The sequence below is a fragment of the Macrotis lagotis genome, chromosome 8 (assembly GCF_037893015.1).
Source record: "Macrotis lagotis isolate mMagLag1 chromosome 8, bilby.v1.9.chrom.fasta, whole genome shotgun sequence".
NCBI lineage: Eukaryota > Metazoa > Chordata > Mammalia > Peramelemorphia > Peramelidae > Macrotis > Macrotis lagotis.
Window position 1 is genome coordinate 135016396 of NC_133665.1, and position 144179 is coordinate 135160574.

A 144179-nucleotide genomic window follows, 5' to 3' on the forward strand; every position below is an offset into this window, starting at 1 on the left:
ATTTTAATAGAATGGTTGTTGAATTCTCATTGACTATGTTGGACTCCCCTCTGTTTTTGTTGTTTCCACCTTTCAAATTGATTCCCATTCTTCTCTTTTCTCTGCTCTATAATGTAGTACTCCACTCTCCACCCCAAACCACACATGATCAGTCAGTCAATAATTAATTATCTTAGCATCATCTATGGTCCAAATCTTTAGCAAATCCCCCATCTCTGACTTGACCTGCCTCTCCTCTTTCTGTCTCTTCCTGTCTTCTTCCCTCCCTCCAATACTCTGTTTCCTTCCCTCTTTATGAAGCCCACTCTAGGCAGCTCTTCATGGAAATGAGCGTTTTGGAAATGAGTCTCCTAGCAGGAGGGAAGGAGGGAGCACAGCAGGGGAGGCTTCATCCATCTCTTCTAGCTGACTTTGGAGGGAGAAGACAGCAAGCAGAGGGCCCAATTCAATCTGGCCGTCTACTTCTCTCCAGCAACACCTCAGCTCAGAAGGCTGTACCCTATTTTGAGATGTCCAGGGAAGAGAGGGGAAACAGAAGAAGAGAATTAGAGAAAAATGAGTGAGGGAGAAGGAAGGAGTAAGTCTGGCAGGTAAAGACAGATTTATTCTGTTTTTCTTTTGTCAACTTATTTTGGATGCCAATTGTAAATAATGATTATTACAGTAATAATCCTTACATTTCGATGATGATTTATACTCAGAGCACAGAATATTCGAGCTGTAAGTCACCTTAGAGTTGCTCTGATACCTCTTACTACATAAGGGGAAAGTGATATCTAGGGAGTATAAATAACTTGTTCCAGTTCATACAAAAAACATTTATTAAACATCTGCCATGTGCCAGATACTATATTTGACATTGAAGGTGGAAAGATAAAAACAACAGATCCTGTCCTCAGGGGACTTACATTCTATGGAGCTTATATTACAATATTTGTTTTTTTATTTTGTTCTCTAATAAGCATTCACTTTCTCTCCCCTCTCATTCTCCTATTTAAAAGAAACTCCTTGTAACAAATGTCATTGTCAAGCAAAACAAACCTCCCCCATTGACCACATCCAAAACTGTATGTTCCGTTCCCCATCTTGAGTCCATTCCATCTCAGTCAGGAGGCGAGCAGCAGGTTTCTTCATTAGTCATTGAAATCATGGTTGGTTTAGCATTTAGATCCATGAGGTTAGTCAGTGACAGTATCACCCATTTCTACTGAATTCAGGACCTTGCTCAGTCCCCTAAATCACTCATCTATTATTTTATTGAATTTTTCTAACCCTCCTTCCATATAACATTTGACTGGAATGCAAACTCCTTTAGGGAAGGGGCTGGTTGATTCTGGTCATTGGTTCCTCAGTGCCTGGCATACATTTTTATGAATTGAAAAAAGATGGGTGGGGTGGGATTATTATTATTTGACAGATGAAGAAACTGAGACTCAGAAAGGAGAAGAGACTTGCTGCAAGGCACAGGGAGTTAATGGTAAAATTGGATGAAGATTAGAGGTCTCCCTACTACCAGTCAACTTCCATTCAAAGGAGGCAAAGGCAAAGACAACCCTACACACAGGCAGAGTAAGAGGCTGCCTACATAGTATGATTTGAGAAGTACCCTAAACACTTCCTGCATAAAAATGCTTCCCCCACCACTTAGCAGCAATCAAGATTAATTCCTTTGGGGGCCTTAAAAGCTTCTGTTAAAATGCAAATGTTGTTTGCTGGCACTGGCTATTAACACCTTAGCTCTGATTAGTTTTTCAGATTAGCCTAGTAGAGAGCAGGGCTCTAAGGGTAATGGGGCCCAGATTTAATATTGAAAGGAACTAGGAGGTCCATGGCATGGGTAGGTACTCAGAAAATTGTAGGTCTTTTGGAGATATTTGGTTATGGGAGTAGGGCAAGGGGGTGAAAAGGAATTGGGATAAGGATTTGGAAAATGGAGACAAGGCAGCTTGAAGAAACTGGGAATAAAGCACATGAATTACAGGGTCTGAGAGGAGGCAGTAACATATTGAATGGGGAGTCAAGGGAGGCTAAATAATGAGAGAACTTGAAACCGTGCTGTTGGTGGTGGTTGGGGGGGAGGGGCGGACATGGTCACTGCTTTTGGATATCTGTTAGGCTGTCACCATGCAGGGGAAGGAAATTCATTTTGTTTGACCCCCTGCAGGCAGAATGAGAACTAATGGGAAGAAGTTACCAGGAGGCAGATTTCAGCTCAAACTAAGTCAAAGCTATTCAACAGTTAGAGCTGTCCAATGAGTCTGTACTGACTTGTAAAGTAGTGCCTTCCCCATCATTGAATTATTTAAGTAGAGGCTGGATAGCTAGTTGTCAGGGAAGCAACAGGAGGTGATCTTCCTTCAGATGTGTGGATCAGGAGATCTCAAAGAATTCCTGGAAAATAAACAGCTCCCACTTTGCAGGTCTGTTTTTAATTATGTAATTGGTATTTCTATAACAGGAACCTCTAGTTGTGATGTAGGAGGGACCTTCAAAATCATCTAGTCTAACTTCCTTATTTGACAAATGAGGAGACTGAGACCCAAAGGAATTTACTGACTTACTTAAGCTCACTCAGGATATAAATAAAAGAATATAAATAAAATATCTAAAGTCAAACTGAGGATTGTTTCCTTTACTCCTTTGAGAAGCATTGTGAGATAGTAAAAAGAAGCCTGGATTTGAAGTCAGAAGAACATTTGGAGCAAAAATTTCTAGGTTTGAGTTCTGGCACTGGCATTTGCCAGCTTTGTCACCTTGGACACCCATTCTGAGCCTCTTGTTTTTCTTCTAAAAAGATGTGGGTAATAAATAATTAATTGTACTACTGACTTCATAGGGTATTTCAAGGAAGGCATTTAACACATTCTATTAAAATGAATTGTTATTATATTAATACAAGAGAGAGCTCCAAGGACAGTTAGGCAGGGCAGTGGATAAAGCACTGGACCAAGAGTCAGAAGGAACTGAGTTCAAATTTGACCTCAGACACTTAATACTTACTTTTCTGTGTGACCTTGGACACTTAACCCCATTTCCTTGCAAAAAACAAAAGAAAAGAAAAGGAAAAGCTCCATCTGAGTCCTCACCATGAGACATGGAAGTGACCTTGGGTTCTAAGACTATGCCAAGAAAGTGCATGGTCTGGGAGGAACTGAAATGCCCTAACCAACTGAAAAGATTTCCTGGATGCTTTTGGTGACAGATTATGATTGTTGTTTGAAAATCTGTCAGAATAATTACAGAGAATATCATCTTAAATGGGTCAACCATAAGAAATTCTTTGGCCATAAAGAGCCATGGAACAAATTAAAAAGCAAAACATCCCCGAGTATTTCTATTTCTAAAGGAATGGCGAGGAGGTGACTCTTCTATTCTCCAGCAGATTGTTCCCCACCCCCCAATCATCTCCAATTTATTTCTTTGCTTTAGTTTATCTCTATCTCCTGTCTCCTCTGCTGTCTATCCTACCAACATCTTAGCTATTGTTCTCTGTCCTCCCTTTCATGGCTGAACAATTTGAGAAAGCAGTTTATACTTGGTTCTTCCACTTTCTCATCTATCATTCTCTTCTCAAGCTTCTGTAATTTGACTTCTGACTTCATAATTCAACTGAAATGACCCTTTACAAAGTTACCAATGATCTCTTCATTGGCAAATCTAATGGCCTTGCCTCAGTCTTCATTCTTCTTGACCTCTGCAGGATCTGATTCTGTTGATCATCTTTTTCTCCTAGATACACTTTCCTCTCTAGGTTTCCATGCCATTGAGCTCTCCTGCTTCTCCTCCTACTTGTCTGGCCATTCTTTCATGGTCTCCACTGCTGGTTCTTCAACTGAACCATACCCACTAGTCATGAGTGATGCCCAAGGCTCTGGCCTGGGATTTTTTGTTTTTCTGCTCAGTCTCACTTGGTGATCTCATGAATACCTGTAGATTCTATTATTATCTCTGTGCAGATGATTCCCAGATCTATATATCCAATTAATCAATTAATAAACATTTATTAATCATCTGAGATGTGAACATCATTGTGCTAAGTATTGGGGATACAAAAAGACACACAACAGTCCTTGCTCTTGGAGAATTCACAATCTAATGATTGAAACAATATATATATATATATATATATATACATATATATATATACACACACATATATATATATATACACACACACACACAAACAAGCTATATACAGGATAAACAAAAATTCGTTAAGAGAAAGATGGCATTAGAATTAAGGGATTGGAAAAGATTTTTGGTAGAAGATGAAATTTTAGTTAGGACTTAAAGGAAACCAGTAGGAAGGAGTAAGAACAATTGAGGGATGTGGAATAGACATAAAAGTGCCAACATCCAAAAGATGAAGTATCTCCTAAATTACAGTCCCAAATCATCAACTGCCTCCAGATGGCCACTTTCAAAACAGAGCTTAACATCTTTTCCCAAAACCCTCCCTTCTTCTGCATTTCCTTGTCACTAGTCAGGGGACCACCATTTCAGAAGTCTCCCAGACTTGCTACCTCAGTATCCTCCTTAACAACCTACTCTCACTTATCAGACATATCCAATCTATTAGTTAACCTTGTCTATCTTGTCATCTCTCTTTTGGGAACATTTCTCATATATGTCTCTTCTCTCTATTCATTAAATTCCCACTTTCATTCAGGTTCTCATCACCTTCAGCCTAGATTATTAAAATCAACCTCTTTGACTAAACTGTCTTCCCATTCCAATCCATTGTAAATTCAGTAACCAATAATATTTTCTTCTTTAATTTATTTTTTCCTTAATTACACATAAAAACAAATTTTAACATTTAAAAATAATGAATTCCAAATTCTCTCCCATCTTTTCCCCTCTTTGAGAAGGCAATTTGACATAGATTATACCTATGAAGTCATGCAAAATATAATTCCAATTTATTTAATATGATTGTACATATATAGCCTATATTTGTTTGCTTGCTGTCTTGGGTGGGTGGGGGAGGAAGAAAGGGAGGGAGGAAGAAATTTTTACAAAAATGAATGTTGAAAACTATTAAGATTAAATATAGGGGCGGCTAGGTGGCAAAGTGAATAGAGCACCAGCCCTGGAGTCAGGAGTATCTGAGTTCAAATCTGACCTCAGAGACTTAATAATTACCTAGCTGTGTGGCCTTGGGCAGGCCACTTCACCCCACTGCCTTGCAAAAAAAATTAAAATATAATTCAATATTAACTATGTTGCAAAAGGCAACATAGATAAAACACACACACACACATCCAAAATAAAATAAAACTTCAATCTGCATTCAGACTCCATTGTTCTTTCTTTGGAGGGGTATCGTATTTTTCATCGTAAATCCTTTGGAATTGTTTTAGATCATTGTATTGCTGAGAACAGCTAAGACATTCACCACCAATGTTTTTTTCCAAGGTCTCTCTACTCTCTAATACACCAGTGGCTCCCTAGTACCTCCAGGATCAAATGTAAAATCTTCTCTGGAACTCGAAACTCTTCAGAGCCTGGTCTCTTCCTGCCTTTCAAACATTCTAACATTTATTTTGTTCTCCTCCAAGTACTCAACAATACAGCAATACTCTCTTACTACTTGATGCTTAGCATTGGCTTTCCCCGTGTCTGAAATTCTTTCCCATCTCAATTCTGCCCATTGATTACTTTGGTTTTTATTTTTTAGTTTTTTTTGCAAGGTAATGGGGTGAAGTGGCCTCCCCAAACCACACAGCTAGGTAATTATTAAGTGTCTGAGGACAAATTTGAACTCAGGTACTCCTGATCCAGGGCCGGCACTCTATCCACTGTGCCACCTACCCCCCCCACCTCTGATTTTTCAAGGCTTGAATCAAATCCCACCTTCTTCAGGAGATTTCCCCAGTCCTGTCTGCTTTCTCTCTTACGTGATTTCCCATCTCCTCTATATGTACTTCATGTTAAATCTCCCATTAGAATGTAAGCTTGAGGTCAGATGCTCTTTTTGCCTCTCTTTGTGTCTTCTGCACTAAGCACAATGTTCAGCACATACTGAGAATCTAGTAATGGGACTTGACTTAATGTGAAATAATAGAGCAAAGTTCTGTCTTCAAAACTCTTCTCCAAAAATATCTCTATGCAAATGTAAATATAAAGATTCCTTAATAGATTTAAGCACAGAGATAACTTTGTTCAATGAAATGATTGTTAAATGATAATTAATATAAAATAGTGGATAAGATAATGAGGAGCTGGCCTGCTAATAGGGCTTGCTACTTTCACGTACAAAGTTTATGTGGAAGATTTCAAGGTGGGAAGTTTATCCATATGTTTTGTGTTTGAGGATGGCTTTGGCTTGATTATATCAAGCCTCAGAATACTATCAAGCTTTCTCAGTGAGATCCATGATCAAACAAAGAGGTTTACCTAGCAATCTACACAGGAAAGTCCAAATGGATGAAAAATTACTGTTACTTATGACATTTGGTCAGATAGGCAGTCCTTTGTCTTAGAAATGTACTACAGATGTTCAATGAGTTTGGCAGAGAACTGAATGAGAGAGAATGGACTGGATTGTAAATACAGTGAAAAAAGCACTAGATTTAGCATCAGAGGAGATGGATCAATTAGTCAGTCAATAAATATTTACTAGGTGTTTATTATGAATCAGGAAGAATTATTTTTCTCAGATCAAATCCAGCCTCAGACAATTACTATCTGTATGACCTTGGACAAGTCTCTTCACCCTGTTGGCCTTAGTTTCCTCATCTGTAAAATGAGTTGGAGAAGGAAGGGACAAATCACTCCAAATCTTTTCCAGGAGTATCCTGAATGGGGTCATGAAGAGTCAGACATGATTGAAATGACTGAAACATATAACAATTATAAATGTGCCAGTTACTCTGCCTTATCAATATACTTAATACAAAGAAAAGCAAAAGACAATCACTGCTCCCAAAGATTTCACAGTCTAACAGGGGAAACAGCATGCAAATAACTATAAACAATCAAGATATAGACAAGGTAAACTGGAGAGACTATCAGAAGGAAGGTACTGGCATGAAAGGGGGTAGAAAAGGCTTCATATAGGTGAGATTTTTAAAAAATTTTATTTTTTCCAATTTCATGTAAATATAGTTTTCAACATTCTTTTTTTGTAAGATTTTTAGTTCCACATTTTTCTCCTTTCCTCCCTTTCTTCTCCAATCAATCTGATATGGGTTATATTTGTACAACCATGTTACATATATTTCTATATTAGTCATGTTGTGAAAGAAGAATCAGGACAAAAAGGGAAATACCATGAAAGGGAAAAAACACAAAATGAAACTGAAAAATGGAAAATGGTATGCTTTGATCTGCATTCAGACTCCATAGTTCTTTCTCTAGATGTAGATGGAATTTTTCTATCACAAGTCCTTTAGAATTGTCTTTGACAATTGAACTGCTGAGAGGATCTAAGTCCATCATCACACAATGAGCACAATGTTCTCCTGGTTCTGATTAGTTCACTGAGCATCAGTTCATGTAAGTCTTTCTAAGTTTTGCTAAAATCTGCCTGCTCATGATTTCTTACAGAAAAACAATGTTCCATCACATTCATATACTACAATATGTTCAGTCATTCTTCAACTGATGAGTATCCCCTAAATTTTCCATTCTTTGCTACCATAGAAAGAGTTGCTATAAATATTTTTGTACATGTGGGTTCTTTTTTATGTTCTCTTTGGGATATAAACTTAATAGTGGTATTCCTGAATTAAAGTGTATGTACTGTTTTCTAGTTCTTTGGGCATAGTTCCAAATGGCTCTTCAGAATGGTTAGATCAGTTCACAACTCTACCAACAGTGCATTAGTGTCCAAGTTTTCCCACATCCCATCCAACATTGATCATATTCCTTTACTTTCATATTAGCCAATTTGATAGGTGTGAATTGGGACTTCAGAGTTGCTTTAATTTGCATTTCTCTAATCAATAGTTACTTAGATTTTTTTTTACTCGAGCTTTAATTTCTTCATTGGAAAACTTCCTATTCATATCCTCTAATCATTTATCAATTGGGGAATAACTTGTATTCTTATACATTTGACTTGTATCTCTATATATTTATACATGAGGCTTTTATCAGAGACACTGACTATAAAAATTCCTTCTCTATTTTAAGCTTTCAGGTGGGATTTTAACAGGGACCTAAGGAATCCAGGGAAGTCAGGAGGTCCAGTTAGGGAGGGGGAGCATTTCAGGTAGAGGATGGCCAGTGAGAATGACCTGACATAAGAGATAGTTTTGTACAAGGAAAAGCAAGGAGGCTAGTGTAACTATATCACAGAGTGTGGAGGTCAAAAGAGTAAGAAGACTGGAGATGTGGTAAGGAGTAGTGGAAAAAGCAGATTTTGAAGGAATCTAAATGCAAAATAGAGGAATTTCTATTTTATAGAAATGATAGGGAATCACTGGAGTTTATCAAAAAAGGAGTGGGGTGACATGGTCAGAGCTGTGCATCAGGAAAATCACTCTGACAGTTGAGTGGACGATGGACTGCACTGTGGAGAGCCTTACGTGTGGAGACTAAACAGCAGGTTATTGCAAAAGTACAGGCATGAGGTGATTAGGGCTTCCACCAGGGTGCTGATAGCATTAGTGGAGAGAATGGGGCATGTACTAGAGATGCTACAAAGGCAAAATTGACAAGATTTGACAACATGTTGGATCTGGGGGTGGAAGAAAATGAAGAATGGAGGATGAAACCTAGGCATCATCTGGATGATTGGGAGGATTACTAGACCTTAATGGGAAAGAAAAGAAAGGATAATTGGAGGGGGGAGAAGAAAGGATTTCTATATTGGACATGCCAAGTTTAGGATGCCTATGACATATCCTGTTAGAGAGATCTAATAGACATTTGGAAATTAAAGACTGGGAGTGGGTTGTAAATAGGGATGTATCCCTGCTATACCTACATCTGCCTTGCTACTTAGCTTTTGTTACCTTTGACAAGTCACATTCATTTCTCTGGGCCTCAGTTTCCTCATCTGTAAAAATGAGAGGGTTGAAGGAGATGAACTCAGAGGTGCCTTACAGCTCTAAATTTTTATTCCTATAGTTCATTTGAGAAACAATGCAGTGTTTTTGATGATTCCAAACTGCTTCTTTTCTTAAAGCTCACTCTTCTCCTACTGATGTTATCCAGCTGTGAATTACAGAATTCTATGATCTACAAATAATTAGAATTGTGAGTGACCCAAAGAGCAAGAGAAAGACTCAGGGTAGGTGTCAAGAAACTGTCAGGAGCATGTGACTAATGATGACTTGTTGCAAGAAGAAACATCAAAGCTATTAGCAAGGGAATGTCTGATCAGAAAAGGAGGCAGGTTCTGGAGGACAGCAATGAGATAGAGGGATGTTGGATGGACAGCCCAGGTTCTGCTCTGGTGCCCACGAAATGTGGAAAGATCTATAGGAAGGTTTCCAGCACATAAGATCGATGCTATCTCGAGCATTTGTGGGAGGATACAGACAAGAATGGGTCTGAATGAGGAGCCAGAGATGGGCTGCTATCAGAGTCATCTGATGGGGCACAGATGAGATAACAAGTCTATTAAAGTCCTGCAGCATTATTATTATTATCCTCTACCACAGGTTGAACAGTCCTGACTATTTTCCTCAAGGCTCCTCCCATGGATTAAATTATCATTGTCATGTAAACACACATGCACGTGCATTTACATACATTAATTTTCATCATACACATACATGCTTACACATATATCATAGCCACAACACAATGCACATAAATGCACTACATGTGATCTATGATCTATGTACATGGGAGTATATGCTGTTTACATGTGGTTATATACAAACATGAACATGATGTGTCTGTGCACACAAACCAATCATATGCACACATGCACATATATGCATGCAGTGTATTTATAGGCAACTTGCATGCATGTGTATATAAGCATATGTACTCTGCCACATGCATAACAAGACTATACATGTGCATGTACATGTATACTAATATATGCATATAATGTATTGCATAGATATGCCCAACACTAATCTCTTGTAAATTCTAATCTTACTGTCCCAGCTGCCTGCTGAATATCTTTGGATATCCTGCAGTGCTCCCAGATTTAGCATATCCAAAACTGAATCAATTTTATTTCCCCCCAAATCCATGCCTCCTTCAAACTTCTCTTTTTCTTTTGAGGGGCCATTATACCTCTAGTCCCTTAGCTTCCTAGTCTCAGATTCATCTTTGTCTTCTCTTTCCCTCACAAATCCCTTCTGGGTCCTGTCAATTTTCTTTCCCTGTTACTTATCTCCATTTGCCTTCTCTCCACTGAATCCATCTCTTAGCATTCTTTTTTTGGTATTCTTCTAAGTCTCCTTGTCTTTCCCTCCATTTCTAGCCTCTCTCCAACTCCTATTTACCATTGCCAAATTATTCTTCCTTAAGCACATTTCCGATCATGGCACTTCCTGCTTCCGTGACTCCCTATTTCCTCTGAAATGCTGATTCTCATCCTGGCATCTAACACCCTCTGCAATATGTCTCCCTCATCTTTTCCAGACTTAGTTTTCATTACTTTACTTTCTGGTTAAAATGGACATCAAATGGGTCCATCTTCCACCTTCCTGCCTCCCTAAGTCTTTTTTATCTTCCCTTCACAGAATCCCTGGCTTCTTTCCAACCACTTTTCAGGTGCCCTCTCCTCCAGAAGGCTTCCTGATCAGCAGTGTTCTCTCCTTTCTGAAATGTCTTTGTATTCACTTTTCTAAGATTCACATTATTTTCTTTCAGTAGAATGAAAGATCCATGAAAGTAAGGATGGTTTATTTTTGTCTTTCCCATCCCAAGTCCCAGCACTGCCTTGCAATGAGGTTCTTAATTAATAATGAAGCAATAATAGTAATATTAATAATAATAGTTAGCATTTATATGATACTTTATGATTTACAAGGTACTCTTAAGATATTTCATTTTATCCTCAAAGCAACTTTGTAAGATAGGTGCTAATTTTATCCCCATTTTACAGATGAAGAAACTGAGCTAGGAACACATTAAGTGATTTTGATCAGGGCTACACTGCTCTTAAATATTTGAAGCCAGATTTGATCTTGGGTCTTCTGGATTCCATAGCTGGTGCTCCATCCACTGCACCACCTAGCTGCCATTAGTAAACCTTTCTTGGATTGCATTTGTTGAATCCATACTGGAAAACTCAGGAAAATGTTAAGAATTTGATGTAACACCTCAAGCTCTGATGAGCAGCAAGGTGGTATGGTGCACAGCTAAGTGGACTAGGTTAGGAATCCCTCCATGGACACTTAATAAGTCATGTGACTAACCTTGGGAAGGTCATTTTTTGAGCCTCAGTTACCTCAACTATAAAATAAGGGGGTTGTATTCAATGATCTCTCAGTTTCCTTCCAAATTCAAATCTACAAACTTTGACTCCAGGACGTTTGGCTTGAAATAACACATCTTGCGGTGTTCACCTGGACTCATCAGAAAGGAAGGAGACAAAGACTCTTTAGGGTGCCTGCCAGGGTACCATATTTCCTCCCAAGAATCTCTTTGCATCTCAGTCTCCCATTTCCCCTAAAACAAAATGTGGGAGGGCCCCTCACTGGAGGATTCTCTGGGTCATGAACTCTCTTGCTTTTCTTCAAATACCCGAGTCAGACCCTTTGGAAGCTCCCAGGCAGCCAGCACTGAAGTCTGTGTCTTCCCATAGCCAGAGAGCTGTTCTGTAATTGAAGGAAGCACTGCAGCTGCTCACCAGGCGGTGATGCTCCCAATCTCTCTGTGAGTCACTCACTTCCCTTCTTAATGGCTCTATCTTCTATCACCCTCCGCTAATGAAGTCCCAGATTTCATTGGCTGAATTTTCAAAGTCGAATTTCTGCAACGTTTCACTCTTGGCTCATTGTAAATTGGTTCCCTTCCCTTTGCCATTCCTTTTATTTTATATTTTGCTTCTTGGTCTTTACATGCTATCTTTTGTATTGTCTTTCTATGCCTTTCCATTACTCTTCCCCATAAACCTCCCTCTCATTTCCTCTCTTCTCCATCTTACTATCTTCTCTTCTCAATCTTACTAAGATTTACAGATAAAGCATTAGATTACAGCCTGTCAGAGCTGGAAGGAATGTTACAGCATTGAATGCCATAGTTGTAAGGGACCCTAGCATGTAGGATATCAAAGAAGGTCCTTAGAACACAGAATTTTAGAGATTTAAGGAGTCTGCAAATGTAAATATCAGAGAAAGAAACCTCAAATTCAGAATTTTGCAGAAGGAAGGAAGCTTAAAATACAAATATCAGAGAAGACATCTTAGAACTCAGAATTTTAGAGCCTAGAAGGAACCTTAAATTGTAAATATCAGAAAAGAAACCCTAGAACAAAGAATATTGGAGATGGAAGGGACTTTAGAATGTAGAGTATCAAATAGGGACCTAAGGATACAGAGCATTGGAGGGAACCATGGAGATAATCTCAATTCCTCATGATGTGATCTCTGACTTCAGATGAAACTGAAATCCCTCTGAAGAGTTAAAACCAGAGTCAAGGAGTTATTGAATGATGGAAAAACCAATGAACTTAAAGTCATGGGACCCAAGTTTGAATCCTAGTTCTGGTCTTATTTTCTGTGTAATCTTAGGCAAGCCATTTGACTTCTGTTTCTTTATTCATAACACAAGAAGTTTGGATTAGAGGATCGCTAAATTTTCTTCAAACCCCATGATCCTGTGATTTCTTAATTTTTAAATCTAAATGCCATTTCTCAGTGCTTATCCTTCTTGATTTCCCTGCAAATTTTTGCACTATCTCCTTTCCCTTCCTGCTTTCTCACTTCCTACTTCCCTTAAGTTGTTCTCTTACCTGTCTAGGCAATCTTTTTTTTTTTTTAGTTTTTTTTTTTTTTGCAAGGCAATGGGGTTAAGTGGCTTGCCCAAGGCCACACAGCTAGGTAATTATTAAGTGTCTGAGGTCGGATTTGAACTCAGGTAATCCTGACTCCAGGATCGGTGCTCTCTCTACTGCGCCACCTAGCTGCCCCTAGCCAATCTATTTTAGTCACCTTTGCTAGATCATTCTTCATGGATGCTTCCTTCATATAGGCATCCTCTGTCCTGGTCTTGCTTCTCTCTCAGAAACTTTCAGTAAAGTCATCAACTCCCAAGGGTTCCATTATTTTCTCTCTGTAGATGATTCAGTTCTATATAACCAGCCCTAATCTCTCTCCTGGTCTCCAATTCCTCATTACCATTGCCTGCTGTTTATGTTTACTGGCATATTCCATAGGCATCTCAAATTCAACATAATGGACAGTCTATAAGCATTTATTAAACATCTATTAAGCTTGCGTTAGACTCTGTGTTAAGTGCTGGGGACAAAAGAAAGGCAACAGGTAGTCCCTGAAATCAAATAACTCACTATCTAATGAGGAAGGCAACATTTAAAAAACTATGTACCAACCAGGATATACAGGATAAACAAAAGGGGATAATCAACAAACAGAAGATATTAGAATTCAAAGGGATTGGAAAAGTATCTTATAAAAGGCTTAACTGGGATTTAAAGAAGGCAAGGTAAGCCAGGAGACAGAGATGAGAAAGGAGAGGATTTCAAGTATTGGTTACTTTGAAAATTTCCAGGACCAAGAGATGGGGTGTTTTAGTTGAGGAATAGCAAAGCAGCTGGTGTAAACAGAGAGCAGAGTTGGTTGGTTCTTGTCCTTCGTTATCAAAGAAGACCAAAATGGCATCGCTATGTTTGACACAAATTACAGTGTGGATGACTATGACTGATCAGCTCAATAGGAGTTTGGAATTCTTTACCATAGGCCGGGTACAAATAGACCATGTGAACACTTGGGATGGGTACTCTAAACTTATGCATGTCATGTTTCCTTTGAGTTGCTTCAATTCTGCCCCTCTAGGGTGCAGCACCATCACTGATGAGGGATGGCCTTGCTGGATGGTCCTGTACCAATGTCTCCCATGCTGCACAATCAATTCCAAAGTTCTTAAGAGGGAGACCTTCAGGGTGTCCTGGTATTGCTTCTTCTGAACTCCTTATGAGCATTTGCCCTGTGTGAGCTCTTCATAGAATAGTCATTTTGGCAAGTGTATGTTTGGCATTCTAACAACATGAAAGCCTGTTGTAGTTGCACTGTCTGTAGTAATATTGGAATGCTAGGCAATTTAGCTCAAGAAAGGACCTCAGTGTCTGGTATCTTCTCCTGCTATGTGATCTTCAGAATATCCTAAGACAATTTAAATAGAAGCAACTCAGTTTCCTGACACGGTGCTGGTAGACTGTCCAGCTGTCACAGGCATATAGCCAAGAGGTCAGCACAATGGCGCTGAAGACCTTCAGTTTGGTAGTCAGTCTAATACCTCTTCTCTCCCACACTTTCTTTCAGTTTCCCAAATACTGAGCTAACTCTGGCAATGTGTGTGTCAACTCATTGTCAATTTGTAAACCTCGGAAAAGATGCTGCCAAAGCAAGAGAACTTGTTCGCAGTACTCAAAGCTTCTCCTTTTGCTGTAACTGATGGATGATGTGGTGCTGACTGATGGAGCACCTGGGTTTTCTTGGTGTTAATTATTAGACCAAAATTAGCACAAGCAGCAGAGAATCAATCCATTCTTTGTTGCATCTCAGCTTCAGAGGCTACATAGAGGGCACAATCATTTGTAAACAGAAGATCATGCATCAACATGCTCTGCTTAGTTCTTGGCTTGTAGCCTTTTCAAGTTGAAGAATTTGCCATCAGTGCAGTAGCTGACCTTGAGTCCATGTTCATCCTCAGTGAAGGCCTTTGATACCATGGCTGAAAATATCATGATAAAAGGTATGGGAGCAAGGAAGGACACATTCTTGTTTCACTCCATTGGTGACTGGGAAATCTTGATAGCACCACTATCTAGAACCCAGGCAAGCACACTATCATGCAGTTGACATCCATTACTGATGAACTTCTCTGGGCAACTAAATTTTGACATAATTTTCCATAAACTCTCATGACTGATGGTATCAAAGACTTTGGTTAGATTTATAAATGTTGTATACAAACCTTCTTGGCATTTTTTCCCAGATTTGTCTGGCAGCAAACACTATATTAACTGTTCCTTGACCCTCTCTGAAACCACACTGGCTTTCAGGGAGATGACCATCTTCCAGGTGAAGGATCAGATCCAGATTGAGTGGAATTCTGGCAATAATCTTATCAGCAATTACTAAAAGAAAAATACCCTGTGATTATCACAGGACGATTTATTCCCTTTACCTTTATACAGATGGATGATGGAGGCAACCTTGAAATCTTGGGGGATAACCTCTTCATGTTATATAACCTGGAAAATTCAGTCAGTTTTTGGATGAACAATGGACCCCCCACCTTGTAGATCTCAGCTGAAATAGAATCAGCACCAGGTACTTGGCCACTTGAAAGGAGCCTAATGACATTTAAAACCTCTTCTTCAGTTGGAAACTTTAACTAGGGACTAATTGACTTCAACTTGAGGTAAACAGTCAATAACTTCTGCATTGATTGATGATGTTCTGTTAAGAACACTATGGAAGTGTTCAATCCATCTCTCTAGAATCATGTTCCTATCATTAACCAATGTAGATCCTTCAGCACCAAGTAGTTGAGATACACCATAGGTCTTTGATCCATATATAGCTTTCAGGGCATCATAAGAGTGTTATGGTTTGTTGCTGTCTGCATAAAATTGAATTTCATCTGCCTTTTTACGAGCCATGAGTCCAGGATCTCTCTAAGTTTTGCTTGGACTTGACTTTTGATGGAATTAAATGCTGCCTTCTTAGAAATGGATGAGCTATTCTGCTGGTGACCCCTGTCGAGTTCTCGTTTTTCATTTAGCAGCTTTTGTATTTCCCCATCATTTTCATCAAACCAGTCTTGGTATTTGCAAGTGTTCTGGTCCAGATGAGCAAATGAAGTTCTGTACACCAGATCTTTGAAAACTGCCCTCTCCTTTTCTGCTCCACTATTGCTAACTGCATGTTGGCTCAGTTTTCCCTCCAAATTAGCAACAAATTGTTTCTACTCAGAGACACTAATCTCTTGACATTAATTCTTCTAGTATTCATTTTGCCTTGGGGTCATTGCTTTAATTGAATGTGAATATTTAGCTTAGAGAAGATGTGTCTGTCATCAGTCTGCCACACATTGCCTTTGTCATTCTCACATCCTGTCTATCTCTTCTCCCTATGATCATATAGTTTATTAAATTCCAGTATTTGCTATGAGGGTGCATCCAGGAAGTTTTATTGCATTAAGGTAAAAGGTAAAATTGTCATTTCTGTTTCCTACTCCATTCCTCCCAAGGGCTTCCTTCTATGTCTGATAATCTGAGCCTACTCTAGCATCAAAGTTACTTAGAATTATGAGCTTGTCCTTTTTTGGTATATTGGTGATAAAGTTTTCCAGGGTCTTCATAAAATTTTTCTTTAAATTCATTAGTGTTTGTCATGGTAGGAGCATAGGCAATGATCAGGGTGACATGGCATTTTCCTAGAAGTGGCAAGCTCATTGTCATGAGCTTGTCATTCACTCCTTTTGGTAGGCATTCAAGAATGTTGACTAGATCAGTTTTGATTGCAAAACCTAGCTTCATGGCACTCCCCTTAACTTCAGTCACTCCAGAAAAACATGCATCTAACTTCAACTTAAATAAGCTGGCCTTTACTTGCCAGCCTTGTTTCACTCAGGGCTGCTATTTTGATATACTTGCTGAATTCTCTAGCAACAAGAGCTGTTCAGGTCTATTGGTTGCTGTGTTGTCTATGAGCATGTACATTCCATGATCCAATGCTGAGTGGAATATTCTTTGAAGAAGTTTTTGTAGATTTTTTTTTGTGCCTCAACCACACTGTGGGATCCCCACCTGCCATGGGAATCAGGCCAGAATTGGGTAAGCAGACAATTTTTAGGGCACCTTTTCTAACCCGTTCCTCACACCAGGTGAGCAGTGTAGTCTTTAAAAGGTCTGTTCAGTCACTCAGGGGATTGCTGAATCTCACTGCTGCTTTCAGTGGGGAAAAGACACCATGACCTAGACCACCTCTGTGCAGGGTTGTGACCACAGCTCCAAGTGTATCTGCACCTGCTGCTTCATCCCTTGCCTGTCACCACAGGACTCTGAAGAATGGTGAAATATGGGTGATGCCTTTTGATACATGCATAAATTGGATTTAAGTGAGGTAGAGCTGCATGAAATCATCCACTTCACTCTCTCTTCCAAAGCCATCATGATCCAGCATGGCAACACAGAGTCAAAACAAATGGTGATGGCTTGAAATGCAGTGGATGACCTTGACATCTTTGTTGTCTAACCAAGCTCTAAGTACTCTATAGCACCTACTTCAGTTAGCTTCATGGCAGTTGGAATGAAATGGTCTCATTCACCCAATTCACCCATGAAAGACTTCATATGCTTGGGGTAGACACCCCCCACAACTCACTGATGGGTTTGAGACTCCTCAGCTACCTTCAACCTGGTTTAGCCCACTTGCTGAAACAGTTCACTGGGTGTGGTTGCTGTGCGTGCTACAGCTTCTTGGAGCCACAAGTGCGAGTTAGGTAGTTCAGGTGGATATCAAGGTGAAAAGCAGCCCTGAAAAGGGTTCAGCATCCCTCATACCGAAGCTACTAGTTTTCCTTGAACACATCCTACTTCCCCCCATAGCAGAGCACATATTAGGGAATCGGGTGTAAGAAGCCTGGAAATGGGGAGGGAGTTAGATTACAAAGTTCTTTGAATGCCAGAGTATTTTGTATTTGATCCTGAAGGCAATAAAAGATTACTGGAGTTTGTTGAGGAAAGGGGTTACAAGATCAGATTTCTGGTTCAGGAAAATTTCTTTGGTGGCTGAATGGAGACTGGAGTGAAGTGGGGAAAGACTTATGGCAAAAAGCCTAACAAATAGGTTAATATGATCATCCAGGAATAGAGAGATGAGGGCTTTACCTAGGTAGTGGCAGTATCGGAGGAAAGGATGGGGAGTATTCAGAAGATTTTGTAACAGTGAAATTGACAAGTCTTGGCACAGATTGGATATGGAAAGCAGAGGGGAAAGATTGTGAGAAGCTGAGGATGATAGGCAGGCTGCAAAACCGGGGGACTGGGAGGATGGTGCCTCCCTTATTAGTTTCTGGGAAGTTTGGAAGACGGAAGGGCTTAGTGTGAAAGGTAAGAGTTCAGATTTGGACATGGTGCATTTAAGATGACTACAGAAATCCAATTTGGAATGTCTAAATGTAAGACTGGAGGACAGCAGAAAGTTTGGGGCAGGATATTTGAGAATCATTATCCTAGAGATGATAATTAAATTTATGGGAGCTAATGAGATAACCAAATGAAGCATTAGAGAGAGAGAGAGAGAGAGAGAGAGAGAGAGAGAGAGAGAGAGAAGAAAAGAGGGAACAGAACAGAGACCTGAAGGACACGTAAATTTAGAGGGCTTAGCATGAATGAAGAACCAGCAGAGAAGACTGAGAAGAGGTAGGGGGAGGTCAGATAGGGAAGAGGAAAAATAAGAAGAGAGTGGTCTTAAAAATCTAGAGGAAAGAGAGTATCAGGGAGAAGATATGATTGACATTTTCAAATTGTCCAAAATAGACTTCATTATCTTTCCAAGAAAGACCATCTTTCCTTCAAATTTCCCTATTTCTGCCGAGGTTCCTCCATCCTCCAGTCATCCGGGTTCACAACCCTGTGTCATCTTCAATATTTCATTCTTCCTCACCCTTCATATCCAATCTGCTGTCAAGTCTTAACCATTCCATCTCCACACCTCTGCCATCCCTTCACTCCATTCACACAGCTTCTAACCTAGTTCAGGCCAGCAGCAGTTTTCAACTGCATTCTTAAGTGGGTTTCCTGCTTCTACAAATATCTTCCATTAATCAGCCAAAATAATAATACTGAGACGCACATAGGACCATATCACTCCCTTATTCAAGAATCTTCAGTCGGGGCAGCTAGGTGACACAGTGAATAGAGCACCGTCCCTGGAGTCAGGCGGACCTGAGTTCAAATCCGATCTCAGACACTTAATAATTGCCTAGCTGTGTGGCCATTTAACCCCATTTACCTTGCAAAAACCTTAAAAAAAGAGTTAATGAGGGATGGCTAGGTTGATCAGAGGATAGAGCACTGGCCCTGGAGTCAGGAGGACCTGAGTTCAAATCCAGCCTCAGACACTTAATCATTACCTAGCCATGCGACCTTGGGCAAGCCACTTAACCCCATTGCTTTGCAAAAAAAAAAAAAAAAGTCTTCAGTCGTTCCGACTATCTCTAGACAAAAGTTAAAGTCCTTTACAATCTGGAGTCTTTCTGCCTTTAACTAGATCATAAAAATCAAAGATTTAGAGTCAGAAGGGACCTTAGAGATCATCGAGTTAAATCCTCTCATTTTACAAATAAGGAAACTCAAGCAGAGAAGATAAATGATTTATTCATTTGCTCAATAAATGTTTATTAAGCTCCTATTACATGCCAAATACTGTGCTAAGCACCAGGGAGACAAAAAGATTCAAAAGACAGTTCCTGCCCTCAAGAATCTTACAATCAAATGGATAAGACAGCATGTAAACGTATTTTACACAACAAGCTATAAGTAGGTTAACTCAAGAGATACTCAATAGAGGAACTTAAGAAGGATTGAGAAAGGCTTATTTTCAAAAGGGAGAATTTAAGCTGGAACTTAAAAGAAGCCAGGGAAGCCAGGAAGTAGACATGAGAAGGGAGAGCATTCCAGGGAAAGGAGGTAGATGGAGATAGTGCCCTGAACTGGGAGATAAAGAGTCTTGGAGAAGGGAGAGAATTCCAGGGAAAGGAAGTAGATGGAGATAGTGCCCTGAACTGGGAGATGAAGAGTCTTGGAGAAGGGAGAGCATTCCAGGGAAAAGAGGTAGATGGAGATAGTGCCCTGAACTGGGAGATGAAGAGTCTTGCTTGGGGTCCAGCCAGGTGGCCAGCAGCACTAGATATCAGAAAGTAAAGTGTCAGACACAGGAAAAATAGGAGGGGGCTAAGTAATGAAGATTCATCAAGGATGAACAGTCAAGCTGTTGGCATTCTGATTTCCCACCTTCATCCCTTGCTCAGGTGGCTAGCCATGTATCTTAGAATCTTTAGCTACAGGGCAGCTAGGTGGCACTAGATAGAGCCCTGGACCTGGGATGAAGAAGACAAGAATTCAAATCCAGGCTCAGACACCAATTAATTGTCTCTGTGCCTTAGTTTTTCATATGTAAACTAGGGAGAAAAATATCATCTCTTGGATTTGTTGTGAGGGTCAAATGAGACAGTACTGGTAAAGTGTCTTGAAAACCTTAAAGTGCTAATAGTTGTTCTTATTATTACTAAAAGTTTACATCAAGGGCTACCTTGCACAGGAAACCCTTCCTGATTCCCCTAGTTGCTAATGCTCTCTCTCAGTTTCAAATGATTCTCTTTTTGCTAACTGTATTCATTTTGTAACCCCTCCCCTAACTTCCCATAGGATATAAGTTCTTTGAAGACAAAGGATTTTTTTCACTTTGTCTTTAAATTGCTAGCACCTAGGACAGTGTCTTGCACTAGTCAGTCCTGAATAAAGACACTGCATTGAACCCACTCCTTTTGATGAGGATTGAGATCCAGGGAAACAAAACGATCTGCCCAAGATCTCACAGCAAATTACCAGCAATTCTCCTGACAAAGTCTAGAACAACATTCTCTTCTCTTTCCCTCCCCAATCTGTTTTAACTGATTTGACCAACTTTGGCCCTCAGTTTTCCTTCCATATGGTCCTGGTTCTGACTTGTGGGGTTAGGGGCAGCACAGTGTTGCACTTATCACTCCTTCCCCTCTCCCCACTGCCTTAGCCCCCTCCCAATCTAGAATATTTTCATTTTAAAGGTATCTAGATGGTGCAGTGGAATACATGACCTAGAGTGAGGAAGACCTGAGTTCAAAGCCAGTCTCGGACATTTCCTATATGTGTAATCCTGTCTGCCTCAGTTTCATCAAGCATAAACTAAGTATTATAACAGTACCAATGATTATATTTGTAAAGCACTTAGCAAGGTGATGGCTACATAGTGGGGGCTTAATAAATTCTTGTTTTACTCTCTCTTCTATGAGCAGATGCCACTACATCACCAAGAATCAAATCCTCAGTATGCGGATTTTTTCTTTTAACTAGTTTTGTATGATCTGCTGTCCCTGGGGGATTTTATTCATCACTTCAGCAGTATTAATGAGACTGAGGATTTAGGTTGGACTCATTAATGGGCAAGTAAATTTGGATCTTCTGGTTATACATGCTGATGACTAATGCTGAACCCCAACTGTGGTCACAGCATCCTAGTCCCTCAGTAGGAAAAAAACCTTAGAGATGTTCAGGTTCAAACCTCCCCCGTCAGGCAGTAATCTCCTCTAAGGCATCCTAGATGGATAGCCATCCGTCTTATTTGAACACCTCCAATGATAGGGAGCTGCCCAACTCCCTCAGAAATACATTTTACTTTTGGACAGCTCTTGTTATTAGGAAGGTCCTCCTGAAACTAAACTGAAATCTGGCTCCCTGTAACTGTCTTTTCTAATTAGACCTAGTTTCTCCCCTTTGAAGGTGACACTGAACAAGATGGCTCTCTCTGATGCAAGGTGATTCTTTGGTTTTTTGGTCCTCATCAGGAGTATTGTATTCTTGTGTTCATTTGGGAATGGGCAAGGGGGTCAGGGAGGAAGAGAGACATGTTGCAAGCAAACAAAGAGAGCTACATAGAGAAAGGTGGCAAAATGTTGTAAGACCTAAGAGGAACAATTGCAGGATTTACCCACAAACAAGAGTTGACCCTGAGTTCAGCCCAGATAATTCAGACTGAGGGGAGCATTTGTGGAATAGCAGGCAAGGATCATCTTCATTTTTAAATAGCCACCCATCCAGAGTGACTGATATGTGAGTGGAATATCTTTGTGCCACAAGAAACAACAACCTTGAAGAATGCAGAGAAACATGGGAGGACTTACATGACCTGATGTAAATCAAAGTAAGTAGACCCAGGACAACAAGAGGCACATTGACTGCAACCATATGAATGAGAAGAAGATGGACAACCTTGAAACTCAGTGCTCAGCAATGAGAATGAACAAGCCCTGAAGAAAAGACAAGAAAATGCATCTCCCTCCTGTTCTTTGCAAGGGTCGAGGACTATAGTGTGGAATATTGTGACACAGTCAGCAGATGTATTGGTTAGTTTTTCTAAACTATTTATTTATCTTCCTTTTTTTACTCTTTGCTTACAAGGAATGGGTAGGACAGGAGGAAGGGTAGACTGGGAAATGAATGTGATTTAAAAACAAAGATATAAATTTAAAAAAATTAAAAATATGCATATTTACATCGAAGCACCATGGTACCTGAAATCTTGCCATCATTACTTTAGTATAAGGTGATTCATCTCCTGGAGCTACTACCAACATCCTTACCTATAGTCTTAAGTTACAGGGTAACTAGGCTAAAGTACTCTCTGTTCCCAAGGAGAGGAAACCATTCACTGATCCATTAGTAAGGATTAATTTCCAATCACTATTTTGCCTGAAGCCTGCCCTGCTTCCAACCATAGGCATTTTGGCCCAAGGGGAGAATTGGACTCATTAAAAATAATTGTCAGTGGTGTCTCCCTGAGTTCATTAATATCTCTGGAAGAGCCCAGGACATTCAGTCTCTATGATTCCTTCTGCTTTTGCAGCTGTTCTCTGAGAACCAAAGATTTAAAAATGTCAGAGTTGGGATTTTTAGGACCTTAGATATCATGCAATCCAGCTTTCCCTCTGGCCCTCTCCCATTTTATAAAGGAGGAAGCTGAGAGACAGTGAGGGTCAAAGTGGGGCAAAGATTTGAGGCTCAAATCTTTTCTCAGACATCAGCTGTAAAACATGCCTGTGCATCTCATGTGGACCCATGTTCTCACTCCATTTCATCTTGGTCAAGTCACCTTACTTCACTTCATCTCAGCTTCTTCACCTAAAAAAATGAGGGAGTTGATTTAGACACTAAGCTTTCTTCAACTTTTCTTTCAGCTCTAAATCTATAATCCTATGACCCTTTTTGTGCCTCAGTTTCTCCAAATGTAAAAAAGAAGACAATGGCAACCCCAATTTCACAGGGTTCTTCTGAGGATCAAATGAAATAAGAATTGGAAAGAGCTATATTAAGGTGAGCTGGGTTTTTTCCTCCAATAGAAATTCCCTCCTTGAGAAAGGGCAGCTAGGTGGCACAAGTGGATAGAACACTAGACTAGGAAGTCAGGAAGATGCATTTTTCTGAATTCAAATCTGGCTTCAGACACTTACCAGCTGAGTAACCTTGGGCAAGTCACTTAGCCCTGTTTGCTTCAGGCTTCTCATCCTTTAAAATGAGCTGGAAAAGGAAATAGAATACTATTTCTGTATCTTTGCCAAGAAAACTCCAAGTGGGGTCATGAAAAGTTTGACACAGCTGAAAAACAAACACAGCAACAATCTTCTTTTTGCTGTTTTTGTCATTTTCTGTTTTTAGAAAGATTTTATTTATTTTGAGTTTTACAATTTTCCCCCTAATCTTGCTTCCCTCCCCCACCCCACCCCTGACAGAAGGCAATCTGTTAGTCTTTACATTCTTTCTATGGTATACATTGATCTAAGTTGAATGTGATGAGAGAGAAATCATATCCTTAAGGAAGAAAAGTAAAGTGTAAGAGATAGCAAAATTACATAATAAGATAATGGATTGTTGTTTTTTTTAATTAAAGGTAATAGTCTTTAGTCTTTGTTCAAACTCCACAATTCTTTCTCTGGATACAGAGGGTATTCTCCATTGCAGATAGCCCTAAAATTGTCCCTGATTGTTGTACTGATGGAATGAGCAAAGTCCATCAAGGTTGATTATCACCCCCCTGTTGCTGTTTTTCTGGTTCTGCTCATCTCGCTCAGCATCAGTTCATGCAAATCCCTCCAGGCTTCCCTGAAATCCCATCCCTCCTGGTTTCTAATAGAACAATAGTGACATACATGACATACATATACCACAGTTTGTTAAGCCATTCCCCAATTGAAGGACATTTACTTAATCTTCAATTCTTTCCACCACAAACAGGGCTGCTAAGAATGTTTTTGTACAAGTGATGTTTTTACCCTTTTGCATAATTTCTTCAGGGATCAAAGGGTATGCCCATTTTTGTTGCCCTTTGGATGTAATTCCAAATTGCTCTCCAGAAAGGCTGAGTTCACAGCTCCACCAACAATGTATTAGTATCCCAGATTTCCCACATTCCTTCCAACATTGATCATTATTCTCTCTGGACATATTGGACAGTCTGAGAGATGTGAGGTGGTACCTCAGAGATGCTTTAATTTGCATTTCTCTAATAAGTAATGATTTAGAGCAATTTTTCAAATGATTATGGATCACTTTGATTTCCTCATCTGTAAATTGCCTTTGCACATCCTTTGACCATTTGTCAATTGGGGAATAGCTTGAAGTTTTCTGAAAATTTAACTCAGTTCTCTGTATATTTTAGAAATGAATCCTTTGTCAGAAATGCCAGCTGTAAAAAGTTTCCCAATTTACTACATTTCTTTTGATCTTGGTTACAGTGGTTTTGTCTATACAAAAGTTTTTTAATTTAATGCATTCAAAATTATCTAGTTTGTTTTTAATGCTGTTCTCCATCTCTTCCTTGGTCATAAACTGCTCCCCTCTCCATAGATCTGACAGGTAAACTAGTCCTTGATCTTCTAGTTTGCTTATAACACTGTTTTTTATATTTAAATCCTGTATCCATTTGGATCTTATCTTGGTATAGGGTGTGAGGTGTTGGTCTAGCCTAAGTTTCTTCCATATTAATTTCCAATTTTCCCAATAGTTTTTTTTATCAAAGAGAGAGTTTTTATCCCAATAGCTGGACTCTTTGGGTTTATCAAACAGCAGATTACTATAATCATTTCCTGCTATTGCACTTAGTCCATACCACTGATCCGCCACTCTATTTCTTAGCCAATATCAGACAGTTTTGATGACCGATGCTTTATAATATAATTTTAGATCTGGTAAGGCTAAGCCACCTTCTTTTGAAACTTTTTCTCATTGAATTCCCAGAAATTCTTAACTTTTTATTTCTCCATGTGAATTTACTTACAACTTTTTCTAACTCATTAAAGTAATTTTTTGGAATTTTCATTTGTATGGCACTAAACAGGTAGCTTAGTTCTGGTAGAAGTGTCATTTTTATTATATTAGCTCAACTTATCCAGAGCAGTTGATATTTGCCCAGGTATTTAAATCTGATTTTATTTGTGTGAAGTAACACAACAGCAATCTTGAGAAAGGGCATACCTTTGTCTCTGTATTTCCATTGCCTGGCATATTTGTGGATGGGCTGGATGAATGAATGAATAAATGGAGTGACAAATGAATGAATGAATGAATGAAAGAAAGTCATAATTGGAACTTGAGCTTAGGTCCCCTAAACTCTGTTCAGTGCTCTTTCCTGGTAAGTAAAATTATTACCTCATCCATCTCTCAGACTTTGGGGTGAGTAATAATACAGGAAAGAAGTCTTTTTTGAAGATAAAATGTGCCAAACATAAGGGAGGCCTTTATATTATGGATGAAGAATGGGAATGAGTTCCAGAAAGGTATTGGAGCAGCTAGGTCTAGGTGAGAGATGTAGCTGGCAGGTTTGAACAAAGTGTGATTGCACTTGTACTTGGGATCTTCAAGGGGGGGTGGGAATCTCAGAAAGGAGACAGAGGATGCCAGAGACAAATATAGCACTAGATTCCTTTCAAAGTCTTTCTTTCTAGAGGGCTCACCTTCTTGGTGCCTCCATTTACCATCAGAAACTCTGCTTGGCTTTGACTTCAAAGAAGTCATGCCCCTAGTCTGGAATCTCTATACCACCTTTCAACTTTTTTCTGTGTTGTCTTTCCCTGTAAGATTGTAAACTCCTTGAGGGCAGGGATGTCTTCTTATTTGTATACCCAGCACTTAGCATGGTGCCTATTACATAGTGGGTACTTAATAAATGTTTACTGAATTTCATTAGATGAGGAATTGAGGCCCAGGGTCACCCAGATAATAAGTGTCAGGGGTAAGATTTGAACACAGGTCTTCCCTTACTCCAATTTCAGCCCCAACTTATGATATGGAGAGGTAACTAAGTGGTGCAATAAATACAGTTTTAGTCTTAGAGTCAAGAAGACCTGGATTCAAATCCTACATCAAACATTTATTGTGTGGTCCTAGGAAAATCACTTAACTGCTCTCTGTCTCAGTTTCTTCATCTGTAAAATGGGGATAAAAACAGTACCTGTCTCATAGGATTCTTGTGAGAAGCAAATGAAATAGCATGTAAAGTGTTTTGCAAACCTTAAAGTGCTCTATATGTTCTGTGATGATGATGATGATGATGATAACACCTCTTTCTCAAGATACTCTCCATCTTGTCAGTATCCTTCCTAAAAGTGGAATGCCCCAAACTGAACACAACCCTCTACATGAGGTCAGAATGGGACAGAGAGAAGGGGGGACTTAAGTCCACAGATATATCTGTCTATTCTTGATAAGAATAGTTACCAGATCTATGAGCACTATTCATGTGACCTGAAGGGGTCAGCCCCTTCATTCTTGACCTTACATATCCAGGCTGCCCTCTGGCACAACTCTGCTCTAGATGCCTGGCCTTGGCTTTCCAGGCAGGGGAGGCTTTGACATAGCATTAGACCAAATCATACTTGTCAAGGATGATGTTCTCTGGGAGGATTTCCCCTGGCAGGTTAATGGCAGGCAGACCCTACTCAGTCCAGCTTGGCCTCCCAGACCACACAAGGGATGGCTTGATGGACAGGCAAGCATGGAGCTGGCTGCTTCCTGGATGAGGATAACAGCTTTAAACTCCTTGATTGACTTTTGCTCTCACCAAAGCCCACAGAGCCTGTCTGAGGGCCAAAGGACTCTGACATGGTAGAGGAAAGAACTAAGTTTCCTCATATCTTCATTCTCTTCTTTCATATAGGAATGCAGACCATTTTCTCCAGTCTGGTGTCCACCTCAGTTTTGGTCTGGGACATAAAAGAAGGAGGCCATAGAGTATAAAGCATTTGTTCATTCAAAGACTCAGGATATTGATAGATACAGATGGGATATGAAACTTAGTTTTCAAGGGTCTTACAATTGAAAGAGGTCAAAAAACAACTATTCAGTCTACAATACAAAGGATGCCAAAGTGATCTTCCTAAAACACAGTCCTCACTCTCTCTCTCTCTCCATATATATATATGTACATATATATATATATGTATATGTGTATATAGTTTGCATGTGATTTCCCTCAATAGAATTTGAGCTCCTTGAGAGAAGAGCCTTTGTTTTTGCTTTTCTTTGACTCTAGAGGTCTTGGAACAATGCAGAACTGAGACACTAAAGGAAAATTTGTTGTTAGTGATGATGAGAGTGATTAAATGAAAGGAAGAGATTCAGGCAAGGTATAAGGGAAGATTCTGGTAAGAAGCGTCAGTTGGACAGAACCTGGAAGAAAAGAAGGAACTTCAAAAGCTGCAGATGGGGTGAGAATATCCATCCCACAAAGAAGGAATAGCAGACTGATGCAATATCTAATATAATATAATAGCAGACTTTAAAAGGATGACCGGAATGAAGATTAGGAGAAGAGAAAGATATGTGAAGGATGGAAAGGCAGATTTGTACTGAAACCAAAGGTTTTGAAAGAAAAGAATGAAATCTTACAGAATTTTACAGAAGGATGATGATCTGGATATATTAGAAAAGGGAGAATATGGAGAGAAGGAGGCAATTACAGTCATTTACATAGAGTTAGTACTTAGATGTGTGTGATTCTAAGCAAGTCAGTTAACTTCTCTGGCCCTGTTTTCTCATTGGCAGAATGGGGGATAGGAATGGACTCATTGGACTCTCAAGACATTTGGGGTTTTTAATTTGTGATCATGTGTTTGGGAGCCTGGAGATCCAACAGGAGGTGTCACCATTCAACAAGAAGTGAAACAGATGAGGACCAAAGGCTGGTTAAGGCCATATGGGTCTGATGGATGCAAAGTCCTAGACAGCTAGGGCTCATGGCCAAGAAAGGAGGGTTGCTGTAATCTTATGTAGGCAGACTCAGCTTGCTTCGGCAAAAGCTTAATGTTGGGGGAAATGACATTACTGGGGGGCAGGGAACTGCCTTGGAATAATGTCATTCTAGAAACAGGCAATTGGCCAAAAGATGTCACAGCAGGTTCCATGACTTTAAAATGGGGTTTGGTTATAATGTACCAACGCTGTTATTGTGAAATGACTTTAGTCACAGAAACTGTATTCAAGAGGCATCTATAAATGCTTGGCATGTATTATAATTTAGGTTTGGGGACCATCCCTCAACAGGAGAGGAGAGAAAGAGAAGTTGATCTTCAATGTCCTCCTGCCCTTCTCAGTTTTTTCTCCTACCTCATTTTGGAGCTAGTCAATCCTACCCTGCAGTGCATTCATTCACATTCCTTTAGTCAGAACCTGCCCATAAGGTCTCTGATAAACGCAACCACATGAAATTAAAATGACTGGATTGAGTGGGGCATCCCTTACAAAGCAAGGATAGAATAGTAGAGGAGATAGAGCATAAGACCTGAAAACCAGAGTTCCAAAAATCCTTAGAACCTTGGGAGATCCTTATCATCAACCGGTAAGGTACTTAGCTTTTTCAATGCCTCAGTTTTCTCAACTATACAAAAGAAATAATTGACCAAACTGGTCTCTAACCTGTGGATGGCTGGATCCAGAGTAGATTAGATTCAGGATAGTCAGAAATCAAACAGAAGTTTAATTTCAAAGTGAGGGGAATGGCATCTAAGCAAATCGGGATCGAGATACATGTGCCAGGGTCCCTCCCCAGGGGGAGGGGACCTGAGGCCAGTGTGGGGAGATCTTAATACTTATGCCAATGGCTATGTAATCAGTTGTAGCCCTGACAATGAGGGGTAACAGCAAAAATGTGACAAGTCTGATTCATAGCAAGGCTTCATGACTGAAACATGGATACTTGTCTGAGCTTGTCTGGTGCTTGTCTGAGCTCAGAGAGCACCTGGTGCTGGTCAGAGCAATACAATAATTATGTGATTTTTGCCAGAGCAAGAGCACAAAGGAATGTTGCTATGCCAAGCTCAGGGTACAGCCTCCTTGCTGGGCCTTAGCTCTGGAAAGCAGAGTGTCTCCAACATCTTGACAAAATATAATTGCCCTCCCTCTCTCACAAGGGTATTGGAAGTAAAGTCCTTTGCAAACCTTAAGATATATAAATATGAGTCATTATTTTTATTTTAATAGAGAACATAAACTTAAGCCAAAGGAATGGAGTTCTAATGCTGGAAATTCAGGCATCAGCAAATTGACTGGCAGTTATATGATGAGAAGGATTGGGATGGGAAGGGATGCCTTTTCAGCAGTCGCACAATCTTGCCATTATATTGAGTGCTTAAAAAATACCCCTACCCATTTTTAATATGTCCACATGGTAGCCTACAAGATCTACATGGCAAAAGACATGTTAGCAGTTAAGTTAATGATAATACTTAAAAAGACCAGGGACTCTCAATGCATGCAACACCATCTCCAGTAGTTCTGATCCAGAGGAGAGCATGAGATTGGTGACTTTGCACAGCCCTCCCTCACTTAAATCCAATTCACTTGTAAGTCATGAAGTCATGACATCATCTTCCTGATGTTGTTGGTCCTCTTCCAGAATAAAAGACAATAACAATGACAACAATGATTATGAGAGTTCACTCACAATTCCTGATTTAAACAAAACCTTTCCTACCCACAATCCTAATGAAATTCCTCTTAAGTATAGCTCTCTGCTGAGCTCCAAGTATTGATGCCTTTGGAGAGCCTATAGTCAGCACTTCTCTCTGGTAAAAGGGTTCATGCTCCTTGTAGTCACTTTTCCTTGAGTGACTATTACTTCTAGATGGACATGGTATCTTTTACTGGTCTGGTCTCCCACCCAGGTGCATTGTCTGTCTCTCCAATGATATAGTTAATGTGAAGGGAGAGAGAGAGAGAGAGAGAGAGAGAGAGAGAGAGAAACAGAGAGAGAGGGGTTTTTGGAACTCTGATTTTCAGGTCTTATGCTCTATCTCCTCTACCCTCTGAGTAGCACTCTAAACTAGTATTCTTTACCCACTGGGCTGGTTCACCAATTAACTGGCAAAAATTGAACTGACTTGCTGTTTCTATGTAAAACCCAAGAGATGTGACTCCATTTTCTCAACAATCACAAGATTGTTTCCTGTGTGACACCATCTGCCTTTCATCCAGTGACCAAAACCTTATAATCCTCTCAAATTGATTGAGGACTTAGTCACACCCAGTTTACACTTTGGAAGGACTATTTCAATTGGGGTGGCTTGTGAATGAACCTTTTGTGATCATAACAATTGGAATGGGGTAAAACTCTACCCTTATACAAGTTAGTGCCAGCTCCAATAATTAGATGCCTAAAGCAAATTTTTGGCTCTGGCCTGGCCTGTCAGCACATGAGTGAGGGACAAATTAAAAAACCCTCACTGGTCTGCCCTTCTCTGAGCACTAGGAGCCACAGCAGAGACAGCACTAACTCAGTGACTGGATTACAGAACCAAAAGGTCTGTGAAGGATCCCTGTCATCTTTGTGATCTCTAATATCCCACTTGAGCTGATGAGGTCCATAGCATATGAAGGAACCAATTCTTAGTTGAAGATAATAAAAGGGAAGAAGAAAGAGATCAGCTGAGGGTAAAACCTACATATGTACAAAAGGAGAGAGAAAGAAGTCAGGAATTGAGACTAATTGGTCCAATCATTCTGGAAAATCATGAGATGCTATACACAAAAAGTTGTGCATACCTTTTGACCCAGCGTTAACACTACTAGATCTATTGTTGTTGTTCAATTGTGTCGAACTCTTCATGACCAATTTGAGATTTTCTTGGCAAAGATAATGGAGAGGTTTTCCATTTCCTTCTGCATATCATTTCATTGATGAAGAAACTGAGGTAAATTGGGTTAAGTGATTTGTGCAGGTGTCTGAGGTTGTAATACATTCCTAGTTTTGTACATAATTCCCACTCCATATTTCTTTGTATATGGGAAGGTTCACGATTGCTAATGATTTTATCCTTCACAATAATGATGAAATTTAATTTTAAAAAAGAACAGATCTTGTCAAAATAACTACAAACAAGAGAGGCGGTGAGACACAGTAGAAATAGCTCTAGTCTTTGCGAATGTGATCACTTTCTTTGTTTTAACTCTCTGGAAAGAAGTCTGGGAAAGAAGGATTGGGCCTGTTCTGATCAAACCTAGAAAGCAAAAGCAAGAAAAAATGGTTGGAAGTTGCTAGGAGACACATTTAAGTTTAATGTAAAGAAAAGAGTCCCTCTACCTTGAGCTATCCAAAAGCGTAAGTGGATCCCTTGGGAGATAATTCAAAATAAGCTGAAAATCTTCAAGGAAAGGCCAGATACCCTCCTGTTCATGATAGAGATTCTCGTCTTCTTCAAGAGAACCAAATGGCCTCTGAGCTCAGCTCCATCTCTCGGAGTCTATGATTCAGCAACTCCTATCCTACTGCATCACAGGATTAAGGTAAGATAAGTGTGTTTTGCTATTTACAAATGACCTATATTATAAGTCCTGCTGCTATTATTCCCATGTCTCCTGAAGGCCCTTGCTAGGAGGAGAAGGCTAGATTCCCTATATATTATTTTGCCAGGGTGGTGGGAGGCAGTTCTTTTCTTCGAAAAGGGATGGGTTGTCATAGTCTTTCCTCTGACTCTCTAAAAGGTGAGGAGGACAGCTAAATACCAGACTGATTAGAGATTTTCCCAACACTGAGCCCTGTGAATCCTCTCCACTGGTTCCGAAGGGCTCTTCACTTGCCTTTGCCAGGTGGCTCTCAGTGGAAGCCCTGGAAGATGAGATTCTATACACGGCTGGTTCATTAGCTGAAGTTGACATTGAACCACTCTTGCTTCTCAAGAGCCTATGATTTCTCAGTAAAGATTCTTTCACAACAGCAGTAGTGATTGTGAGAGTAGATGTATGTATGTGTGTGTGAGTTTGTGTATTCTCACACATGTACACACATGACTCATGCTCATGGGTGACTGTCCATTTGAACAACGATGAACAAGCATGGACATGCCATCTGATGAGTCTCAGTGTGAGTAGATAACAGTGAATAAAAATAAATGTGTAGGTTGGGGAGACAGGAATCCAAATTCCTCTCACCTCTTTTACCATTCCTTTGACTTCTAGGTTTATCCAAGCCACGTCAATCAACTTTTATGAACTGGCCACTAAGTATCAGCCACTGTGATAAGAACTAGGCATACAAAGAAAGGCAAATGACAGTACTTGCTCTCTCTAATGAGAGAGATGACAAAACAACTAATCATATCCCCCTTTTAAAAATACAGGCACCCTCCCACTCACCAGGAATAGTCAATAGCATTTTGGTGAATTGAACTGAATTGAAAAGTCTTATAGGAGGAACTTAGTCATTTAAACGTTTTAAGCCTCACCGTCTTTAGCTATAAAATGGAGAAAATAACTGGACTAGCTATTGAGAGACTGCATTAAACAGTGGAACGAGAACCGGCCTTAGTGTCAGAGCACCTGGTTGTAGCTCCCTATAAGACACTAGTTATGGAACCGGGGCAAGTCACTTATGTTTTGGACGTTCAGGCAACTTGCTAAGGCTACACGTTATCGAGATTGTCAGTATACAATATTATACAATGATTCAGAGATGGGAAATACCATGAGTAAATATATATTCATCCAGTATCTAAACACTGGGAATTCAAAGAAAGGCAAAAATCTCACCTTCACTCTCAAGGAACCCCTAGTCTAATGGCAAAGAAAACATGTAGACAATTATGTCCAATGTAAATACATACAGAGTAAAGTGAAGGTAACAGAGGGAAAACATTAGCATTACAGGGCCTTGGGAAAGGTGAGATTTGACCTGAGATCTGTAGGAAATTGAGGAAGACAATAGAAGAAATTAAGAAAGAAGAAAATCCCAGATCCAGGGGACAACCAGTGAAAATAATCAGGAGATGGGACATTTCACTGGGTCACAGAATATGGAAGGGGGATAAGGTGGAAAGATGAGAAGGGGTCAGGTTAAAAAGCGCTCTAAAAGCCAAACCAGAAGTAATTGGGAAGAAATTGAAACTTATTGAACAAAGTTGTGGCATGGTTAGACCTGTCCTTTAAGAAGATCAGTTTGATGAAAACAAGAACCAAAAAACCCTGACCCAATAGGATCATTGTCTTCAGAGCTGGGGAATCATATTCGCGATTTTACAGATGAGAGAACTGAGGCCCCTTATGGATAAGGGATTTTCTCAGAGTTACACAGTAATGAGAGGAAGAGTTAAATTTGAACCTGGGTTCTTTGAACCTCATCTAGTATGGGTTCTATTTCAGGGTTTTCAGGGAGAATCAAGTTAATTGGTTTTGATGTTACTGAATCCTTTTTTTGCTTCTTCCTTTTGAGAATGTTTCCTATTATATAAGATTTCTCTCTGGGAAAGGGGAGGTATACAAGAGGAAATTTAGAAAATGTAAAAACAAAAGATATCAATAAAATTTTATTGTAAGAAAGCAAATTGGTTTGTAAATCTAAAAACTTTATATAAGCTCCAACAATTATAATGTTTCTCATGTGTTGTCTCTCCCATTAAAAGTTCTCTTTGAGAACCATGATCTTTAGACTTTTCTATTTCTATCCCCAGCATTGTTCTTTGCATACACTAATTACTTAATAAATATTTTTTCATTCATTCATTCATTCATGTTTAGTAACTTTATATCTTTAAGGTTCTTGATAATACAGCACAGAAGATAGTCTCAGAGCAGTCTCAAGTGCTATCTGGGACATAAAATGATTGTGTGAATGTGGGGGATTCATTAAAGAGTCTTAGTAGACATAGTGACACAATGGAAAGAATCACGGGGCCTGTGTTGAATCCCAGTTCTGTCCCTTGCTTTTATAGGCCAGTATCATAACCTTTCCAGGTCTCAGTTTCTCCATCTGTAAAATGGGAAAGTTGTTCTAGTTCTTAGTTCATGATCCTATGAAATTATATCATATGAGAGAAAGTGAAAGACACAGAGGAAGGTGAGGCTAGGGAAGAGCAGATTTAACAGGTGACACAAGAGCTGTCATTCAATATTTGAAGGGTTGTCATTGGGAAGGGAGCAGATTTCCCAGTGGCTCCTGATGGCAGAAAATAGACCAAAGTTAGAGACTGATTTTAATTCAATTTAAGAAAGAACTTTCTAAGTACCGTCCTCCCTTATTTGCAGAGGTGGGGGACTAAGGGTTTGGAACATAGAATATGCTATCAGACTTGGTTGGCATCTTGATTAATTTGGTGGTGGTGTTTTTTTCCTTTCTTTTTTATTCTTTATTATAGAGGATGGCTTACTGGAATCATCCCTGGAGAGGATAAGGGGGTGGGTAATAGATTTGGAACTGAAGGTAATGTAAAAATAAAGGATGTCAAAAAAATTTTTTTAAAGAAGGAACTTTCTGACTCTTAAGAGTTGTTCAGTAATGGATATAGGTTGCCTCATGTAGCTGCTAGGTCCTCAGTCCCTGAAATGTTCAAGACACACAGGTATCTAGGAATTAATTTCCACACTGGGAGTGTGGGGAACAGTCTGAGGATCATAGGTCTAGAGTGACAAGAAACCTTGAAAGTCATCTAGTCTAATTTCTTCATTATACAGATGGAGAAACTGAGGCTCAGAAAGTTGAAGGATCATCCAATCTAAGGTCATAAAGGTCACCAAATGGCAGAACTAGAATTTAAACTGTGATAAAAAATCTAGGACTCTTCCCACCAGTCTACTTGGTTTCTCATTTCCTTTCCAGTTTTCATAAGCCATGACTCCAAGAGTGTCTGAGCCTCCCTTGTTTTGAACAGCCAAAGGTTCATTATGCCTTTTGCTCCATTCCCTAGAGTGCTCTCTCCTCTCTTAGACTCTTAAGTCTGTGTTTTATGTCTTAATTAAACTGAAAGAATCAGAATTAGTTTAACAGTCTGAAAGATCTGCCAGCGACAGAGGTTCCAAAATCTGACTCATGCACTTTGGGTAGCTGAGGCTGCAGAGGGTGGGACTAATAGATTGGCAACGCTGAGAGTTCCTGGAGCCTTTTCCAGCCTCACACTCACTCAGGCTCCTTGAAGGCTTTTTCACACTGAGATTGAAGTGAATTACTTTCATTTAAAACGTTGGCCCATAAATCCCATGCACATCAGCAACCCACCTCCAAAGCTTGGTCATCCTGGTGATGACCATTGGGGTATGTTCAGAAGGAAGAGGAAGCAACTCTGAGCTTCAGACTTTGTGGTAGAGGGAAAGAACATTGACCTCAGATTCAGAGGACCTGAGTTCAAATCCTGCCTCTGCCACTTACTGACTGTGTGACTTTGGCCAAATCACCTATCTTCTCTGGCTTTATGGATTCAATGATCTCTGAGGTCTATAGTCTTATCAAACAACCAGAAACAGGAGTGCAATCTAATGATAGTCAACCTTTATAAGATACCCACTATATACTAAATACTTTACAAATATTGCATTTGATCCTCAAAGAACCCCAGGGGGGGGTGTTTAGTATTATTATCCTTATTTTGCAGTTGAGGAAGCAGGTAGAGATTAAATGACTTGCCCAGGGACACATAGCTAGTAAGTGCCTAAGACTGAAATTTGAACTCAGGTTTTCCCTGCCTTCAGGCCCAGTGCCCTTTCCACTGTGTCCTTAGTTACCTCTTATCTACCTACTAGGTTACCCCTGTTGGCTTTCCAAATATCTCTGCAGACTGGTGCCTTCTTGCCTTTAGAGATTTATTCTTCCATAATCTGTCTACTTCATTCTTTCATGTTATTGTGGAAAAAAAGAATTGTACTGGGGTTTCAATCCTGGGGTTGCTACTATCTGGGGTGACCTTTATAAATCACCTTATCTCCCTGGGCCTCAGTTTCCTTCTCTGTAAAATGAGAGAGGTAAAAGGATGATCTGCTAGGTCTCTTTCATCTCTTAACCTAGGAGCAATAATCATTTATTAAGTATCTATTAGTATTGCCATGTGCAAACCACTGTCCTAGGGGAGATACAGAGATAATTAAAACACATCTGTGCCATCATGATAAAAACTCACATTTAGATAATGGTTTGAGCTTTTCAAAGTGCTTTCCTCACAACAACTCTTGGAAATCAGTAATGAAAGTAGTATGAGTCCCCTTTTAAAGATGAAGAAAGGGGTAGTTAGGTGGTGCAGTGGATAGAGCACTGGCCCTGGAGTCAGAAGGACCTGCATTCAAATCCAGACTCAAACACTTAATAATTACTTAGCTGTGTGATCTCGGGCAAGTCACTTACCCTCATTGCCTTACAAAAAGAAAAAAAATACAAAAAAGATGAAGAAATTGAGTCTCAGAAAGAGTAGGCTACTTAGCCATAGTCACAAAGCAAATAAAAATCAAAATTTGCTTTGAATTTATCTTCTGGTCCTGTGATTATTCCTTTATGTCTTACTGTTTCCCAGGGTCCTCAAATAACTCTGTGATCAGGTCCCCATCCTAGCTAGCATCCCTACTCATGGGCTGGGGCAAGGCAGGTCTTTTCATTGTTCCTACCAAGTACTCATTCCTACCTTCATGCTTTTACTTATACCAACCACTCCATTCTGGAGGATGTACTCCCCTCTACCTCCTAGAAACTACTATAGAGGGAAGAGCAGTGTGTTGTGACTCAGAAATGTGGCCCTGGGCAAGTCACAGTCTACTTCTCTGTAAAATGAGGCAATTGGACCAGAGGGTCTCCAAGGCCTTTCCCACCTCTTATAGCCCAGAGATCTGTGAATGTGTCTTGACTCCTAAAACAGAGTTCATTTCAACTCTCTGCCATGCCCTCTGCATTCCCAAGCACTCCCCTCCTTCAATCGCCTCCTCCCTCTGAGAATCTCCTTAATTCTCTGTTCCAATTAAGCTGAGGTCCAGTCTGAGTGCCTGTGCCCCCATCAACTGATGCCAATTGGTAAGTGGTTGTGAAAGTCACTTAAGAAACTGTCAGTTGAGGAGTGCCAGGGCAACAGCAGTCATCCTTAGAGAACAGAGGGCTCTGGTTCTACTGGTCTGATGTTTGGTCCTACTGAATATTGGGAGAGGGGAAAATTGGATTGTCTGATCCCATGCCACCCCACACACACCATGAGGGGAAGGACTTCACATCCACCCAAACCTGAGGCTTCCTGAAAGCCTAGGTGTTGGAAGTCGTCATTTGCAGAGTCCTAGAGTTCTTTTCTTTACTGAATTCAGCCTTCTCCAGCTCCTGACCTGGCAAGACAGGTGCACACAGTTTATTAGCCCATATCGGTGGGGAATGTCTGGCTGACAAGATGCATAAGGCCTTTGAAATCATTTGATCTGCTGTTGCCAAGGCAACTGCAGGCTGGACTTGAAATTCAATAAATCTAGGAGTTTAATTAAATGTTTGACCAAGCATAGCAAGCTTATTTTTAGTTGAGAATTTTATATGGTCCAAGAATAATGTTAGAAATATCCAAATGACCTTTGGCAGAAAAAAAGGTTCCCCACCTCTGCCCTAGGCTGACTAGATCCCAAAGGCTCAGATGGTGTTATTCACAATCAAAACAATTCTCCAATTGATCTAACAATTTTCAGTTCTTCCCTTCTAGGATATTCTGCATGTGCTGCTCTTTCACTGAATTTTCAGTGATTCCTCATTATCCACAGTGGATAGTAGGGAAACTTTTTAGCCTGGCATTATAAGTAGCTGGGTGGCTCAGTAGACAGAGTGCCAGACTTGGAGTTAGGAAGACCTGAGTTCAAATGTGGCCTCAGAGGCTCACTAGCTGTGGGACCCTGAGTAAGTCCTTTAACCCTGTTTGCCTCACTTAGGAAATGGCAAACCAGTCTAGTGTCTTTGTCAAGAAAACCCCAAATGAGATCACAAAGAGACAGAAATGACTGAACAACAACAACATATAAACCCTGTACAATCTAACTTCAATTGAACCATTAGGACATAAAATACAAGCTAGTAGCAATTGTTTTATTTCTTCATACTTTTATTCCCAATGCCAAATGCAGTACTTGGCCCATAGTGATCATTTAATACTTGTTTGTTCGGTTTAAAAAATGCTTTATTTATTTTTTAGCTTTCTTTTAAAATGTTTTTGAATTCTAAATTTTCTCCCTCCTGCCCACTGCTCTCCCACTCATGGAGAAGGCAGGTAATGCGATATATTAAAGGAACAGTGGGTAGAGAGTCCCTGAAGTCAGGAAATCCTGAGTTCAAATCCAACTTGACACTAGCTATGTGTCCTTGGGCAAGTCACAACCTTGATTATCTTGCATCAGAGCTAGCTCTAGTCATCTTAATTCATTTCTGGCTATTGGACCCAGATGGCTCCAGAGGAGAATGTGAGGCTGGTGACTTAACACAACCCTCCCTCACTGAAGTCCAATTCATATGCATAGCATGTCATGACTTCCCTGATGTCATGGTTCTCTTTGAGAACAAAGGACAAACATCACATGTGAATTCAAGCAAAATAATTCCATTCAATAAACACTTCTTGATTTTACTTTCTAAGTTTGTGCCTATAAACTGGTCTCAAACTAATGATTTGACCAGGAGATAGAGATTTTTAAATACGATTTTAGGAGACCTGGTTTCCAATCCTAGCTTTGTGGTTATTAACTTACAGAGAGACCTTTGGTAATATTTTTAGCTCCTCTCCACCTCAGTAGCTTTTTGTTCATAAAATGAGGGGGTTAAATTCAGTGATCTCTAGGGAGCCCTTCTCATTCTGACATTCTCTTTTAAATTCCTCTCTGCTTTCATTATTCTATTTTCTTCATCGGACATTCTAAGTTCTAAGGTTCCTTCCAGCTCTCATAGTTTAAGCCCTGATTCTAATATTTTATATTCTAAGGTTCCTCCTTATCTCTAAACTCAGGATTTATGCTTTTATTCCCTTACCCAAGCCTTCCACTCAAATGAGACTAGCCACCTGTCTACCTTTCCCCCAACCCCAATATTGAAAAGGAGCTTCTACTCCAATATTTCTCTTAACTCTGAGATTCCATGATGATGAGATTCTGTCACTCCATGGCCTTTAAGTCCTAGCTTATCTCTTAGTCCTGATTCTTTGACCTTTTCTACTCTAGATCTGACCCTTAGCCTAGCCCCTGATAAAATTCCATTCCAGAAGGTTTGCAGGAACCATGACCCTGGCCTTGGCAGCAGGCTTTCTCTATCCATGGTGCTGAATAGAGGAGAAGCAATGGAAGCATTTTTCAGGGCGATCTCTTGGCTTTCCCTGCGCCACAATCAGCCCAAATGCTGGCCAGACTGGGTACCAGAGAGTGGCAGACTCAGTCAATGCCCACTTCCACAGCTGCCTCTCTTCCACTCTCCTGCTTCTCCCATCAGGGGTCTGAAAACCAGTCTCTGAACCCAACGGGTCCTGTGCTGTGAAATGGAATCTCGTCTCCTTGGCTCAGCAGGTGACCCAAGGTGGTGAGTAACCATGGAAACTGTGGTGTCAGGAAGCATGGGAGCTGACAGGGGATGAAGCAGCTCTGTACTAAACACCTGGGCTGGTCTCTTGCCCAGGAATCATTGCCCATTGGTCCAAAACAGGCCACAATGGCAGTGCCTTAGAAAATAAAAAATTATGCTTTTGGTGACCTGGATAGCAAGAATTTCCTCATGGGAAAATTCCCAAAGGTTCCATTCTGATGAGTTGATCTTCTGAAAATGTGAACATAGACTTAAGGGAAACTTCTAGCTTTTTTTGCCTGAATGCTAAAGCAATTCTTTAGCCAAAATGTGGAATTCCCAAAGCTAAGGGATCCCAGAGAACATTAAGATGGCAAAATGTAGCTTCTTAGCTCATCCTCAGTAGTTATAAGAAAGACTTTGTTTGCATTAATCAATTCTGTTTCATTCCTTGGACACAAACGAGAACCCCAGACAGACCTGGACCTGGTCAAGGACTAAGCCTTGATTCTAATCATATAGAAATCTAACCCTATAGCTATATTCTACAAGACATCTTTCATCCCGACCATAGGGTTTTAGACTAACTCTGGACACAAAATGATCCAATCATATAAGTCGCAGACTTCCCAGCCCTCCACCTGTCCTCATCACACACTCTTTCTTCTCCCAATTTAACACTGAATCAACTTTCAGATTGCTGACCCACCAGCCATGGATATAGAGGTCTGCAAAGTGGGAGGAGAGGACCTCATTTGCAGATGAAAACTAGGAGTCTGAAAAGGTAGTGTAGACTTAAAAACCTCTATCAGGAAAACGAGACACTTTCATCTGCCACAAAGGCCCCAGTGGGAGCTACTATAGCTAGACTGACTTGTGGGATCTGGTGAAGATCAGGGCCACCACCTACCATATGACACCATTCCCCACTTTCCCAGCTCAATGAGTAATTCAGAAAAATGCATTTATCTGGGTCATTAAATCCCTAATTAATTTGGATAATCAACCTTCTCCTATGGGTCTGAAGTTTGAGGCCGAGTGCCATGACAGCCAAGAAATGAGGCACAGGGGTCTTGCTCATACTTTCTTCTTCTTTCTCATGTATTTACTCCAGTCCCAGAAGTATTTGTGCCTACTCTGGGCAAGAAATTACAGTGTTAGGTCTCTATATGGTTAGGGTCAAGGCTTAGTCCATGGCCAAGCATAAGTCTATCTTTAGAGTTTGGGTTTGAGTCAAGGGTATAAAACAAAATTGATTAATGCAAACACAACTGCCTCTTTAACCCTTTCCCATAAATGAAGGAATATGAAGATAAAGTAAATATATAGAAGTAGTTTATACCCTACCCAAAGAAATAACATTCTATTGGGGTGATGTCACATATAAAATATTGATACATATATTTGATGATTATGGGAATAGGGAGAGCATGTGTAAGTAGGGAGATCAGGAAAAGGTGGCTCATGACCTTGAGGGTATCTAGGGAATCTATGTGTCTGCTTCTACTGACTCCCCTCAAGAACAGGTCATCTCTTCCCACTTGACCTGTTACTATATCCTCTAACTTGTCTTCCTGTCTCCATGCAGTTTCTGCTCTATCCAATTCTTAAGATAGATTACCACCATATTATCCTTTCTAAATACAACTGGGATCACATCTTTTCCCTGATGAAGGGCGTACAGTAGATTCTCATTTCTAAACTCCACAGTCTTGTGCTCCAATACCTTTAATAGCTCCCTATTTATTGCATTAGACATAAATCCCTCAACTTGCCATGACCATGCTCCATGATCTAACCTTGTACCTAACTTTATTCACCATTGCTCCACTTGTGTTCAGCCTTCTCATTGTCCTTCATGTATCCTATGACCTACTTTATTTCTGTGTCTTAAATAAATACCACCAGAATTTCATGCAAGACCTGTTTCTAATCCCAAGTCCTCCACGAAGCATTCTCTGATGACTTCTGCCAGTGTGAATCTCTTCCTTCTCTGAACTACTCTAGCCTTTATACTCAGCACCACACAATTTATTACTCAATTATACTCTGCCTTGTATTATTCTCTAATTGTTTTATGCATACTAGTCTCTTTGATGGTCTGTGATCTCCTCGAGGGCAAGACCCTGTTTCCTCTTTTTCCTGGCTCACCCTTTATTTGGCTCCCCTTCAACAGCTAACATGGGGATAGGGGTGAAGGCTGTGCTCAATAAGTTATACTGATTTAATGTTAGAATGACTAAGAGTTCTTCCCAGAATCAAACAGAGAGTTGGAGGTAGAACCAGGATTAAACACTCAGTCTTAGGTGGTTCTTGAATGATGAATTCAGTCACTAGCATATCTTTTCTCACCACATCTATGGAGTTTGGCTCCAGCTGGATGGTTCCTGAGTTTCTGTTTGTCCTCTTCCTTGAAGGGTGGGGCTCACTCAATACAATTAAATAAAGATCTGGTAATGGGAAAGGCACCATGCTAGGTATTGATGGCACAAGAACAAGAACAAACTAGTCCTTGGCTCAAGGGATTTCCATTTTAGCGGTCCTTGGGAGTTTAAAAGGCCATATTTGAATCCCCATCATGGAAGAATGACCAGAAGTTTAAAATATTTGGAGGTGAGATCACTAAAGATCCAAGTTATAGAAGAGGGGAGAAGAAACCTCCTAAGAGCCATGAGTAGATCTGTTATTCAGAAATGGCTTATTAATATGTAGATAAAATCTGAGAAGGGCAGAAGGAACCTCAATTTCAAAAAAATCCTCTACACTCATCAGTTGGGTTAAAGTTTTGGTGGCTAGTCATGGGAAGGGAAATATAGAATAGAGTTCAATAACACATTAGAGATAAAAATTGGACTGATGGTTTTATTTGTATCAGGAACTCCTAGATTGGTAAACTCCCTCATCTAATGTAGGGCACCTTCTCTTCAATTTATACTCTTAGGGTCTTAAACTCATGACTTTGAGGCCAGGTCTCTATCCACTAAACCATACTGCCTCATCATTGACTGAACCATAGATCCTGAGGACCAGGGAGACTTTGTTCACATTCTTTGTTGGTTTGGGACCAGGTCTGTCACCCAACAGATTGTCCCTAGAAATAAAGGAACAATGGGGAGGAGAGGAGATGGCATTGTTCCAGCAGAAAGGTAGCAGAAAGATGAATAGGCATTGGAGCTTAAGTTGGGCTGTTTGCCCAGGTTTAACCAGGTTGAGTGATAGAATCAATGAATCTCAAAGTCAGAGGGCATCTTAAAGGCCACTTAGCCCAATATGTATGTATTTGAACAGGAATTTCCTCCACAGCATTCCTGACAATAGGCACTCACTCAAAGATCCCCAGGGACAGGGAATTTTTTCCCTTCTGTTCCATTTTTGGTTGGCTCTAAGAGAAGCTTCATCTTTATATTGAGGCCCAACTTGCCTTCCTGCATTTTCTTCCCATTTGTTCATTGCCTGCTCTCTGATGCCATAGTGAATAAATTTCACCCTAGATATGGAGAGGGAAAGATTCTTTGAGTCAGACTCTCATTTTGAACAGATATGAAAACTGAGGCCCAGAGAGGTGAACTGTTAAGATTGAACATATAATAAGAGCAAGCACTTGTAAAACTTGTTAAGGTCTGTCTTCATATCCAATCCTTTCTCTACTGCAATGTGCTGATTCACATCTCATAGTGTGAAGATCCTACAAGACAAGAGGCATTTCTTATGTTCCCCAGAGCAGGGCAGAAAAGGCAAGTCACTCAAGCTTTGGGTACTTGGTGTCAAGGAAGGCAGGAGGTGCCACAGAGCAGTAGGGATGCTGGCCCCATTCTCTCTCAGTCAGTCTGTTGAGTTCCTTGCTCCAGTGAGCATCACACTCTCTGCCTCCCCCCTTCTTGCCTCCAGAATAGAGCAGAGCCATAATCCCACTAAGCACTTGCCAGCTTGGTGAATCACACAGGAGACAATGAGACCTAAAGCCCCATTTTCCTGGAAGGGGAGAGGCAGCTGCAGCCCATCCCAGCATCCTCCGGGATCTAGCTCTGGCTTCCAGCAGTGTCTGACCAGTGAGGAGAAGCTAATCACTGCCTCCCAGAGCTGGCCTGACCCTACCAAGACCTGGAAGGCATTGCTGGGTTTCATTCCTCCCCACTCTTTGCCCCTCCCCTTTTAGAGTATTAAAAACTGGAATTATTAAAAGGAATTGTTCAAACCCTTTAATTAGCTCAGAAGATAAATTCTTCCCCTTGCCCACAGGTCACGGCCATCAGCAGCTATTTATTAGCTGCATTGATTGAGAAGAACAGCCAGTAAATGGAAATAAATTGAATTCTATGGCAAAGAGGATTCTGTACAGGCTATTAATGTAAGACAGGAGGGCTTAGCAATTGCTCACATTTTTTTTTATTTTTTGCTGCTGCTGCAACCAGACGTTTTCAGTCAATGGATGCACTAATGCTTTTTAGCTGGTGGGGATATTAACAGAGTCTTCCTACCAGCTCATTTATTGTAGATTCCTAGGGAGTAGCAGAGGAAGAGATGAGGCAGCTAACACTAGGGTATAGATCCTACCATTGATTTATTCTTTCATTCACTGACTCATTTATTTATTCAAACATTTATTAGAAACCTACTGTGTGCAGAGTGATTTCACTAAGGTAAAAAGAGTTGTACCTATTTCTTATTCTGTACCTTTTCAGAGAACTTTCTCTCCCCCTTGCTCCTGACCCCAGATGGAGTAGAATAATATCATTTTGCATGTTTTTAAAAAATAACACTTTATTTTTCCCATTACATGAAAAAGACAACTTTAAAGATTCATTAAAAAAAATCTGAGTTCAAAATTCTTTCCCTCCCTCCTCCCCTCGTCTCTCCCTGAGATGGCAAGCAGTTTGATGTAATTATGCTTGTGCAATTATCACGTTTTTTTTAAAGACGGGGTCTTAAATGCTTGAGAAGCTCTTGGGTGCTCAACATATTAATGACAATTAGTGTGGACACCTGATTGGCCTAGGCCATCAGAGATCAGAACTCAGGACTGGATGAGCCCTTGGGAAGGTTGCCGAGGGGTTTTTCATTTAGGGTATATTGTGTTAGAAAGCCACAGAGATCCCTTTCATCTCTTCCATTCTTTGTTTCTATAACTAAGAGGGCTATTTGACTATGGAATGGCAGAACATAAATGTGTTCTTAGAAAAGAGAATGTCATAGCTGGAAAGAAATACAAAACCTCCCCCTTCCCAACACATAGTCCAAGTCGAAGTGAAGAAAAACCGAGGACCAGGGAAGCAAAGTATCTGACCAAAGGGAAGATAAGTAAAAGAAAGAATACTAGGGAAGAACATAATAAGAATTATTAAAGTGAAAAAACCCACAAAAATTAAAGAAAAAAAGTCTTAACATCTAGTGCTGTCGGGGTTTATTTTTTTCACACTGTCATCCTATGATATGAATGTCAGGGATTTCTGTGTAATTAAGTGCCAGATGAATGGGAGAAACTATAATGTTACAGGAGTTCAGAGGAAGGACAAATCATGGCAGGAGGCAGCTTGATGAGATGAAAAAAGATGAGGAGTTATGAGACCTGGGTTCAAGTCCCATCTCCCACTGTCAAACATGACCTTGACCTTTCCAAAGGAGGAGAATCACAGAGGGAAGGGACCTTAGATACTATCCTTTCCAATGTTCTCATTTCATAAGTGAGGCTCAAGAATATAGGTGATCTGTGCAAGATTACATGAGTAGGAAGCAAGTGATCCAGGCTCTCTAGCCCCAAAACTTGGTCCCATGCTGCCTTAACACAATAAAACACAACCTTCTTTTTTTTTTAAGGTTTTGCTAGGCAATGGGGTTAAGTCGCTTGCCCAAGGCCACACAGCTAGGTAATTACTGTGTCTAAGGCCAGATTTGAGCTCAGGTACTCCTGACTCCAGGGCCGGTGCTCTATCCACTGTGACACCCAGCCGCCCCTCAACCTTCATTTTCTTTAAGGACCAGAAGGAGCTCCCTGACAACAAACCCGTGGGGTAGGGGATGCAAATGATTTTATCCCCATTTTACATATGCTGCTGTGGTGTGGTTATGACTCACCTTCTTCTTCCCCGCCCCCCCCCAGAGCCTTGTCTGAGTCCTATTCTTTCCCTTCAGATACTCTCTCTCTTCTAATTGTCTTTCCATATTTTCTTGGTCCAGCAGAAAATCATGTAGGATTTTTCCTGGACTTTCAATGGAAGAGAAAAAGGCATAACACACAACCCATTATGTGGGGTTGTTCAGTCATTTCCCAGTCATGCCTAACTCTTTGTAACCCCCTTTGGGGATTTTCTTGACAAACATTGGAGTGATTAGCTTATTTTACAGATGGGGAAATTGAGGCAAATAGGGTTTAGTGACTTGTTCAGGATCACACAACTAGCAAGTGTCTGAGGCTGAATTTGAACTCATAAAGATGAATCTTCCTAACTTCAGGTCCAGCACTCTATGAACTATCAGCAAATATGTGAGCAAATTATATGTGAGCATTTTGAGGCATAGAAATAACTAGCCAGAGTACACAAAGAATGAGTAAGTTTGGGAGGTAATACTTGAAGCCAGATCATCCTGACTCCATCTAGCCATCTTTCCAGTCGTCTGAAGATACCTCCTCCCTGGGTCCCTGCTAGTCAAGACAGTTTCTGACTTCATAGAGTCTGCAGTCTTTCTGAAGGGTTGTAACATACTCTAACAAATATACTATAATTATAAAATAAAAATAGTTCACTAGAGAATATATGAGCATAAAAGAGAAGATACAAATGCTGTGTGGGGGTCTAGGGAAGAAAAGTTCTTTTCTATTAGTTATCTAATTTGTACTGATGTTTTTAACTAATAGTGCTATTTTTTTTCTAGGAAAGCATAGCTAATAGGATCATGCATTTTAAGTTTCAGTTTCAGTTTATAGGATGATAGAAATGGAAGGGCCCTTAAAAATCTTCCAGGTCGACTCCCTTATTTTACAAATAAGGCCCAGAGAAGTTAAGGCACATGCTCAAAAACCTACAGGACTTATCAGAGGAACTGAGTTTGAATTCCAGCTCTGCAACCTAAAACCGTAAGACCTTCTAGAACTCATTTCCCCTTGATAAATCTTACCTAAGGATCTTTTAGTTAAATCTCATGGCCTTGTCTCAAATCCCTTAACCATCCTTCTTTTATTTTATTTTTATTTTTTAGGCTTTTGCAAGGCAATGGTGTTAAGTGGCTTGCCCAAGGCCACACAGCTGGGTAATTATTAAGTGTCTGAGTCCAGATTTGAACCCAGGTACTCCTGACTCCAGGGCAGTGTTTTATCCACTGTGCCACCTAGCTGCCCCTTAGTCATCCTTCTTAACCTCTCTTTAGTATTTGATACTATTGACCATGAACTCTGGATTTGGATTCTACTTTCTCTTGATTCTCCATCTACTGTTCTTTCTCCACACCCTTTGGTATAATAATGTCCCCTGAAGGGAATGCCCTAAAGGTCCAAACTAGGCCATCTTTTCTTCTTTTTTAATTTTCCCTGCCTCCTCTCTTTCTGACTGTTCCTGTATTTCTGTCTGTGTCTCTCCATCTCTATCTCTCTTTGCCTCTCCCACCTCTCTCCTCTCTTCTCCTTTCCTTTCCTTCTCTTTCCCTCTCCCCTCTCTCTTTCACTCATCTTTTTTCACTCATTTTCTTCTCTCTCACTCTTCTTCTTCTTCTTCTCCTTCTTCTTCTTCTCCTTCTTCTTCTTCTCCTTCTTCTTCCTCTCTCTCTCTCTCTCTCTCTCTCTCTCTCTCTCTCTCAACTCTTCAACTCTTCAACTCTTTCAGTTTAATTGTCATCCCTTAGCAGATACTTAGGTCTATATTTCCAGCCCTAGTTTCTCTCTCCTGAGCTTCAATTCTATATTGCCAGTTGCCTACACTGCAAACTGCAAGTCCTATCAAATTTTGAAACAATGAATAAAAAAAACAAAATCAACTTTCCTCTTCAAACTCATCCCTCTTTCAAAGTTACCTATTTCTCCCAAGAGCATGACCATCCTTCAAGTTACCTAGGTTTGCAAAATTAATGTCATCCTTAATTCTTCACTTCCATTTACTTCCCATATTTTGTCAATCACCAAATCTTAGCATTTCTCCTTCCACCAAAACCTTTCTACTCATTCTCTTCTCTCTACCTGTAGTTCCCACTCTGGTTCAGGACTTCACAAACTCTCATCTAAATTATTACAAGTCTGTTAATGGAGTTTTCTCAGGCTTAAGTCTTTCTCCATCCCATTCCTCTCTATCCTCAATTCAACTGCCAAAGTGATTTTCCCAAACCACAGGACACTCTCTTTCCCCTGCTTGACAAATTCTTTGTGCTTGCTTTTACTATTGTTCAGTTCCTGATGCACAAAAGGATCTTAATAAATGTTGGTAGATGGATTAAATGATTGGTTGAAAGAATAAAAAATTTTTATAGCAGCAATTTTTATAATAGTAAAGAACTTAAGACAAAGTAGATACCCACTGATTGGGGAATTACTCATCAAATTGTGGTGTATGAATGTAATAGGCTAGTACTACACCATGAAAAGCTTAGAGCATGAAGAATGCCGAGAAGCATGAGAAGATTTGACTGAAGTAACAGAGAAGAAAGTGGAATCAAGAAAAAACAATAATGCTTTCAACATTGTAAATGAAGATACACATAAAAGGAAATGATAATTTTGATGACTAAGAAGCTTGACCGTGAAGAGGTGAGAATATGCCCCACCTGCTTTCTTTGCAGAAGTGGAAGATAGAGGATATAGAACATCGAATGCATAGCCAGACTTGAGGAGAAAGGTGAGGCTGGTGACTTAGCACAGTCCCCCCTCACTCAAATTCAATTCATGTACTTGCCATGGTATCATTGCCCTGATGTCATGGTCTTCTTGTAGAATGAAGGACAAACATCATCATCATCATCATCATCATCATCATCATCACTATATGTCTATTAGTTTTGGTGAATTCACAACTCATTTTTTTTGTTCTTTGATGCAAAGAATGGTTTGTTAGTTTTGGGATGAGAGTGAAAAAGTGTCCAGAAATGAAGGTAAAAGTAAAACCAAAAGATAACATTGTTTTAAATAATAGCTGGTAAAGGTTCGTCTCTAAAGTTCCCTATAGCTATAACTTGGATTCTAGGAGAGGCATCCCAGTATTCTGTGAGGGAGGATGTAGATGTGCATGGCTTGGGGACTTCCAGAAGCTCTGGGGGCTTCAAATCCGCCACATGCTGGACTTTCCCTAAGGAAGATTCCTTTTGAGGAGGAAACAACTGACAGGGCACCTCTTGGGACTCAGTAAATGGGGTTAATGGATCGTACAATTACATCTCACACAGGAGCCTCATTCATTACTGGGAAACACTTCCTTGGGAGTATTTACAAGTCGCCTGGAAAACCACCTGAAGAGTGCCAATTTCCCACCCTTTCATTGTCTAAGTGCCTCTTCTTCCATCTACAGAGAAGACAGAAAAAGAAAGAGTGGGAATTAGCCAGTCACTAAAATGGATCCACTGACCCACAGAAAAGAAACCCCAAAAAACAAACAAATACAACTTAACTGAGTTGGGTTGAAGATTGTGTTGATTTTTCTTTTTTCTTTTTTTGAGACATAGGTACAAAAAAAGTTCTATTTAATTCATCTTTAGCATGAAATCTAATTCAACAGATACATTAGTTATTTTTAATCTACTTGGATTCCATATCAGAGCTAATTAAAAGAGAGGAAGATGGAAAAGAAGGAGCAATGCAAAAACAAGAAAGTCTGGTTTTGTAGAACACTGATCTTGGGGGTAAGGGATGTCAGGAGACTGGGATCCTAATTCTACTTTTATTATTGATTCTCTGTATGTCCTTTTCTGGATCATGTAGGATGTGAGGTGTGGTACCTGCTCAGCCCTAGTCTGAGACTGGGGGTTGAGTCTAGGACCTTACAACTGGAGATTTCAAACTATAGGCCTCCATGAACAATGTGTAAATTTGCTTTGTCTGATTATTCATATCTAGTTTGTTAAGGTTTTTTCCTGGTCATGGGAGAAGATATGGGAGAAAGAGAAAATAAGTGTTTGTTCACTGAGAAAAAGAAACATAACCATATTTTTTAAAAAATGAAAGGTGAGAAATCAGCTACTCTTATTCCTTCCAGTTTTCTTAATAACAACTTATTTTAATGGAGCATTTCCAATGTGAAATACGGTCATAGAATCCTATAGAACCTATACATAGAGAATCCTGGAATCTCAGAATTACCAACTCACAGAATCCAAGAATCCTGCAATTCAGAGAATGCTAGAATCCTATTCTCATAGATTGCCAGAATTTATTAAAATGCTAGGAATGTAGAATCTTAGAAAAATGAACTTATCCAATATCAAATGGGAAAGTAACCTGAAGGTGTATAAAAGAAAGACTTTTGACCTTGCAAACAGATCTGGGTTGGAGTCTTGGTATTATCTATCATTCATTGTTGCTCTTCTCTGAGCCTGAGTTGTTTTGGGGTTTTTTTGGGCAACCAGAGTTTGGAACAGATAGTCAAAGAATATTGGACTCAGAAGGTTCTGTGGGGATGATCTTCTAATCTAATCCTTTGCTTTTACAGCAGGAGAAACTGAGACCCAGAGTAGGAAAAGGATTTGCTCAACTGCCCTTAGCAGTTCCCCAAACTGGAATTCACACCCCCATACAGAAGAAAGGGAAGTGCGACCAGTAGAGGCCTGCTTGGCTTATTAAAAATAAAATGAAATGTTCCATAAAGCCCCAGAATATAATGGGAATTTAACACAGGCAGAAAATAGGACAGCTTCCTAGAGAGAAGTTTGGGGAGATAGTGGGTAATTGTGGGCCTCAAATCCAAAAAGCTGAATAGAGGAATCCAAGACACAAAAGAAAAGAAGAAGGGAGAGGCTCTGTCAGTGAACTCAGAAGGAGCGCAGGCTAGCCAGAGAAGGAAGCCTTCTCACTTGATTGGATGGGGAGGCAAGCTCTTCACAGTGCCACAAAAAGGGCGATGCTTCATTCCCCCGACCCCTTCAATCTCCTTTTCTTAAACCATTGACTTCACACAAAAAGTTGACTATGATGAGCCATTGAAAGCAGGGGCTAGACCCTTGGGATTGATTAATGAAAAGAACAGAGTAGAGTCTCAGCTTGATTAGCATCTCCTCTCTCATCTCCATGTGTCCTAAAATTATAGAATGTCACAGCTGGGAGGGACCTTAGAACACAGAATATTAGTGCTGGGTCGGGGGCCTTAGAAGACAGAATATTAGAGCTGGGAGGGGCCTTAGAACACAGAATATTAGTGCTGGGTTGGGGGCCTTAGAACACAGAATATTAGAGCTGGGAGGGGTCTTAGAACACAGAATATTAGAGCTGGGAGGGGTCTTAGAACACAGAATATTAGAGCTGGGAGGGGCCTTAGAACATAGAATATTAGTGCTGGGAGGGGTCTTAGAACACAGAATATTAGAGCTGGGAGGGGTCTTAGAACACAGAATATTAGAGCTGGGAGGGGTCTTAGAACACAGAATATTAGAACTGGGAGGGGCCTTAGAACATAGAATATTAGTGCTGGGAGGGGTCTTAGAACACAGAATATTAGAGCTGGGAGGGGTCTTAGAACACAGAATATTAGAGCTGGGAGGGGTCTTAGAACACAGAATATTAGAGCTGGGAGGGGTCTTAGAACACAGAATATTAGAGCTGGGAGGGGTCTTAGAACACAGAATATTAGAGCTGGGAGGGGCCTTAGAACATAGAATATTAGTGCTGGGAGGGGTCTTAGAACACAGAATATTAGAGCTGGGAGGGGTCTTAGAACACAGAATATTAGAGCTGGGAGGGGTCTTAGAACACAGAATATTAGAGCTGGGAGGGGTCTTAGAACACAGAATATTAGAACTGGGAGGGGTCTTAGAACACAGAATGTTAGAACTGGGAGGGGTCTTAGAACAGAGAATGTCAGATCTGGGAGGCATCTTAAAACTCAGAATATCAGAGCTGAAAGGGACCTTAGAACCTATTCCAACAACCTCTTCATCTCCATTTTATAAATGAAAAACTCATAGAGCTGACATGACTTTCCAGTGGTTACCAAGCTCACCAAGTGAGAGATCCAAGATTCAAATCCTGATCTCTTGATTCTTGGTCTGGGATTTCTTGTACTTTTCCACACCTCACTGCTTCTCACTCTTGCCAAGGAGGCATCTTCTCAGTGGAGAGGTGGCACAGAGCTCTCCTCTGGCATGTCCTGGCAACAAGTCTGAGCTTCTCACTCTTCTAAGATTTGTGGAGAGAATTGTCTGAGTGTGGCAAAACTCAATCTCATAGATACAACTGGGGATATCATCCCCAAAGCTTGGACTAATCCCAGAAGCAGAGAACCTGGAGAAAGAATCATGAATTCATTCAAACAGGGATTTATTTGGCACCAATTTGCTGGGGTACTTTTTTTTGCTTGCCAGACACATGTTAAGTCTGGGGGTGTGGGGGAGTTACAAAAAATACGAAAGATAGTCCCTGCCCATCTAATGGGAGAGATAACAAGCAGATATTTAAAACTGGTGTGTGTGTGTGTGTGTGTATATGGGGGGAGACAGAGACAGAGAGACAGAGACAGAGAGAAATGAGAAATAATTAAAAGAGGAAAGATATTGGAATTCAGAGGGTTGGGAAAGGCTTCCTGTAACATCCCCAATGATATTCTTAGAGTTGGGTGTGACTGGCCCCACAAGTTGTCTCAAGACTTCTATTACAGATTGAACCCCGACCCAATAACAGATTGAGTTCTAACCCTGACCAGAATCTGGAGTCCTAATGCTCACTCTGCACAAATCCCAGTTCCAGTTATAGATTGACCCCCTAATCCAAATCCTTTTAACTCTAGCCATTGAAAGCCTTGAGTCAAGCCATAGAATGATCACATGACCTGGATCCAGAATGACTTTTCTTTTCATGTCCAAGTTACAAATTTTCTCTACTAGGAAAGGAAATTGTGCTGGGAGGAACCTTAGAACATATTACCTGGATCATGAAAATAGAACGTAAAATGACAGAACTGGAAGAGCCTTGTATTATACAATTTATTTATTCAATACCAAAAACACTTAACTATGGGTCAAGTGATGTGTTAATCACTGAAGATAGAAATATAAAAACAAAATGATCTTGAACATCAGGGAACCTCCTTCTTACTTGGGAAGAAGGAATGGAGCCTGAAAGATGTGAGTTCAAATCTTGCCTCAGACACTAGTTGTGTGACCCTCTGGACAAATCATTTAATCTCTCTTAATCTCAGTTTCCACATCTCTAAAATGAGAATAATAATAATAAAATTTACCTCTCAGGATTATCATGAGGATCAAATTAGATAATGTGTGTTAACTTACTAACTTTACATGCTATTATGTGTATGGAAAAGTAAATTTAAAACATATACCAAACAATTTGAAGGCAGCTGGGTGGAACCATGTGCCCAGGACACAGAAGTCCACTGAGTCAGGAAGATCTGAATTCAAATCCAGTACCAGACACATTGTAGCTGTATGACTCTGAGCAAGTCATTTAACTCTTCTCTCTCAGTTTCTTCATCTGTAAAATGGTGCTAATAAAAGCATCTCTTTGTTGTGAAGATTAAATGAGCTAATATTTGTAAAAACCCTTAGTGTAGGACCTTGCATCTAGTAAGAGCTTAATAAATGTTTATTTCTCTTCCCAATTACAAAATAATTTTATGTGGAAATGGGGGAACCAGGAAGTGTCATTGAGTCTCATGTGATAAAGGGAATGAGTGGCTTCAAGAGGCAGAGTTAACAGAGAATGTTAAAACTAGAAAGAATTTTATCCAACTTTCTTAAATTTACAGATGAGGAATCTTCAGTCTAAAGTTGGGAAGAGACTTGTCCAAGGTCACCCAAAGAACTCAGGGCAAAGCCCTTTTCTCCTGAGTTCCTAACCTACATCCTCTTGTAGCTCAGGCTCCCAATTCCAAGGCTCTTACTAAACATGTTGCTCATAGCAGAAGAGAAACCTAGGTGGAAGAAGCCAACCCTTGATCTTATCTCCCAAGGCCAGAGTCTGTAGTTTAAACAAAGTCGTTAAGGTGTTTAAATATAATCATTGATTATTGTAAGTGTGCTTATGAGCCTTATTGGCTTAGATTTGTATCTGCTGGAGGGCCGTTCATCTTAAATAAATATGTTTTTAATAATCCCCGGGTATTTATGGAACATAAAACTGTCAGGCAAAACTAAGAATTAGAGATTCTGAAAGATACTTATGCCACGTTCCTCTCATACAAATCCATTATTAAAGCCACTCACCATGGGGAAGTTCTTTTTTAACTGCTGGGGAACAAATAGAGGGATTTGGTGGTTATTGTCAGTAAGTATTCTTAATAAGTTGGTGATAGTTATTTAATCTGCAATAACCTCTTAGTAAATGCCGTAAGTTACACACACACATTTAGAACTATTTTCTGCCCCTGTCTAGTACTAGGGACAACCAAAGAGGGATGGAGGAGGAGGAGGGGAGAGAATCACAGGATCTCTTTTCAGATCTTGTCTTGTCGTCCCAGAAGGAACGCTGTTCTGCCTCATCTTTTGTTGGTTGTCGCCATTCTACTTTCACCACTGGTGTATTCTTGATCTGTTGGTAGAGGAAATCTAGAGAGCCTGGCATTTTCTGATCTGCTCTGCCATCTTCTCAAAATCCCCTCCAAACCAGAGAATCTTAAAGGAGACATCAGGAAACTGGGAGAAGAATCTGGCCTTTGGTTCAAGTTCCACTCTGCTGTTTCCTCTCCATGTCTAAGTACCTTCCACCTTTGAAGGAGGGGTTTGGATTAGATGCTTTGTGGATTCCTTGAAAGCTCTCTCTCTAAGATGGTGAGTTTAACTAGTCCAACTGCTACTGAAACAAGAAAGCCCTTCTGTAGCAACACAGAAAGTCGGGTGACACGGGATTGAGTTGGGCATGAAATCAGGAGACTCATCTTAATGAGTTCAAATCCAGCCTCAGACACTTACTAGCTATGTGACCCTGGGTAGGTCACTTAATTGTGTTTGCCTCAGTTTCCTCATCTGTAAAATGAACCGGAAATGACAAGTCACTGCAATATCTCTGCCAAGAAACTCCTAAATGAGATCATAAAGAGTCAGACACAACGGAAATAACTGAACAGCAGCAGTAGCAGCAGCAACACATTTGACTCCTGCTTCCAGTGATGGGAAGTTTGAAAACTATGGAGATGACTTTTTCTTTTTCTTTTTTTAAGGGGAGAGAAGAGAACACTTGTTATTGTATAAAAGTTCCGCCTCAGAAGCAGCTAGGTGGTGCAATGGGAGAGCTTGGCTACAAAGTCAGGAAGACCTGGATTCAAATACTGCCTCAGACTCGTCCTAACTCTTTAGTCCTGGGAGAGTCGTTCAACCTCTGTCTGCCTCAGTTTCCTCACTTGTAAAATAGGGACAATAAGAGCCCCTATCTCCCAAAGTTGTTTTGAGAATCAAATGAAATATTTATAAAGCATTTAGATAGTGCCTGGAACATAGTAGGTGGTTAAAATGTTTCTTTTCTTCCGTATGATAAGAAGTCAAAATTGAAGTCTCTGTAACTTTCCTTAACCGGTTCTAGTCCTACCTCCTAGGATCACATGGAACAAGTCAGCTCTTCTTGCACGTTCTTTGAAGACTAGATGAGGTCTACGGTCCCTCCCATATGACCATAACAGTATTCCTTCAATGACCTGAGAAATGCCCTCTGGATAGAAACTTCCAGCTTTTCCAGTTGTCTTCTTTTCTTTCTCATGAAAGCCTAAGATAGAAGCCTAGGGTCCACTGAGGGTGATGACATTGATGAGAATGGCAACAGTGATGATGACAGTGGATGGTAGTGGTGGTAATTAAAATGGAAATAATGGTGGTGATACTGATAATGATGGCAATAGTGATGATGTTGATGATGATGGTAGCTATAATAGTTATGATGGTGGTAGTGATGCTGCTGCTACTGATGGTAGTAGTTGTGATGATGATGGTAAATGTAATGGTAATGATAGGGATGGGATGCTGCTGCTGATGGTGCTGGTAGGGGCAGTAATGATGATGATGACAATTATAATAGTGATGATGATGATGGTGGTAGTGATGGTAGTAATTATAATGATGATGGGGGTGGTAGTTATAGCGATGTTGATGTTGATGTTGATGGTGTTGGTGGTTCTGGCGATGATAATAATAATGCTAAAATATGGTTCATATTAAATAGTGCTTTTGAAACATTTACCAAGCATTTTTGGACCTTTTCTACAGCTTAGCACAGTGAATGGTGCACAGTAGGTGCTTAATCAATGCTAATTGACCGACAGACTGACTTATTGAGGGTCCGGAACCTCACAACAACCCTGGGAGGTAGGTGTTTCTCCAGATGAGGTTGTGACATGCCCATTATCACACAGTTAGTAAGTTTATAAGTGAGATGCAAGCCCAGGTCTTTCTGATGTCAATGAGCATAGGTGCAGGTCTGATATCTCATTCCACGGAATCTTCTCATTTTATAGAGAAAGAAATTAAGGCTAAGAGGAAGAGAGGTGGTTTGTCCAAGGACTAATATATAATAATGACACCATAAACAGATTTCTCAACCCTCCTTCCCCTCCATAACTAGGACTCTTTCCATTTCACTAAACCAGTGGTTCTTCACCTGGGGTCTATAATTTTTTAATATTTTGATAACTATCTTAATATATTTGGTTTCTTTTATAATCCTATGTACAGAGTCATCCAAAAGTCTTAGTGCCATTTTAAGCTATTAAAACTTTTAAGCCTTTTCAATGCATTTAAAAACCTTACACTGAGAAGGGCCCCTTAGACTTCTCCAGGCTACCCAAGGGATCTGGGGCTAAAGAAGGGTAAAGACCCCTTCACTAGCCTGATTCTCCTTATCCTATCCCACTGGAAGCATAGAAGTTGAGAACTAACTAGATAAACTACCTGCCTCCCTAATCCCCTAATTCTTAGATACAGCTATGAGGACAGTGTCCTTTGGCTTCAAATTCTAGAATGGACTTGGGTCAGCCTCAATGAGCTGCAATAACCCTGGGATTGAGAATTCACTTTGGGAAGGGCAAGTCACTGACAATTAGGATTCAGTGGGCCATGTGAGGTTAAAAAGGAATAGACTTTTCCTCTGTCATCACTTCTACTGCCTGAGCTTGGTGGGGGGAGTCTCTTTGGAGCCTCTGACTCTTGGCCTTTCATTCCCATGTTAATGATGTGAAAAAAACAAGCAATTAAAACTTATTTTAAAAAAGAAAATACACTTCGAAAATGTCGTTTTTCATAGTCATCTACATTGCTATTTCACCTTCCTGCTAGATGTCAGTTCCATGAGAGCAGAGACTATGTCTTAGCTAATTTTGTACTATCAATGAAAACTTAGTCATTAGTAAAAACTTATTATGAAAAAGTATATTATATTTATCTGAATTAGTATGCTATCTTCTTAATAGAATGTAAACTCTATGAGGTCAGGGACTATGTCTTAGCTAATTTTAACTCAGGCTGAATCCCTGAGCCAGCTGTAAAAGGACCTAACAGGCCAGGTGGAGCTGACCCACATACAACAGGTACTTAATATCTGTTGAACTGTGTTGAAACTCAATAGAAGCATGCCAATTTTAAGTATACAACATGCTTTCAGGGACCATATGCTTCTGGACCCTTGTCTTATCTCTACCTGGTTCCCAGAAAATAAGCTGATGAGATTTGGAACTTCAGAAGACCATTTAGTCCAAGCTCCCCCAATACCCATTCTACAGAGATGTATGCTGAGGTCCGGAGGAAGGTAGTTACTTGCCTGACAGAAATTTCACCGGTAGTAAATAATAAATTTTGCGTTGGAACTCAGGTCTTCTGGGTCCAAATTCTACTAGCTAACATTTTTACAGTGTTTTATGGTTTGCAAAGAACTTTTCATACATCTCATTTAAATAAATCACAGTTTCTGGACTTTATTTTCCTCCTTGGTACAAAAAGGACATTAGTGTAGATTAGGAATTCATGATTTATGGGTAGATTTCAGATGGCCCATGAACCTGAATGAGGAAAAAATACTTTATTTCAATATATTCGTTTCCTTTGTAAGTCTATATATTTCTAAAAGTATTTTAAAGCATTTTTCTGAGAAGGGATCCATAGACTTCATAGGCTGCCAGCAAGGTCAACGACACAGAAGAAATTAAGAATCCCTGGATTAGATGATTACTAAGGTCTCCATTGGGCAACTAGGATGTGCAGTAGATAGAACACTGGACTTGGAGTCAGGAAGACTCATCTTTTTGAGTTCAAATCCAGCTTCGGACACTTACTACCTATGTGATTCTGGACAAGTCACTTTACCTTGTTTGCTTCAGTTTCCCTATCTGTAAAATGAGTTGAAGACAAAAATGGTAAATCACTCTGGTGTCTTTGCTGAGAAAAGGTCATTGAGTCAGACACAGACTGAAAAAATGGCAGACAACAAACGATCTCCAATAATTAATTAAAGAGACTAGGTTAAGGCCAGGGATATGCTTAATACAGTGCCTGTTCATTGTAGGCATTTAGCAAGTATTTATTTATTGAATGAATGAATAAATGAAATCCACTAGGTTTCAAATCTGACTGACAAATCAAGGCAGATCCTGGTCTTCGTTGTCTAGTTTCATTTAAACCTTCTGAGAAGCTAAGTGATTAAAAAGCAGAATTAAACATGGCCAGAATTGTGGGTTTGATTCCCAGAGAGCACCATGTTTGGTTCCATGGCCACAAATGGACCCCAAAACCCAATCCTAGCCACAATCTAAGCCTCAAACCCCAGTCACAGAATGATCTCTACCTTGTCTCAGACTGACAACCATATTTTAGCTAGCTGCCTAGTAAATGTGTGTCTTTATTCATGAGGAGGACTAGGCAAGCATAAATCCATCCTCAATGTTAGAGAAACAACCATGAACACCCAAAACTGTAAACCTTAAAAATAAAAAAAAATAACAGAAAATTTAGATTAGACTTAAGTTTTATTTTCTGGGATTTACCATCTAAACATCAAGGTAGAGGCTGTTTCAAAAGAGCAAAGGCCACACTGACCTGGGAAAGAACTTGATATTTTAAGCAAAAACAGAAAATAGGGAAAATTATTAACTAACCATGAAAGTTTCACAATATCTCTGCCTAAGACTGCTCCTCAAAGACTATCACCCTTGGACAATATTATCTGGTTTCTTGTTTGCTCTTCCTAACAGATCAGTCTCCCATCATCTTGCCCATCGTCCTCCTAAATTGGTATATTAACAATAGGTTAAGATACTCAGGAATCTCAATATCTTACTTATATGTGGCTCTCTAAAGAAATCAATCTTTTACCAGAATATATAGTTTTGAAGAATTATTATGTTTAACACAACCTAGCATATGAGGCTTTTTGAGGTGGCTAAGGAGGCACATATACAGAGGAAGATGGAAGACCTCCCAGCTTATCTTTAGCTTTAATAAATGTGCTAGGAGAAGGGAAAGAGGGTATAATTATTGCTGCAAGCCTAGAAAGCCTGCAGAGGCAGAGGGACATTGCACCAACCTCCCTTCCCAGAATCCCAGAGCTGGGGAGGAGCTGGGCCAAGTTTATTGGGGTACATTATCATTGTTCTGACTGCCATCTGCAAACATGAAATTAATGGTCCTGAATCACCATTGTCAATTCCTATGAATCCCTGAGCCAGCTGTGTAGGGACCTGACAGGCCAGGTTGAGCTGACAGAAGCACATATCACCTTCGAATCTTAATTAACCAAATTAGCCTCATCACTTCCAAACAGGACTGAATGGTAGAACATTTCCAACTGGTCCCAGGAAGGTAGCAAAACCACCAGTGCCTGCTCCATCTTTGTTACATCATAGTTCTAATGGAGAAGTGTTTTAGGTCTCAGGTGAAAAACTGGCCTGTGGCTGGGCCTGAGGCAACTCTGAATGTCACAGAAAAGGTTCAAGATGCTAAAAAGTCACTGATGATTAAACTCTCTTATATTTCCTAGAAAGGAACAATGATATTTGATAATTATAAATTGCTTTACAGTTTACAAAGCATTTAACTACTATATCTCATTTGATTTTCACCTCCCAGGGAGAGAGGAAGTATTTACACTCATTTTACAGATGAGGAAATTCATGACTTCATAAGATTAAGAGACAGTTTGCCCAAAGTCATACAGACAAATAAATAAATGGCAGACCTTGGATTCCCATCCAAGCAGAAGAATTCTTCTGCTTCCCTTGCCCCTTTGACTCTAGGACAATTGCTCTGGGACAATCCCTAGGTCAGAGGATTATTCTTAGTAGTGAGATGTCAAGGCCTGTTGATTTTGCCATGAAGATGCCCTAAGGCAGTGGTATCAAACTGAAATGGAAACAGGAGTCACTAAACTATATATAAGAATCCCTGTGTTGGTGAATGACCATATGACTACTTGCTTCATATACTGTTTCTGTCCCAAATTGCATCCTTTTGGGTTGATAGCATGTTAATCATATTCCTACTTAAATAGCTACATTGGCATTGATGTGGGACTGGGTAGAACCTGAATTCTAATAGTAGCCCCTCTAAGACTCTTCTGTGTGCCTTGCTGTTTGGTTCCCAGACCTTCCTGCTAACTTAAGAGGTTGCACAGTGACTTAGAAAACAATATTAATAGTATCTGTATTTTGCAGCACTTTTATTTATTTTGTTAAATATTTCCCAATTACTTTTTGATCTGATTTGGGCAGCTCTTAATGGGCTTCATGTAATCCACAGATCTCTCTGCTCTAGGCAACTCAGTCTAAAATACTGAGAAAGGGTTGACTTACATTAATAGAGGGAGCTCCTTATGCCAATGAAGTCACATCCATAAAGGACACATTGTCTGATCTGGGTGCCCTCTTAAGTCAGAAGAAGGGTCTGGGAACCAACCAGCAGAATCTTAGAGGGGGTTAGTATTTCGTAGTCAGTCCTGCCCAGGCCCACATCAATGCCAATGCAGTTATTCAAGTAGGTAGGCGATTAACATGCTGACAATCCAAAAGAATGTAATTTGGAAAAGAAATAGTGCATGAAGCAAATGATCATATGGCCATTCACCAATATTGTCTGTTATTTACTCCATAGTGTTATCTGGCCATCTCTATGAAATATGCCTTCCTCCTTCCCTTGTCTCTATTTTGAACTTTGCTTGAAATTTCACTTAAAGGGTCATAGAAGCTAGAATTGGAAGAATCTTTTTAATAGTTTTGGAGTTCATCTAGTCAAATTTTATAATTATTGTCTTGTTTTCTGGACTTGTTAATATCTATGAATTTGTCTTTTTTCTTTTATTATTTTGTTTATTATTCCTTCTATTCATCCCTAAGATATATTCTCTCCCTATGAACCTGTTATTTGTCCTTAATGAACAACTCAGGTAGGTTTACCAGTATAAGGGGAGGAGATGCAGCCAGGACAATCATTTCCCAATAAGAAAGACTATAGTAATGCAGCCCAATTGTCTTGTTACTCACTCAGGTATCCACTTCCATGAGTTAAGGCATCATAGATGAGGTAGGTTAGTATGAAAGTACCTAGAGAGACAGTACTCTGCTTACTATTGGGGGATAATTGGGACAATTCCTCAAGTCAGTCCATATGTCAATAAAATCTTATGGCTTAACTTTCTTCAGTTCAAAATATTAACAAATATTCTTTCTGGATTGTAGACAAATTTCTTTCCCTTGGAATATAACAGTGATGATCAAGTGGTTAGAATTGCACACCAAGGCTCACTATCCTTTATATTCTAATAAATAACAGATTGCCATGTCACAAATACATATTCTAAAACATAATTTAGAATTCAGAGAGGAAAAAAAAACTATATTGGGATTGGAGTACCCTTACAGATTGAACTGGTGCCCAGAACTGATACATAAAAATTTAAGAACAACATTTTAATGAATGTCATATAGAACATTCAATATCCAAACTAAAAGAAAGAAGAATGCTCAAAATATAAAGACCTAGAAGAAGAAATGTTAACCATATGGAGACAGAACAAAGTCTATATCACCTTCATCATACTGTCTGTGACTGAGATTGTTCCAAAGACACTTTCAGTGAGTCTATAGAAGATGAGCTCACATCAAAATACTCTTATTCAATTACAAAAAGCAATCATATTATCTACCTTTGCAATAGACTGCAAAACATAAAATCTGAAGGAATAATAGCAAGATAATGACTTGTCTCTGACCATTTCTATCTGAACCCAATCAGAAAAGAGTACAAGATAATGGGAATAATAGAATGAGAATTATAATGAGTTGATAATCATAGCTTGGATTTATAGATAAGATGTTCAAAGACAAGTATTATTCTTACAACAACCCTGAGAAGTATGTAAATGCAAGCATTAATATCCCCATTTTATAGATAAAGAAACTAAAGGTCAAGAGATCAAATGATTTGCAGAAGGTCAGACAGCTAGTAAATATCAAATCTGGCATTTGAATACACATATCCTTTCTGCAAAACCAGTACTCTTCACCATACACCATGTTGCTATTCAAGGATAATTTACTGTCTTTCCACTTTGCAATAATGTCACCTTGTCCTTTCCCCTCCACTCCAACAGTTTCTTATGGTACTCATTGTTATTTACAAGTTAATATAAATGTATTTACAAAACCTGAAAATCTCAAAATTGGTAAAGAAACCAAAATCTACCTCTACAGTTCAAAAAGAGTTGATTACTGAATACACTAGCCCTGCTTGATAATGAGTTAGCTATGGCCAAACAAGAGCCAGGAAAAGACTGCTAAGAATGAACACTGGCAACCACGGGAGTCTCTCTCTTCCCCAGAGTCTCAGATCTAGAGTTTTCACCTCTTTATTTAGTGATTTGAGCATCAATTGACCATTTCTTTCCTTATTAGAGGCTAGTGATCATAGAGCACCCAACAAATTCAAAATGCAAATTTCCTAGAAAAATTGATTTCAATTCAACCCTATGGCTGGAAGACTTGTGGAATCTAGGAGTACAACAGGTTTGCAACCCTTTAGTAAAAGTTTATACTTATTATTTTTATTATTCATTGTTTTCTTATAAGTTCTGTGTATTACTTGTATGTTGAATACAAAAAAAGTCCATCTGTATGTAGCATTCAAACATGTGTTTCTGATTCAGAAGAATATGAATTGACTCAGTACAGTCAACTCTCTCAAGCACATGATTAGTGCTCAATGAAGTTCAAAAAGGAGATGAGGTTCAGTAATGCATGTGATCTCAGAGCTAAGTCGTAATTGGGTAGATCTATAAAAATTCACTTATTCCTGGATAGCAAGTTGTCAGAGAGGAGGTGGGGTGAGGAGGCAAATCTCAGGGATAGAAGGTTGCTGATGCTTTGAGAACCACAGAAAGCACAGCACTAACTCAGCACTTCTACTCAGCAGGGCATGTGCAAGCCCCTAGGGTGAGTATGGGACTCCCCAGTGAGTAGCTATCAATACCACCTGGCAGTTAAATGAATATCAGCTTACATTTACATAATGATTTAAGTCTTACTAAGGACTTTGACTCCCATTATAGCATCTTATTTGAAAATCCAAACAACCTAGAACTGTAGTACAAATTCTAGTCCCATATTACCAATGGAGAAACTGAAGGTCAGCATCGTTAAGTGACCTATCCAAGTTCACATAGATGGCAAATGATTTTACCAGGAATTGTAAACAGGTCATTGGATTCTAAGTGCAGGAATTTTTTTCACTGTACAGCTGCTTCATGATATGCTCTTTTTATTTCTTGGTCTAAATCTGTGATGTCATTGGTGTAGAGAGAATTCATAGTAAAGAAATTCTATCTACTATTTTGCAATTTAGACTCATAGAGAGTTGTTTGAGGATTAAAAGACCAAACAATGGAGGTAGTTAGACTACCAAACCCCATGTTGGATGTGGAGGCAGAAATTCAATAGGGCTATAAGAAGAGAAAATAGGGTTGCAATAGGATAGCAAGGCTCAAGCTAAGTCCATTTTCCTCTATTAATTTTTTCCTAGACCTCAGCACCCACCTCTACCAATTTTTCCCAAAGGCTGACCCATGATTGGGTTGCTTCCCCTCCACCACTACATCCAGCACTCTCCTTTTAGCTGGGGAACCCAGAGACTGGTTCAGCAAGGGCAATGATTCAGGTTTACTGTATTAGGCAGAAAATCTCACAGCTCTTTTCCTTTTTCAATAGCTTATACTGCAGGGAAGGGCTGGGATGCAGTACTAGGAACCAAATCCCAAGAACTTCCTGAGATAAAAAAAATCTCATGACCACACACAATGATGACCATACCCTGGATCCTTCTCATGATTTCTGTGGAATTTTAAACCAAAATGGATATTTTTAGCTCTACCAACTTAGCTTCTATGTACCAGCACTCTCAGCAACCTGGACAGCTCCCACCCCATCACCTTGCCACAAACACAAACTCATTGTCTGTAAAACCTCTAAATAGTTATGTAGTGTGGTGGATAGAGCACCAGCCCTGCAGTCAGAAGGACTTGAGTTCAACTGTGATCTCAAACACTTGATACTTACTAGCTGTGTGAGCTTGGGCAAGTCACTTAATCCCAATTGCCTCACACCTAGGGCCATCTCCAGTCATTCTGATCCATATCTGGTCGCTGGACCCAGATGGTTCCAGAGGAGACAGTGGAACTGGCAACAGCACAGCACCTTCTCACTCAGATACAATTCAGTTGTTTGTCATGATGTCACTTCCCTGATGTCATGGCCTATTTCAAGAATGAAGGACAATGGAGTAGCTAAGTGGTGCAGTGGATAAGAGTATTAGCCCTGGAGTTAGGAGGACCTGAGTTCAAATCCAGTTTCAGATACTTAATATTTACTTAGCTGTATGTGACCTTGACCAAGTCACTAAACCCCATTGCCTTGCAAAAAAAATGATCGTCAAACAACAAGTATTGCCTCTATTGTTCCCCTTCAGTAATGAGAGATGAAGAGGGAATTTTCCTTGAAACTGGTAGTACCTGGACTCCCCAACTCCTCCCAGTCTTAGAACACTGCAATTACTGAACAAGAGTAGAAATAGGTCTGACTTTTGAATCAGAAGGTTTCAATTTCACCTCTTATGCTTAGTGCTTCTGTGACCTTAAGCAAGATATTTCCTGGTCTCAGTTTAGGACAGCTATGGATAGTTAAGGATAGTTAAGCCCCTTCTAGCTCTAAACCTTTTTTTCCCTTAATTTTTTTTATTTAATTGTACTTTAAAAAAATCACATCTATTTCCAAACGAATACCCTTTCTTTCCTATTGAGTCATGTAACAAAGATTTAAAACGAGAGGACAAGGTAGCTTATCAAAACTAGCCAATATATTGTATATATAATCAAATAGTCAACACTACAATCCATCATCATCTATTTCTGCAGTGAAAAAATGTCTATGATCTTAGGATCTTATGACTTGCCTAAGGTCACACAAGTGAGTAAGCAACTGGAGCCTGGACCAAAAAAACTGAAACAAAACCCAAGTAGAAAATCCCAAACTCGCAGATTAGGAATCAATGCCAAGACAGACATTATGAACTAATATGACAAAAACTACAAGACAGCTGGAGGCCACAGGGTACCAGCCTGGTCTGGGAGAGAACTGAATCTGTGATTTTTACCCTCAAGGTAAATTGAACTTAATGTCCTCAAGACTGGAGCTAATCTGACAAGCTAATTCATAATAACACCTGAGAGGGATGCTAATAGTGAACAGTGACTTCATGTATTTCTCCTTCCAACCTTATTCCACTCTAATGTAAAAGCTGTATTTTCAGTGGGGCCTTTACTATATTAAATCATTTAGGGGAAAATGGAAGTCAGGAAGCCTCACAAAAAATCCCAGCTCTCACACTCACCAACTCTGGTCATGAGCAAAGCATTTTATCTCCCAGAGGTTGTTTCCTCATTTGTAAACCGAGGATAATAATACACTCATTATCTACTTCATAGAATTGTTGGGAAAAAAGGGATAGGGTTATGATTTTCTTGGTAAGGGTACTCCCAAGTCCAGAAATTTCCTTTCCTAATATGTCAGTACTTTCCCTGTAATTTACAGTCTTAGAATAGGGGCTGATAAACTACAGGAAACAACCCATATGTGACCTACCACCTGTTTTTGACGTCCTACAAGCTAAATTTTTTACATTTTTAAATAAAATTTTCTTGAAACTAAGTCATGTTTTTTTTTGTTTACATATTGTCCTTAGATGCTGTCACACAATAACATCATAATAGAGCTGTTGTGAATTTAGGAGGCACTCATTCACACTGCTGCTCTATCCAGCATATATCAGTGATACAATTATAATTCAGAGTGATGTAATATCGGAGTGATACAATTTTAATTCAGCAACCCTTTAAGTATCATGTATATTGTCATCCTAAAATAATACCAGTGCATATCCATCACTATGTCAAAACAAGTAATGAGAAATTATTATAATTTTTATTTTAGATCAGGACCAAGATTGAAATTTTTCTGATTAAGACAAACCATTCTCAACCTCTATTGTCAGAAACTTAATGTCTTCAGAAATTCACTTTTAGTGCAAACTTGATCATGTTTCTTAATTCAATATAAAATTACAAGACAAAACAGCATGGATATGGGATATGGGATACTTATATTGTAGTAAAGTCAATTTGGCATCATTAGTGTTATTTGAATTTCAAATAATGTCAAGCTATTTTATATATTTGCAGTGCTGTCAAAAATTAAAATACAAAGTGAGATTTCCATTCCCACACAAATTTGCAGGAGATATTGTTTCTGAGATCAAACTACAGTTCCAGTAGTGTTTTTCAGATCTCAGTATAAGTGCAAAAGAAATTCCCATATTTCAAAATTCATTTAACTGTGCAGTTGGGCTTCCACTTAACTTTCAGTTACCAGTGATTAATCTACAATGCAATGACATGCTAAAAGGCAAATACAAAGTGAAGAATCTAATATAATAATTCTATAAATGCCTTCTGAGCAATGAATATACTTTATTAAAAATCATATGTTCATGGATTGATACCAGCATTTAGAAGTATCTATCTATATGAAAAGACATTTTCAAAGATGAAATTGCATAAAATCTCATTACAGATCAGCATTACTAGATGAACATTTGTAAGTGAATCTGATAAGGAACCTCAATTAAGCAAAATGTCATCCCTCCCCCCCAAGAGTCTCATTCTTCTCATTAGTGGACCTGTATCATGAAAAATTGTACTCAATTATAATTACTATATCTTTAATTTCATCAATTAAGAATTTGTGGAAATTTTCCCCACTTGTTATATAAGTACCTGCATAATATCTTCAATTTTGTCTCTGGGATTACAAGCCCGAAATCTTTATTATGTGGCCCTTTATAGAAAAAAATATGATCCTTGGTCTTAAAATGTAGCCTACAACACTGAAAGTGGGGAGGGAAGGAAACAAGCATTTATTATCCACCTCTATGTATGGATCAAAGAACATTACAAATATTATTTCATTTGATCATCAAAACAATCTCAGTAGGGAGATGCCATTTTAATTCATATTTCAAGTTGATAAAATTGAGGCAGACAGAGGTTAAGACATTTAACCCAGGGTCACATAATTGGGACTATAAGTTTTTACTATAAGTTGAAACCAGTGGTGAAGGATATGGCTTTTGGGTTGCCTTAAGTCACACTGTCTATGCACTGCCTATGCTTAGAATCAGTCCTGTTAGCAGAAAAGTTTTCTGAGGCCCTAGAAAAGGCAAAATAAATAATGTTCTGAGGAGGAGGGTTTAGCTGCACCTCCTGCCTCTATGTAGTTGATCACTGGCCCCCAAAAGAAGAACTGATCCTTTCCGGATCCTGGGTATACAACCTCTAGTAGATACCTTTGAGTCTAGGTGCATAACCCAGAATCTAAACTCCTGGAGGGCAAGGCCTGTGTTTAGCTTTTGCTGTTTTATCCTCAGAGCTTAGCATACTTCTTGCTCCTGGTACATAGCAGATGTTTGTTAATTGGATCTTCTATCAAATGCCTGCCATCTTCAAAGAAACAACAATCCTCTCTACCATCATCACATCCTGTCCCCTATCTGGATGTAAATCCCAAGGAGAGAAATGCATAGAATATTTCTGAAAGAATATTTCTTTACTATAAGTAATCAAGAAGAGAATTGAGGAGTCCTAGAATGCCTTTTTAGCTTCCATCTGGGATCACACCAAAGATCAGAGATTTGAGCTGAAAGGGATGATGGAAGCCATGCTATCCAACCTCCTCATTTTACAGATGAGGAAACAGATGGCAAGGGAGGTTCTATCACTTATGTAAGATTTCAAAGGCAGTGAAAGACACTGTATTTGAACCCAGGTCCTCTCACATCAAGATTAGAGATCTTTTCAGGGCAATCTTCCATCTCCATTTCTTAGAGAAGCCCAAGGTTACTGGAGAGCTACAGAGTTGAGAGAATATATATATATATATATATATATATATATATATATATATATATATATATATATATACTTTTCACTCTCAGCTCAGGGTTTTTTCCAATACCTCACACTTTATTGATGCTCAAAAAGACTATTACCAAGAAACAAGGTTCTTATATTCTCTTTTCTCCACTAGATGAGTCTCTTACCCATAGTCCTTAGGGACTATGTACAAGAATGAGGAGGAAGAGAGACCCACCCCCCCATCTCACATCCATATGCCCCCAGACAGCCAACAGTAACCCTGCATCTTCCCTCCCCTCTGCCCACCATCCCTATTAGATCATACCTAGTCACCCCCTCCCTACGGATGGCCTTTTTCTTGCCCAACTCAGTAATGGGGAATCACAGCCAGGTACTCACTGTCAAATGTGCAGTGCATCCACCCCTTGAAAGAAGGAACCCAGTGATTAGGATGGAGGTGTGAAGGCTGCACTGGAGGAAACCTAGCTTAATGAGAGGCTTCAAAACACTAATGAGTTCTCCCACTCAGGCCCCAACTCCTCCTGGCCCCGGCCTTGGCAGGGACTAGAAAAGTGGCACATTTCCCAAGGAAAGAGACAGGTTTCTAACCTGGGTCTCTGAAACTCTAAGAAGAGCATCTTGGATTTGAATCAAATGCTTCTATTACTGGAAGAGGGAACTCCCAGTGAAGAAATTCTGTCCATTAATTCAGATTAGCCATTCTTCTACAATTCATAGTTTAGAGATTGTCATGGAACAGTTAGAGATTCACTGACTTGCTTAGAATTACACAGCAAGCTGTTTCAGGCACAGATCTTACACCCCAGCCTTCCTAACTTCCAGTGTGACTCTCTAGCCATAACATATGCAGCCTCACCAAGGCAGGGATTATTATTCCTGCTTGACCATTGGGGAAACCAAAGACCAGAGAAGTTAAGCAAATTGTCTTGAAATTTCACAGCCTATTAGAATGCCTAACTTTTTTATTTACCAAGCTGAGCTCATAAACAACATCTGTATAAGGTTTTTCTTGATCCCCTCAGCTATTAGGACCTTCTTCAGGACTCTTCCCAAACTTGTATTTACTTTATATGTACTTCTATGTATATGTGATATTTATCACAGAATATAAGCTTTATGAGGGGAGATACAATTTAGCACAGTGTCTTTTACATGGTAAGCTTTTAACAAGTGTTTGATGATGGACTGATTGTGTATCTAGGGTGAATCTGAGAGCAGGGAGTCCAGGTTAGAAGTGATGAGGGCAGTGATAGTGGAAAGCAGGGGATGGATGGATGGATGATATATTTCAGAGGAAAGGTCAATGATTTGGTCAACAATTGAATGTAAACTGTCAGTGCCATCTTAGTATTCAATACTCTGTTCACAGAGGTGGGGCTGGAAGGGAAATCATAGAGGCCAAGAGAGTTCATAATCTTCCCAGAATAAATGTAATTGAAGAAAATAAAAAAATTTTATTAGAGATTGGTGAAAAGTTAGATGTATTTTCCCATCTAAATTCACAGACACACTAAAATCATCCATGGACTTTTTGGGGGATATCCTACATTAAGAAATTCCTGGGGCAGCTAGGTGGTGCAGTAGATAGAGCACTGGCCCTGGAGTCAGGAGTACCTGAGTTCAAATGTGGCCTCATACATTTAATAATTACCTAGCTGTGTGGCCTTGGGCAAGCCACTTAACCCCATCGCCTTGCAAAAAAAAAACCAAAAAAAAAAAATAGAAATTCCTGATCTAGTCCAACCATTTGTTTCGCATAGTAAAACCCAAAGACTCAAAAAAGGTAAATGACTGTTCCAAGACCTCAAAGGTAGTAAGCATCAGAAGCAAATTTCAGCCCATGTCTTCTGGGTTCTGCTATACCACATTGCCTCCACTAATCAGGCATAATCCATCCATGGATTAGATGATTGACTAGACGTGTAAGGAAGTGGGTGCCTGCCTGCAAGATGCTCCTCACCCTCCTATCCTCCAGACCATTTTCACTTTTTTTGTCCTATTTTCTTACCATTTACTTCAGCAGGGAGGCCTTGCTGTGGGTAGATCATAACGCACATTGAACTAAAGACCTGATGAATCCAAAGTTGCTTCAACAGGGCTATAGCAACCCAAAGATATTTGACACCCAACTCAGTGGATTGGAAAACAGCTAACTTTTCAAAGGCCTCTCTGCTATTTCCTTCGTTATTTGAGTCAGGCTCCTCCAACCCCCCAACACAAATGGCATTCACTCTAGTTAACTGATCAGAGAAAGGAAAAAAAAAAAGCTCTATACCATTAAAAGTCTCTGACTTTTCAGAGCCATCTGTTATCTGTTTTCCCTCCCTGTCTATCAGAGAGGTGACATTTTGCTTGCTCTTCCTTATATAATTGAAGAAAGTTTTTCCATTACCTTTGCTGTCTCTTATAAGACACGGCTACTTTCTTGCCTCAGCATTTCTGATCTTGTCCCTACCTCATTGCATTATTTCTTTCACTCTTTCTGAGAGACTTGACCTAATTTCCAAATTTTTTGCCATTTCTTTCCAAACAGAATCAAACATCCCATTCAATAAAACCAACTGATATTTATTAAACACTTCCTTTATTCAGGGTTCTGTGCTAAGCTCCCTGGGGGTTATAGAGATGAAAAAAGAAACTTTCCCTGAGCTCCAAGATCTTACAGTTTAGGAGAAGAGAGATTTTTTGTTGTTAATGTTTGGGTCATTTCAGTCATATTTCAGTCACTTTGGAGTAGTTTGCCATTTCTTTCTCCAGCTCATTATACAGATGAGGAAACTGAGGCAAACAGGCTTAAGGGACTAGCTCAGGATCATACAGCTAGTGAGTGATTGGGATCAGATTTGAACTCAGGGCTGACTCCTGACTCCAGAGCTGATGCTCTGTGCAGTATAGTGCCACATAGCTGTCCAGAAGAAAGGTAAGACTTTTACAAGTGAATATGACATGCACCAAAGAGGAAATGCGATTTAGAAAGTAGATTGACTAGGAGTCAAGAAAGTCATGCAATGATCCATGTTGGAAGGGATGTAGGAAATCTGGGACAATAATACATTGTTGGTGAGGCTGGGAACTCATCCAATATTTCTGGAGAGCAATTTGGAACTATGCCCAAAGGGCAACAACAATGTGCATACCCTTTGATCCAGCAAGACCACTACTAGGTCTATGCCCTGAAGAGATGATGAAAAAGGGTAAAAACATCACTTGTGCAAAAGATATTCATAGCAGCCCTGTTTGTGGTGGTAAAGAATTGGAAATTAAGTGAATGTCCTTCAATTAGGGAGTGGCTTAACAACTGTGGTATATGTATGTCATGGAACACTATTGTTCTATTAGAAACCAGGAGGAAAGGGAATTCAGGGAAGTACAGAAGGATTTGCATGCTGAGAGAGATGAACAGAACCAGAGAAACATTGTACACCCTGATGGTGGTGTGGGGGTGATGATCAATCTTGATGGACTCGCTCATTCCATCAGTGCAACAATCAGGGACAATTGGGGGCTCTCTGCGATGGAGAATACCATCCATATCCAGAGAAAGAATTGTGGAGTTTAAACAAAGACCAGAGACTATTACCTTTAATTAAAAAAAATGTTATCTTGGGGAAGGTAGGTGGCGCAGTGGATAGAGCACCGGCCCTGGAGTCAGGAGTACCTGAGTTCAAATCCGGCCTCAGACACTTAACAGTAATTATCTAGCTGTGTGGCCTTGGGCAAGCTGCTTAACCCTGTTTGCCTTGCAAAAACCTAAAAATGAATGAAAAAAGTTATCCTATTATGTAATTCTGCTATCATACTTCATGTTTCTTCCATAAGGATATGATTTCTGGCTTATCACATTCAACTTAGATCAATGTATACCATGGAAACAATGTAAAGACTAACAGACTGACTTCTGGGGGGTGGGGGGGGAGGGAAGCAAGATTAGGGGAAAAATTGTAAAACTCAAAATAAATAAAATCTTAAAAAAAAGAAAGTCATGGATTCTAATCTTGTCTCTAACACTAGTTATATGACTTTTGGCATAACAACTTTCTGAGCCTCAATTTCTTTATCTGTAAAATGGGGATAAGAATAATTGTATTACCATTTGTTGGGTAAAGAAGGTGTTTTTTAATTCCCTTTAATATGTTTTAGAATTGTGAATTATTATTAATAATAAAAAATACAAACTAGACTGACAAATGTCATAAGAGAAATACAAAGGTTAGAGCTAGTTATGGGACACAACATGGTAATGTGGAAAGAGGACTGAATTTGCAATCTGAAAGTCAAATCCTGGTTATACCACTTGCAAACTATGTGACCCTGGAGACTCTTAGTTTGTCATATGTAAAATGAAGCTATAGATGACCTCTAGCATCTTTTCTAGCACTAATTCTGTGACTTTATGAGATCACTTTTGACTGGAGGATGATGATGGAAATCAGGGAAGATTTCATGGAGGAAGTGACATTGACATTGAAATGGGCACTCAAAGGATTTCAGCAGATTTTCCAGGCATAGGAAACAGTGGGCAAGACATTAGTTGACAGGAAGAATTGCAGAAAAGAAGGGATTTTAGAGATGAAGAGAGCCTTCTCTGAGGTCATACAGCTAGTTAATGACAAAATCAGACCTCCTGACTGAAATGATTTCCCCCCAAAAGAATTCACTTTGGAGAGTTAATTCAACCCTGGTGTATATTTGCAGTGAACCAGATGTTCCTAAATATAAATGAAGAACCCATGAATCTTCCTCCCTGAATTGGACAATATAACTTGTAATTTCACTTCTGTACTATTCTAAGACTCCAGATCATGGGGCCACTTTACAAGAAATCATGAGAATATTGATTTTGAAGTTGGAAAAGACCTCAAAATTATCTAGTTTCATTCTTTCCTTTTACAGATGAGGAAACTGAGTTCAAAGAGGGGAAGAAACATGCCTGAGCTTATCCATCTCTTCTGACTCAAAATCTAATTCTGTTTCCACTGGGCCATGGTACTGGTCTTTTGTTGGTGTCCAAGATGGAATGCTTTTTGGATAATAACTTCCATTTATGCAGCAGTTTACAGTTCTTTCCTCACAGTGCGCTCCAAGAGGCAGGTAAGGCAAGACCATTAGCCCTGGATAAGCACTTTACAATTATCATTTGATTGTCACGACAGCCCTTTGAGATGAGTGCTGTTATTATTCCCATTTTAATGTTGGAGAAACTGAGGCAGACTGAGGTGAAATATCCAGTCTGGAGTCACATAGCTAGTAAGTGGCTGAGGCTGAATTTGAACTCAGGTCTTCCTGACTCCTGGTCAAACATTCCATTCACTGCACCACCCAGCTATCCCAGGTATATCACTAATCAGAATCATATGGTTCTTAAGAGGCAGAGATGAAATTCTCTGAATCTAAGTATGAGGAATGCTCTGTCCACAACACTAAATGGCCAATTGCACATGTTATTAATATGATGTAGTTATTTAATATAATATATAGTGTCGTAACCCAGTCCTGGGGTATTAATTGTAATTGTGAAGCAATATGATAATTTTCTCAAACAAGTAGCCCTTTTTCAATCCAAAAGTTCATTGTTCATTTCAAAAGCATCCCCTTGAGAGACATATTCTTTTTTTTAGGGTTTTTTTTTGCAAGGCAAACAGGGTTACGTGGCTTGCCCAAGGCCACACAGCTAGGTAATTATTAAGTGTCTGAGACCGGATTTGAACCCAGGTACTCCTGACTCCAGGGACGGTGCTTTATCCACTGCGCCACCTAGCCACCCCATGAGAGACATATTCTTACCATAACACAAATCAATGATTTGGAGTTAAAAGTTTGAAATTTTAGAAGTCATGCTCATATTACAAGTGAGGAAACTGAGGCATAAGAAGGTGAAGTGATTTTTCTCTGGGTAACACAATTAATACATATCTGCCTCAAGATTTTAATTCAGGTCTTCCAGACTCCCAAGTCCAGGACCCCAGGCACTACCCTGAGCTTGACAAAACTTTAAGTGTTCCATAAAAGTCAGCTCTTCATATTTTACAGATGAGAAAACTGAGGTCAAGAGAGAATAACAATAATAATAATAGCAAAATTTATATGAGGTTTTAAGATATATTTTGCATATTATCTCATTTGGAAAACCTGTGAGATATTTACTATACTTATGCCCATTTTAAAGATGAATAAACTGAGATGAAATGTCCTGCTGAGGCTCCCACACAAAGTGTATAGGACAGGATTTCAACTCAAGGCTTGCCAACTCCATGACCCAATTTCATTGCTAACAGTCACCAAATCCAGTTTACTTTCCATTATATCATATGACCTCCCCGGGTCTCAGTTTCCTCACCTGTCAAACAATTTGCTGGCTACATGAGCCAACAGACATGACAATGCTTTGTAAACTGTAAGGAACCAGTATGACTAATATATTGAGAGTGACGATGATGACGAAGGCTCCTCTTCCCTTCAGACCCGAGAAAACTAATTGGAAGCAATTAGGGGTTTAGGTGCCTCTTTCCATCACCAAGCCTCCCGGAGCAGGAGCTGAGCCGAGTTGGGTTAAGCCAAGCTGAATGACAGCGAGGGGAAGAAAGGCGGATGTCAGCCAGGTTGCTACAGGAATTCCGAAAATGACATGTGCTCCTTAGCCGCAGGCCTGGCTCCAGGCGAAGAGCTGAATGTGCTCTTCTCTGAAGGAAACTTCCTCCCAACCCTTCCTGGGTTAATTAGGGAAGGGGAGGATGGCACCAGGCCAGAGAGCAGGGTTAGAAAGACCTGATTTTGGATCCTGACCAAGGGCAAGAAGAGGCTCATTTGTGAGAGCAGCATGTCTACCTGTTAGCTCAACTGGGGGCTCTGCTTGCATTTGCATTTCTGTGAATATGGCATGGACATTATATGTGTTTTCATCTATCTTTGTGTGTATGTGAGGGTTGGCATAAGGGGATAGATTGGATGCTGACATGCATGTTTTATATTTGTGTATCTGCATAGTGAGTGTACTGTATTTCATGTTTGTGTGTCTTCATAGGTGTGTTTGCACATGTGTGTTTGAGGCATGTCACGTTTTATGTTTGTGTTTGCATATGTGCTTGCAATTTAAGCTTGAGGGTATATTGCATTGTGTGTTCTTATAGGTGTTTGCATGTGTTTGCAAAATATGTTTGAGGGCATGTTACATCATGCATGTTTGTGTATCTGCAGAGGTTTTGTGTGTTTGTGTGTTTGCAGTGTAGATTTGAGGGTTGCATTGTGTATTTTTGTGTCTGCATGGGTGTTTGTATGTGCTTGCATATGTAGGTTTGAGGATCTGCTGTATTGTGTGTTTGTGTGTCTGCATGAGTGATTGAGTGCGCTTGCATATGTAGGTTTGAGGGTATGTTGCACTGTGTTTGTATGTTTGCACATGAAGGTTTGAGGGTATGTTGCACTGTATGTTTATGTGTCTACATAGGTGTTTGCAGATGTAGATTTGAGGGTGTGTTGCATTGTGTGTATATTCATGGGTGTTAGTGTGTGCTTGCATATATCAGTTTGAGGGTGTGTTGCATTGTAGGCTTGTGTGTCTGCATAGATGTTTGTGCATGTTTGCATTTGTAGGTATGAGGGTATGCTGCATTGTATATTTGTGTGTGTGCACCTATGTAGGCTTGAGGGAATGTTGCATTATATGCTTATGTTTTTGCATGGATATTTCATGTATTTGCACACTTATGTTGAGGACATGTTGGATGGTATGTTTGTGCCTATATAGGCATTTGCATGTATTTGCACATGTAGGCTCAAGGATATGTCTCCATAACCTTCTAAAGGGCAAGTCCTGTTTTGTTTTTATCTTTGTAACTCCAGTACCCTGTGTGTAGCTTTGTATTTAGTGGTTAATGACTGAAAGCTTGTTAAATGACAATCTACATTTTTGTATGCGCTTACTATGTATAAGATTGCGTGTGTGTTTATATCTGCATTAATGTACATTTTGAATAATGGAATGAGCTCTGGACCTAGATGTCTGAACCTCTAAATGTTAAAAATCATTTGAATCCTGGCTCTGCAAATATTGCTTCTGTGACCCAAGCAATGAAAATGTTCCCCCTCCCCAATGGAAAAGTAGGAATGGAATTTTTTTTGTTCTTGCAAGGCAATAGGGTTAAGTGACTTGTCCAAGGTCATATGGCTAGATAATCATTACATCTCTGAGATGGGGTTGAACTCAAGTCCTCCTAACTTTAGGGATAGTATTCTATCCACTGTACCCCCATGGGATGGACATTAAAGATGGCATGTGTTTAGGTAGGGATAAAATCATTAGGACTTGGCAGCTACTTGAATGTGGGGGTAGGGAAGAAGAGAGGGAGAGGGAGGAGACAAGAATATCTCCAAGATTTTGACTGAGTGAGAGAACAATAAACAAATAGGAAATTAGGAGAAAGAGCAGCTTTTGGAGGAAGATAAGCTTTTTTTTTAAAAAACATAGAATAAGGGGTTTGGAACTAGGAAGGACCTCAGACATCATCCTATCTAATCCCCTCATTTCACAGATGAGAAAACTGAGGCTCAGAGGGATTGATTCTGTGATTGACTTTGAAGTTTCTGGGGAAACATCTAGGTTGATCTAACCAACAGGAAAATGGACATGGGGGCAGGGAGTCAACTTAAGGAAGAGATGAAGTTGGATATCTAGATTTGATGCATCCACATAAAGGTAATAATTGAGGTTGTGGCCTCAATTCAGGATTCAAGGAAAGGAATTCAAGGGAAAGAATGTTAGGAAAAGAGAAGATGGTCAATGACAGAATCATGGAAGAGTCAGATTTGTAGGGAAGAAGGAGTAAGAGGATAAAGGAAACTAGACTGAAGGACAAAAAAAAAAAGAGAATAACTGCATGGAAATGAAAGAAGGAAAAAAAATCAAGAAAGAGATGAGCATCAATGTAGAGTGCCCCAGAGAAGTCAAACAGATGAAGGACTGAGAAGAAGGCATTAGATTTAGGTGTTATGTTTCACTGAAGACATTAAAGAGACAGAGAGTTTCTATGGAGATCAGACTGATAGAGGTTGAGGGACAAATGAGTTATAACTACCATGAAAGTAGATAGGCGCAAGTTTCTTTCTAGTAATAAGATGATAACCTGAGAGATTAACCAAGTTATATGGGCTTTTCCTACTTGCAAAGCATTTCTTTACCTACAATCTTACTGGCCTAGAGAGTCAATCCGGGTAGATATTGTTTCTCTCATTTTACAGGTGAGAATAGTTCTTTTAGAGCAGGGATGTGACTTGTTCAAAGTCACAGAGTAAGTTAACTAAGGGAGCCAGAGTCAGGACCAAGCTCTCTTGATTCTCAGTTCACTCTATCATATGGCCTATTCTTATCATTGGCATCAGTTAGTATGCAGAGAGACATAATGCCTCCAGGAACTTTAAATAGCATATAGAACTATTTGTCTCTGCACTAAATGACCCTGAAAAGCTTATAGTCTAGCTGACATTTCTTTTATTTCTTTTCTTGTAGCTACTTCTGTCCAGTGCTTATAATTATCCTGATGACCAACATCTCCTCTCATTCTCATAGTCTCTACTATGCCTCTCCACTCTTGGAATCTAACCTAGGGAGGAACTGAAGATTTCTATGAAACCAAACAACCAAGTAATTAAGTCAAATAGAGCACATATTTATGGAGAGTGGAAGGAAGAGAACTTGCTTATTTTTGTCTCAAAAAGCAATGGGGTGAGGTGAAAAAAAATTAGGAGTAGACATGAGGAAAACTATTCTCATCTCTATTCTTCCTCTTACTAGATGCATGGTCTTGTGCAAATCACTTTAAGACTCAGTTTCCCTATCTGTAAGATGAGGGTTGTGATGGCTGTCCTACCTACTTCACAGGGTTGTTATGAAGATCAAATGTCAAAAAAATCAAAGAGCACGGAGTACATTCAAGGAATTATTATTTTCGGAAAGGTTTTGTTTTTTTGCAAGGCAAATGGGGTTAAGTGGCTTGCCCAAGGCCACAGCGGATTTGAACCCAGGTACTCTTGACTCCAGGGCCAGTGCTTTATCCACTACACCACCTAGCCACCCCTAGAATTATTATTTTAGAATGAAGTATTTGTACTTTGTGATAGCTGTTCTGTTGGACAGGGATGATCTTGCCAGAAGTCAGGGTACTGGGTAAGTTAGGTTTAATAGGATATGTGCAGATATATCTAAATATGGAAATTGTACTAACAACCATTTCTATTCATTCAAAGAGGAAACTAAGTGATGTTGATAGAGCACCTGTCCTGGAGTCAGGAAGATTCAAATTTTGTCTCAAACACTTGCTAGCTGTATGGCCCTGGGCAAGTCACTAAACCCTGTTTGCCTCAGTTTCCTCATCTATAAAATGACCTGGAGAAGGAAATGGCAAACCATTCCAGTATCTGTCAAGAAAACTCCAAATGGGGTCATAAAGGGTCAGACATGACTGAACAACTGATCAAAAATTCATTCAGTGAGGGCCTGCATGCAATTCTGTTAAAAGGCTGATCATTCTTTAGCTTAGAATCCTGTGATTTCCTAGGTACTAAACCTTGGTGAAAACATTGACTATGGATCTGCTAGGAAATTTCTTTAATTCAGTTCACATAGGACCCTCAAATCTTAGAGTTTAAAAGCTTGGAATATAAGATACTACAAGACAGGATAGTTAAGTTAGAAGGAGCTATAGAATGCAATATTTAAAAGTTCAAAGTGACCTTGATACAGAATGTTAGACCTGGAAGGGACATATCAGAGTTGGGTTGACCTTGAGAACATAGGATATCAGAACTAGAGGGGGGGCCTTCTATATAGATGTCACATGGAAGAAACAGTGATAACCTTCCTAGACCAATCCTCTCATTTTAACAGGTGATATTCTTGGGAGATCCAGGCTCATCATCATTCTCTGGCAGTCAGTCAAGACTGTAATAAACTAAGGAGATTTCCATTTAAATTTTAAAACAGATTTTTTCCTATTGGTAGTAGAAGTAAGAACATGACTCAATTTAATGAGTTTGCTAATAACTGGCCTCTGTTTACAGACATTAACCCCAGCTGAATCTTTAGCCTTTATGTATGATATGATAGAAAAAGCCCAGGACCAAGAGTGAGGAAATCTGGATTCTAGTTCTGCCTCTTCCACTGATCACTCTCTCACTTTGTTCAAATCACTTATCCATTTGGGGTCTAAGCATCTTCATCGATAAGGTATGGTGGGTGTATTTTGGGAGAGGCCAGATAGATCAGTTGATTTTGAAGGTCCTTTCCAGCTCTAAAAGATTATGAGATGCTATGTCTGAGTATATGACATTTATCTCTACCTCCATATTCTTATCCACATCCATATCTGTATTTGACAGGTTGAAATAACAACAACATATTTTCATAGGATTTGATGGTTACAAACATGCTTTGTGAGGGGTATTGTGCAGGAGCAAGAAGACATTTTCATCTCTGATGCTTTATAACATGGGAGTAATAATTCCTCCCCTTCAGAGCTCCAAAGACTATTAAGTTCATCAGGCCAGCAGACGGAAGTTTGAATTCTGGTTTGAATGCTTAATGCCTGTGTGACCATGGCCAAGTATCCTTTCAGAGACTCAGTTATCTTCCTCTGTAAAATGGGACTAATAATATACATAATATATATTTCATGGGCTATGAGGAGGAAATCCCTTTAGAAACCACAAAGGAAAAGGAGAAGGAAATGGCAAACCATTCCAGTATCTGTGTCAAGAAAACCTCAAATGGGGTCATAAAGAGTCAGACATGAACCATCTCCCTCAAACATTATCTTTTCCAACTCTTGTAACAACCCTGTGGGAGTAGGCATTGCAGGGGCTATTTTACAGATGAGAATACTGAGGCTTCAGGAGGTCAAGTGATTTGGATAAGTTATACAGCTAGCAAGTGGCTGTGATGATTTTTTTGGTTGTGATGTATTCAAAAGATGTTGAGGGTTCCTTCTCATAAGAATTCTTCCAGCCAAAGCTGAAGAGTTACTTGTCAGCAGTAGTGCACAGGGGGTCCGTGGGGCAGGTAAGAGTTAGACTAGATCTCTGGGTCCCCTTGCAAGTCTGAAAGAATGATTCTGTGACTCTCACTTAAAAACTCTTTGTATTCCACTAGGAGCAATTTTATACATAGCTCTTTTATAAGGTTGGGTTTCAGGGCACTGTTGGATGTGATCATTTGCATGTCATTTTTTGGTCGCCTGCATCATCATCATTCTTCAGGAGAGACATTTTGAATGAGAAGGTGAGACCAGGAGATGGAGGAGGAAAGTCATAAGGGAACCTTTGGGCACAGGGTGAAAAGAACTATAGACAAAAAGAATAGAGACAAGAGAAGATAAGGTAGTCAGAAGTAAAGGAAAATAAGTCAGATAGAAGAATGAGGAAGTTAATTTTTGGTCCCCAGCTCTACCGAGAACTGGTACAAACATTAAACTCTGAGAGCAGAGGCTCTATCTCCCCTAAGTAACACACTCAATTCTCTGTAGGCAATAGGTACTTAACTTAAATGGATGAATTAGCTTCTCTAACCAACAAGTATCAAAGAGGCTGAAATGAAATGGGTCAAATACTGCCTCTGCTGCAATGAGAAATGGAGCAACCTCCCTGGGACTCAATTGCTATAGGTATTTGAGGATTGCAAAGTACTTTTAAAACATTATCTTATTTGATTCTCACAAAAACCCTGGGAGGTAGGTGCTGTTATCACTCCTATTTTGCAAATAAGGAAACTGAGGAGGACTGGATTTGAACTCAGGTCTTTCTGACTCAAGGTCTAGTACTCTATATTTATGTGTCTCTCTTTGCATTTTGCAGTCTCATTTGGTATATCTTTTCCCCCCCTAAGGTCTTCAACTCCCACTGTCTCAGAATTACAAAATATCAGAGCTGGAAATGACTCTGGAGCTTATGTAATGCATCCCCACCCCACCCCTATTTTACAGATAAATGTAAGAGGTTAAGAAAGGGGAAATTATGACAATTTAACCAGGTCTAGAACCAGGTAATTGTCGGACTCTCCATCTAAGGCTTATTCTGCAGTATCATATTTTGTGCTCTCCCCAGTCCTTGGTCCTTTGTCTTTGTCTTTCATCTCTGTATCTCTATATATCACTGCCTCTGCCTTTGAGTCTCTCCTCTTTTTCTGTCCTTCTGCTTTCCTCCTTCTCCCTTCCCCTCTTCTTTCTTCCTCTTAGGCCTTATCTCTTTTTCTTTTCCAGTCACAAGATTAGACTGGTGTGTGTGTATGCATACATACATACATACATATATATATATATATATATATATATTTTCTATTTATTGGAGGATCTATTCTGTGCTCTTAATTTACAAAACATTTACTTGCTTCTATCTTTATAAAAGACCAACTTAACTCCTAAATTAAGTTGCTTTTTCTTATGAGAACCTTAATTGATTTGTTTTCCTGTGGGTCAGGAGCCCTGGATAGATGAAAAGATTTTCAACCCCTTACCCACCTCTCCCCCCTGACCCACACAGCTTATGCAGCTCTCCCTGGCAGGCTCTGCTTGAGCCAAATGACTGGTCCAATGGAGACAAAGGTTCGGCGTGCCTGGGTTTCGTGCCTCAGTGACAGGGGAACCGTCAGGAAAGAGTCCATTAGTAGTGTTGGAAGGAAGCCACTTTGCAGAGGGCTTTGACAGGCGGCCGGGATGCAGTGAAGCAGAGCCAGGATTTCTGGAGACTTAATGATGTGCCTGAAGACATTGTCAGACATCTTAAAGGGGAAAAGATTGAAGGCAAGTGACAGGCAGCGACCAGCACAGGTAAGATCTATGCAGAGGCAAAAAGTAAACGCCTTGATTTCTGCAAGCACCATCTTACCAGTGAAGGAACAGGCAGCACCAAGGACAGAGGCACCCAGGTTTCTGAGCCTTGTAGGTCCCTTCCCTTCACCTGCCCTGTCTCTCCAACATGGGAGCAAAATTCAGGCAGAAGTATGATGGATGGTCACCAACATACAATTATAAAATATCTGAGTTGGAAGAGACCTCAGATGCTGTGTGATCTAGTAGCAGAAATTCCATCTACCAAAACCCCAACAAAAGCTTGTCCACCATCTGAACCTCTGCAGTGTCAGGCCAAGGCAGACTATTCTATTTAGGGTTAGTGACTGTTTTGGAGATTTTCCCCCTTATATTGAGTTTAAATCTGCCTGCAACTTCCACCCACTGATTCAAGCAGAGCAACAATCTAACCCCCTCCCTCTTCCATATGACAGCCCTTGAAGCACTCCAGCCCTCCTTTCCCCACCCAGTACTCCAGGCTAAACATCTCCCCTTCCTTCAACCAATCAATAAGCACTATAGTTTGGCAGCTAGACAGCTAAAGCACTGACTCTGGAGTCAGGAGGACCTGAGTTCAAATTTGACCTCAGACACTTAACAATTATCTAACTGTGTGATCTTGGGAAAGTTACTTAACCCCATTGCCTTGCCAAAAATAGAGCTTACTATGGGCTAGGTACTGTGATAAATACTACAGATGCAAAACAAAAAGTTTATTGAGATGAGAGTGAGGTATAACAGTAAGACTTATAGTTGAAGAAAGCAATTTTCACAGTTATGTGGAGGATGAATTGAGGCAGGGAGTCCAATGAGAAAACTATTATAATAGTCCAGAAGAGAAGTAATGAGGGTCTGAGTTAGTTACTGTGTAAATAGAAAGAAGGGTAATGTTTATGAGATATTATAGAGATAGAAATGACAAAATTTGACAACTGATTGATATATGGAGCAAAAGTGAGTAGTCAAAGGTGACAATAGGGTTGCTAACCTGATGATTGGGAGGACAATCATAGGAAATTTCAGAAGAACATAGGATTAGTGGGGGTGGGGGGGACATAATAAGTTCTTTATTATATGTTGAGATTGGGATGCCTTTGGGGCATCCAGTTCAAAATCCTTTCACAGTGTGATTTTAGGTCCTTTCCAAGTGCCCTCTTCTGGACATATTCCAGTTTAATAATGTGTTTCCAAAAAGTGATGATTAAAGCTGAACCCAGGACTCCAGATGTGTGGTCTGGCCTGGCAGAGCCCAAGGAATTGTTACCTCCCTCCTTCTGCTCATTATTCCTCTCTATAAGTAGTCTAAGACTGTATCTAGGTCAGCCCCATCTCTATGGAAGGTCATATATTCACTTAGGAACCCACAAAATAACATCATCTATGTATCATATCTATTTTATTGTTTAGGTATTTTTCCATTAAACACTTCTTCTTATATTTTAATCTGGTTCAGGCTGTACTTGGGATTAGGTCAGGAGTTTGAAACCTCTAGTCTAGGTGTTTCAATAGATAGAGGCTAGGTCTATAATCAAGAAGACCTGAGTTCAAATCCAGCCTTAGACACTTAGGTATGTAACCCTGGACAAGTCTTTCAAATTTCTTTTTGCCTTAGGGAATAATAACAGTACTTTTTTCCTGGAGTTGCTGTGAGTGTCAAATGAGAGAATATTTGTAAAGCACTTTAGTACAAGATCTCCCACATAGTAGGCACCTAATAATGTTTTTCCTTCCCCATTAATCTTTTTGCCTGATTACTATTAGAGCTTCCAGTCCATTAAAACTATATATATATATATATGTACACACACAGTGGTCTAACTCCATGTCCCAAAACTAAACTTATAGCTGATGTTTTTTGTTTGCTTTTTTTTAACCTAAGTATAGGCCTTTCCATTAATTCCTGTTTAGTTTCATCTTATTAGATTTGGACTGTTACCATTACTCTAGCCTGTCAATAGGTTTATAGATCCCAAGTTTGTCATTTAACATGTTAGCTATCCCTTCCAGCTTAGTACCATCTGCAAATTTGTTAAGTATGCTATTTATGCTTTCATCTATACCATCAGTAAAATATTGGGCAGAATGGGGCCAGATAGAGTCCCTTATAGAAGAGGAGGGAAATTCTGCCATGCCCCTCCTGCCAGGTGGAATCTGGCCATTCAACTTTCCAAGACTACACATCTGTTAATATAGAACCAGAAGTAGAACTGGTACCAAGAATTTCTTATGCCAAATCACATTTCAAACCCAGCTAATCGTCTTATCATCCAGTCCACATTTCTCTGTATTGTCCAGAAGAATATTATGTGAGGCTTCACCAGATGCATTATTGAGATCCAGGTCTGTCATGTCTACTGCAGTTCCCTAATCTAACTTGTCTAGTAACACAAGGAAATCAGGTTAGCTTGGTATCTTTTGTTCTTGATAAACCTATGCTGTCTCTCTATTCCAAGCATTCAGAAATTCTCCTTTTTTGTGTTAAGAATTTTGCCAACATAAAAAAAAAAATCATTGCAGCAAAGTTTCTCTGATAAAGGTCTCATTTCCAAGATATATAGCTTGTCCCAAAAGTCTTAATGCAGTTTTAAGCTTTAATAACTTCAGAAGGATAAATGTTAGCAACTTACAAAAAGTGAAATTTGGAAGGTTAGTGATTTAAAATTTTAAAATATTGATGTATGTCTTAGTAAAATTCAACCTAATCACTGTTTTGCCCTGTATCTTACTCTAGTTGACTTTAGAACTTTGGAAAAAATTTCCTTAGCTGCTGGTCAGTGACTGAAAAGATTATATGTACAATCCTGAAGGAATAGCCTTAAAATGACCCATAGAATGGGGTCTGGGTATGAATACCTGTTTTGACATGACCCCCACAAAAAAAACAATCAAATGAAGATAGAACATATGACTGTACTGGCCAAGCCAGGGACATCCTTTACTGACATACTAGTCTTAGAAAGTGTCATCCAGAAACTGTTGCACATAACAGAATAAGTTAGTTTGTTAAAATTAAAATTTTAAATGTATTATTCAAAATTCAGAAAACAAAATAAATGTAAAAATTTCAACAATTAATCTTTCAAATGATTTTTTTAAAAGTCTATAGCATTTATAATTCTGAATATATTAACACAACTGAATTATGACTTCTGGGATACTCTATAAAAGGAATTGATTGGCATATATAAGAAGAAGACTCATTCTCCAATTAAGCAATAGCCAAAGGTTATGAACAGGCAATTTTCTTTTTTTAAAATTTTTATTTATTTAAAGCAATGAGTTTAGGAGATTTACTCAAAGTCACACAGCTAGGCAATTATTATCTGGGGTTGGATTTGAATTCAAGTCCTCCTGACTCCAAGACCAGTGCTATGCCACCTGGATGCCCCTTAATAGGCAATTTTCAAGGGAAGAAATCCAAACAATCAATAATCACATGAAAAATTACAAATCATTAGTAATTAGAAAAATGCAAATAAAACAATCTGAATTTGTATCTTATATCCATCAGATTGACAAAGTTTGCCAAAAGAAAAATGATAAATGTGGTAGGGACTGTGAAAATATAGACATATTTATTCACTATGATTGTGGACCTGTGAATTATTCCAGTCATCCTGGAAAACAAATAGGAACTATACTCCCAAGCTAAGCATGTACTAGCTGTTACTAGACCCAAAGAGATCAAAGAAATAAGATAAGCATCCATAATATGAAGATATTTTAGCAACTTCTTTTTTTTAGTAGCAAAACTGGAAACCAAAGAAGTGACCATAAGTTGGAGAATAGATGACCAAATTATGATATGTGAAGGTATTGAAAATATTATTTTGCTGTAGGAAATGATAAAAAGGATAGTTTTAGAGAAACCTAGAAGAGTTGTATGAACTGATTCAGAATGAAGTAAGCAGAACTGTGAGAATGATTTATACAAAAATCACAACTTTATAAAGACAAACAACTTTAAGACTTAAGAACTATGATAAATGATCAACTGCAGGACCAGGATACCAATGATGATGCATGATACTCACTTCCTGACAGAGAAGAGAAAGGTTCAAGATGCAGAATGAGTTATAGCCACTATTGGGATTTGTTTTGCTTGACTCCATATTTGTTATAATGGTTTGGTTTTTCTTTTTTATTTTTCACTGGGGAAGGTGGAAAAGAAGGGAAGGAGAGAACATAGTGATTAACCTAAAAATTAAAAATAAATAAAAACATTGCTAAAACTTGTAGCGATTGGTGTGTGTGTGTGTGTGTGTGTGTGTGTGTGTGTGTGTGTGTGTGTGCAATGTAAACTATCATCACCTGGTGTCCTTGAGCACCAGAGTCTTATCTTACTAAGTGCCACAGAAGTGGGAGTGGATTAGAGACTGGAAAGTGTTTAAACACTGGTGTTTTGGTAAATAAATGGAGACCTTGAAGACCTTGGTGTACAAAGGGAGAACTTTTCTTCCTTGTCTCCTGCCCCTTCAATGCTTGCCTGGGGAAAGATTGAGGGAGTCCAGAAAGGGGCTCAACAAAAACTAAAGTCAAAATTGCTGACAATAGCTTAAAGAATCTACCTATTTTGTAATTGTGGTATTTGGTATTGAATATTGGGTGCATATTTACCCATCTCCAATCCCCCACTCTCCATATGAGATTGACTCATCTTCTGGTCTCCATGATTGTATCAATATGGGATAGTAACCCAGGGAGTAAAGGATCCTTAAATGCCATAGAACCTAACCCCTTCATTTTACTGATGAAGAAACAAGCAAAAAGAGTTGAAGTTATTTGCTCAATGTCACAAAAGTAACAGTAAGTATCAAAAGGGGATCTGAATGCAGGTCATCTGGCTACAATCAATGTTCTTTTTGTTATTCCAGATTGTCTCCTTTATAGAACCCATAGTCACATATTTAATTCTCAGGTTCTAGAATATTAGAGCTAGACGATGATTCTGTCTAGAACTGAAGTCAACCCTCTTAATACATCTTTTTCTACTATCATATTCCTAGGATCAGGTTTCCCCAAAGTTGGAAAGGTCCATAAACTCAGTTTTATAGGGGGGAAATGGCCTTAATGTCTTTTTCTTTCTTTCTTTAAGATTTTATTTATTTTGAATTTTACAATTCCCCCCCCCCCAATCTTCCTTCCCTCCCTCCACATAGAAGGCAGACTGTTAGTCTTTACATTGTTTCCATGGTATATATTTATCTAAGTTGAATGTGATGAGAGAGAAATCATATCCTTAAGGAAGAAAAATAAAGTATGAGATAGCAGAATTACATAATAAGATAACTTTTTTTTCTGATATGTCTCTGGTCTTTCTTCAAACTCCATGATTCTTTCTCTGGATAAAGATGGTATTCTCCATCACAGAAAGCCCCAAATTGTCTCTGATTGTTGCACTGATGGAATGAGCAAGTCCATGAAGGTTGGAAATGACTTTAATTTCAAACATAAAAAAGTACTTGGGAAATCATCTAAGCCACTTTCCTGTCTTGCAAACTATGTAGATGATATCATTCCCACTTTACAAATGAGACAAGTCATCCGTTCAACAAATATTTAGTTAGCATCTATTATGAGCAAGTCTGTGATAGGTACTGGGAGAAACATAGAATAAAGAATACCAAGAACCCTCAAGGACCTATTCCTTTTATACCTCCTTTGTGCTTTTTTATCCATGCCATGTCCACTAACCATAGTAGTCCTCCCCAAGATTCTATCTTGGTTCCTCTTCTCTCTTCTATTTATGCTATCTATCATTAATTTCCAAGGATATAATTCTCATCTCTATGCAAAAAATTCCTTAATCTATATATTCATTTTGCTTCTCTCTCCTGAGCTAGACATACATCCCCAGGTTCCCCTTGTGGACATCTTGTAGTATAGGTTTCAAAAGCAACTCAAACTCAATATGTCTAAAATAGAATTAATCATTTCCCTGACAAATCCTCCCTTCTTCTGACTTTCCCCATCCTTATTGAAGCAGTACCATCTTCCCAATCACCCAGGATCACAACTTCAGAGTCATCCTCAACTCCACAGTTACATTCACCCCATATAACCAAAGTACTGTTGAATCTTGTCATTTCTACCTTCATAGACACCACTGTTTAGATTTCCTCTCCATTCCTAGACCCTAATTCAGGCCTTTATCACTTTTCATTTGGACTACCACACCAGACTTCTGATTGATCTCCTTACCTCAAGTGTCTTCTTCTTCCAATTCATTGTTTACTCAGCTTCCAGAGTGACTTTTCTAAAGTATAGATGTGACCAAAGGCAGCTTGGTAATGCAATGGATAGAGCTCCAGGTCTGGTCAGGATGACTCATCTTCCTAGTTCAAATCTTGCTAAAGAAGTACGTGGCAGAACCACTCTTTTCTCTTTGCCAAGAAAACTCCCAATAGCATGATGAAGAGTTGGACATGACTAGAATAATTGAACAACAACTCCTTACTCACTAAGCTTAAGGATTCCCATTTACTTTCAGGCTCAAATGTAAAGTCCTTTACTGGGCATTTAAAACTTTTTTGTAAGCCAGGTCCCACTCCACTCCTCCCATTTCAGCTTCCTTTTGTGAATTGTCTTCCCTCATTAGATTGTAAACTCTGAGGGCAGGGAGAGGCTTTCTTTTTTCTTATTTATATTCCTTATTTATATTCCCAGAACATAACACAGGGCCTGGCATACAGTAATCACTTGATAAATATTTATTGACTGCTTTGACTATAAAATATTTTTTAAAACTCTAAAATAATAATAATAATTATACCTGTCTCCCAAGGTTGATGTAAGGATCAAATAATATTTATAAAGAGCTTAGCAGAGTGCTTTGCATAGCCTTCCTTTCCTTCTTTCCTTCCTTCCTTCCTTCCTTCCTTCCTTCCTTCCTTCCTTCTTTCCTTCCTTCTTTCTCTCTCTCCTCCCTTCATTCCCTCCTTCTTCCTTTATTTCTTTTTTCCTCCCCTTCTTTCTTTCCTCCTTCCTTTTTAATTCCTTCCTATCTTACTTCTTTCCTTCCTTTTTTCCTTTCTTCCTACTCTCCTTTCTTCTTGCCTTCATTCCCTCCTTCTATTCTTCTTTCTTTTCTTCCTTTTTCCTTTCTTCCTTCTCTCCTTCCTTCCTTCTTTCCTTCCCTCCTTCTATCCTCCTTTCTTCCTTATTTCCTTCCTTCCTTCTTTCCTTCCTTCTCTTCTTCCTTCCCTCCTTCTTTCTTTCCCTCCTTTCCTATCTTCCTCCTTTCCTTCCCTCCTTCCTTCCTATCATCTTTCCTTCCTTTTTTCTTTCTTTCCCTCCTTTTTCCTTTGTTCCTTCCCTCTTTCCTTCCTTTCCTGTCTAGACATTAAGATATTTGAAAACCCACACTAACTAGGAGAACTTGGTCGAACTGGATATACCAAATCCCCAGACAGATTCTGAAGAGCCAATACCAATTCCCTTCTTCCTCTTGCCACAGTCTGAGGACTGACTCTTATGGGAAATGAGATCTCGTAGTCTCTCCACCTCCAAAGGAGTCTTAAGACTGTTTGTGTCCTTTGCCCCAAGACCCTCTTCCTTCATCTACTTGTTCCTGCCCCCAATTTTTTATTTTAGGTTATGAATCAACTCCTGTATTAGCTAAAAATACCATAATAACATTCCTAAGGCTTTGGCATCACTTATCTGTTGAATTCTTTTGCAGAAACCCTCTTGAAGTCCCCAAAACTGCTCTCTCACTTCTGTCTCTGGATTCCCTAGTTCCTACCACAGATTAAATGCTTAATAAATATTTGAAAAATGAATAAAGGAATGGACCAGAACCCAAGGTTCTTTCCTCCTAGTACTGAGTTCCTACTATATACTGTGTTGTTATAAAATGTAACACCTGGAAGGGCCCTTAGAGAGACCCAGAGAAAAGGAGTCATCTACCCAAGGTTACCTGGTGGGTTAATGGCAGAGTTGGCAGCAGAACCCTAAACCCTTGGCCCCTGTTTCAGGCTGCTTTTCTCACAATGCCTTCTTCAGCATTCACTCAGCAGCCTCTGATACCGTCTCTTACACACACCAGATACTTGGTAATATGTGAAAGCAAAGTAACCCTTAACCACCTGCAGCAGCACCCCATCCCCCAACACCTAGGCTTGCCAATACTCCTAAGCTCTGGCAGGAGCCAGCTCTGCGTTTCAGAAGGGATTCACAACTGGGGTCTAAGATAATTAGACTAAATCAGCCATGTGTATAGCTTTTTTCCCCCTTTAATGGACTGACATCAATGTGGAATTCAGGAAAGGAAGCACTTAATGAAATTATTATTTCATTGCACAGCTGTGCAGGAAAATGGGAAAATGGGGGTGATGGGGAAGTGGGCTCTCCTTGGCTGCAAGGGAAAGCAGTGACAGCTTGTGTGTCTCTGTCCACAATCGAGTTAATCGTTCAACCCGTTAAGTCCTCCAAAATGGCCAATTAAGAGGGGCCGGCAGGGAAACCCAGGAGCCTCCAGGACCCATGGAATTGTTGTTTTCCAAGAGTTGGTCTCATGGAAGTCTCAACAGCCAAGCAGAAAGAGAAGAAACTGGAAATCTGGTATATGACTTTGTCTGCCCAAGGGGAGGGAATCCAATGGGTCTGGGCTCCTGAGTCCTGACATCATAGCAGATACAGCCAGTCAGGGGCAGAAGTCAAAGGAGCAAATAGGTGGCATCTCTGTCTAAGGGCTCAAACCAATTTGGATTCTATCCACTTGCCAGGGCACCCTGGCAGCAACAAGCTTTGACAGAAAGATTCCAAGAAATTCCTGGCTCTGATATTTACAGTCTTTTGACCACAGGGCAGTTAGGTGGTACAGGGGTAGAGCACTAGCCCTGGAACCAGGGGGGCCTGGGTTCAAATCTGAACTCAGACAGTGGACATTTACTAGTTATGTGATCTTGGGCAAAGTCACTTAACCCTTATTGCCTCCCATCAGGCCATTGGACCCAGATGGATTTGGAGGAGAAAGTGAGGCTGGTGACTTTGCACAGCACCCCACACCCATCCAATTCACTTGCTTATCATGGTATCACAACCCTGATGTCATCGCCTTCTTCAAGAATGAAGGACAAACATCATCATCATCATCAGCTTACCATTGGCAAGACATTTAACTTCTTTGAGTCTCAGTTTCTCATAAATAAAATGAAGGGATTGAATTAGATGATCTTTAAGTTGTCCCTTTCAGATCTTGCATTAAATCCTGCATGAGGACAAAGAGGGACTTCTTGAAGGGAAATAGAGGGCCCCAGTAGGCAGATCTGGGCAGTGAAAAAAATGAAAAATTGATAAAGTCTATCTTTATCTATCCCCCCAAAAGGTTTTCTCCATCTTTTTGTCCTGGCACCATGCCAGGCTCTCAGCTGAAAACCTTTGCTGCATTGAATATGTTTGCCTCTAGCAAGCTGCCTCCCTTTCTTTTTGCATTGAGTTAGTAAAACAGAATACCTACCTGCTTTGTGGTAAACTGGAATCACTGAGTGGCAGTTGGTATAGAAGTCCATCTTACCTACAAGAAAGTAGGAGGGAAAGGAAATAAGAGAGGGGGCTGATAGAAAGGAGGGTGGAGTGCAGAAGGCAGTAGTCAGAAACAAAACACTCTTGAGGATGGTCAAGGTGAAAGGAGAGAGAGAAGGATAAATGAGAGGAAAACAGGATGGAGAAAAATACAAAGTGGGTAATCGTAACTGCAAAAAAATTACAGCAAATTTCTGTGATAAAGGTCTCATCTCTCAATATATAAAGAACTGAATCAAATTTTAAAATCAGAACCATTCCCCAAATTATAAATGGTCAAAGGATATGATCAGGTAGTTTTTAGATGAACTAATCAAAACTATCAAATAGTCAATATGAAAAATGTTCTAAATCACTATTAATTAGAGAAATGCAAATGAATACAACTCTAAGGTACCACCTCATATCTATCAGTTTAGCTGATATGAAAGAAAATAAAAATGACAAATGTTGAAGGGAATGTGAGGAAAATGAGACACTAATCCATTGTTGGTAGAGTTGTGGACTGATTCAATCATTTTGAAGAGTAATTTGGAGCTATCTCCCAAAAGGTTATAAAACCATGCATACTCTTTGATCTAGCAATAGTGCCACTGTATCTGTACCCCAAAGAGATTTTATAAAAGGGGAGAGGGGGAAGGACCTAGGTGTAAAAATATTTATAGCAACTCTTTTGGAGATGGCAAAGAATTGGAAATTGAAGGTATGCCCATCACTTGGAAAATGAGTTAATAAATTGAGGAATATGATTGTGATGGAATATTATTGTGCTATAAGAAATGATGAATAGAATGGTTTCAGAAAACCCTAGAAAACTTACATGAAGTGATGAAAAATGAAATAAGCAGAACCAGGAGAATATCATACATAGTAATAGCAAAATTGCATGCTGATCAACTGTAAATGACTTAGATATTCTCAACAATGCAAGATCGAGGACAATTCCAAAGGACTTTTTGATGAAAAATGTTATCCATCTCCACAGAAAGAATCACTGGAGTCTGTATATAGAGCAAAGCATACCTTTTGAAACTTTATTTTTCTTGTTTGGATTGGATCTTTTGGGGGGAGGTTTCTGTTTTCTTTCACAACATGACTAATATGGAAATATGTTCTGCATGATTGCCCATGTATAACCTATGACAAACTATTTGCCTTCTCAATGAAGGGAGAAAGTGGAGAGAGGGGGAGTTTGGAAACAAAAATGTTAAAGTTTATTTTTACATGTAATTGAGAAAAAAATGAAATTTTTTTTTTAAAAAAGAGTCATTGGTACTCTTTTTGGTGGGGAAACTAGTGAAGCTATTCCAGTGGCCATTAACAAATGGAGACTGGAGAACTTCTCATCAAATAAAATAAACAAACTCACCAGTATTGCTTTGAATGATGTGTGACAAATACCCCCTTCTGCTCTATTTTGCCTGGACAATGTCATACTAACTTGACAGGGTCACTAAACTGATGGGTCAGGAGAATACTGTAGATAGAAATTACCTAGATTTTTTAGCAAAACATTTGATAAATTACCTTATACTGTTCTTACAGAGAAACATGGAGGAAAGAAACATGTTCCAGACATCATGCTAAATACTTTATAAATATTACCTCATTTGATCCTTATAAAAACTCTGTGAGGTAAATGCTGGGGTAAATTTTAATTATTGAGGAAGTTAAGATCAAGTGATTTGCCATGGTCATACAACTAATGTCTGACTCTGAGTTTGAACTGGGGTCTTCCTGACTCCAAATCCAGGGCTCTATCAACTGTGGCACCAAACTACCTCTAAATAAATAGTGTATTACCTACTAATACAATTGGAAGGATTAAGAGTAGCCTTGGTTGTTGGGGTAGCTAGATGGTGCAATGGATAAAGCAATGACCCTGGAGTCAGGAGGACCTCATTTCAAATCTGGCTTCAGACACTTAATAATTGCCTAGCTGTGAGACCTTAGGCAAGTCACTTAACCCCATTGCCTTAAATAAATTTTTTAAAAATTAAAAGAATAGCCTTGGTTGGTTGGAATCAGAAGCTTGATGTTGATTTGGTAGAAGGTCTTCAGTGGAGTGCCTTGGGGATCTGTGCCTGGTCCTATGCTGATTAATGATTTTGTCAATGACTTGGTTGAAGGCACACACTTTTCAAATTTCCAGACAATCGACAGCTGGCAGGGAAAACAAAGTCAGGCTCTTTTATTTTTTAAAGGATAAAATTCAATAAGGATAAATAAAAGGTGCATTCTAAAAAATCAGCTTCACCAGCCCAAGATGGCCAGACAACAGTTTCTTTGAAGTTCTAAGTTGTTTTATTTTTTAGGTTTTTGCAAGGCAAATGGGGTTAAGTGGTTTGCCCAAGGCCACACAGCTAGGTAATTATTAAATGTCTGAGACCAGATTTGAACCCAGGTACTCCTGACTCCAGGTCTGGTGCTTTATCCACTGAGCCACCTAGCTGCCCCCAAAGATCTAAGTTTTAATGGAATGTGTGAAGTCTAATATGGCAGCCCCTATGTTAACAAGACAGTCATAACTTCCAGGAATAAGGAGATGATGGTCTAATTTCACTCTTCTCTGGTCAAATCCTATTGGGATCATGGTACTGTCCAGTTCTGGGCACTTACTTTAGAAAGGATGTTGATAAATCAGAGAGTTCTGGAGGAGAGTATCCAGGATGGGAAGAGGTTTTGACTCCATGGTTTATAAAGGCTAGTTGAAAGATCTAAGGTTGTTTAGGCTGGGGAAGAGAAAACTGAGGAGAGGAGAGTGATGTTACAGTCATCTTCAAGGCTCTGAAAACTTCTTTAGTCTTAAAGGATAAAATTAGGAACAGTAGATAAATTAAGGTACAATTTGAGGACAGCTTCCTGGCAACTAGGCCAATCAACAAGAAGCATGAACTGCCCTCGAACATCTTTGGGAGGTGGTCTCATCTTCTGGATGAGCATATGTCAGATATCCCCATCATGGTAGGCATTATTTTTGGGGGGGGTACACTGAGTTACATGGCCCCTAAAACTCCTTCCAACTCCAAAATTCTGTGCCCTCTGACCCAGTCAGTCCTAAAAGAACAAAGGAAGGCTCATAAGATGTTGTCTGGGACACCACAGTTGGGGGGAGCATAGCCCGGTAAAGCTAATCAGGAGCAACAGATGACCTCCTCCTTCCACTCAGACTGCACCACTTTTTCATGAAGAGACTTTACCTAGTGTATTAGCTTTCCTCCCTGGAGGACAGCTTGGTCTGTGTCTATCATAAAATGGGCCAGCCTGAAACATCAGCTTTTATGTGCTGCTCAGTTTGCCCCTCTATGGATGAGAGGTTGCTGTTCCCCTTGAGGCTATTGCCTTCACCTGTTGACTTGCTGTCCTTCCTTTCCGTGCTCATGGATTGCATGAATATTATGTGCATGTGTGTATAGCCATATCTATCTGTAGATATTACTTTACCTCTAGATATTGCTATGTCTATTTCTAGATTTAGCTATATCTATCTCTAGATAATAGCTACAGCTATCTTTATCTAAATAGATATAGCTCTATCTATAAGCATAGGCAGAGATAGAGTTAGAGACAGATTTAGAGAAAGACAGCTAACTAGGTGGTTCATTCGATAGCTAGAGTATTGGACCTAGACTCAGGAAGACCTGAGTTGAATTAGTTTCTGCATCTGTAAAACTAATTATAGCTCCTACTTCCCAGGGTTGCTGTGAGGATAAAATGAGATGGTATTTGTGAAGTACTTTCCACACCTTAAAGTGATCTATAAATTATAGATGATGAATAAATATGACCAGCATTTATATAGCTATATTTTATTATATAAATATATCAGCGTTCACATGTATAGGTGAGCATTGAGACATGTCCATTCATATATGAGTGTGGATATACATATATGCATTGTGTGTAGATGTCTAAACATACAGATATACATATGAAGAGACAGTATGGCATCTTAGGATAGTGGATACAGAGCTAGACTTGAAGCCAGGAAGATAAGGTTCAAGTCTTGCCTTTGAACCATTCTGGCTGAATGGTTTTAGACAAGTCGTTTAACCTCAAATTATGTCTAGCTAATATCCATAGAGGAATCCCCTACAACATCTGGCATGTTCTCTTCCAGGAGGTGGGAAGATGTGCCCTCAGGGAAAGAGCACGGAGAAGTTAGGTGATTGGTGGAGGGTTACGTAGCCAGTCCATGGCAGGGGCAAGGCTTGAAATGAGGTCTTCATGAATTGGAAGTCATGCCACATTGTCTCTTGCATCTGCGTGATGTTTATATATATACTTGATGTAAAAGTTGAATGCTAATTAGTGTTAAAGAGGGCTGTTTGAACACATTTTATGTTAATAGGTGCATTTGTAAACACTAAATGTGGAATGGCAGGAAATCAGGAGGACAAGGGTCAAAGAGAAATTGGCTCCAGTTGTTGCAGAGAGAAGTAGCAATGAATGGAGTCAGAGCAAAAAGGAGAATAGAACCTACAGCAGGAGGTTGGAGAGTTGAGAAATAAATAGCTCAGTGATTGATCCAGTGAAGGGGAGGGGTGGGGGTGGGGACACAGGAATTGGAGGGGAGGGAATTGGAGAGGGTAATAACCAAAGACACTTCTTTATTGTGCAGAGGGGTTGAGGAAGGGCTCTATTTGACCTGGGAATTGAGAGAAATGATTTTTCTCTCTTATATTAATCACCAATTATTCATCGAGATTAAATTTTCCCCTTCTAAATCCTCATTCAAAAACCAGTCCCTGTAAATTATTTAGCCAGTCTCTGAAGGAAGCTGATAGATGAGATTGCCCAAATCCTTGGGGTACATACATGCCTTTCCATCTTGAGTGGAACTCCACCCAACTAGGAGATCTTTCAAACAGAATCCAGTCTAAGCAAGAAATTGTCTTTAGAAAACAAGCCCCTGCCTGTTCTTGGAATCTTCCAAGAGAATTTAGGATGACCAACAACTTATGAAGGGGAAAAACCAACTAGTAAGGTCTGAGTAGAGAGGGATTCTTTTGCCCAGAGTGCTAAAGGTGGTTGAGTATCATAATTAGATCATATATTCTGCTGGAGGAGCTGAAGACTTTATGCCCACCTCCTCTTAATTAATATGTTCACCCCTTCATTGATGGTTAACCAATCAGAATTGATTTCTACTCTTTCCAAAGGCTTTTTAAGTATCTAGAGGCCCCCAGGGGTGATCTTTGGTTTAGGAGGAAAAAACCCAAATGATCATTCTTATATTAATGATTTGCTAGCCGTGATTAATAAAATAATTAATTACCCAGAAATTAGATCTCTTAGACTTTTAATTTGTCACAGGATGAAAAGGAGGGTGGGGAGAAGAGAAAAGAAACCAAGTTCCTCAGGGGATAAGACAATACTGGCCCAGGACTCTGTATCTGGGTAACTTGCCCACCAGAGATTTCTTACTCTGCCATCTACTTGCTTCTTGTCTCTGAATAGTCTAGTGGAGTGTGATGAGGCAGGCAGAAGGCATTACTTAAAAAAAGCACAGAAAAGACAAGGGAATGGAATCAATTATTATGACTTCTGTTAAGGCACAATGGAGTGAAAATATCCTCAGAATTGTAAACACTAAACTCATGTCACAGACCCAAGTCTTAGCTTGGCTACTTATTACTGCAGTGAAAACGGGCAGGTCATTTATCTGAACCTCAGTTTGTTCATCCATAAAATGGGGGTCAAAATCCTTATGCCTTCCTACTTTACAAAGTTGCTTGTGGCAGTAAATGAAACAAAGAGCTCAGCAGCTATTATTTTTACATGTGAGAGATCTGGATGGTGAAAAGGGTATTCCTGTACTGGATTCCTAAATTGATTGGACTAGAGTCCCTTTCAATGATAGCATTCTAGAATTTTATGAGACAAAGATTCTGGGGTTCTATAATCCTTCCCGTGCTTTCTGCTCCTCTCCTAGGTCCCCACTTTTCCTTCCTCCTTCCTTCCTCCCCACAGGAACAGATATTTGCATGCAATAGAGCTTCTGGCTAGAAAGAGAGACAGACACAGACAGAGGCAGAGACAGTAAAAGAGAGAGTGACAGAGACAGAGAGACATAGACAGAGAGCTTCTTTTCCTCAAAGGAGCTATACAGTAGTTTTTCTTCTTGTGGAACATTTCAGATACAATGTCGACAGAGCAGAATAACACTGTTTTGAAACAAGGTCAAGTAATGCTGGCCCCATAGGAAAGAAAGTCTGGCATCCAGAGTTCACCCTAACTCCAACCTTGGTTGTAAGCAGAGACAAAGCAGAGAGGTAGCAGAGCCCTGAGGTTTGATCAACAGAAATTGGGGTTTTAAAAGTCTGACAGGTTCGGGGGAGATAGGAAAGGGTTATTATGTGGCACTTTTGTGTCTTGGCCCTGGAGTCTCCATGGTGAGAGTGAAAAGAAACAGAAAGGTCTGAGTTGAATAAGGTATTAAAATATATTAATGAGGTCAATAAATACAGATCCAGAGATGGCAAGAATAGGACTGCTGTCAAACAGCAATTAGAAGTCAGAGAAGTTGGGGGTGGCTAGGTGGTCTAGTGGATAAAGCACCGGCCCTGGAGTCAGGAGTACTTGGGTTCAAATCCAGTCTCAGACACGTAATAATTACCTAGCTGTGTGGCCTTGGGCAAGCCACTTAACTCCGTTTGCCTTACAAAAAAAAACCTAAAAAAAAAGAAGTCAGAGAAGTTGAGGATGCATGCATGGACATAAATAAATAATCTTTCTCTTTGGATAACCATGAAATCTTTCTCTGGCTTGGGATCCAAGCCATATTCACCTCGTTATTTATTTACCTTGAGGATTGCTGAGAGATGACCAATTGGCTATTACTGCTCTAACAAGGATGGAATAATGTCTGCAAGAGGGTGTGCCATACTAACCAGTCAAGGGGAATAAAACTCAAATCTGAAGAGTGGCTACTGCTTCTATTATCAATCATGTATATGAATGAACATTGGGAATGGTGATGGTTCTAAATATGACTATCTCATTTTTATCTTGATCTACTGCGATTCTGTTTTGTTCATAGACCATAGCGTTTTCTTTGATGTGGGCACCCCATGCTAAATGGTCCTGTTCCAGTGACTCTCTTGTCTCCCAAATCAATTCCAAAGTTCTTGAGAGTGTCCTTTTTAATTTCTTCTGACTTCCAGGTGAGTTCTCCATAAAATGGTCTTTTAGGCAAACAAACTTTTTGCATCCTAACAACAGGAGCAGCCCATTGGGCTTGCACTCTGCAGTTTGACTGCTCAGCAGTTCAGGAAGGACCTCAGTGTTGGGTACCTTATCTTGCCAAGTGATCTTTAGAATCTTCTTTAGATCATTCAAATGAAAGTTATTCCATTTCCTGATCTGATGCTGGTATACTGTCCAGGTTGAACACATCGATGATGAGGTTAATTGATGCATTGCTAAAGCTAACTCAGTATTTGGAAGTTTTCAAAGGAAAGTTCGGGATAGAAGACCTATTAGACTAATTACCATACTGAGATCTACAGAGCCATTGTGTTAACCTCATTGTTGTATGCCTATTGCACATAGTTGGTAGGAAATAAAAGCGGTGATTGATTGATCTCTCACCTCTGTGAGGGTAGGGACACAAGCTATATTTTCTGGCTGGCTTGAAAGAAGCTCAGAGTATAAAGACAATGGTCTAAGTTACAAAACAGGAGCTAGGAAGCTTGATTCCCACCTCAGCCTTCATGTTTGAAGACCTGTTTTCCTTCTCTCTCCTTACCACCATCATACAACTTGAAATTCCACCATTAGAATATCATTGTGAGTTTTTTCAGTCATATTTGACTCTTTGTGACCCCATCCAGGGTTTTTTTTTTGGCAAAGATATTGTCATTTCCTTCTCCAACTCATTTTACAGAAGAGGAGACTGAGGCAAACAGAAGTTACTGACTTGCCCAGGATCATACAACTAGTAAGTGTCTGGTGCCAGATCTGAATTCAGAAAGATGAGTCTTCCTAACTTTAGACCTGCTGCTCCAACCACTGTGTCCCCTAGTGACCCTATATCATCTCCTTGAGTAAAAAACAAAACAAAACATTGTTTTCTCTTAAAATGCAAATATCCTTGGGAGGGAGAATCATTTAATCCTTTTTTCCAACCTGATCCATGCCAAATATCAAAACCTCTGGGAATATAAGACAAGGAAGGAACAAATCTGGCATCTGGAAAAGAAGAAGGATTCATGGAATAGAAGACTCACAGTAGTGGGGCAGTTTCAGTGGGGAAGTGAGGAGAGCCAAGGATAGTCTGTATTATGCCAGCTTCTTAGTTCTGTGGAAGACCACCCTGGGAAAACTCATTGAGGTGAGAATCATATAACGCACTTTTTCCCCCAAGAATTTCCACATCCTCTCTTGACCTTCATCTCTCTATAAGAATCACTGGAATGGAATGTTTTGCTGATTCTGATTTATTTTAATGGGATCTTGGTCTAGCTGTTCACTGTTTTGTAATCAGAGCTATTTGGAATGTCTCCTTCTTAAAGAAGCCTAGCTTTGCTACTAATTCACTGTATGACCTTGAGTAAATAATTTCCTTTCTTGGACTCCATTTTCTCATTCACTAAAAGAAGAAGTTGGATTAGATGATTTCAAGGTCCTTTCCAGCTCTGATATCCTACGCTCTATGATTCTTTGAAGTTCTTACATTTTGTTTTCAAGTCTTACTTCCACATCTAATGTTCTATGCTTTATGATATTTTTCATTTTTTAACATTCTGTGTTCTAAAGTTCTCTCCAACTCTAACTTTCTGTGTCCTAGGGTTCCTTCCAACTCTGACATTCTATGTGTTAGGATTCCTTCTGGTTCTAACATTCTTTCTGACGGCCCTTCCAATTCCATCAATTAAATGTCCTAAATATCCTTTACAACTCTGATATTCAGGGCTCTAAGGCCCTTTCCAGATCCAATATTTTGTGCTCTAAGATGCCTACTGGCTCTGATGTCCTGTGTTTTAGAGTTGCTTCCAACTCTAACACACTGTGCCCTAAGGTTCTTTCCAACTTTATTTCCAGTTCTAACTTTCTGTTTCTAGGATTCCTTCTAGTTCTGACATCCCAAGTTCTTAGGTTCCTTCTGGTTCTAACATTCTTTCCTAAGGTCCCTTTCAACTCAAACAATGTATGTTCTAAGGTCCCTTTCAGCTCTGATATTCAGTGTTCTAAGGCTCCTTCCAGTTTTTCATGTTCTAGGGTTCCTGTCAGCTCCAACATTTTATATTCTAGAGCTGCTTCCAATTCAAAAACTCTGATACCTAAGGCCCCTTTCAGTTCTGTCAGTGTTCTAAGACCCTTTCCAGTTCTAATATTTTGTGTTTGAAGGCCCCATTCATCTCTGACATTCTTTGTTCTAGAGTTCTTTTCAGCTCTGACATTCTATATTCTAGGGTTGCTTTAATTCTAACACTCTGCTTCCTACTCTGACATTTAATGTTCTATGGCCCTTTCCACTTCAATTTTCTATGTTCTAAGGGATCTCCCAGCTCTGACATTCTAGGTTCTAGAGTTCCTTCCTGCAGTAACATTCTAGGTTCTGAGGCCACTCTCAGCTCCAACATATTATGTCCTAAGCCCTCTTCCAACTCTGACACTGTCCCAGAGTTCCTTCCAGTTCTGATATTCTGTATTCTAAGGACCCTTTAATGCTAACATTCTGTATTCTAGAGGTCCTCTCAGCTATGACATTTTCTGTTCTGAGGTCCTTTGAAGCTCTATTATGTTGTGATTCTCTAACCTTCTGTCAGATAACAGAACCCAACCATCTTAAAAATATCCCTAAAAATCTAAATAGCTTTGAAAATATCAACAATGACAATTAAATAAATGCATTTAAAATCTGCTGTTTGGTGAACTCTCAACACAGCAGATGGTCTTTAGTTCACACAGCAATTTTCTACTCCTTGCCTAGGAATTTCTAGCCCTAACTCTGTATCTCCAATGATCAGGAAAGCAAAGTAAGAAGTCTTCAAACAAAATGAATCTGAGTTCATTTTAATTTAATTTTGTAAATATGCATATCCCACCACCATCACCACCACTGCAACCCTTTTTGTTTACTCAGGTAGGGAAAGACAATCACAAAATCAACCCAAGCTTCTCTAGGGATTCTTCTACAGAGCCTTTCCAAGACCTTTTACCCCTTCCCTCTACAGCATAGGGCCCCGCCATGGGGCTCATCCTGAAGAGGCCTGAATCTCAATGTTTCCACTCCTGGGAGGCAAAGCTAAGAGCATCAGCCCTTCACTCCTAGTGCATGATTAGATCAGCAAATCTGATTTAAAATCTTCCTAGATCCCTTTTCACTTTTATCCATCTTCATTATCTCCCCAGCAGGAATACAATTTCCAGAGACTCTTGTACTAATCCATCACTCAAATCTATCATACAGATAGAGTATTTATTAAACTCTTACTGTTCGCAAATCATTGGTCTAAGTTCTGGTGATATAATGGAAGGAAAGATATCCCCTTTTCTCAAGGAGCACATTGTCTAGTGGAGAGGACAATCCAAGAAGGTTTCAGCTGCAAATCAGATGGAAAAGTTCAGTGGTCCCTAAGGTGTTATGCCCATAAAACAATGCCACTTTGTGATGTTGCCCCATTTGATAGGGCCAGGGAGCAGCAAGTCCTTACTGAAAGGAAGTCTCCTGGTAAAAGCCTTTTCCTCATCTTCAATAGTTGTGGCTATAGTACCTGCATCTCCAACTGGGGTTGCTTCCCAACATGAGGGCTCTGGGATCAAAGCAATGGTATTCTCAAGGCTCTTGGGTTCAAGATCCTGGGTTTTCTCCATAGAGGTCTGATGGAAGATGGTAGTCAAGAGAGTGATGGTGGTGACTTGCTTGGCAAAGCTGCCTTCTAGCTGTTCCTGGGGGTACCTTGCTTCTAAGCTGGCTCCTTTGACCATGTAGTCTTAGTTGGCTGGCAGTTAGTGGGGATGCCTGGTCCCTTTTTCACAAGTGTTGCTTCCTCAGATTATACCCATGAAAGTTGGGAATAGTCTAGGTGGTGCTATCACTCTATCTGATAGATATGATTATAGGACCATGGAGGTAGGCCTAGAATCAATCTTGGAGGTCATCCAGTCCAATCTATCTTGTTTTACATGTGAGGAAACTGAGAATACAGAGAGTTAATGTCAGAAGACAGTCTTTCAGCTTTTTAAAAATTTTATTTATTTAAAGCAATGGGGTTGAGGGACTTGTCTAAGGTCACACAGCTAGGCAATCATAAAGTGTCTGAGGCTAGATTTGAACTCAGCTCCTCCTGATTCCAGAACTGGTGTTCTTTTCACCATGCTACCTAGCTTCCCTAGATCTATGGTCTTTAGCAGAGTGTGAACCTAATAATTCTTAAATGCCAAAGTCAAAGATGCGAGAGAGAGAGAGAGAGAGAGAGAGAGAGAGAGAGAGAGAGAGAGAGAGAGAGAAGAGAGATAAAAGGAAAAGAAGAGGAAGAAGGGAAGGGAGGATGGAGATATATTAAGTTAAAGGGATATAGAAATATTCTTTCCACCATCCCAGGGTGGTGCAGTAGAAGAGGTTCTTGGTCAGCTATGAATTGACTATCAAAGTGACTTCAGAGGTGTCTCCCAACTCTGAAAGTTTTCATCTCAAATGTGAGATTCCAGTCCAAATCTGTTTCCCTCTGTGGCTCTGCCATTCCTGAAAGCCCCAGGATCCTTGAGTCATGAAATCCCTGAGTTGGCTCACCTGGCACTTCCACAAAACAACAAGCTTCCTGTTGCCTTTCAAGAAATCTCCATCACTAAGGGTGAAACCCTCAGAACAAGAAATGCAGACTAACTCGACTGCATTTCAATTTCTGAGTAATAATGACAAACTACGAAGGGAGGCTTGCCAGCAGACAGGTTGGCAGCCTCTTTTTGGACCCCGTTGGGCAACTGGAATCGAAGGAAACACATCACAGCTCAGCCTGGATGGGGGGGCGGGATGGGGGGGTTGCCTGTAGGGGGAGATCCAGCAGCTGAGGAAGGAAGCAGGGAAGCAGAGTGTATTAAAAAAGAACCATTCTTTTTTTCACCCCAGAACCCCCATTCTGTGACTCCCTAGCTCTTGCCCTTCCTTTCCTTTTCTTCCTCCTTCTCCTCCATCTTTCATCCCTCCCCCTCTTTCTTCTTCATCATCCTCTCCCCCTTCCTGCCTCCTTTTCTCCTCCCCTCCCTCCCTCTTTTCCTTCTTCTTCTCCCTCTCCTTCCCTCCCTTTCCACTTTCTTTCTCTTCTTTCTCCCTCTCCTCTCCCTCCCCCTGCTCCTGCCCTCCTTCCTTTCCCTCTCCTCAAAAACCTTCTTCCCCCTTGATTCCAAGAAGTCCAGAGCTTGCTGTGTCTCCCTAGCTTGGTTCAAAGGAGAGATGAGAAAGAGGAGAACCACTTCTTTGAACCTTGCTTTGTGTTCCCCCAAGGCAGCTGACCTGCTCCCTCCCCAGCAGGCCTGGCTCCGGGCTCTGGGGAAGGCTCTAAAGAAAGACAAGGAGGGGAGGAGCCACTCCTGCTTCTCCCTCCCCAGCCAGAGCCCGCTCTGCCAGGCTGCCCCACTGCTGGGGGCTGCCCAGCCAGGACCAGGCTGGCGCTGGCCAATGGGCCAGAGACTGCGGGGAGCGAGTTTCCAGAGACAGAGACAGAGGCAGAGAGAGAGACAGAGACAGACAGAGACAGAGACAGAGACAGAGTGTGTGTGTGTGTATGTGTGTATTTGTGTGTTTTGTTCATGTGTGTGTATGTGGGTGTTTGGGAGTGTGTCTGTGTATATGTGTGAATGTGTCTGTGTATGGGTGCGGGTATAGGCATGTATGTGTGTGTGTTTTTGTGCATGTGTGTGTATGTGGGTGTTTGGGAGTGTGTCTTTGTGTATATGTGTGAGTGTATGTGGGTGTGTATGTGTGTGTATGTGTTTGGGGGGAAGGTTGTTGCTTCCATCTCCCCTCTCCCCCTGTCAGACTTGAGACTGATCTACTGAGAAGATGCTGAAGTGGGACTCCAGGGTTCCCCAGCCTGCACGGTCCCCCCTCTCAGGCTTCCCCATCCTGTTGGCTTTGCTTCTTCTCAGTTCTGCTTCTAAGATGTTGAGCAGACACATTTGCTGCCAAGCATTCGCCAAAGATAATGAAGGAGAGAAATCTGGTGGAAAATCATATGTATGTGCATATCTATGTATATGTGTATCCTGCATTCCAAACCAAATATAGCCTGGGCACCTTTTGGCTCATCTGCTGTTTTGTATTCTCTCAGCATCTCCCATTAACATAGAATGTTAAGAGATTTGGACACGTTCCTTTACTGTCCTGGACAAATCCACAAATGGATAAAGCTAGAAGATTCTTAAAATCTCCTCCAATGTCAATATTTCTATGGCCTGAGGACCGTAGGTTTAGAGCTGAAAGGGAAGGCAAAAGCCATTGAATACAAGCCTCTCCTTCTAAAGAGGAGGCAACGAAAGCTCAGGACAGTTCATGGGACTCATCAAAGGTCATACACAACTAGTATCTGAGGCAGGATTCGAATCCAACTCTTCTTGGTTGGTTCAGTGCCCAGTGCTGTATTAAACATTCTATATTCTAACTTTCTTTTCAAGTCTAATATTCTCTGTTCTAAGGTTCCTTCCAGCTCTGCTATTCTATGTTCTGAGGCTCCTCCCAGCTCTGACATTCTACATTTCCAGGTCCCTACCAGCTCCGACATTCCTTGTTCTAAGGTCCTGACCAGCTTCAACCTTTCTAAGTACTCAAAGTCAATATTCCAAAGTCTCTTTTAGGTCCAATTTTCCATATGTCTGTCTCTAGACGACTGTGTAGGAGGTCCCTGCTTTCAGTCACAACAAAGCCTATATCTTAAAGCAGTTTGCTATGGCGAAATCCTGACAACTTGCACTGTTAACTCATCTCTTAGAAACTGAGTTCTCAAATGAGCAGAAAAAGGCAACAGGAAGTTGAACTTTTTCTTCTACAGAACTAGAGAAATGGGGCAGCAAAAAGTGGTACCTCCATGGAGAAAGGCACAGATTTCAAGAGTTAATGAGGGGAGGGCGGCTAGGTGGGGCAGTGGATAAAGGACTGGCCCTGGAGTCAGGAGTACCTGGATTCAAATCCAGTCTCAGACACTTAATAATTACCTAGCTGTGTGGCCTTGGGCAAGCCACTTAACCCCACTGCCTTGCAAAAAAAAAACCCCTAAAAAAAAAGAGTTAATGAGGGGAGAAGCTAGGTGGCTCAGTGGATAGAGCACCAGCCCTGGAGTCAGGAGGACCTGGGTTCAAATCCAGCCTCAGACACTTAATCATTACCTAGTTGTGTAGCCTTGGGCAAGCCACTTAACCCCACTGCCTTGCAAAAACTAAAAAAAAAAAAGAAAAGAAGAGTTAATGACATTTCTAGGGCAGCCAAGACTTCACCCTAACCCATCTGTTAAGCCCTTCCTTTGTATAGGTTGTGGACCCCATGCCTACAAGACTCTCCTTCTTGGCCTCTGCCTCTTAGGATCCTTGTCTCTCCTAGTTGAGTTCACAATCACCTCCTTCAAGAAAAACTTATCCATGCAGGTGGTACAACACATCTGTAGAATATAAGCTCCTAGAAGACAGGGCCTGTTTCATGGTCTTTAAATTCCCAAGGAAATACTTAATAAAATACTTGTTGAATCGACTTCAAGAAGTAGCTTCAGAACCTTTCCCACTGGATGAAACCTGAGCTCCTCATTAAGTGATGGGGCCATTAGTTGGGAGAGCAGATGGAGAGTGGAAATTGGAGTCAAAAAACCCTGAGTTTGAATCCTGCCACAGGGACCATGAGCAATTTACTTGATCCTTCTTAACCTTAGTTTCCTTATCTAGAAAATGGGGATAATCTGCTACAATATTATATATATATATATATATATATATATATATATATATATGTATATATTTATGTGTGTGTGTGTGTACATATACATATACACACAAATGTTTATATAGATAGATGACCTTTCCAAATCTTAATTTATAAATGTTGGCTACTGGGGGGCAGCTAGGTGGCGCAGTGGATAGAGCACTGGCTCTGGAGTCAAGAGTATCTGAGTTCAAATTCAACCTCAGACACTTAATAATTACCTAGCTGTGTGGCCTTGGGCAAGTCACTTAACCCCATTGCCTAGCAAAAAATGAAATAAAAAAAAAAACAATGGAGTATACACGTTGGCTATTGTTATTAACTATAGCCCAGCAATGGTGGCAACTGGGATTAAGTTGACCTCCTTTCCAAGATAAAAGGGTGACAAAAAGGGAAGTTCAGGGGAGGTGGAGTGGGGAATTATGCCCCCTTTTCTTCCTTTGATTTCCTCTTAAGAGGAAAGTTGTGTATCAGCTGTCCCCCCCTTTTTTTTTAGTTTTTGCAAGGCAATGGGGTTAAGTGACTTGCTCACAGTCACACAGCTAGGTAATTTTTAAGTGTCTGAGGTCACATTTGAACTCAGGTCCTCTTGACTCCAGAGCTGGTGCTCTATTCACTGTGCCACCTAGCTGCCCCAAGCTATCCCTTTCTATAAATTTGAGTGGAAATGGCTGCTTCATTTGGCCTCAACTTTCTAATCAAAAGATCATAAATCTAAGATCATTTTTTTTACATATTGGGAAAATTAAGTGCAAGGAAGTTGATTTACTCGAGTATCACATGCAATAATACATGTACAGGATTCCATAAGCATTAAGCTGGTCCACTGAGGAACCAAGGATCACCAGGTATGAGATGAATCTTAAATAACAACAGAGGAGCCAATCTGGAAGGGGGCAGAATGAAAGAGACAACAGGAGATGAGAAGAACTCAACAATCATTGTCATGATGATGATGATGATGACTATAATGATGATGAAAGGAAGGGGGCAGAATGAAGAGACAGTGGGAGATGAGAACAGCTTAATTATTGTGATTATGATGGTGGTGGTGGTGGTGGTGGTGATGGTGACAGTGACAGTGGTGGTGACGATGATGATGATAATAAAAGGAAGGGAATTGCCCTCAGGTTAGTTGACATAGTGATAGATTATATTCACAGGTAATTAGGTTTTAATGTGCTAACAAACTCTTAACACTTTTCCCTCCCTTTACAAGTACAAACACCTCCTCCTTGTGTAGGTGTAAGAAGGAAACAAAATCGTTATGGAGAGAAAAAAACGGGCCACAATTGTACAGAGGTTGAATTAGTTAATCCTGAAAAGCAAAATTCTATAGTTCTAGACTATAGGTCAGGTGCATTCTGAAAAAGAGAAACTCTCAAGGGGGAAACAAGGATTTCCTTCTTTTTCCCTGTCCCATTCATTGTGGCATCCAGATGGGGACATTCCATCCAATAATAAGATATTAATTCAAGAGATTTCCAGGTGTAGTTGATGGAGAAGACAGCTACTCTATGAACTTGGACAGAGAAAGGGAGTCACTCATGGCCAGAGGCAACTTCAAGGAGTGAACTAGTTATAGATTCACAAGAGATTTAGCCCTAACAATTTTGAATACACCTGTAGAGAAGATTCCTCAAAGATAGAAAGTTGTTTTCTGGAAATATATACCTTATAGAAGCTGTGAGTTCTTATGGCCATGTGTTCCATATATATATATGCATATATATATGCATATATATATATATTTGGGGGAGCTTGTACCCTAAGTTTACAGGAAGGGAAAATTTTTAAAGTTATTATTTTTATTTTGCCATCTTGGTTAATATCCTTGCTAAGAATTAACTGTGCCAACTGGATGACTGTTAATTGGAAGTACACTAGTGGGGACTAATGAGTTACAACATTATGCATGAAAACCTATGGGAAACTATAGGATCCTTTTCCCAATGGGAATACCAGCCTTCTGTAGACCCAAACTGAGAATGCTAGTGTCAAATTAGGGAGGGGTGGCCTGGAGGGAGGAATCCAATTACCATCTTAAAATTTGATAAGTCAACAAATATATGATTTCATCTACATAGGCCTCTTCTCCAACAGTACAAATTGCAACCCATTCATGTCTTCTCCACTACAACTTCCTCCACAAAGGGTCTACTCAACAGGCTTATGGACTATATCAGAATCTCTTGGCATTGTGTGGATTTCCTAAATTATCTCTTGCCTCCTCTTCAGTCATACATTTCTTTGATATTTTTTCTACTGCTTTTTTTCTGTGTGATTCTGTATTGTAATATACTCCAGCCCCATCATATCTGCCATGTGTCCTTCCTCAAGATTTTAGATGTCCTGCCAACAATCAGCATCAAACTTCTGTATAACATTAGTGCCATCAAAATATCTCACATTCTTTAATTAGCTTTCCATTTTTATAGAGGAATTTTCCCAGAACAGTTGTTCATGTTAGTCAATTAATAAACATTTATTAAGCATTTAGAGTGCTTAGGGGTACAAGGAAAATCAAAGATAGTCCCTGCCCTCAAGAGTTCACAATCTAATATGAGTCTAAAGCAAAAAACAAAAAACAAAACAGGTAGATACAGAATACATTGGAAATAATCATCAAAGAGAAAGTCTAGAAATAAGGGGAAATAGGAAAGACTTACTGTAGAAGATGGGGTTTTAGCAGGGATTTGAAGGAAGCCAGGAGGCCAAAAGAGGAGGGAGAAAATTTTAGATATGCAGAATGGCCAATGGCACTGCCTCACAATGGTAGATAGAGAGTCTTATGTGACATTTCCCCAGGGCTTTAAGGTTTCCAAATGCTTTATACACATTATCTCCTTTAATCATCACAGCTCTGTGAGATAAGCACTATAAGGTATTATGATTCCTCACTTAAGAGAAAATTGAGATTCCATGCTCTTAAGAGACAGTTATGAAAATAAAAAGTATCAAAAAGGGGATTTGAACCTGTGCCTGCTTATTCCAAGTCCATTCTCTCTCCACTCAATTTAAATACAGATGAGCAAACTAAGGCTTAAAGCACTTGATTAGAGTCTCTCTCTGAAATAAATGTATGTCTCCTGACTCCAAACCCCATGCTCATCATGATATATATGTCCACACCTTCCAAAGGTTCTGGTTCAACCCCCTGTCTCTGAAGTCTCAAAGGGGAGAAACTGGGACTAGAAATCATGTCCCCTGATTCCCATTCTTTCCAGCTTGCCAGGTAGGAAAGGTATTGGGAAAGAGAGGGAGGAGGGAGGAAGAATTCACATCTTTATAATAGAAATTCAGGGCTTCAATGGTTCATTGACCCCAGACGTCCTTTTAAAGCAAAGTAAGGCCTCTCTAGTATGTCAGAGATCCTTAGACTAGAGGTTCTGCCACTAACCAGGAATCCTTTCCCTTCTCTAATTCTTCTGAAAATGAAGGACTAGGCTTTTATATCCTTTCCAGACCTAACGTTTGATGAACTAATCAATTGTGCCATTTGATGACTGACCAAGGAAAACTCAGCTCATTGAAAAACAGGGAATTAAAGTGGAGGGTAATATCCACTGGGATCCCTCCTTGGCATTATCCTTTAGTGGAGCCATTGACTCTGGGAGGGAGCTGAAGTCAACTCATCAATCACTGTGGGAGGAGCACTTGCTCCCACTGGAGAAATGGCAGATATATATGTACTTAAGGAAATCCATGGCCAGGAGGAAAGAAAAGGAAAACTCAAGTTGAGAAGAAAGCACAAGTAATTTAAAAGACTCTGTCATGTTGGTGAAAAGATGTCCAGAGAACCCTAAAATGCAAAGGTTAAAATAAGTGGAAGGATCAATTGCTAGTTCTAAATTCAGGATCAAACAGTCCTTATGAGATCAAAAAGCCAAAATATGAAAAGTGAAGCCACCCAACTCAAGATTTTGCCTGATTCAGCTGGATTCCCCACAGCTTACTGAACTTCAGTTGTATAGGTTTCTAGCCAAACATTCTCCTGACTCAACATACACCTAACCACATTGGAAATGTTGACTGAACTATGTTGAATCCTTACCAGATATAGGTCCAAGAACTCCTTGGGAACCAGGAGGAGGATTCTCTTTGAGAAAGTTCACCTTGTCAGTTTTTCCTTACAGTTTTTGAGTCTCTGAAGGCCTTGTGATCACAATCCTAGGGTCTGGCCAAGAGTTTTGACAAAATGAAGACATCCAATCGAAGATTTTAGATAGCAAGTAGTCCTTAGGAAGGCCTTGACTATAGGTTATTGATTTTCAGTGACAAAGAACAAAGCACTCCAGGAAGAGAGATTGATTGTTCAAGAACTCATCTCTTGGGGCAGCTAGGTGGTGAAGTGAATAGAACACTGACCTAGAGTCAGGAGGACCTGAGTTCAAATTTGACTTTGGATACTTAATAATTACCTAGCTGTGTGATCTTGAGCAAATCACTTAACCCCATTGCCTTACAAAAAAAAAAAAGGTCATCTCTTAAAGATAGACTAGGGCAGGATTAGGGGCTATCCCATTCTAAGGAGTTTGTGAGAGTAAGCACTAGGGGCTGTGGGGTCCAGCTGACCTTTGGATTTGGAGTGAAGGTCCATGCCTCTTAGGTCTCTAAGAGGCATGGACCAGGGAAGAGCTGAGACCTCTGGGGGCCCTAAGAACAGAGACTTCTAGACAGAACATACTAGAAGATCATTCCCCAAAAAGTAAAAGTAGATTAAAGAACAAAGGGAGTGGGAGTTTCAAAGGGGTGAATAAATTGGTCTGTGGCTGAGGTTAGGACTCTATTCCTGGATGCAATTAGGAGTCAGTCTGCAGCTGGGGCAAGGGCTCAGCCCACATCCAGGAAACATAATAAAGATGGATGCTTAGCATAGAATGTGGGCCTTCATGTCTCTAACCATTTCTCCAGCCTACCACCATCCTCTGTGCCCATTCTTAAACTGGGGTTCCCTAGTAGTGGCGCTTTCCCAGCCTGTCTGTGATAGCAACCTTGCAGATGGTGCTTGGTCTGGGTAAATCCAAGTCAGGCCTTGTAGTGAGAGGACAGATTACCGCACAGATGTAGAACTCAAATCATTGAAGATTCAGTGTAAGGGGAAACCTATAAATACCCAGGCTCCCTTCAGTTGGGAGGGATTAACCACAAAGCAATTAGGGAAAAACTGAAGAAAGCTTTCACATTTGGAGAAAACATCATTGGCTTCCTGTAACACAAAGATTAAAGTAATGAGTGGGCAGGTTTCCTATCCCTTTCTCCCCATTAGGACAGCCACGAAAGCCAGTTCCACCCCCTTGCTTTACAAATGGAGAATCTCCAAGCTCAGAGTAGAAATGATGGGTCCAAGGTCACCCAGTAAGTTGTGGCAGTGGTAGAACTACAGCCTCGGTTCTAGAGCCCACTGATAAGATGAGAATCCAGGTTCTAGAATCCAATGCTAGAATTAGAATCCTTATGCAGTCCTATACCACATTTTCTTGCTACAAAATGGTCTCCTAGAAACTAGTTAAGAGTCTGTTACAACATTCAGAAAGAAGTGATCCAAATTCCTTCATTGTGCTGACATTTCGTTGTAGTAAATAGTACTTGGAACAGGCTAGAAGTTGAGGTTTTTTGGTTGCTGTTATACAGAAGTTTTTACAGCCTGGAATAAGGGATGGAGAGTTTCTACAGTAAAGAGGGCCAGAGTTCAAGACTGGCTCCTGATGCATCCTGGCTATGTAACTCTTTCAGATCTGCATTGGTACAGGGTAGGAGAGAGTTCTCTGTGCTGATGCATTTAGGGGAAGTAAATAAGATGAAATTATATTGTCCATAGTAAGAGGTGTATTGGCAAGCTAGAACACACCTAGGAAAGAATCACCAGATTTGGAAACATTTCTACATGATATCATTGGAAAGAACAGTGGAACAACAATTTTAAAAAACTGGGTTCTTTAGCCAGGAGAAGGGATATCAGGGGACATAACTCTGGTCTTTGAATATATCTGCTGAGCTGTCACATGGAAGAAGTTTCAGGACTCTAAGCAGCACCACAGAACAAAACTAGGGGCAGTGGTTGGAAAATAAAGAGAAGTACATTTATTTCATTCAAAATGGGGACAGCAAAAGCCGTCCAATAGTGAAATAGGCTCCTTATAAGATTCTGAGTTCCCTGTCTCTGGGAATATTCAAGAAGTTAGTTATTCTTTTTTCAGAGGTAATGTGGAAGCAGTTGGAGCAGATGACTACTCTGATACTGATTCTAAGCACATTTTAGATCATATACAATCATTATTGAAATCCGTTGAGGGTCTTCTTCCAGGACTATTATCATTAGACTTCGTGATCTTATGATATGTTTCAAAAAGTGAAATAGTTGGGCTGATGGTCAGAATTTGTTCCTCTGTTACCATGTACTAGGGTGTATGCTTTAAAATTACCTTGATATTTCCATACAATAATTCATATTTTGACCTGTACTTGCCATATTAGTTGAATCCCCCTGGTTCCTCCCTGCCCCAATGACTTTGGTAATTTCCCCCTTTGACTATTCCCTCCTTTCACCATCCCAGATGTTCAACACCAACTCTGGTCCTGACCCTAGAGGATGAGATATAACCACTATGGCCCAGTTGGTGGCCACAGGTCCCCACCAACCATTGGTTCAGCTTCTAACCTCCTTTTCATTTCCATTATGCCTTGTTTACAGTCTAGGCTAGATTGAAGTGAGAGAGTAATGAAGAGGATGACCAGGTCCATTTATACGTGATATATCACAGTCCTGGGCACACTTTTATGGAGTTCTACAGGACGCTCCAACTCCAGAAGCTCCCTGCTACCACAGATCAGTACTTCAAATTTTTCCTCAAATCAATGGAAATCTTCCTGTTTATGGCTCCACAATCTCTCCTCCCTTCAAATCCTGGAACTGAGTTCCTCTCTTCCCTCTTCGGTCTGACTAAGAAAGCTGGGATCCAATGACATTCTTTGCCACTGGATGTCACTGCCTAGTCTGAAAGTTCCTAGAGTCAACCAACCTTCTTGTTGCTTGTCCTTCATTCTTGAAAAAGACCAAGACATGGTGGGGTGGAGTTAAGGGATGGGGTGGGTGGATGATACCACGACACGCAGGTGAATTGGATTTGAGTGGGGGGTGTTGTGCTATGTCATCAGTCTCACTTTCTCCTCCAGAGTCATCTGGGTCCAGTGGCCAGATATGGATCAGAACAACTGGAGATAGCTTTGGATGCCTTGGCCTTTTAAAGCTAAGGGTTTCCCCATGTTACAGGTTGAATGAAGCAACCAACCTTAGGAATGGAAGGAATAGTCACTTTGTCCAACCTTCTATTCCAGGCAGTAATCTCCCATTTAGGATTTCTGAGAGTTTGATCATCTAACCAATGCTTGAACTCTTCCAAGAACAGGAAGCTCACTACCTCGCAATGCAACTCTTTCCATTCTTAGATGAAAATTCCTCTTTCTCTAAGACAGAAATCTATATGTTGTTTTTAATGACCAAACCTACAGAGTTACCCTCTGTAGTTACACAGATCACATCTATTCTTTCCCTCTAACAGCCCTGCAGTTCTGTGAGAACAGGATCATTCCTTCATGCTCACCCCGTGACTTCTCAACTCTACTCTAATCAGCTTCAGTTCTTTCAACCATTCTTTATATGATATGATTTTTGTACTTTTCATCATCTAGTCATTCTTTGCTGTAGGCTTTTTAAAATGTGGCACTCAAGAGGAATAAAAACACTCCAATACCCATTTCTTCTGGATATAATCCCTTCATTAATGTGACCTATGAGTAGATTAACTGGGAGGAGTGGAGAGTTGCAGTCTCTCAAATTGAGCTTGTGGACCACTGAAAACACCAGATTCTTTTCTTATGGGCTACCTTTCAAACCAGGTCTTCCCTATTTTCACACTATGGAGAGTGGATGGTAGGAGATGGGAAGAGAAAGTGAATTCATAAAATCTCTCTCTCTCTCTCCCTCCTTCCTTCATCCTTGCCCTTGCCCTCACCCTCACTCTCACTTTCTCAACCTCAGCACTTCAGTATATGAGGTGGTAGAGAACACCAGGAAGTCAATGGCCAGAGTCCCAGATTTTTCACCATTAGTAATAGATTCACCTGTTTTCGACTTTTTCCAGAGCCCAGAGCTTCTTGGCTCCCTTCAGTAATAGGGCCCCTCATCTCCATAGGTTACTGTGACAGTAGCAGTGGGGGAGAAGGAGGGGGCTCAGCTTTATGATTATGTCTTAACTGGGGGCTCAGGGTTAGGTTTCACAGGTCCTATAATGAGGTCTCATTAGATAAATGAGAGCAACACACTCCCCACTGAATTTCAACAGAAGCCTCCGCCACTAACTCCTGTGTTCCACTCTCCAGGGCTCCCACATACTGGGTGTCTCACAAGCACCACCACCAAGAGACAGAGGAGGGAGGGGACTACAAACAGAAAACTAACAAAGACCCTCGTTTGATTCCCTCCTTTTCTTTGTGGGGAACTTTTCTCCAGCCCCTTGTTAGATTCAACTTAAGCATCGGTTTCGGTGACACATGGGGCTTGAAATGTATCTGCCAAAGCCATGTCCTCCAATTATAATGGTGATAAATAGAGTTCTGGGCTAGCAGCAGCATTCAACTCCCAAGAATGGCTCAGGATGTTAAATCAAGGGTTGGCAGCCGCTTTTTCCTTGTCGTAAAAAAGAGGAAGCAAAGGGAGGATTGGCAGGGCTGGTGGAGCCTGTCAGAGACAGGCAAGGGTTTCCAAAGAAAGGAAATATTCAGGGAGTTCTGAGGGAAGGGTGGGGTGTGTGTGTGTGTGTGTGTGTTTTGCCATCCTTAGCCCTGACTCCAGCCTCTGACCTCTAGCCAGGCTAATAATCTGAATACTTAAAGTTTATATAGGGCTTCCTATGTGCCAGTCTGTTGTTGTTGCTTGTCCTTTGTTCTGGAAGAAGATCATGACATCAGACAGGTGATGCCATGAAAAACATGTGAATTGGTTTTGAATGAGGGGGTACTGTACAAAGTTGCCAGTCTCACTTTCTCCTCTGGACCCATCGGGGTCTAGTGGCCAGATATGAATAAAGACGACTGGAGATGGCCCCAGATGCAACGGGAGACTTTGACCTCTTTAAGCTAAGGTCTTTACCAGATCTCAGTTTAACTGAATGGGTGTTGCCCATTAAAGTTAGAGTGATGAGGTCAAGAATGATCACTTCCAAAAAAGAAGAAAAAAAAGGGTAGGAGCCTTAGGGAATCTCAGGCATTGTGCTAAGTTAGCACCTTACAAATATTATTCTATATGATTCTTACAATGATTCTGCTATGAAAATGCTATCATGACCCCCCCCATTTTACAGATGAAGTAACTGAAGCAAACAGAAGTTAATAGACTTGCCTTGTACCACACTGCTAGTGTTTGAGGATGGATTTGAACTCAGATCTTCTAGTTTTTGGCCCACTCTATCACTTAGCTGCCTCTATTTACCATCACCTTAACACCTCCCTGGGACTCTGGGCTGGTTACCTTCTGCCATTGGCTTCTGCCCCCTGAAGAAAGCATACATAAAACTTTCAGGATAAGGCAGGCTATTGCTTTGTTTTTTAATTCATGGCTCAAGCCTCAGTCCACTCTCTCGACTCCTTACCTGACTTCTGACCTGTGCCTCTGTCTAACCCTCCAGGTCCTGCAGGTTCCTTGGCTCTCCTGGTCTGGATTATTCCCTTTCTCCATGATCACAACTTTCAACTCAATTCAATTCCACAACTTTTTAAACCCTTACCATGTATCTGGCACTAGGCCAGATGACAGTCAAAAATATAGAAATGACATCATGTCTACCCTCCAGAAGTTTACTTTCTATTGGGGGAAAACAGTACATGCACATGTAAGTAAATACAAAATACTTATAAAAAGGAATAAAAATTAAGTCAGGGCAGAGGAGGAACCATAACAGTGTGGAAATTGGGAAAGGCTTCATAGAAGAGCTTTCTGAGCTGTTTTGGAGGAAACTAGAAATTCTGTGAAGGTGGTGTAAAAATCTAGCTTTAGACATTTCCTAGATGTAGGACCCTGGACAAGTCACTTAACCCTATCTGCTGGTTTTCTTATCTGTAAAATGACCTGTAGAAGGAAATGACAAGTCACTCTAGTACTTTGCCAAGAAAACCCCAAATAGGATCACAAAGGCTCAGACATGATTGAAATGGCTCAACAACAAGGCATTCTATAAGACAGAGAGACCCAAGAGGCTAAGTTTAGTGAAATAAGGAAATAAGATAAAGAGTAAAACAAATAAGGAAATAAGGAAATAAAGTAAGGAGTAGGGAATAAATAAAATAAGTGAGGAATAGTATAAGTTAGGGAATGAAATAAGGTGATCTGTGTTAGGAAGTATTTCTCTGAGCTACTAAAATGTATTCCTCTTGTGGTGGCTCAAGGTCACAGGATCATAGAGTTAAAGCTAGAAAATCTTTGTGAGTCTACCTTCCCTCGTGATATAGATGAAGTAACTGAGATGGAAGGGAGAGTCACTTTGTCCAAACCTCCATCCCAGATAACTGAAACTTAAAGAGGTTAATTCCTAAGGCCACAGCTGGTAAATATCTAAGGAAGGCTTCAAACCACATCTTCCAGATTCTGAAGCCAGCACTCAATGCATTAGTCACCCATGAGAAAGCTTAGAAGACCTCCTGGATCCCTCTAACCACTGGTGTTACCTTTCTAAAAATTACCTCTTATTTTATAGATATGCTATATCTGTATATGTCTCCCTTGAAAAAATGTAAGTTGTTTGAGGGCAGGGACTGCTGAATTTTTGTCTTCATATTTACAAAACCTAATATGGAACTGACATATAATAGGTTCATGATAAATGGTTTGATTGATTGATGATCTTAAAAAAGATGTTCTCCAAGGAAACATAAGGAGAGTGTAAGTATAGTGAAAAGGCCAGAGAACATGACATTTGAGAATCAGTTGAAAGAAATTATTTTTAGACAGAAAAAAGAGTTAGGAAAGACATGATAAATATATTCAAGTATTTGAAGGACTGTCATATTGGAGAGAAAGATTAGAATTGTTCTGCTTATCCCCAGGGGCAGAAATAAGAGTAATGGATAGGAGTTGGTAGATTTGGGCTAAATTAAATGTAAGAAAAACTTCATGAATAGTTGAGTTATAAAATAAGGGATGCCTTGAGGCTGGCAGGTTCCCCCTCACTGGATATCTCTAAGTAGAAGGAGCATGACCATTTGTCAGCAATGTTGTAAAGGGATTTTTCTTCTGTACTGGATTGGATTTGATGCCCACTAAGCTTCCTTCCATTTCTAAGATTTCCTTTGACCCATGCAGATTGCAAACGGCTGCTCTAAAGCCTTAGTAGATGGTCTTTGAGAGGGGCTGTAGGAAGGAAAACTCTCCATGCTGATTAGCTAACCTAATGAGGAACCTTTCCTGACCTTTGTAAAATTGGTCTTGAGAAAATGGACACTGTCCATGAAAATGTTCTAACATTTGGAGAGTGGCCAGAGCAGCGGTCTCCCTTGTCTGAAAGGCAAGTCCATTTCTTGGACTCTCTGCCTTCCCTCGAGAAAGTCTTTTCCCATTATTTCAATTGTTAACATGCTGTGACTCTGGAAATGATCTTGTGTTAGTTTAGGCAGGTGGTCAATCAGTAATAGAGTGCAGAACCTGAAGTCAGGAAGACTCCTGGGTTCAAATCTGGCCTCATTAGCTGTGTGACCCTGGGCAAGTAACTTTACCCTCTGTGCCTCAGTTTCTTCTTATGTACAATGAACTGGAGAAGGAAATGTCAAATCACTCCAGTATCTCCTCCAAGAAAACTCCAAAGAAGATCATGAAGAGGACTGAAATGACCGAACAACATATTATTTTATATATACTTACTCAAATGCATCTTGTAGCCCCCAGCAGAATAGCAGCTCCATGAGGATAGGAACTATGTAATTTTTAAACCACCAATACCTAGAGAAGGACTTTTCCTAGATGGTATAGTGGTTAGAGAACTGGGTGTTACAACAGGAAGACCCAAGTTCAAATCCAGCATCAGATACTTTCTGTATAACTCTGGGCTAATCACTCTAAACTCTACCTCAGTTTTCTTAACTGTAAAATAGGGATTAATGATTGTACCAACTCTCTCATGGTTGTGAGGAGCAAATGAGATATTTGAAATCATTTATTAGTCATTGTACATTAGTATATGACCCAGCAATAATAAATTCTTGTTTCTTTCCCTCAAAAATGGTGTTGAATTGGGAAATCACCTCTTTCTCTAGAAAGTTTCCAGCTCTCCATGGGTAGTTATTCACATCTAAGGAAGCTGATTGAACTGCTACCTGACCCAGCAGATTTGGAAGCACATCTTGAGTTTATAGTAAGAATGCTGCCTGTGAGGGGACAGAGAGATGCTGAACAAATTTACATTAAAAAAAAGAGGTTCTGATACCTTTAGCATTCCCTGCCTCCAAAGTGAATTGACCTCCCCTGAAGGAGGCTGAAGCAGATGAGAGGAGGATGCTGGCCAAATGTATTGGGTTGATGCCTTGCCAGCCCATGGTTCAGTGGGTTTGTCAACACAGACATCCCAAAACATGGTGAAAGGTGGTGGTGCTCCCCCATAGAGATGGGAGAATAAGATAAGGATGATCTAATACCCTCTCCCCCAGGCACCTTGCCATCCAGTTTTCTATTATAAAGGAACCTTTGCTTAGAAGTCAGAAGAATATCCTTCCATTCCACTGGACCATAGATACTCCCAGAGAAAACTAAGGTCAAGGTATCACAGCCTTTGATTGCCAGGACCCAATGTGAGGTAAATATGCCTGAAGACTGGAGAACTGGTTAAAAGATATGCAAAAACAGTGGTTGCCAGTCTTGGAACACTATTATCCCTGCTCAAAACAAAACCCCAAGGAACTCCTAGAATGATCCACTCTCTGGGGATATCTAGGTGGTGGAGTGGGTAGAGCATTGGAGTCAGGAGCATCTGAATTCAAATCTGACCTCAGACACTTAATAATTACTTAATTGTGTGACCTTGGGCAAGTCACTCACTGCCCCCCCCCAATTGCCTTGCAAAAACAAATAAACAAAAAAGAATGACCCACTCTCTGCCTAATTGACCGGGAAAACATGGACTGAACTACAGACACAGTGACCCCCACCTGATTCTCCTTCTGATCATTACAGAATCCCCTCAGTCTAGAAATGGGTGTTACCTCTGTTTCAGAGTGGGGACAAAAGCTGGTGCCCTCATTAGAACTATTGATAGAAGCAGCTGCCTTCTGGTTGAACACATCAATTTTTCTACCTTCCTGATTGTGGTAACAATTAGTAAGCAGTTAGGTCAAGGGCCTGACCTGTCTGGAAAGTGGGATGGGGTGGGAAGCAGCAGTGGGAAACTGGAAGTGTAAACTCCACCTGAATAGAAGACCCTTCCTTCCCTTCCTCACCCCCAAGTCCCATCCCCAGTTCCTAATCCTTTACTAGGGCTTCTCCTGGGCTCCCCAGAAACCCACATTTTTCAGACTTGCTCTCCCTAAGCCTCTGGATCTGAGATTGTCCTTTTCTGCTCCCCTAGTTTAAGAGCCCCATTCCTTCAGTGTTCCTCTCTTACCTGACTAATGTGATGACAGACTGGAAACACATTCCCTCCATATCTCAAATCACTGAAATCTTTTCCTGTCTTTGGTGGAGAGCTCAGAGGCTAGACTGGTCCATTGGATCAATCCCCTTAGATTAGGCTTCTCCTTAAAGCCACCTGGACTGCCTCGCCTCTGTCCCAGACTACCTCGCCTCTGCCCTGACCATGTATTGCCTTCTGGCATAATTGCCTGTGCCCATACCATTACGTGGAAGCTCTGCTGGGCAAGGACTGTCATTTTTCAGCTCATACCTTTCCTGCCAGTACACCATTCTGCTCTGTACATAACAGGATGCATTGCTGGCCCCATGCGTTGGGCTCAGGAGAACACTGATCAATTCCTTCCCTAGAGATCTAGGGCAACCAATCAATCATGAGCATTGTTTGCTACTTGGACTTTTCCACCACAGTTCTACCCTTTAATTAGATCTTAGGCTAAATAAATCTTTGAAAGATCTTAGAACAAAAATTGTCTGAGCTGGAAAGGACCTTAGATCACAGAATGTCCAAGTTGGGAGAGGCCTTAGAAGAGGAAATGTCTGACCTGGGAAGGGTCTTAGAATAGAGAATATCTGAGCTGGGATGGGTCTTAAAACAGAGCATGTTGGAGTTAGAAGGATCCTTAGAACAGGAAGGTCAGAGCTGGGAAGGGGTTTTAGAAGAGGAAAGGGCAGAGCTGGGAGGGATGTTAGAACAAGGAATGTCAGAGCTGGGCTTAGAGCAAGGAATGTCAGTCTTAGAATGCAGAATGTCAAATCTGGGAGGAGTCTTAGAATAAGGAATGTCAGAGGAAGGGGTCTTAGAACATAACATGTGAACATAGGAAAGAACCTTATAATGTAAAATCAAAAAAAAAAAGGAAGGAAATCATCTGGTCCAATCCCCTTAAAACCAAAAAGGAAAGTAACTTGAATAATCAGGAACTGACTATTGGGTTTTCCATTCCTCTGCCTCAAGATTAATGAGCAACAAGCTCCTAAAACTGAGCCTTCTCGAGATTGTTAAAGTCTAAGCCAGGCCTGGGATGAATCTGAACAAAGGATCACTCCTTCAACAAGTTGCGCCCATCATCCACAAACCTGAGGGCCATATTCTCGACACTCCCCCTAAATCTACATATTCACACATCAAAATTACACTCATTCACTTCTTTGGTCCTACATCTTTGTTCTTCCTTCTGCAGAACCAAGTCAAGTCACAAGCACTTATTAAGCACCTACTGTAGCCAGGTCCGTACTCAGGGCTCAGGAGAACACTGATCAACTCCTTCCCTTGAGAGCATGAGCATTGTTTGCTACTTGGACTTTTTCATCAAAGTTCAACCCTTTAATTAGATCTTAGGTTAAATAAACTCTGAACCAAGAGATCTCAAGACCATCAGTATCATATAGCTATCCTATAACCATGCTTCTAATTACTGGTACTAAAAGAGAAGTAGGAAGACACATGTGCACACACACACACACACTCTCACACCCAGCCAGCTCCCCCCAGCTGGTTGAGCTACTCTTTTAAATGGTCGGGAGGAAAGCCAGCACTCCCTGCTAGACGAGAGCTGACCTGAACATGTAGTATCAGCATGACGGCCTCTTCTGAATGGGCATCCTCCTGGCCAAACTTTCTTGTCACTGTAGCGGTTGACAAGAGCTCCAGAGGCTTCCCCATTCTCCAGCTGCTTTACCTCCTCAACTAGAGAGCTATCTTGTCTGAGTCCTTGGAGGGTTTTTCAAATCAATATCCCCAACACAGACTTTGATGGTCTCTACTTTCTAGGTCTACCCTACCTGCAATACTAACATAAACACATGCATGTGCTCATTCATACCCATTCAGATACTATGCACTCACATGAACATATCCCGGCTGTCTTACCTGGTCACAAAATGACCAAGAGAAAGAAGAAAGGAGACAATTCAAACTGTTAAGATATATTATAGATCATAAGATTTGGAATTGGAAGAGAAGAGAGGATCACCACCTCCTCATGTTATGAAGGAAGAAATGGAATCATCAGTATTCTTAAAGTGGAATCCATGAACTTTTAAAAAAATTTATTTATTTAAGGCAATATGGTTAAGTGACTTGCCCAAGGTCACACAACTAGGAAATTATTAAGTGTCTGAGGTTGGAATTGAACTCAGGTCCTCCTGACACCAGGGCCAGTGCTCTATCTACTATGCCACCTAGCTGTCCAGAATCCATGAACTTTAAAAAAAAATGTTGATAACTATTTCATTATAATTGGTTTCCTTTGTAATCCTTTGTATTTTATTTTATGCATCTAAAACCTTTCTTCTAAGAAGAGATCCATATTCTGCACCAGATTGCCAAAGGGGTCCATGACCTACAAAAGGTCAAGACCTTCCCATCAAGTCCAACTCCACTATTTTTACAGATGAGAGATTCAAACTGGCAAACTGACTTGCCCACCATCACAGAGGAAGGACATAGCTGAGGCAGGATTGACTTCAACAGGCCTCAGACTGGCAAGTTCAATGATCTTTCCCCTATCTTCCCTGTTTTTCTCAGGGTATTAGCTAGGAAAAAATTCCTTATAGGGTTCCAGACCTTCTTCATCTTCTTTCCAAAGACTACCTGCACTCAGGGCTGCTTTCTTCTCATGTCCATTACTTCCCCAACACTCAGTTTCATTCTCGCTCAGAACATAGTAATTTGCTCCAAAAAAGAGTCACGGGTATGAATTAAAAATCAACTCCCCCCTTACCAGCTCATAGAATTCATAAACACATTTAAAAATACAATTGCTGTAAACAGAACACCTCACCCCTAAGTCCACAGGTATCTGGATGTTTAGGTTGGGGGTTAATCTGGCTGCATGAGATGTGATTGTATGTTAATTGCCGACTAATGATTCAAAACACCTGGGAGCCATAACTCCTAAAAGTTATGCCACATGGACCTTCTACGTGAGTAGGGAGAGTGATTTATCACGCAGGGAGATAATCACTTATGGATAAGAATCCCTTGCATTTGTAGAGCATTTTATCCTTTAAAACCTCTTTACATCTATTATCCCATTTGATAATCACAACAGTTCCTTGAAGCCGACAGGGCAGGGATTATTCCAGTCTTCTTTACAGAGAATGAAACCAAGGTTCAGAGAGAGAAAGTGAATTTCCCGTGATCACACAGCTAGTGAGTAGCAAAGCTGAGACACAAACCCAGGTTTTCTAATGCCCACTTCAGTCTATTTACTCCATTGACTCCACAGAAAATCTTTGGAAACAGAGAGCAAGCCAGACAGTACTGGATTTCTGGGCTGTGATAGTTCAATTGTTAAGTGAAACCAAACTGATGCCTTTTAATGGGACAATGCCAAATGACCAAAATGTGTTTGGTCATTCAAATGCTTCCTGGTTAGATATTAAATTGACCCTTGAGGGAGAGGAATCATATTGTCGGGGCAATTTAACCATTCAACAGATATTAGGGAACCAATAGTCCATTCATTTAAATGGTCATAGCTTCAAAACATGAGACTATGGACTCATGGGACTATGGATCTAGTCTTGAAAGTTTTCTATACTATTCAGAAATGGTCTGCATTCCCCTAGAAAGCATCATATATATTAAACATATAGGACTCCACACATAAAGGGGGAACAGGACATTACTTACACAAGTACTCAGGTTAACAACTCATTAAAGATAGGTAGCTTTTTTCCCCCACTTTTAACATTTTATTTGTTTTCAATTATATACAATAGTAATATGTATCCATCATTTTTTGCAAGGCTCTGAATTCTACAATTTTCCCCCCTCCTCCCTTCCCTCCCCCCCCACACAGAAGGCTGTCTGACAGTCTCTACATTGCTTCCATGCCATACATTGATGCAAACTGAATGTTAGAAGAGTAAACATAACCCCCCCAAGAAGAGAGAGAGAGAGAGAGAGAGAGAGAGAGAGAGAGAGAGAGAGAGAGAGAGAGAGAGAGAATGCACTTTAGTCTGTGTTCAGATTCTGAGGGCTCTGTCTCTTGGGTGAGTTGCTTTCTTTATCAAAAGTCCAGCAGAGAGGGTGGCTAGGTGGTGCAGTGGATAGAGCACTGGCCTTGGAGTCAAGAGTACCTGAGTTCAAATCCCGCCTCAGACACTTAATAATTACCTAGCTGTGTGGCCTTGGGCAAGTTGCTTAACCCCATTGCCTTGCAAAAAACCTAAAAAAAAAGTCCACCAGAGAAGTTACTTCAATATTTTTCCCACAGTTGCTCTTACTAGCTGTACCTCCACTCTCTATTTCTCCCCACTCTTATTTATTCTATTCTCTCTCCTTTTATCCTGGCCCTGTCCCAAAGTATGTTGAATCTGAGTACTCTCTCCCTTGATCTTCTCTCTCTTCTATCACCTATTCACCACTTCCCTCCCCCCCATTCCCCTCATCCCATCCCTTTCCTCCCATCCTTCTCCAGGGCAAGACATTTCCTCACCCTATTAAGTGTGTATGTTATTTCCTCTCTGAGCCATTTCCAATGAGAATGAAAGCTCACTCGTTCCCCCTTGCCTTCCCCCCCTCCCCTCCATTGAAAAAGCCTTTTCTTAACTCATGTGAAATCTCTCAGCTTCTTCTTCATCTCCTTTTCCTTCCTCCCAGTACTTTCCCCCATTGTCCATTGACTCCATCTTTTTACTATATTATACCATTATATTCTGCTCCTTCCTATGTCCTGTCTATATATACTCCTTCTAACAGCTCTTATAAATGAGAAAGCTCATATGACTCATCAATACCTTCTTCTCGTGCAGGAATACAAACAGGTCAACATGATCATCAAGTTTCTCATAGTTAGTCTCTCTCTTCCACTCCCTCTATGGTTCATCAGAGTCCTGTATTTAGAGATCAAACTTTTTGTTCAGCTCTGGTCATTTTGATAGGAAAGTTTGAAAGTCCCCTGTTTCATTAAAAGTCCATCTTTTCACCTGAATGTTCAGTTTTGCTGGGTAGTTTATTCTCAGTTGTAAACCAAGATCTTTTGCCTTCTGGAATATCATATTCTAATCCCTATGAGCCCTTAATGTAGATGCTGCCAGATCCTGTGTAATCCTGACTATGGAGTCTCAGTAGTTGAATTGTCTGTTTCTGACAGCTTTTAGAATTTTCTCTTTGATTTGGGAGTTTTGGAATTTGACTATAACATTCCTGGAAGTTTTTCTTTTGGGATCCCTTTCAGGAGGTGACTGGTGAATTCTCTCCATTTCTATTTTACCCTCAGCTTCTAGGGTCTCAAAGCAATTTTGCTGCATTATTTCTTGAAAAATGAAGTCTAGGCTCTTCTCCTGGTCATGGCTTTCAGATAGTCCAACAATTTTTAAATTATTTCTTCTGGATCTGTTTTCAAGGTTGGTTGTTTTTCCAATGAGATATTTCACATTTTCTTCTAACTTTCGGTTTTTTGGAAGAGTGTTATTTCTTCCTGATTTCTTGCAAAGTCATCAGCTTCCTTTAGTTCCATTTTGCATTTGAAGGAGTTATTTTCTTCAGAGAGCTTTTCTATCTCCTTTTCCAGCTGGCCAATTCTGCTTTTTAAGGCATTCTTTTCCTCATTTGCCTTTTTGTTTTGCTTTTTCCATTAGCCCTAAACTGGTTTTTAACATATTATTTTCTTCAGCATTTTTTTTGTATATCTTTCACCAAGCTTTTGATTTAGTTTTCATGATTTTTCTGCAGCACTCTCATTTCTCCTCCTAATTTTTCCTCCATCTCCCTTAATTGCTTTTCAAAGTCTTTTTTTGAGCTCATCCATAGTCTGAGCCAATTTTCTATTTCTCTTGGAGGTTTTGGATACAGAAGCTTCAATTTTGTCATCATCTGAGGATGTATTTTGATCTTCCATGGGACTGAAGTAATTCTCTATGGTCAGATTCTTCTTTTTCTGCTGTTTACTCATTTCCTCAGCCCAAGGCTAATTTACAGCACTTCCAAAGTTTTGGGGGGTTTTGGGGGGGACACCCCACTGAGACCTTTATTCCTCCAAGGTCTTATGCCCTCTTGCCTGTGCTTTGATATGTAGATGACCACAGCACTCCCCTCGGCCCTGGAGCTATAAGGAGGGATCTAGCTATCTTAGTATGGAAGCCCAAACTGCAACCTGGGTCTGAGTGTAGGAACACAGCAGAGTCCTACCCCAGGGATAGCAGAGAAATCTCTGCAGACTTCCCTTACCGTCTCTGGGGGTGCAGGCTGCTTTCTCCAGATTCTCGCTGCAGGCTCTGCAGCTGGTGCTCCTGACTCCACACTCACCCAGGTATAGCAGAATTCTCTCACCACCCCTTCAAGCTGTTGCTGGTGATCTTTAGGCTGGGTTGGGCTGGGCTCTCTGCTATGGCTTTTTTTTCCAACTCCCAGTCCTGCTGAAGCATATCTTTCCTGCAGAAGTTCTAAATTATTTTGGACTGGGAAAATGTATCACTCAGTCTTTCTGTGGGTTCTGCCCTGCTAAATTTTGGCTAGAGCCATCCTTTGTTTGTTTTGGGGGGGGTTGGGGGGTCAGTGTTCTTGGGGAATGCTACCCGCATGCTACCTTCTTGGCTCTGCCCCCTAGGTTAGATTTCAGGTAGCTTGTTTCTAATTAGTTGGAAAACACAAAGGTATCCAAAGCCATAAACAGTCAAAACAGTTCCTTTCCTCTCTCCTTTCAGTTTTTTCCTTCTTTCAGAGATGCTTACAGTCCTCCAGAGTTACAGTATTGCCCTGGGTTATCCCACTCTCACAAGGGGAAATATTTGGGATTGCAAAATATTTAAGCAACCTTCCCCTTCTGTAAGTTCCATTTTCACCAGGTGCTTAGACAGACTGCTTGAGTTATTAAGTATTACCTGTTGGGGTCCCTCATCTAAGGAAATAACACCTAGGTTTGGTAGAGAGTCAAGTAACCTACCTCTATAGGGAACTCCACCTTCCCAGGTACTTTTAGTGCCTGCTATCTTGGGAATGAAAGCTTCTGAAACAAAGGAAGAACTCAGTCTCACTAGAGAGCTGACCTCTTTATCCCTCACTGGCATAAGCCATGTAAATCACAACATCCATGAAGGACTTAGTCCTTATCACACTCAGTGTTCAGTGTCTCTGCATCCCATATTTCCTGGCTTGAACCATGTCCCTCACTTGGTCCAGGAATTCCTGTGTCGCTGATGCTGGCTCACATCCTTGCTACTAACAAATCAGCCAACTAACTCATCTCTGCTCCAACAAAGCCTTGGGCCATTATTATCCTTGGAGCCATGTGGTACCTCAGTGAGGATTTTCCTTCTTTGGAGGAAGTCAGTCAGGGTTAACATTCCTCGAATTGACAGGCATTCACATTGTTTCTAGCTCTTTGCTACTACAAAAACATTGCTATAAATATTTTGCTGAATATGTGACCTTTCTTTTTCTCATTGACCCTCTTGAGTAATATGATGAGACAATTGGATCACTGACATTTTAGTCACTTTCTTAACATAATTTCAAATTGTTTTTCAAAAAGGTTGGAGCAATTCAGAGCTCCACCAACAATATGTTACAGTGACCATCTTTCCATCACCCAGTCTCTACCCATCTTTTGTCATCTCTGCCAATTTTCTGGGCATGCGATTAAAACCTCAGGATTATTTTGATTTTCATTTCTTCCTCCTCCCCATTTAAAGACTAAGTCAAAAGTCCAGTGTCAAGCAATATCCAGAATAAGGAGAGTTCACATTTTGTCAAGGAAACCTCATCAAATACCAAAGCCCGAGTCACTGGGGGAGATGGGATTTTCTCCTTGTGTCTCAAGGAATTGCAAGAGGGAGGATCACAGCTATGACAGTAACATAACGGACATTTCTAAAGGACTTCTTCATCCATCTTCTCTAATCCCAGATGCAATGAAAGCAGCTAGATGGAAGCATGGGGCAGATAACAGGGACCTGGAGTCAGAAAGACCAGAGTTCAAATCTAGCCTCAGACATATACCAGTTATAAATCTTGGGCAAGTCACTTAACCTCTGAGGGCCTCAGTTTTCCCAACTCTAAAATGGAGGTAATCATAGTACTGACCTCCCAGGGTTGTTGTGAGGATCAATTGAGACAATATTTATAAAAATCACTTAGTATAATGTCTGGTACTGCTATAGTAGGTTCTAAATAAATATTTGTCCCTTCCTTCCCCTGTTTCCTACTATGTGCAAAATACATTGTGCTTCTCACTGGGGAAGAGACACTAAGCCTGTCCTCAAGGTATGTGCCATCTGGCTAAGGGGTAAAGTAGATATACAGATAAATATAATGATTGGAGACAGAGAGAAAAAGAGAGAGAAGGAAGAGTAGGAGATAGAGATGGAGATGGAGACAGAGAAAGAGAGAGAGAGAGAGAGAGAGAAAGAGAGAGAGAGAGAGACTGACTGGATCTGTGATTTTATAAGCAAAAGACAATGTTCTATGATATCCATGAGGCACAAATCACTTCCAATGAGAGGAAAGATAATGGAAGAGACAGCATTTGAGTTGGCCCCTGGAATATGGGGGTTTGTCTCTGTGAATCAGGAAATGCCAAAAGTGATTGGAAAGTGCAAACAGGAGTATAGGACCTGAGAATAAAGTCATGGGTCAAAGCAACATCGCAGCAGCCATCTTCTTTATCCTAAGGCATTGGGGCAGAAGGTTTCATGGGGTCGCTGTCACCTCTCAATTGTCTTCATGACCCTTAGCTTTCCTTACTCAGAGAAAAAGCAGCAACTTGCCTGAACAACATTCAAAGCTAAAGAGAGGGAGAACAAATATTTATCTGCCCAGATTGTTTATAACAGAACTGCTCATGCCCATTCATGCTGGGTTATTTTTATATTATTCAAGTGGCATTTACTTTCCAAGGGCCCGTGTTATTAACAATGTCCACAGAGACTTGGAATTCTGGTCAGAAAATTCTGCAGGCTTCAAGGCTTAGATTGAACTCACCTAGAAAGCATTCCTGGGTAAACCTCTGCTCACAGTGCTCTTTATCTTATTATAAATTCCCTCAGCCTTCTACATATTGTTAACACCATGTTGTCTCTTACCAAACTCAATGTAATATAGGAATTGGTCTTTAGACAACAGGGTGTAATGTGAGAAGACCAGAACCAAGTGACTAAATTCAAACTTAATTAGCTGGGAAGGCCATTTCCCTACCTTGCTGGATCTCTGTTTCTTCACCTGTTAAAAATAGGGAGCTGATCTAAAAATGCCTAAGGTCCCTTCCAATTTTGAAATTCTAACTCAAATTCCCTTCTAATTCTAACATTCTACAGGACCTGGTTCAATAGAGATGAATTTATCTTTTTAGTTCATTACACCTGCCTGGAGTTGCTCTAGGGAAACCTTTTGATATATTCAAGATTTTCATAAACAAAAAAAGGTCCTTGGTTCTTGTATAAGCATTCAAGGTACTGAACACATATTGGGCAAAGGACAGCTTTTTTATTCATACCACAAAAAATTCAGGTGGATGCAAATAACATTCTATGTGTTAAGGTCTCTTACATTTAAAGAACTTAGGGCAAGCAATACAAAATGCATCCAGACTAAGAGGGATGAAATGTACCCTCAAAGCAACTTTTTAAAGACACAGTAAGTTTTGAAATTGGGGAGATTTTTTTGAGGTATCACCCTATGGGTAGAAGAAGAGGCAGAATCTGGGATACCCATAAGATTGCCTTACAGAACAGAAGGGAGAAGAAGCCCATATGAATCCATAATACAGCCCTCTCAAATATAAGCTCCCAGGTTTCCAAACACAATCTCTGGATAATCACAAATAGACCTAACTGACCAGGCACGATGGCTATATATGTCTGTATGTTGCAAATAAGGGTAAATGGTAGCACTCTTTCTTGACCACCAAGAACTGTAGGTCCTTCTAGCGTACAAGCTTCTCATAAGCAAACCTGTTTGATGTCACAGTTTTGTTCTTCTCCTCAATCCTATTTGAGTGCTGTGAGTTCTAGACCAAGAGGTTGGGCTTTTTTAAAAAAAATTATTTTATTTATATAAGGCAATGGGGTTAAGTGGCTTGCCCAAGGCCACCCAGCTAGGTAATTTATTAAGTGTCTGAGAATGGATTTGAACTCAGGTCCTCCTGACTTCAGGGCCACTGCTCTATCTATTGCACCACCTAGCTGCTCTCAGAGGTTGTTTTCTAATCTAGATTTTGTCATTATTTAGACATGAACTCAGGCAAGTCCTTTCCCTTCAGCTACAGAATGAGATTGGATGAGATCTTTTCTCAAATCCTTTGCAGATTTGAGATTCTAGAATTTCTTAAGGATATCATTGAAAGTCTCCTCTTTTTAGCTGAAAGTCTTGGGCATTAAGGCAATTACTAAACCAAATGATCCACAAAATGGGATTACAGAGCTTCACAAGTCCCTTATCCTCTCTTAATTAATTATTGGTCAGAGAGGGCAATAATGGGGGAGAGCAGAAAGAGGAGAGAGAGAGAGGAAAAAAAGAGAGAGAGAGGAAAAGAGAGAGAGAGAGAGAGAGAGAGAGAGAGAGAGAGAGAGAGAGAGAGAGAGAGAGAGAGAGAGAAGATGGAGAGGGGAAGGAGAGACAGAGACAGATAAAGAGAGAAACAGAGATGGAGACACAGAGAGACAGAGATTAGTAGGGGTAATCTGCTGAATCTACAAAAACAGATTTAGCAGTAGCCAGACAGCAAGCCTGTCAGTCAATAGTCTATCACCCCACATTCATTTATGTCAATAGGAAAAACTCCCATACACCATGTCCCCAAGGTGTTTCTTAAAGGCAAGTTAATTCTATGCTTCTTCCATAGCTATCTTGCTATATCTAAAGTTTCTTCTAACTAATATCTACCTCTGCCATGCAACGTTCTAATGTTCTTTTCAGCTTTGGTATTATATGTTTTAAGGTCTCTTTCAATGTTGGCATTTTATATTCCAAGATACTTTCCAGCTCTGATGCTGTACCATTCTATAGTCTAAGATCCCTTCCAATTTTGATATCCTATATTTTAAGAACTCTTCCAATTTTAATAACATTCCATGTTCTAAGATCTTTCCTAATCATAGTTATACCTGCATTAAAAAAAATCCAATAGGGCATGCAATGCAAAGTGTACCCAGATTAAGTGGGACAAAATCAACTTTTTCAAACATTCATTTGAAGTTGAGAAGATTCTCTGAGGCATCACCCTATGGTTGGGGGAGAGACAAAGAATCTGGGACCTTGCAAGATTGTTTTGTAGGACAGGAGGGAGAGGAAACCATTTGGTAGTTTCCTATTTTAACTAATTATTCATGATTAGTAGATGCTAAACTCACTTGTTTCTACCCTGCTGAAGGAATGCAAGTGTTATCAGCCCAATCTAAATTTTAGCACCCTGGGCAAAGCCCCATCTGTCCCACACTAAGTATAACTCTCATCCCACTTCTAACATTCTGTGTTCTAAGATTCCTTCTAGCTCGAACACATTATATTTTAGGATTCTTTCCTCTTCACATTCAGTATTCTGAGGTCTTTCCTTGCTAAGGTCCTGGCCTCTTTGCTGTTCCTTGAACTGGACAGTCCATCTCTAGTCTCTGGTCATTTGCCTGGAATGCGCTTCCTCTTCATATTCACTTCCTGGCTTCCCACAAACCCAGATAAAATCCCTCCTTCTATAGGAAACTTTGCCCAATCCCTCTTAAATTCTAGTGCCTTCCCTCTACTGATTATTTTCCATTCCTCCTGCCTGTAGCTTGTTTGTACTTAGTTGTTTATAGGTTGTCTCCTTAGATTGCAAGCTTCTCAGGGGCAGGGATTGTCTTTTGCCTTCCTTCTAATTACCAGCACTTAGCACAGAGTTGGCACATTTTGGCACTTAAGAAATAGTTACTGATTAATTGACTTTCCAACTCTGGCATGTGTGTTCTACGATCCCTTCTCTCTCACACACATTCTATATGCTAAGGTCTATGATAGAATACTTTATACACTTTTCACAGAACTGGCAAAGTCATTGAGTCATTTGGCTCATACAGCATTCTTATGAAATACAAAACAAAGGACTGGGTTCCCTTTTTGTAAATGAATAAATTGAGACCCTAAAAGTGACAGAGAAGAGAATAAAATGCAGATTTTTGACTCTTGGTCCATTGTATTTTCTACAATATCCTAACCTTGAACTTCAAGGTAAAGTTTTTTGGTATCCTGTAGAAAAGGGAAACATTGATATTCTCAATGACAAAATCTCAGGATCACAGAGAACAACAAATGCCGCTCCCCCCTTGCCCTTAGGGACAGTCAGGGTATGGGACGGTAAAGGGGATATTGCAAAGTATTGTTAAAGACTTAATTTTCACCATCTTGGGAAACTGTTTTGTAATAATCAAACTTCCCTGAAATTCATTTGTACATTAAAATGTCAATTTACTGAAGGAAAATAAACAAACAAATGGCTTAGATATACATATTGACTTGATCAGATAGATACATATATAGTGATAGACAAATAAAGATGAACATAGATAGACAGATGGATAGTTATAGACAGGAAAGTATAGAGACAGCTGGAGGCAGACAAGTAGACAGAGGGATGAATAGTCAAATAGACACAAAGATAACTACCTAGCTCAAAAACCACTTCTTTCTTGGGTCTCCTGATGTTTTTCTTCCTTCTCCATCCCTCCCAAGGTAGAAGAGGCCTTAGCATTTCTTATACAATTTTTACTTAACAAAATCCAATTTGTATAATGGGCCGCTGTGTGGTACAGTGAATAGAGTATGGGGCCTAGAGTTAGGAAGACTCATCTGCCTGAGTTCAAACCTGGCTTCAGACACTTACTGCTCTGTATGACCCTGAGCAAGTTACTTTGCCTCAGTTTCCTCATTTGTAAAATGAACTGGAGAAAGGAATAGCAAACTATTCTAGTATCTTTGCTAAGAAAACTCCAAATGAAGTTGGACACAACTCAGCAACAACAATTTTGTGATATGTGTGTCTCTGTAAATATCTAATTGTACTTACTAGACCATGTAAGCTTCTAGAGGGAAAGAAATAAGTCTTATTTACTTTTGAATCTCCCCTTGGGCTGGGCAACATATGTGCATTAATAGGGTTTAATAAATGTCTGCTAAATGGTTGAATGAATAAACGAATGAACAATGTTAGGGATAAATTTTCAGATCTGAGGGACTAAGGACCCCATCTGACTCTTCAAAGGTTGGTTGCAGTAATGAGATGAAGGGAAGAGGTTATATATGTTGATATTCTCCCCTATGCCATTCTGTATGTCCAGAGAAGGTACCCCTTTAGTTGATATGAACTATAAACAAGCTACAGTAGAAACAGACAAGACTCCTTGAAGTCTGGAGAAGCTGACATTTTGGAGAGGATGCTAACAGCTATTGGAGCAATTATTATGCTTGACCTCTTTCTGTCTGCCTAGACTATATAATCCAGAAAGGTTGACTGGATTATCTCTTAGGCTCTCATGGCATTGCCCTGGACTCTCCCTCAGACTGTATTTGGCTTTGTTGGCCTGTTGTGCTATTCAGTTTCACGGTGACTATCTTGGTTGATCAAAGATGCTATTTTATTGTTTTATCTCTATTACTCATGATCTAGAACCTTGAGGCCATGAGATGCTTGTCCAGTTCCTCTGGCTTATTGATTCAAGCTCCCCACATATGCCCACTACGGGTCTTAGAATAACAAACTCTTAGAATTGAAAGGGAGCTTGAACATTTTTTAGTTCAATTCTCTTATTTCACAGGAAAGGAAATTAAAGCTCATTGAAGGGTCTTGTTCACCTCAACTCATTGATATCAAATGAAGAAACAGGATTTGAACTCAAGTATTCTAACTCTAAATCCTCTCTATGACATCATAGGTTCTCCCTCTCCGTAATCTTAGTACATCACTTTTTATACATCACAAGAGATTCTGCCTAGAAGACAGGAATTCATTAAGTATTGCTTTGTGATGATTGTCCTGGGTCTGGAATGTAACTGGTTAGATAATAAATGAACACAAAGCCCACTATATCTAGCCAGTCCTATATCAGAATTTGCCATATATCCCACCTCTGTACCCATCTACTCAGGTCATCTTCTTGTCTTCTCTTGGTTCATAGTATTCTTCCTTTCCTTTTCCATTTGCCTCTAAAGTCATCTTGAGCCATATCTGGCCACTGTACCCAGATGACTCTGGAGGAGAAAGTGAAGCTGATGATTTTGCATAGACCACTTAAATACGATAACTTGCATGTCAGGGTATGCAATGGTTCTCTTCAAGAACAAAGGACAGACAAAGACTTTGAGAATAGTTGAATCAATATTACCATTGTGTCTGAAGATTATTTCAATGGGCTACCCCTTGCCTACTCTCACCATTTCTGGGATTTCCCAGTTTCCATAGTCAACACTCTATATGTTGTCTCTGTCCCTTTAGAATATAAGTTTCTTGGGGTGGCTAGGTGGCACAGTGGATGGAGCACTGGCCCTGGAGTCAGGAGTACCTGAGTTCAAATGTGGCCTCAGACACTTAACACACTAGCTGTGTGGCCTTGGGCAAGCCACTTAACCCCACTGCCTTGCAAAAACCTAAAAAAAAAAAGAATATAAGTTTCTTGAGAGTAGGGACTATCTCACATTCATTTATTTCTCTTTAGGGTCTGGCACATAATCAGTGTTTAATAAATATTTTTCACCACCTCCAACAATATTCTATTATTCACCAGTCACAACTTTCCATTAAACAGATTAATTTGCACTCATGAATGACCCCTAGGGAGGTTCCATGTAGTACCTACCATTGGATTTGAAGTCAGAGAAGCATACTTTAAATATCAGTTCTTAGGCACCCTTGCATTATTTCTCATCTCTGACTCTGAATTTTCTTATCAGTAAAATGAGAGCGTTGGAACAGATTGTTTCTGGGGTCCCTCTGGCTCCAAGTTCTATTCCCCAAATTTCCAGGAACAGCTCTTATTCCCATAAGAGCTTATTCCCATATCTAAGACACCTGGAGAATGCCCACTTCCTCACCTCCCAGGCTTTACCCCTAAGCTCCTCCAAGTGGGTGAGGAGAATAAAAATGTAGATAGAAGACTATTTCCCCTAACTAGTCTTATAAGGACAACACTTTCCATTTGAAGGGGTAAAAGACTTTCAAGGTCAATATCAAAATACCAGGAAGAAATTTATTTGATGTATAGTCCAAATCCCATCCATATTCACCCCATCCTTTCTTTTCCTGCTAACCCACCTCACCAGTCTCTCTCACAAAACTCAGGCCCTGACCCTTCTTCTTAGATGACAGATAATAATGACAAGATCTTATATCTTTAAAAAAAATTTTTAATCTTTTTAAAAAAGCTTACTTTTTTTTACAAAGCATTATCTTCACAACACACTGTTTTACAGATGAGAAAGCTGAAATACAATGAGAAATCATAGGATTTAAAGCTAAAAGGTCTTGGAGACCATCCAATCCAATCTTACAGGTGAAGAAACAGGCCCAGAAGAATTTGACTTTTCCAGGTAAGTGACCTACTCCAGTTTATCCAGATAACAATAACCAAGCTGGAACTTGGCAGCTTCTGACTGCAAATTCAGTGTTGCTTCCATGATAGGACACTGTCTTCTGCATTCCCTAATCATACATCCTTCTCTCCAATCCATGTCCCAAAGAGTTGCCATCCTCAAGCTATACCTGTGAATGGAGAGAGGGAGACTGGTAGTAAGGGGACGAGGAGGAAGAAAACAGAGAGAGGAAGGTAGAAGAGCAGGAGGTAAGAGAGGCCAGAAAATGAGATCAATTTAGTGAGCAGGCAAAAGTATCCAGAAGGTAAGCCCAAACCCTCTGAGGGATGAGGGGGAAAAAAGGGAAGAGGGGAACACACTGAACCTACCAAAACAATACATCTCTGCAAGTCAGCTTCTTACCAAAGTTTCACTTAAATAACGCATCAAAAAGATGCTATTTACAAAGAGGTTGTATTGAATTGGAGGCCAAAAATCCTGTTGGAAAAAGCAGCTGGTTAATTCCTCACCTCTCAATGGGAAGCTTCAATTTCTGTTTTCATAAATCTTTGTAAGAAAAAAATATTCTTCCCTTAAGACTCTCTTTTCTCCTTCTTATATATCCATCTTTGCACAAGGTGGCTCCCTCTGTCACTACACTTAATAGCAAAGTTAGGGAGAAAGAGAAACTCCCTTGAACACAAAAGCTGTTTAATTCAAATAGCTGTTCTAACAAGGTCAAAAGATTGGGCTGAGGTTGTGAAAGTGGTTGGGGCTAGTTGTACTTCCTTTCCTAGTGATAACCTACAAATGAGTGGAAGACTGGAGAATTCATGAAATCATAGGCGTCCAAGCTGGGAGAGATTTGGAGGTCATCTATCCTAACCCCGTCAGCTTACAGAGGAAGAAACTGAGGCCCAAAGAGAGGAAGTTATAGAGTCATCAAATCATAGGTTATTGGAACTGGAATAAGTCTTAGCATATAAAATATCAGCCCTACTAGAACACAGAATACTAGAGCAAAAAGGACCCTTAGGACAAAGGATGTCAGAGCCAGGTGTGACCTGTTGTATGTCTAAGTGTGATAATCTTTAATTTTATAGTTCTGATCAAAAAATTGGTGCCTTAGCCTCTAACTAATAGTTATAAATCTGAGTGTTGCCTCAAGGTGTAAAAATGTTCATCTGCTAGGTTAAGGCCTGTCTCCTACATCTAAAATATTGACTTGACATATGTCAATACTACCTGGGTCAGCTTGGTGATAGCACCAACACATTCCTTTACTGGATCAACAAATCACAAGAAATGAAACATCTTGGATGAGGAGAGAGCTATCCTATGGCTATAAGTCAATGGCCTAAGTGGGATTCGTATCAATAGGAATTTGAAGCAAATGTTATAAGTTATGAGAGGATCGTCATATTGTAGAACCATGTCATCTATGTGAAATCTCAGTGGTTACCTGACTAAATCTTTTTTTTTTAGTTTTTAGGTTTTTTGGCAAGGCAATGGGGTTAAGTGGCTTGCCCAAGGCCACACAGCAAGGTAATTATTAAGCGCTTGAGGTCACACTTGAACTCAGGTCCTCCTGACTCCAAGGCTGGTTGCTCAATCCACTGAGCCACCTAGCTTCCCCTTACCTGACTCAATCTTAAGATTTTGTTCTTTCTGTATAAAATGTCCCCCAAATTTTGTATCAGGGTTGGCGTTTGTAAGGATGCTATACACCCTTGAGTTTTTTGGTAAACTCCTAGAGAATAAAATTTCATTCATAAAAACTAACTTTGTTATTTCATTTTTAGCCTAAGAAAATTATGGTTAACAGGTGACAGGGCTTTAATTTGTTTTTGATTTAGTAAAGAAAAAGAGCTTTGTAATCCTTAATGTGACACTATCAATCTTCTGATTATTATTTCTTTTTTCTGATGCAATGAGGAAGTCAAATGGGGATTTTATTTGAGAGCAGCTTAGTGTTTTATACAGCAGTGGTTTATATGAAGGAGGACATAGAGTGCACAGCTTCTTTCCTTATGAGGCAATGCTCAATACACACTCTCTTCCCCATTACTCTCTCCACCTTCTCCTTCCCCATTCCCTTCCCCCATCCATTCTTTTTTTTAAATTTATTTTTATTAAAGCCATTATTTGAATTTTACAATCCCCCCCAATTTTGCTTCCCTCCCCCCCCCACGGAAAGCACTGTCAGTCTTTACTTTGTTTCCGTGTTGTACCTTGATCCAAATTGGGTGTGATGAGAGAGAAATCATATCCTTAAAGAAGAGAAGTCTAAGAGGTAACAAGATCAGACAATGAGATATCTGTTTTTTTCTAAATTAAAGGGAATAGTCCTTGGACTTCGTTCAAACTCCACGGTTCTTTCTCTGGATACAGATGGTATTCTCCATCGCAGACAGCCCCAAATTGTTCCTGATTGTTGCACTGATGGAATGAGTGAGTCCCTCAAGGCTGATCATCACTCCCATGTTGCTGTTAGGGTGTACAGTGTTCTTCTGGTTCTGCTCATCTCACTCAGCATCAGTTCATGCAAATCCCTCCAGGTTTCCCTGAAATCCCATCCCTCCTGGTTTCTAATAGAACAGTAGTGTTCCATGACATACATAGACCACAGTTTGCTAAGCCATTCCCCAACTGAAGGACATTTACTTGATTTCCAATTCTTTGCCACCACAAACAGGGAAGCTATGAATATTTTTGTACAAGTAATGTTTTTACCTTTTTCCATCATCTCTTCAGGGTATAAACCCAGTAGTGGTATTGCTGGGTCAAAGGGTATGCACATTTTTGTTGCCCTTTGGGCATAGTTCCAAATAGCTCTCCAGAAGAGTTCACAGCTCCACCAACAGTGTAATAGTGTCCCAGATTTCCCACAACCCTTCCAACAATGATCATTATCCTTCCTGGTCACATTGGCCAATCTGAGAGGTGTGAGGTGGTACCTCAGAGAAGCTTTAATTTGCATTTCTCTAATAAGTAATGATTTAGAGCATTTTTTCATATGGCTATGGATTGCCCCCCCCATCCATTCTTGCCCCTCCCTCTTCCTTCCCCTTCTTGCTCCATTTTCTTCCCCTTCTCTACTCCCTTACTTATCTTCCTGCCCTCCCCTCTCCTTGCTTCCTTTTTCTCATCCTACTTCCTTTCCACCTTCTCCCTCCCTCTTTCTTCTCCCACATTTTCCTCTCCTTCTGCCTACTCCCCTGTTCCTCCTTCCCCTCCACCTCTCTTGTTCCTTCCCCTAGTCTTCTACTTTCCTTCCCCTTCCTCTTCCTGTTCCATGCCTTCCTTCCCCATCACCTTCCTTCTTTCTCCTCCCCCTTTTCCCCTATTCTCCCCTTGGCTCCTCCTGCTTTCCCTCCTCCTTCCCTTGCCATTCTCTTCCTCGTCCCTTCTCCCTCACTTGCCCTCCATCTCTCCCCTCTATTCCTCTTTCTTCTTCCTGTTGTCCCTCTTCATCCTTCCTCCTCTGGTCTCTCCTTCTGCATCGCCCTTCTTTCAGTCCCCTTCTTCCTTCTCTTCCTACCCACTTCCCATCCCCATCTGAATTTGCTTATTTTCCTCTTGTTCTAATCTAATTACCTGCACAACTACAGACTCTTAGACCATAGAATGTCAATGTTGGGGGAACCATAAAGCATAAACTGTTTAAATCCTTGAAGATCATGTAGTTGAACCCTATTAGAGCCAAGAGGAGTGGAGTTAGGATACAGAATGACAGAGTCAGCTTGCAAAAAGATTGTGACAAACTAGAAAACAAGATAAACTCTAACAGGAGGGGATACAAATTACAATTTGGCTTAAGAAATCAAATTTACAAATATAACATAAAGAGGAATGACCGGATGACAGTTTGAAAAAGAGCTGAGGGTTGTCGTGGACTGCAAACTCAACAACCAAACTAATATGAAAACTCCCAGGTAGGATAGTGGAGAGAGTCCTGGGCATGAAGTCAGGAAAACCAAAGCTCAAATCCTACCTCAGACACGTAGAGCTAGCTGGATGACCCTTAGCAAAATATTTAACCTCTCTCTCCTTCAGTTTTCTTATCTGAAAAATGGGACTAGTAATATTATCTCCCTCTAGGGCTGTGAGATAACTTACAGGACTTTGTTTGCAAGCATTTTTTTTTATCCTTCATTTTTGAAGAAGACCATGACATTAGGGAGGGGGTGTGATGACAAGCACATGAATTGGAATTGAGGGGGAGGGTGCTGTGCTAAGTCACCAATCTCACTTTTTCCTTCAGAGCCTCCTGACTCCAAGGTCAGTGCTTAATCCACTGTTGTAAAGTGCTATTGAAAAGGGCTACCCAGAGAAGAAGCAGATTTCCCCCTTCATGGAGATTTTGAAGCAAAGGTTGGCTGATTCCCTGTCAACTGGGATGTGGTGGGGAATCTTCCTTGAGTTTGGGTTCCTTCCAGTTTTGGGATTTTTGCTTTATTTTTTTGTGTTTTTGCAAAGCAATGGGGTTGAGTGACTTGCCCAAGGTCACACCATTAGGTAATTATTAAGTGTCCCAGGCCAGATCTGAATTCAGGTACTCCTGACTCCAGGGTCCGTGCTCTATCCACTGTGCACTTAGCTACCTCAAGATGTTACTGGGGGGGGGGGGTTGGCAAGGCAATGGGGTTAAATGACTTGCCCAAAGTCATACAGCCAGATAATTATTAAGAGTCTGAGGCTAGATTTGAATTCAAGTCCTCCTGACTCCAGGGCTGGTGCTCTATCCACTGTACTATTCAGCTGCCCCTAGCATTGGAATTCTTTGATGGAGAGCCCATATCTAAATCATTTATCTCACTCCTTCTCCCCCCCTTTTCTTCCCTTCCATTTCCTCTTTTTTCTTCCCCCTCCCCCTTCTTTTTCCTCTTCCTTCTCTTCTTCTCATCTCCCTTCCTTCTGGGAAGGGAAACTCAACAAAGGAGTCATAAGTAGCCCTAGGCCCTCAGAAGCAGATGGGGCTTGGAGGTCCCTCAGCCCCAGGCTCTGTCCTCATTCTGCAGCCAACCAAGGGAGCCAGCTGGGACCCTACACCTGGACTCCCAGCTGCCAACAGGTGGCAGAACTGCTCCCACAGCCTGCTGAAGCCCAACCTCCATTACCTTGGCAGCAGTTGGGACCAGGGGACTTCTCTGGCATCTGATTAACATTTCAAGTGACTAATCTACAAACCTTGAAATTTGCTAAGTCCACAATCAGGAGACGTTTCTAGACCAAGTGTTCGAGGGAAGTGAATTTAGAAGAAAAGCCAGTAGAGAAAGTCCTTTTCAAGTGATACTGATTTATAGGAACACTTCAGACTCACGCAGCTACCAAAGGTTTATGAAGCTTTAAGTAGGCTAGAGCCCCAGCACTGCACTACGTGAGAAGACTGAAGCCAGCCCAATTACACCTGCCAGAAAGTTCTCCAAAGAGACAGTAACCCAGGACAGAGCTCTCAGACACTCAGTCATGTGCTCCTCTCGTACCATTAATATAAAGACAAGATCAGCTTAAACCAGATGATCCAAACCAATCAGTCAACAATAAAGTCCCTTTATTAAGTGGCACTGTGCTTGCAAAGAAAGGCAAAAGACAGTGTCTGCGCTTAAGGATCTCGCAGTCTAACGGGGAGACAACAGGCAAATAACTATCAACAAGATCTAGGCAGGATAAATTGGAAATAATCTCAAAGGGAAGGCTCTAAGATTAAGGACTGGGAAAGCCCCTGTGGAAGGTAGGCTCATATCTGAGATATGAAGGAAGCCAGGAGATGGAGAAGAGGCAGGAGAGATTCAGACGCAGAAGGCCAGCTACTGAAAATGCTCAGTTGAGGGGGTCATTGTTACTGGACAGCAGAGTAGTGAAAGGGAGTAAGGCCTAACAGGACTGGAAAAGTAGCAAAGGCTCAGGTTAGAAAGGGCTTTAAGGGCCAAACAGAGGATTTTTAAAATTTGATCTTGGTAATAGGGAACCACCAGAGTTTACTGAATGGGATTAGGGTGGAGTGGATATGATAAGAATTATCAGGATGTAGGAAGAGGGGAAGGTTTGGGAAGGAAAGATACTAAAGGTCAGTTTGGGGTATGTTGAGTTGAAGGTGAATGTATGATATGCATTTCTAGATTTTTAATAGGCAGTTGGACATGAGACACAGGACAGCAGAGAGGTGAGGGCTGGGCAAGGAGATCTGAAAGTCAGTTGCCTAGAGACAAAAATGGAAAATGTGGGGCTGATGAGATCATCAGGTGAAAGAGTGAAGAGGAAGAAGAGAATAGGATGTGTGGAGGGGGTGGGGAGATGGGCAAGGAATGGAGACAGAGGGGGTAGGGAAGGAGGTGGAGATGAAATCTGGGGGGGTGGCAGAATTGTTAGCAGGTGAGCAGATGTGATACAGCAGAAAAGTCCACAAATGAAACAGAAAAAGAGTAATTGCACAACTAGTAGGAGGACCAGGATGGAGAGAAGAGGGTGACTGACAATATCAATATCGATATCGATATCATTGTGTATCTTGATGGTCTTTCCCAGATAGGTATATATTGGATAAGCTTTTTAGGGTGTTCATTCTGATGCATGCGAAAATTTGGGCAAGATTCTTCATCCATAGGAGCAGCTAGGTGGCGCAGTGGATAAAGCACTGTCCCTGGAGTCAGGAGTACCTGAGTTCAAATTCGACCTCAGACTCTTAATAATTACCTAGCTGTGTGGCCTTGGGCAAGCCACTTAACCCCATTTGCCTTGCAAAAACCTAAAAAAGAAAGATTCTTCATCCATTTGGTCTTTCCTGTGTATATGGGAAGACCAAAATCCTTTCCATGATTATAGATCTCTTCCTAGAACTTCTTCAGCAATGTCTTGGAAGTCAAAACAATGTCATCTTCAATCAGGAGCATCTGGAGGCCCTCATCATCCACAGGGAATCCCCTCCTTGACAGGCTCTGCATGGGACCGCCTCATCGCAGCAGCAATTATCTTTAACTAAGATATATCTCCCAGTTTTATGTCTTACCTGTATTTATTATCATTAAACAGGGCTATTTCTGTTGTTATATATTCTAAGAAATCTTGAGTGATCTTGATATGTGGATGAGAGATACATTGTTGTAACAGAGACCATAAAGCAGCATTTTTTTTCTTTCTAGGTGAGTGCATTTTTGTGTGTATGTGTGTGTGTGTGTGTTTGTGTGTGTGAGAGAGCAATAAAAAATAAGCACAGTAGGATGCTTTATTCTCTCTATCTCTCAGTTAATTGTGAGATGATAAAAAAGTGGTTCATTGTTGAATATCATTTGTTAAAACCTGCTTGTCTGCTTGTTCCCTACTAATAGTCTCATCAAGGATACCCTCAATTCATATGTAGATGACCCTCATAAAGATTTTATTCAGCTGAGAGAAAAGACATATAAACCAGTAGTTAATATTTCTCACCTTTGCTGGAATCAATAAGGTCTGAAGATTTTCTTCCCTCTGACTGGTATCTTCCTTTCCATTAGATACCTCATAAATCAATTTCTCAATTTCCTTATAATTGTAATCATCTCTAGGATGAGTTTATTCTATGCATATTTGATCCATCTGGCTGCTTCTCCCGTCTCTATTGTCTATAGTTCTTTATCCACCTTCTCTATGAGCCCTATGGAGGTTAAGATGTTAGGATCCCAAAATATTCCATTTTCCAAGATGGAGAAAACAGCTTGTTGTAATACTTTTGGTTTTTTGCAAATCTTTTCCATTTTTCTTCTGTTTGTGATCCTCTTTCTGTTTTCATCTTTGAATGTCCTTGGGATGACTCTGCTCAGTTGGATATTTTGCCAAGGTTTCTTTAGACTGATTTCACCCTCCACTGCTTCCCTTCACTTTATGAGATAATATTGTTAAAATTTTTCCATCATCCTTCTTCATAAAATTTTACAAATGAGTTTATATTCTAACCCAATATTGCTTTTGGCAGCCATCTTTTTCCATTTGGCAAGTAAGTCAAATGTTTGCTGACTAAGGTGCTTTCTAGAATCTAGATCTCCTTATTATAGCAATTAATTTACACTGGTTTAACTTCTGGATGAAATTATTTTTTCTCTTGCAACCAAGAAAAAATGCCCCACACATCTGCTACGTCTGACAACTGCTTTGCCTTATATGAGATGAAAAGAATTTTCAAATAAATTCAAGATTGAGGTTTAGGGATCCAAAGACTAAGTTTTATTCCCTCTCTCTGTTCTTTCTCCTTCTTGATACCTCTGTGTATCTTGGGTTAAAATTAAGCTGTTTCATTTAAATATGCTTAAGAAGTTATTTAATTTGTAGTACCTCCTCCAGGGTACCCTGCCAACTTGCATATATAAGTTAAGTCCTCCAGAGGATGCCTAACTCAGGTTCAAAGTACTCAGTGGGTCTGGATTCCTAAAACTATAGTTTACAAGAATCCACCAATTCATTTGCCTTTGATAATCAGCCAGTTGATACAATTAGCTAAAACCCAAAGCATTCACTTAAATAGCAGAGCAATAGAAATGCAAGACA